The following is a 126,264-nucleotide window of genomic DNA, read 5'->3' as shown; positions in this document are numbered from 1 at the left end:
TTTAATGTAAATGGCAAAACTTTCACTGGCTGTATGTTCTCTGGCTAAAAGTGATACACAACGATAATAAAAACATTGCCTTCTTGCAAACTCTCTAAATTGTCAGTTCTGCTGCACAGTTGTTTATACAACAACAAGCCCTCTATGCAACACTTATTTAATTGCCACATACAAGTCTTTCATCAGCTGTAGTTTTGAAAGAGGGATTTTTTTAAAAGACGATTTGTTGCCAAAATATACTGCATCGCTCTTTTAATCTGGATTGGAACAATCTGGTTCTTTCCCCCTTCTGGCACGAGATAGCAGCGTTAGCAAATCTTCATTGGATTCAGCACTTGTACTGTGTGGATGGAGAACAATCTAGGGCTTACCCAGAAGTTGGAACCTGTCAGTGTGAAGACCATGAAACATAAGAGGGCAGCAGATTGCAGCACTGGGAATGTTTCTCATTCTGGCCATGGTGGTCTTCAAATGCAGCAGCAGTAAGAAGGTTATTCACCCCCGGTCTCTTACCTGGAGAATTTAAACATCTCTGCCCCAGAAGTGATTTAGCATGGGTTGATGATATCCAGCCTCTTTCTCACAGATGGTTGAAAAGGTTCTTCATGAAAATTTTGTTTGGCTGTGTTTAAACACTAAACAAGGTGTAGAACAGGGGTGGGCAACCTAAGGCCCAACTGTGCAGCAGAACTGACAATTTAGAGAATTTGCAAAGGGGACCATGGAGGCCATTTAGCTGGCCCATGAGTTGCCCCTGAACCAAGCCGTCTGCTCGGTGAGCCCCTGCATGCTGCGCTAAAGCAGCGCAGCACGGCGTGGGGACTCTTCAGTGGCACCGGAATTCGCTTCTGCACATGCCCAGACGCCGGAAATCGCTTCTGCGCAGGTGCAATTTTCGGCATCTGGGCATGCACAGAAGCAATTTTCAGCACCACGGACATGCACAGACACAATTTCTGGCATCGCGCCAGCCTACAGAGGATCTCCACGGGAGTGATCCAGCCCATGCCCGGTAAGCTTTGCTGACCCCTGGTGTAGAAAATTCACTTTAATTTGGGGGCTCCTTACAACAATTTAAGAGTGGGAAATCAACTTCAGCTTGATTGTTTCACCAAAAGCTCTCCAGGAGGCATCATGCTGAAGAATAAAGTAGCCTATTGGATTTCTGCAGGGAACTAAAGTGAAGGCTGTAGACAGAAAGACCACTGACGGCTAGTGCAAGATGGTAGGCTTTTAACAGAGACAGATTTGACCACTGCTGCCTTAACATATTGGGGAGAGTGGCACCAATTGAATTCCTATAACATGCAGCTTTTATTGTTGTTATTAATTGCATTTGTATCCCACCTTTTTCTCTAAGGACTTCAAGTTGGCACACACAGTCTCCCTCCTCAATTAATCCCCACAACAACCCAGTGGGGTAGGTTAGGCTGAGAGGCAACGACTGGCCCAGTGTCACCCACTGAACCTCATGGCTGTGTGGGTTATTGCTGGGGCCTTCAGATGAATCTTTGGGGGCAGGGCAGAAGCAGAGCTGCCTTTTTGCAAGGAGTACCTAGCCTAGAAATCCCAGCCCCACCCCTTGTGGGGGAATCCACACTCATATGTCAAAATACACAAGTGAGCGTAATTTATTTTGCTTCTTTGAAGTCAATATTAAGGTTTGCAGGTGTCTTGGCCTATCTGCATACCAACTGTTGAAAAGTACAGAGTTTACACAAGAAGTTGCTGTATTTTTTGCCTTGCCTGGAAACATGTCACTTATACATGTGCTTATTCATTTATTTTCATGTATATTTATTTTTGCATTTATATCCCTCTTTTCTTCAAAGGAGCTCAAGGAGGCCTCCCACCATCTTTTTATCGTCACAATGAAGCAGATTTGATGGGACTATCCAGACTGGCCCAAGCTCACCAAGTAAGCTTCAGGACTGAGGATATGGAGTTGGGTCTTCCCAGTCCCACTGCAATCCATGAGTCTGGAATCTCAGGTGGGGAAGAGCACATGGCCCACGTTGGAACCTGCCTTATACCAGGTCAACCCAGTTGGCCCAACTAACTCACCATTGTCTACACTGACTGGCAGCAGCTCTCCAGGTTTTCAGCCAAGGTCCTCTCCCAGCCCTACCTGGAGATGCTGCCAGGGATTGAACCAGGAACCCTCTGTCCAGGTGTCAAGACTATCCCAGGCCACACCCCTCCCTGGCCTTGCTCTGTGCCCTCCTCAAGTGCTTTTCCCTGGCCGGAACATGACATGCCTGGATGGAGGTAGGTGTGTGTAAAAACTTGTGACTTACACATGGCTGGAATGTAGCCACCGCTGCTAAGGCAAGAGTTGTTATCTGTTGCCCCACTCACTTTTATCGCTGGCATCTGCCCTCTGGAAGGTCATGAACCAGGGAATGTGGCCCTCAGGCTGTCAAAGGTCTCCTATCCCTGGGCTACATCTACCAAATATCAGACTTCTAGGACTAGGTCATGGGGAGATAACAGTAATCATTTCAGCGTATGTGTGTGTGTGTTTTAGTTGTACAAGCCCGTCCGTCCATCTACCTTACAGAGTCACTGGGGCAGCTTTACATTTCCTGGCTTTTGTTGTATTTTGCATGACCTTAAATGTTCCTTCACATACTTCAGTTGTCCTCTCTCTGCATGTGCTGAAACTGCATGCGCATCCTTTAACGGGCGTGAGAGAAAGAGTATACTTTGTCCCTCTTTGTGCTCTGTTCACATGTACCGTTTTCTAAAGGTGGGCGAGTTTTTCCTCACCATTTCCCTCAGCATCCTATTCATTTAAATTCATTTGAAAATGCCTGGGCCTCTGTTTGGGTTTCTAAGGCACATTTTGAAAACTTTTTTTTTTTCTACAAAAACCTCCCCCACACCCGCCCGCCCTTGTTACTGAGGGGGTTGTGTTTTTGTGTGTGTGGTAGTGGGGGGTGTTTTGTGGGGGGTTTCTCTTGGTTTGGTTTCTTTTAAGCCAACTACAGTCAAACTTTGTTTCCATTCACAGCCGCCGTCGCGTCATGAATGTTAAGCCTGGCAGACCCAACCGCTCTCCCCGCCTTGCCTCGGCAACCCCTTCCGCTCCTTCCTTTCTTGAAAAGGAGACAGGCCTGGGTTTAAAAGTTTATTTTAGCTTTGATTGTGCATAGCTGCTAATGCATGTTAATCAGCTCTCACAATGCATCCTTGTGAGGCACCAGAGAATGCAGGCTTGGGCTGTGGGGGCTTTTTGTTCCCAGGTAATTGTGGTGGTGAAGGGGAGCTTGCTCTAATTAATTTAGTTAGTGTATGTTTTGGTGAGGGTAAAGGGGCTCGGTGATTTATAGGGCACCGCTTTTCTTCTCTTGAACAGGCAAACTCCAAAGTGCACATAACCATATTATAGCCAGTAGGTGAAAGACTCTGAATGCACGGAGGCAGCGCCAACACCCCCTGTAATTTTCTGTTCTCTGCGGAGACCGGTTTCTACAGGAAGAGAGGTGCATTTTGAATGCTCGGCTTCTTTGGCTGTCTGCAATCTTACACGCAAAAGAAGATCTGAATGGCCTCAAGACTATTTTTCTTCTTGCTTGCTTTGAACCCGTTCTCAAAAGAATGCCCCAAAGATTCAAATCCTCGGTGGTGGTGTCACACCAGATCTAAAATAGAGAAGGGTGAAATGGAAAGTTCTTATCAGGGAAAGAGTGGTGGGATTTAGTCTTTGAGCTGCTAGTGAGCCAGAGGGTCAGATTGAATTCAACTGTACCCAGGACTCAAATGAACCACCTATGGCTTCTTAGCTTGATTGTGTACTAAAACTTCATTCCGCAAATAGTTGTTGATGCTCTAGCACAATAGAAGGCTGTGTCAGAGGTTCCCATTTGGTGGTCCGTGGTACTCTTCACATAACAAAATCTACCATAGAGAAATCAAAAATTTCAAAAGTAGGGGGTCTATGACTTGGCTTTTGAAAAACAGGGTCTTCTAATTTGAACCCAAATATATTAACTCCTCCTCTGTCTTTTCAGGCAATTTCTAATTCAACTGTGAGCCAAAGCATCTTCCGAAAACACTCCAAAGACAGTTTTGGCTGTTTCTAGATGCATCCAGCAGCCATCTGATTTGCTTGCACAAACTGGAAAATGCCTTTCCAAGTTTGAGCTCCTCTAGTGTAAAGATCCCTCTCATTCCTACCTTTCTGCTGCTGGCTTCACATATCACAAAGGCAGGGAAAGAGGGTAAGGTAACAACAGCACAGCCAGAAGGCAGGGTTACTTGCTGGTAAAGATGTTATCATCCCAAGAAACCTCCCACTTCATTCGCACAAGGCTTTTTCTCAAAGACCTGCTGCTGCTGCTGCAGGTTTCCCATTCTCTCGAAGTCATGTACAAGATTTTACATGAGATCAATTAATCCAAGCTAACTGATGCAGCAGCTCCCCACCCAACTTGATATTCAGTATGGCTTTAAAGCTATACACTCAGAAGTGTGGAATAGAAGACAAGAAATAGCCACTTTTCAGCTGGTTACAAAAGAGGTGCTAAAGATGTTGCAGCGTTTTATCAATGCTCACCTTAAACATGAGACAAGCAATATGACAGACACGCACACCCCAGTTCTTCTCTTGCTTTGATTCTAAAGCAAGATAGAGGAGAATTTCTCCCACCATCTTACCTGGCTTGTTGACCTGCTTTCCAGGCTGCTATTAGGGCATCAAGTGCTATTATGGCTAAAGGACTGAGCACGTCTCTCTCTCTGCCCTTTTCTTTCTCATCCCTCCTTTCCCCTTGCTATTACCTGGAGCCCTGAAGAAATGTAATTTCCCCAGTGTATCTGATAGTGGCAGGTGTTCGCGGGAAAAAATCACATTTCCCAGAGTTCCAACTGTTGGGGACAGAAATAAGAGGAAAGAGCCTCCTAACATCTCTTTTGCCATCATAGCCACAGCATTTTCCACGGCAGGAGAAGATAAAGCACTTTCCCACTTTGTCACCAGCAGATCAGGAACATTATGTATTGACTGGAGTCTTACAAGGGAGTGAATTTGGAGGCTCATGAGAGTGACAGGTATGACCAAATTTAGAACATTTCCCAGACATTGGCTACTTTTGTTTTCAATTACTGGTCCTAATCCAAAATGAGCCATGGGGAGCTTCCCCATCTCTATTGAAATGTGTTCAGGAATAACTTGGGTTGCAATCCTAACCCCATGTACCTGGGAGTAGGCTCCACAGAATGGAATAGGACTTTATTCTGAGTAGACACAGACCTGCACTGTAAATGGTAAGATTTGCTCATGGTGAGCAATCATGTGACTGCTTTGATATGCATCCAATTGCATGTGCTGAGATGGGGGTCTGAGCAGATGTATACGAAAGCTGTATCTAGACACACAAATGTGTTCATGTGAATGAGGTTCAGCATACAGAAGAAAGTTTGGAGTGGGGTGCAGTGAGACAAAATTTCAAAAATGGAACAGGAAAGGAGGGAAAGAAGACATACATTGGCATCCTTCTGTCTCAGGAGACAATGGAAGAATGCATCTTCAGGGTAAAGTCAGGAGAGTTACAGTGCCTGCTGTGGCTGTAGAGACCAATATGGGAGAGAGATGTTTTGTTGCAGCTGGGGCAGATGAAGGAATCTAGTTTTGTGGCTACAGGTGCATTTCTTCTCTCTGTGCTCCTCCCAGAGGTCATTTCTCCTCTGTTCATAATCTGACTGTCTCCAGACACATGAGATTATTAATATATATTAAATTTATATCCAACCATCAAAAACATACTTTGTTGTCAACTTACAAACTAGCATTATATATATATATATATATTTGCTTTCGTAGATTTTCACGGGTACAGGAATGCAGGTTTTGGTGTCCTCGGGTGTCTTCCCGTGTAAAAGTTGGGGTGTCTAGGCGACGTTTCGACGAGGTCTCACTCGTCATCTTCAGGCTGGTGCTTTCGGCTTCTTGTTACTGGAACAGAGCAGGATCTCAGTGTTTGAGTTCCTATAAATACTGTAGAGTCAGCCAGCTCTTTAACACGGAACATCACCACAAGAGAATAATCATGGAAGCCATCGAGATAGAGAAACACCCTCACAACATGAACAAGCGTGACGACACATCCCGCTTGCCAGACATCTGGAAATTAGCCCTCCCCACAAAAACTGACACCAGATCCAGAGGCACACAGAACGCCAACACCAATCAACCACACCAGACCCAAACCCAGACCCTCTCCACAGATGAATTACAGACACCATCCAGTAGCCAATCCATGGTGGCACCTCCGGATGCTGCACCCCCCTGCAATCCCTACACAGATCTGGCTGACACAAGCCACAAAACCACAGCTCGCCCCTATACACGAAGCCAAGCCAGAGCACAACTAAGTACAGTACAGCCATCTTCTCAGGAAAACTCTTCACAAAGTTCAAGAGGTCAAGACACAAAGACTTTAACAACTAATCCACACCTAATGACCCACCTAAGTGGTACTCAGGATATCACTCAAGAAATCACTCAAGATATCTCTCAAGTAATTAAGGAACAAAAGAAGAAAAGGCACACTAGCCTGGGAACTTCCTCTCTGCCCAGAACATTGGAGGCTATACACCACACCCCCTCTACAGTATTTATAGGAACTCAAACACTGAGATCCTGCTCTGTTCCAGTAACAAGAAGCCGAAAGCACCAGCCTGAAGATGACGAGTGAGACCTCGTCGAAACGTCGCCTAGACACCCCAACTTTTACACGGGAAGACACCCGAGGACACCAAAACCTGCATATATATATATATATATATATATATATATATATATATATATATATATCATATATACATATATATATGATAAAAGACCAAAAAAAAAAAGTTTAATAGTAAAGCATGTGACAGGAGACTAAGGATATATTCTCAAATATCTCAAGAGCTGTCACATGGAAGAGGGAACATGCTCATTTTCTCCTGCTCTGGGGTGTAGGACCTGAAGCAATGGATTCAAGTGACAAGAAAAGAGATTCCAACTTAAACATCAGGAAGAACTTTCTGACAGAAAGAGCTGTCCGACAGTGGAACAGACTTCCAAGAGAGGTGGTGGATTCACTTCCCTTGGATGTTTTTAAGCAATATTCATCTGTCATGCCTGATTTAGTTGAGATCCCTGCATTGCAGGGGGTTGGACTAGATGACCTGTGGGGGCCCCTTCCAACTCTATGATTCTATTAGAATTCCTGAAAAAAATCATCAGAGGCCCTTTCCAATTCATCATGTGCTGCAAGTGTGGCAGCAAAACTGGCGAGGGGACATGTTTCTTCAGCCAGTTACAGTGCTCCACCCTTTCATATCTCTTTGCCCCCTGTACTTTCTTTGTAATGTCTGTGTAAATGCAACACATGATAGGATGTCATCACACTGTACGCTGCCCCACCCCCCCCACCCCCGAACCAACACCGGATCTTGTGAGGTGAAGCAGGCAACAAACCATAATGAAGTGACAGTATACTACACATTTAGTTGCCTACACATGGCAGGAAAGGAAGAGAGAGGCATGGAGTCGTTGCATGACAAGCCTCAGCTGCTGAAAATCCTGCCCTCTTTTGCAACCAGCCACCCTAAAACAGATTTATTCATCTCTGGTTTTTTAAAATCATAATAACACTTGTACATATTTTGGAAGGTGCCGTTGTTTAAATCCCTGAAGCACAATATGATGACAAACTGCACCTGCTGAATTTCCCCCAGTTGTGAACACCAGTATTGACAGTACAGGAGCCCGAATGTTGAAATGTGGCCATCGCCAGCATAAATCATACGAGGACCACAAACTCGCCATGCACCACATTTCCCTGTTCCATGTAGATTATGCAGCTTAAGGTCCTGTTCAGAGAGCTACTGCTGCAGTTGAACAGAGGAAACAAAAATGCTTATTTTAGTCTCTGAGGTCCTCTAGTGGACAAAGTGAATTGACTCCCAGATTTCCTTTATGGTCTAAAACGGGTGCCCAAACTTTTTTCAAAGAGGGCCAGATTTGATGAAGTGACATGCGTGAGGGCCGACCAAAGTAGTACCTCAGGTTAAGAACTTTGCTTCAGGATGAGAACAGAAATCGTGCTGCGGCAGCACAGTGGCCCCATTAGCTAAAGTGGTACCTCAGGTTAAGAACAGTTTCAGGTTAAGAACGGACCTCCGGAACGAATTAAGTTCTTAACCAGAGCTACCACTACTACCATGGGGGCCGGATTAAATTGACCAGCGGTCCGGATTAGGCCCCCGAAATGGACTTTGGACATGCCTGGTCTAAAAGTTTAGGTTTTGTTGTTTAGTCATTTAGTCATGTGCGACTCTTCGTGACCCCCTGGACCAGAGCATGCCAGGCACTCCTGACTTCCACTTCCTTCCGCAGTTTGGTCAAACTCATGTTCGTATCTTCAAGAACACTATCCAACCATCTCGTCCTCTGTCGTCCCCTCCTCCTTGTGCCCTCAATCTTTCCCAACATCAGGGTCTTTTCCAGGGAGTCTTCTCTTCTCATGAGGTGGCCAAAGTATTGGAGCCTCAGCTTCAGGATCTGTCCTTCCAGTGAGCACTCAGGGCTGATTTCCTTAAGAATGGATAGGTTTGATCTTCTTGCAGTCCATGGGACTCTCAAGAGTCTCCTCCAGCACCATAATTCAAAGGCATCAATTCTTCAGCGATCAGCCCTCTTTACGGTCCAGCTCTCACTTCCCACTTTAGGTTACGGAGAGGAAATGGAGGGAAGACAAAGGTCATGTTACATATTTAAAGTGAAGGGGTTTGTGTGTAATCTTCTAAGCTTTTGTTGCCACCAAAATCTATTTCGCATATGAGTAATGAGACTCTCCAACAGCACTGTTCCTGTTCACTGTTCCTACCCAGGTCCACCAAGAAAAAGGGCCCCCAGCTTCCAGATTGCGTTGCAGCTGCCAGTGTTTGTGCCGTGCATAGTGGGACTCCCTGAAATATCAAAACAGCCTCCTCTTGGAAGGTGGTGTAAGATGACACTATAGAGAGAAGGAAGTAAATAAATTTTAAGTCAATGTAAAGAAAATATATTGTAATACAGAAACACAAACCACTCTCTTATCTGCCTTTGTGTAGCCCCTGCCTCACCCTTTAAGATCTTCTGCCTCTACTTCTTCCCATGTTCTCTGTGTTACTTCTGACATCATCTTGTTTCTGAGCCTAGCATGCAGAATACCCTTCCTGACCACCTGCCTGTTTCTTTTTTCTGTGGACAAACTTCCTAGATTTTGAGTCAGCCCTCAGACTCTGGCAAATGTCCTGCACTATATCTATCATGGCTTCCTTCCTCCAGAATGGTATCATCCTGCCAATTCATATAGTGCCCCCAGACATTGCAGTTCTTGGTATGTGCATAAACATGGTCCTGTGGGGTTCCATTTTTAAACTAGGTTTGATTCATCTATTTGTTTATTGCATTTCTATCCCACCTTTTCCTCCAAGGAGCTCAAGGTGGTGTATACATGGTTCCCCTCTTCTCATTTAATCTGTGAGGTGGGTTAGGCTGACAGACAATCAGTGGCCCAAGGTCACCTTGTGAGCTTCATGGCCAAGTGGGGATTGGAACCCTGGTCTCCCAGCTCCTAGTCTAACACTCAAACCACTACACCACAGTGGGTGAAAATGCTTGTCATGTATGCACAGACATACATGTCTCTCTGTATGTATAAATAGCATTAGGGAAATAGTTCACAAGGAAACTTTTTACATTTTGTGAGTTATTAAAATGAAACTCTTGGAGAAGCACAAAGTCAGTGCAATCATGAGTAACTATTAGGGGATAGTTGGTAAGTACTAGCACTACATTTCCCAAGATGCAGTGGGGCAAGCACCTCCTGTAAGTCAAACCTTTCTAAACAGACTCTTTTGCAACTTCTCCAGCAGAAAGATTGCCAGTAGGTGGTGAGAAGAGGAAGGCATGGGGCAGAGATACCGGGTCCGAGCTATGAAGTGTCAGCTGCTGGTGGCCAGCTTCTTTGTGATGGTAAGAGATTATGCAGGGAAAAAACACCAATTTGTTATTAGATGTGGGAATTAAATTTCATAAAGAAAACAATGGAATGTAATTTTTAAAATAGATACCGGGAGCGTGTAGTTAAACTGCAAGACTTAACAATGTGTCTTGGTCTTATCAATCCTTTACAGCACTGCCGGCTCTTATCCGTAGGTTTGTGGTTTCTCCATTTGTCTTTCTAAATGTGGTGAGAAAAGCCCTTGAGAAATGTCACACCAGCAGATGTTGCAGCCTTAACACAGTTGCTAAGAAAGAAAAGTTAATTTAGTATGGTGAATAGGCAGTTAAATTATTTACCTTCTTAAAAAAAAAATGTTGTGAAAGGATAGGTCATCAACCGTTTCTGAAGTAAGCCTCATTTCTGATAAAGCTCTGGAAAGGCATTTATTTTGGACAGAGAGTACTTCTTGAAAACCTGGCCTTCTTCTTTTAGATATTATATTTCATATCATTAGTGGAAGTATTTGAGAATTTGTCACTGGTGCAATAAAAATCACCCCGCAGGGCTGCAGCTTGGACTGGGAGTGAGCATACCACTCCGCAAAGCCTTCTGCTGTGAGTTGTGTTGGGGACTAAGAGTTAAGAAGCTGCAAGGGGTTGAGGTTCTATTTCACCTCAAGGGCTTGCCTTCCTTCTGTCGACTGGGGTGGGTCCCATTAGTTGCCTCCGTTGTCCTAGCTCACTTTGGCGTCAGTGTGATGATTCACAGGCCTGCGGCTGTGACTGAAATTGTGCAAGGCAGCCGATCAGAGCTACTTCCCATTCTCGCTTTATTCAACTGGCCAGTGTGCTCCCCTTGTTGCCCTTCACCTTCACGATGGCAAGCCAGAGAACAGCCCCAGCTTTGACTACTGTGAAGTCAGACCCCATCTCTGTACCTGACGCCTCAGGCGACGCAACTGAAGGTTCCTTTTCCTTTGCTCTGCAATTTTCCTTTTACCTCAAGTCAAGACATTGCTGGCTGTTGAAGTAAATCTATTTTGATCTGGGACGCTGCTGTGTTTTTACATGCTGTTTGATCGATTCTATTCTGATTGTATGAAGGAAACTATATTATGTGGATGAGGACGATTACCGTATTTTTCGCCCTATAGGACGCACCGCCCCATAGGACGCACCTAGTTTTTTTGGGGGGGGGGAAATAAAGGGGGGGAAATTATTCCCCCCCCCCAGCCGTGGGGGAAGCCCGAGCTTTTAAAAACACACCTACCGTAGTTTTTAGAGGAGAAAAGGATATCTGCCTGAGGCGCGGGGCGCTCTGCTTCAGCGCGCCCCCGCTCCGGGCAGCAGGCTGCTATCCGCCTGAACAGCAACCTCAGGACAGCAGTAGAGAAAATACAGATAGGGGTCTTGGCGGCGGCTCACCTTCGCACCCCTTCAAGAACCCCCAATTTGTCCTGTGCCTCCTAAATGGCTGCCCTGAGCTGATCCCTAAAAAACCCACCCCACTCGCACTCACCCCAAAGCCAAGGCTTTGTATTACCCCTCCCCCCAAAAACCCAATTCAAAACACCCTACATGTAACCCCCCCAAACCGTTCCTCTGATCTCTCATTTCCCCCCCCCCAAACCCCCTTGCCCAAAAAAAGAGGGTTCAGACCCCCCTCCTCATCTGGAGGCAGCACCTTCCTTCCTCCACCCCCCCTCGATTTAGATCCCTAAACTTACCTACCTCCCCCCTCCCGCCAGAAGATAAAAAAATGCCCCTTTCCAGGAGGAGGAGGAGCAAGAGGTCTCCCCACCCCGAAAGAGCCCCCTCCCCTAATCAAGCCTCCTCCCGCCCTGTCCTCCCCCCTTCCCCCCTCCCCTCGGGGATTATCTCATCCCTCCTTCGCCTCCTTCCCTGATGCAGCTCTGAGGGGGGGAGTCCGAGGGAGAAGGGAGGAGGAGGAAAGGGGGGGGGGAGAAGAAGAAGAAAACGCTCACCTTCCCGCTCACCTTCCCTCCTCGCCTGTCAGTGCCAGTCCCAGGCACCGCCTCCTCCTCCTCCGCCCTCCTTCCACTCAGCGCCCCAGAGGCTTTGCCCGCCCCCGCTGTCTTCCCCCCAGGCCCGCCGCGTGCGGGACAGCAGCCGCCTCAGCCTCAGCCTCCTCCTTCTCCCGCCCTCCTTGTGGCGACGGAGGCAGCGGCGTCTTCCCCTCAGGCAACAACATGGAGGCGGGAAGGAGAGTGGGCGCCTCACACCGGGCGGGGGGGCGGTTTGAACTGCACGCCCGCCCGACCCGTTTCTCCCTCCCTGCCTGCCTGAGCGGTAAACAACGGGGCGCGGCATGCAGGCAACTCTCCGCAAGCCGTGGGAGCCCGGTGCGGGCTCCCACGGCTTGCGGAGATCTGCACGAAGTCTGGAGAGCGAGAGGGGTTGGTGCGCACCGACCCCTCTCGCTCTCCAGGCTTCATCGAAAGCCTGCATTCGCCCCATAGGACGCACACACATTTCCCCTTCATTTTTGGAGGGGGGAAAGTGCGTCCTATGGGGTGAAAAATACGGTAAATATTTGTATCCACTCTTCTGCTCACAGGCCACCCAGAGCAGCTTACAATGTAGACAAATTAGCAAGAACATCAGGGCAGCAACAACAACGCACATAAGTTTCAAACAGAAATTGAGCTTTAAAAGCTCATTGAATTTTTTTTAAAAAATATTTTCAGGTGCTTTTAGATTTCATTATTGGATTCTTTCCCCTTGGAGTTTGGTAATTGGCAGTGGCTAAACTAGGGGCCTCAAACTTTTGGGGCCTGTGAACACATTTCGAAATCGAATAAACTGGCACAAGCACCACAAGAACACCCATTTGACAGAAGAAAAACCGGATGTTCTCAGAGCACCACCACCACCACCCACAACCAGGCAGAACACCCACACAGACCCAAAAATGAATGAATGAACATCAACCCATGCCCTGCAAAGCAGGCACTCCTCCCTAAAAAAACCTCATTTTAATATTTTTCTTTTTGAAAGGAGGAACAAGGAACCGTAGCAGGCACCAAAAGTGTGTCTGAGAGCACCACGCACCCCAGGGCTAAACTATATACACTAGAGTGGCTTTAGAGCCTATTTTAAAACCTTGTACATACAGAATAATATAAAATGGGCCAAAAGGTCATAGCTGCTGCCCGATTCGTGTGCTTTCCCTTCTGTTCCGTGCCCCCCCTTGACTTCCTCTCTCTTTTCAGGTTCTTGGGGTCTCCGTCACCATACTGACCATTATCACCTACTATGGGAAGCACTTCACGGTCATCAGTGAGGTCTCTTTGGAGACGAACCTCTACAGAAGAACTTTTCTTCACCGTGGAGGCAAGTGCTGGGCACTGGATTCAAGATTTCTATATCTTGTTGTAAGAAACAGTTAAAACTGGCCAGTTTAGCTGCTTAAGTGGGGCTTTGTTTGGGTTCATATTTCCTTGCCCTTCCTCCCCCTCCCCCATGTCATTAAGGTTATTACATAACTTTAATGGAATCGTTAGCATGGAACTCAAGGTAGCACCAAGGCAGTGGTTCTGTTAGCACAAGCAGTTCTGTTTGCCTGATGGGAAGACCCCCTTCTCTTCACCCTGCATGTTGTTCTGAGGGTTCCCCTGATCCTCCAGAGCAAATTTGGGGAAGGTTGGGGAGTGAGTAGAGGGGGAGAGCAGGGGAAGCCCCATGGCACTAGTAGGAATTCTTGTGCTGGCTTCCATTAGCAGAATGGGTTAGTTGAATCCATCCCCTAGGCTTTGTTTTCCTGATGTGGATGGAATTCTAGATCCTATATTTTTGGCCTCAGCCATTTTTATAGTTGCAAGCTTGTTATTTGCAGTATAGGCCATAACATCGAAATGGCTGCATGGGAGAAGGGTTAACCTAAAACAAGCAGTTAAAAATGATTATTAAGAGAAAGAAAAGAATAACTTAAAAGGGGAGTAATGTGGGAAATGCAGTATAAAAAACTAAAATTAAAGAAGCAACCACAAAAGAGGGCGGGGGGAGTCAAATGTATAACTGTATTGGATTATTTGTGAGTTCTGTGTTTGGTATTCGTATGCTTATAAACTTTTGTAAAAACAAAAAACCCAACTTTAACAGTCCCGAGGACTCTAAAATGAAAGAAAGCCATGTGTGGTGAGAATTAGACATGGGGTATGAGGTGTCTTGTACACAGAAAATTGGGGATGGTAGCGCCTATAATCTCTGGAGTGTCCCCTTCCGTATATCATGTCTGAGCATCAGTGTTCCTCTGCTCAAGACCATAGGATGGTGACAACCAAATTTCCATCTCTTCACTGGAAGGTTGATAATTGCACTGGCAATCTCTTGACTTACCTTCCTCACTTAAAGATTATTGTAAGCAGCCCTGGGAGTTTGTTTCTTACACACAAAGGCAGGGCAACATTGTTTTCAAGGGAAAAAATACCAAATAGTCCCTTCATACAACTGCTAGAATCCAGCTGCTTGGGAAAATAGGTTGCATATTAGAATGTGGTGCATGGGAGCAAAACTCCTTGGCTGCAGAACAGCTTTGCTTACAACACGTTGGTTGAAAGAAAGTCTTGCTGTAATGTAGATTTCAACTTTGGGAAGGTTCCTGCCTACAACTGGATAGTCAGAATTCAGCGGAGAACTTCTTACATTGACAATATTTTGGCTTCCTCACTTGTACATCTCCCTTTCCTCAGTTTTTTTTGCTGGGATATGCCTGAGCATCCTTCTGATTGTCGCTGCCCTACTGAGTGTTGTTGCCACGGTGAGAGAACTGGAGAGTGCCATGGCAGCGGTAAGTAGGGGCACAGCATGGGTCTCAACTGGGGACTAGGTCCCTGGATGCTATTGGAAACGGGGGTGGACTAGGCAAGCCTTAGGTCTGTTTCGACAGGCCTCTTCTTGCGCTATTATGGATGCTGCAAGGTGTTTACCCTACAACTCATTGAAAGTGTTGCGTGCACCCCAGACTCTAAACACCAAGAGATTCCAGTGCTTACCCAGGGCTTAGTTTGCTTGGAATGAAAGGTCAGTGGAGACTGTGGTGTTCTTAGAATTTATGGTTTTATTTACACATATATACAGTTTGGGCATAGGTTGAAATGGCACACAATATTAACATCCCAACAGCTCTTCCTTCTCCATTAGTCATGGCTTTGGATGAAAAGACCATAGCCTTGATCCAGTCTTTCCCTGGTTGTGGGGTCTATCATTGTTCTCTTAAGTTGGCTTAAAAGAGTAAGAGAGAGAGTGTGTGTGTAATAGACTAGATTTTTGAGACTTGGGTGTAAAGGAACTCTTCTAAACTGAATAGCTGGTCTTCCATTCTGTTTTCTAATGCCTAATTGTAAGGAGCTATGAAAAGTTCTTAAAACAAGCCCTTCAGTTTTCATTAACTGCCCCAAAGACATATAGTGATACCTCTACTTACAGACGCAATCTGTTCCGGGGTGCCGTTCGCACCCCGAAAAGTCCGTGTGTGTGACGCGTAATGCGATAGAGTGATCTGCGCATGCGCGAAGCGTGCAGATCGATAAGCGGCGAACCCAGAAGTAAACACTTCCGGGTTTGCTGCATTCATAACATGAAAAAAATGCAAGATGAAGCAAACACAACTCAAGGTATGACTGTATTAAGGATTTTAAATTGTTCATAGGAGACATAGCAAACGATGCAGCCTGTAATTTTGTAACATTGTCTTTATCAGCACAAATGTGTTGCACCAGATAGGAGTGTTATCAATGAAACTGGACAATTGGAGATAGGCATGCTACCCATTTTCACATACCCTAAGACAATCTGATATCAGGAACGGCCCAGCGCAGCCTCTGACGTACATAACAGAGCAAGATACAGAGGCCCTCTCATGCAAAGAGATGCTTCTGGCCTGATACGCTGTTTCTCACATCTAGCGCCTCCAAAGCAGCACACGAGTGGAACTTCCATCTCACAACCCGATAGGTTAGCATGTATAGCACAGCAGGGGGAGGGTACCCAGAGACTGGGCTTGGGATGGAATTAACCTAAGCAGGGCCAACCTGCCCATGAGGCAAGGTGAGGCAACCGTATCACGCAAGAGAAGCCCAAGAAGCGGTGACCTGCCGCTTCCGGCAAGATCTCACAAGATCTTGCCAAACTCTCACATGATCTTGCAGAGTGGAACATGATCTTGCAGAGTGGAACATGCTGTCACCACTGCTACATCCCTTGTGATTCCCGGCAACTGGTATTCAGAGGCATTCTGCCTCTGGCATTAGAGGAAGAACAAAGCCATTGCAGTAGAATTCCTGTCCCCCACCCCTGCATACTGTACCGGCCCGTTCCTGTGCACTTCCTCTGTGAAGGAAAAAGTATTATATATAGAAATCTGCCCTCAGATGATAGCAAGCAACCAGTAGTAAAGCAGGCCTAATATAATTTGATTTTCAGAAAGTGTTGGTGCCTGCTGTCTGAGTGGAGAAAGCATTTCTCTTTTGCTTTCCTCAGAGCAGGAGGACAGGGAAAGCCCTGAATGTTATTGAGTCCATTGGGTTTTTTTCCTGCAGTGGAATATCCAAATTCACCTGAAATGTTAGTTAATTGGAGCATGTTCACTTCTTTCATTCAGCAATGTCCAAAGGACTGCGTTAGTAAATATAAACTGAGTAACTCCGGCTTTCACAGATAGGAATGACTAAGACTGTTGATGTCTTGACCCCAGGTTACTTGAGCCGGGGGGGGGGGTAGAAACTTTATTGCATTGCTTCCAGATTGCCTGTTTGCTGAGCATTCATTCTACTTTGTTTGAAGGAAGATTATACTATGTCACATCAATCAATTACTACTGCACCCTGTCCAGTGCATTTCCCAATCACTTTCCTTACTGCAAAAGATTTGAGGTTGCTTTTTTTTAAAGCAGGCTTGCTGCACAAGGGCACTAAAGCCACTTTGTGTAGCCTAAATGTCCTGGCATGTGTCTGAAGAATAAACTAGCACCCTCTTTGCAGCCACAGGAGAGCTCAGTTAATACCACCTCCTAGATTCCCCCTCTCCTCTTTGCCCAGATGTTGTCACTGTCATATATGGGCAGAGTGAGGGGATCAGTGTCACAGAGGGCCCTTCTATTTCCACAGTCATAGTGAGTTGGATGCATCTAACCCGGTAGCTGAATTTTTTCCCAAGGTATGCTTCAGACTCACTAACCTACCTTGGTTATCACTAGTGTAAATACACCACAGACTCTTAATAGCTAGAACATTCTCCCCCAACACCCACATGATGCCACCTTTCTCTGTTCCCAAATCAAAACCTACTTCAGGCATAGGCAAACTCTGCCCTCCAGATTTTTTTTGGGGGACTACAATTCCCATGATCCCTAGCTAACAGGACCAGTGGTCAGGGTTGATGGGAATTGTAGTCCCAAAATCTGGAGGGCTGAGTTTGCCTATGCCCGACCTACTTCCAGGGAAAAACTCACTTAAACTGGAGAATGGGGGACATGTTTCCCTCCAGATGCCACTGGACTACAACTCCTATCATCCTTGGCTGTTTTCCATGCTGTCTGGGACTGATGGGAGTTGGAGCCCAGCAGCATCTAGAGAGCCATGGGTTCCCGATTCATTAACTTAAACCCTTAGTCATCCTCTTCAACAGGCTGTTCTCCTTGTGTGTTCCTGCATATTCATCACCTGTTTTATATTCCTCTCTCCTTCCCTTCTTTCTGTTTATGTTACTCTGCACAGCATGATTCTCACTGATAGTGCTGTATAAACAGATGATCCCAAATAATCTATGTGGGGGAAAAGAAATCAGGCCCATATTGCTAGACATGATATTTGCTGTTATACCACTAGAGGGCACATAGTTCCTTTCAATTAAAACACACTCCTCAGACTAACCACATTTTCCTGCACTGAATGGTGTTCACCGTTTTGGCTTCTAGAGTCAATTAGTTTAAATACGTTGCATTTTGCTGATCCGGTAAACAATGTTCTCTTGACTCCTGTGCAGTGAAGCCTTCCAGGTGCAGCACATGCATGAGGGAAGAGGCAGGTTGGGTGCTGGATGGGATTATATGTGAGGGGAAAAGAGGACAGGGGCTGAACAGGGTTGTGCTTGGCAATGATGAGAGAGAAATAAGAAAGAGAGAGAGAAGGTGGAGGGACAGAAAAAAGTGGCATGAGAAAGGTGGGAAAGAGGAGATAGGGGTGTGAAGGGGTAGCATAGAAAGTCAGGGAACAAAAACAGGAAAAGGTGGAATGGGTGATATGCTTTGTGGAACAGATTGCCAAGGTGGTGCCCTCCCATTTGCCCCAGACAGCATGACTGATAGTCAGGGAAGATGGGGGATGTAGTCCAAAACATCTGGAGTACACCACATTGGCACCTCCTGTTGTAGACCATGCAGCAGGCATGGGGAAGGCCACCGACTGAAGGGCAAGGTAGGTGAGCAAGATGGTTGCTTCATATGTGTGCTGGGATTTACCAGCCGGCAGGCCTCATATATTTTGATTTTGCTTCATTTGTGCAGCTGTCAGTAGGCATCGCAGCTGCTCTTTATAGCAGTGGTTTGTATTCTGTCGAGCCAACAGAGATGCTATGAGCACTGAACCTCCTGCTTCATAGATGTAGAGATATCTGTGTGAAACTGCAATAGTGGAAACCTCAGTCGCAGCACTACAGCTCAGTTGGTTAGAGCTATGTTGGTAACACCAAGGTCCCAGGTTCATTCTCCACAACTAAATATTCGTGCCTTGCAGGGGTTTGGCCTAGATGATCCTCAGAGTCCCTCTTCCAACTGTATGATCTATTCTAATTGCCTTCTGTTTCTCTTTAGGTTTTTTTCTGTTTCGGAGTGGTTTTCTGTGCGTCGGTAAAGGCCACGTATTGGTCAATTACTAACGGTATTGTGGTAAGTACAGCTTCGTGATGAGACAGCAGGGAAAGTGCTACATGGTTGAAACACAGCAATATTGGTTGTCTCAAAATGGCGGTGAAAGATGATGGGGTTTGTAATCCTGCAGCACCTGGAGAGCCACCCCAGGATTAGGAGCTGCCTGGAGGAGAGAAGGCATGTCAGCTGCAATACCACTTGAGCAGCCTCAAATAGGGGCCCATATCCAGCAGTCCTCATTGTCCACCAACCCCTGAGTATCAGAATCAGTGACCAATGTGAGAGGGTGGAGGGGAACTAAAAAAAGTTTGTCTTCCATTCGTGAATTTTAGCCTGTACATCTCTAGATCAGAGCTATGTTTTTCTTTTCTCAAAGGATGCTTGATGCGTGTGAAGCACTGAATCGAAAAAGGTTAAATATGCTTGCTTCAGCTGCTTCAAATCACATATCTATCCATGCTTCCACTGTTGTGAAATTGCATCCATAGAGAGAAGTGCTGGGAGCTCTCTGTTGTGTGTTAGCAGTCTGATCCCATAGCCAGATAAATGGCAAGTTCTTTCCTTTCAGCAGAGTGAAATCCTAAAGTATGTTTGCTTGATAGTGAATCTCATTGAAAACTCCTGGGACTCACTTCCAAGCAAACATGTAGAATGAGAGTGTTACCAGATGTGCCTGAAACTGACAATTCAAATGCATCTTTTGAAAGAGTATCAACATGCCACTGAAATATCTTATGCTAATAAATAGTTCAGAAAGTAATGGTTCACAAATCAGTGGTTCACAATCACCTTTCTGGTTCAGTTCTAAAATAGGATTGGTGGCGATACGAAAATAGATCTCCATCTCTAGAGCCATGTTCCTTGCCACAATTGGCAGCCGAAAGCATGACAGATCTAGTATTACTCATGCATTTTATGTGTTGCTAAGTAGCAAGCTGCACTTTAGAGATAAGGCTGTGGCCAGCTGTGTGGTTGACAAGAGTTATCAGGATAAATACAAGGTGTAAAGAAGCTATGTCCATGTGTTCATAGCAGAAGACAGGATCCCACAAAGCTCTGCTTGTATGCTGTCATTGCCTGTAAATGCTTACAAATAAACAAAAACTGGCCTAGAATTATAATGCTGTTGCAGGAATATATAAACACAGGCTCTGCATGCAGGAAAAATATGTACCATGGTATGTTGACACAATGCCAAGCCACTTGGAGAGACCATCCACAGCTTCAGCAGCATGGCTCTATTAAGATGCTGATGGCATGTACCTATCTCCACTTCTGCATGGTAACAAGAAGTTGGCTGAGGGGTATTAAAAACAAACAAACATTGAAACTGAATTTTTAAAAAGGTTGTTCGATATTAGAGGGTATGTGCGCCATTTTTGGAAAGTGGGCTGGGGAACTGGACGTTGCATTTGGTCAATCAACAGTACATGAGACAAAAAGCTGGGCAGATGCGGAGACCCCAAACATATGAAAAGCAGGTTCCACTAAAAGAGAGAGTCGCGCAAAATGCTTGGATTCCTCACTCAGAACTAGGGCAAGAGGACTTGTAGGGGAAAGCAGCCAGTGGAAGGAACACTCTCCTAGAAATAGACTAATCAGGTGAACAAATCATCTAAATATCAGGAATCACCTGCATCTTCCATCAGACAACAATGAGGCCCTTCTCCCTTTCAAATGCTTGATCAAAAGTATGATCCTTTGACCGCCCCAAAATAGGTGTGTCCACTTCTTACTGCGCTGGGATCTCTGATGGACTGTCTGACATTGTGCTGTGATTAATCCCTGGCGAGTCTACAGAAGCTTCTGAAATACTGTAATGAATGAGATATTGCCTTCAGAGCTGTTGTGCTCGATTCTAGTGGCAGTCCAGATGGAAAGCACATGGGATTGCTGAATATTAGAACAACAAGCAAACAGATGATCTGGCATCCCAGCTAATAATCCATCTCTCGCTGACAGCTGCTAATATGGAGAGCTTTTTGTAATCCATTGCTTGAGTATCTAATAGCGGCTGTTTTCGCCTATACAAGCAGTGTTCTGCCACAAGGGAATTAATTATCAGAAAGCACTCTAACTTAATAGATTATGAAGCGCTCCATTTATCTAGGGATAAGAAAGTTATGCCTTAAATCCAACTGCATTCAATAATGCTGTTCCTCAGTCGGTGATAGCTAAGGTCAGTGGATTCACCTTATATATTCCACTCCTATATTTACCTGTCCATACAGGTACAGGTGGGTCGAATGGAACAATTATATTTGTGGGTGGTGGTTTATGCTTGGCTTTATCTTTAGATTTTTTGGGTAACTTTTGTGTTTCTTTGTCTTTTAAGCCAGTGGTTCTCAAACTTGGGGGTAGATTATAGTTTGCAGAGTGAGAGCAATGTTTTCCAGGAGGCAGCAGGCAGAGCTAGATACACTTTCCTCCCAACCAAGGTTGAGCATTGCAGTCATTAAAACTGTTATGTTTACTACTGAAGCTTCAGAGAAGGATGGGACATATGGGAGCTTTGGTTCACAGCACCTCCTCCCACTTCTGCATACTTCCCTGAGAGGCTGGTTTTAGGAGGGTCTCAGATACCCTCTTCTGATGCCCATGTCGAACTACTGTCCCTGCCCCTAAATTGCATACATAAACAGACTGCATGTACACAGTTTCAGTGCACTCACCTGCTGAAGGGATGGTTTTTGGGATCAGGTAGTAGGGCAGGTCTAGCAGCAGCAGCCAGCCACTGGGAGTGAGGAGGGTGCTCACCGGCCTGACTTGGCCATGCCACCATTCGCCACTCTCCCTGCCAGGCCCCCAGATGCATTTTAATGGTGGACAGCAGTGACAACAGAAGGCAAATCCATTTCCCATCTGCAGTGGCTGCTTGCCATTTCAAGTTGCCCAAAATGTAATGCCCCGATTGATAGATCTATGAAATTTATTTGTTTCCTAGCTCTGTACACTGGGTGGTGATGGTGGGGGTTTCTCCACAGGCCATAACACACACTGGCCCTGGAATGTGGTCTTCTCTCTCTCTCCTCTCTGTCTTTCTGTCTGTCTATCTGACACTCCATCTCTGTAGGCTGCTTGAAATTAGGGATGCATTAAATCAGGCCAAGGGGATGCAGAGGACATGCAGCAGACACACCACAGCTTCCCACATGCTGCAGGTTGGCATGGGCAAGTACATCTATTTTGGTTTCAGTCTCTCATTCTTCCAGTCTTAAATTTAGTTCTTCACATTTCCACATCCATTTGCATTTTTAAAATAATAAAAAAAAACCTCGTGAAAATCTACTAGCATTTAGTGTGAATTTCCCTTAATTCCCCAATATTATGCATTTTTTTATGTTATTTCCACTAACATGCATTTTATTGCACATTTTTAATGCACACTTTACCCTAGTATATGTAATTTTGTACACTTCATTTGGCCGAAGAGCTGCATTGCAAATTCAGGGAAGTACAGATTTCAAAGGATGGCTAACCACTAAGTTTTACCACATTCCCTGTTTTTTCCCCTAAATTCTTTCTGCCTTTCAAATATGTTTGGCACTTCATTTATTGTGCCTTCCAATCCAAGCTACTTCAAATGGCATTGGAAAGCATCCTCCTAACTCTTTACAGTTGCATTAGAAAGGAGGTATCCCTGAATGTGTCTCTTAAGATTATTTAATGCTTTTCAGACACATTCCTGAGAGGGAAGACAATAGATCCCTTTCTCTTCCTGACATTCCACTCTGATAACTGCTGAGCAGCCTGAACTGGGAACATCTTGCTAGCTTTTACAGCCCTTACCCCCATGGGATCAGAAAGACCCATTTTGGTTTGAAATGATAGCCAAATATCTCAAGCCAGTATTGAAGAGAACTAAAAGGGTAGGTGGAATTGACTGCCTATTAATGGAAAATAAAACTCTGCCGAGGCTTTCATAAATTTTAAAGAAAGCAGTAGGGCCAGCCTGTTACTGTGGAAAAAGAAAGGCAGCTCTTTTAAGAGGAGCACAGAGCCTTTTTTCCAGGAGAGGCATAAACTACCACATCATATCTCTCTTAAATTCAAAAGAATTTGGACAAGGCCCTTAAAGCTTTTTTGCGCAGCCTAATCCTTCACCTCATTTTAGGGAACTCAAAGATCTCCAAGTATACACTATCCATAGAATCACCCCATCAACATGCTTATCAAAGAACTCAAAACTGTTGGTAAGCAGGGCTTTGCAGAAGCCATGCTGATTCTTCCAGACAACACTCAGGAATAAGTCCAGGTCTGCATCCTTCCTAGATGGTTCATTATCTAGAAATGTTGTCTCTCTGCAGTGGTGGCTGGTGCCCATTGGGACTGGTGGAGAGGAAGGCAGAGAGGCCAATACAATGGTACCTCGGGTTAAGTACTTAATTAGTTCCGGAGGTCTGTTCTTAACCTGAAACTTTCTTAACCTGAAGCACCACTTTAACTAATGGTGCCTCCTGCTGCCGCTGCGCCGCCGCTGCACGATTTGTGTTCTCATCCTGAAGCAAAGTTCTTAACCCGAGGTAATATTTCTGGGTTAGCGGAGTCTGTAACCTGAAGCTTCTGTAACCCGAGGTACCACTGTAGTTGGTGGAGCCAGAGACAATGACAAGGCAGAGCCAACTAATTCTGATTTTATCTCCATCCTTCTCCCTACTAATGGTGGCAATGAAACTAAGTCAGGTGGAAGCTGACAGCAGGGTGTGTGTGTGTGTGTGTGTGTGTGCGCGCTAGCTGATTTCAGACCAAGTTTGATGGGGCGGCACCCCATTTGCTTTAATAGACCATCCACCACTGTCTCTTTGTAATAAGCCAAGCATGCATACACTCAGTTAATGTGTGGGTAGTTGGTTGCCCATTATTGTAACACTTTCTCCATTGTCTGCCCCCCCCCAACCTCTTTTTCTGTTTCAAGATCACCCTTGCCATTTTGGCCAGGTGAGTAATATGTCTAAAGTACTAAATTAGTTTTTAGCTCTGGTTATTCCACACAAAAGGTTTTGCAGAGGAGTTTACTCCTCTCAGGATTTCTATTTGATAGGTCTCTATTCGATTGGACTTTCTTTTTTTTTTTTACATACAGAACTATTCAGCCCCCCAATATGCCCTTTCCTGTCATATCTTGGGAAAGTTGTGTCCCAGCGATTTTCTTCATTAGACTAGTTTATACCTTTCTTAATTTGTGATGCACATTTTATCTGCATCACCTCTCATAGTGATGTTAAATATCATCCTCTTATATTAAGAACGATGTTGTGGTCAGAGGATCGACTCAGTCTGGGTCTTTTCCTCTGAATAAGGTCAATACAATGGCTTTTGTTATGATATTATTACCATGGAGCAGCAAAACGCTTCTGCTGCCTCTCCTTATACTTTTCCCAACAATAGCTTATTGGTGATTAAGAAAACCTTGTGTCTTTTTTTTCAATGGTTTGCCTTCTCCTAAAGCCAGATGTCATAAACAACATTTTGTCTGCTATATGCAATTTATAAACAGACAATTTTTTACGACAGTTGACCCTTTATAAAGCAATCAGCTGGTAATACCAGCTTTGGCTGGGCTGAACATTATATTTAACAAATATGTGGAGAAGCGTACGGAGAACAAAATTGGTTTTAGTCCTGATTTTTCTTCATTGAATTAGACCAGCTATCAATGTGGAAATAACCATATAAATCAATACAAAAATACAAGACAGACCACAAACCAAACAACAACACATCCCTATAGCTCTGGTGAATACGATTCATTATTCCAATTCTCATTATGGTCTGTCACATATGACAATAGTCGGTGGTGACATTATTTAACAATTGGGGTTTAACAGGGTAAAAGAGGATGAGTTCAGTGCACTTCCACTGAACACTCTTATTTTCTCTCTTGGCCTTCCTTCCATGGCTTCTCTTCTGTATATCATCCCAGCAGCCTAATTAGATTGTGAGCTCTATAGACAAGGGAATTAGTGTGCACGCATATATCATATGCTCTGTAATATGTCATGAACCCATACACTGTCACTTTTGAAAATAAAAACAAGAGGGGAAAGGGAACAGTCAAACGTAAACTATAACATGAATGTCCTTGCACAATAGATTATTTTATTAGGACTTAGAATAGAAAGTTGGCAATTTATTGCAATGCCATCAAAATTTTCACGTAATTTATGTTATGTTTAAAATACTTAAATCATATGCAAGAAGTGGAAAAGCAGTGGTCCAGTGCACTAAGAAAAATCTTCCACAAGCAGGAAGCTGAAGTTTCTGCTTTAGGAATTGTTTTAAAAGAAGGACAAATGTGAGTAGTGCACATTTAATAATAAATGACGTAGCCCAAATGGTGTGGTGTAGTGGTTAGCATGTCAGACTAGGACTTGGGAGAACATGATTCGAATCCCCACTCAGCCATGAAGCTCACTGGGTGACCCTGGGCCAGTCACTCTCTGCCTAACCTACCTCACGGGGTTGTGAGGATCAAATCAGTGGTGGACTTTGGGATCTCAAACTTCAGTAGCGCTCTGTGTGATGCTAAAATTCAGTGCCCGCCACACCTTTCACACTCCATTCTGCATCATTGTTGCAGCGCCCCCTGTGGTTCCAGCACCCAGTGTGGCCAAACGGCACCTCTGACCAAATGAGAAGCGAGAGAACCATGTAATAATTATTATTATTTATTATTTATACCCTGCCCATCTGGCTGGGCTTCCCCAGCCACTTTGTGCTCCATGGAGGAAAGATGGGATATAAATGTAATGATGAATGCATGGATGAACAAGTCACATGTAGTTGAAAGCAACTGAGGTGAAGGGAGGTTTTTTTCATTTTCCCCATATAGTTCTAGCCAGTGTTTGCTTTAATTTATACACAGCTCATTTGGTTAGCTTAGATATTAATCACTTGTAGTGTAGAACAGCAGGTTCCATTGACAAAGCAGGAGCAGAGAATTGTTTATAAAGTACCGTAGCTTCCTCTTCAACCCAAACATACATTTACTTCAAGGTAATTTCTCTTCTTGATTTCAGGGCCACATTAAACATTCCTGCTAAAGACAAGTCAACCCTTCTGTAACTTTTGAGGGACATTTACATTATCAATCAGAAAACAGGCGCCTAGTGGAAGCGTACAATCCCCAACCAATCACAATTCCTGGATGTTTGCTTATTGTGTGTATCCAGACTGAAAATTCCCTTCAAAGGATGCAGGAAAAATATGGCACATCCCTAAGGAAACACAAGGAGAAACCATAGGCTTCTGAGCGATACGGCGATTTCTGCAATGCATAGGCTTCCCCTTTCTTCCTCATTTTTATAAAAATGTGATGAACAAGGCCTATTAAAATGCATCAAGGTTTTGACTCTTTCATATAACATCTGAGGTGGCCCTCAGAAGCCGCCACTTTCAAAAGGAAACACTCTAATTGCATAGAACTCAGAAAATGTACAGCTCTATGCATAGCTTTGGAGGAAGGAAGAAATACAAGAGCTATGAATCAATAAATTAGTGATACCCCCTGGCAGCAGTGGGCCATCTCCAGCCCATGAACCTAATGAGGCCATTTCCCCCAAGCCACAGGCACCTTCCCTATACCTGTCAGGTGTCAGACAGGTAAATAAGCTGCTCCCTACCTACAGTGTGATTTGCAGGCACTGACGATCAGCTGGTTGTCAGTTCTTTAAAAGCCCTGTGACTTTCTCAGACTGGCTTGATTTCTAACTGCTTAGCAGGCAAAGGAAAATGTGGTGGTGATGTCAGGTGATAGGTTGATGGGTGGCAGCCACCTGTCAAAATGGCCTGTGGAGGTTGAGTGGCCTTAAGATCTCCCTGTAAAATACACCCTACCCCTGCCTTAAGGGGGAAAGCTGCATTCTGGGTGCTTCAGTCTATGCTACGAAAGGGACTCTTGGTTTATTTTGAAGGGAGGAACCTGAGGCTGCATATGACCCACAGCTAATCTCATGCAGGTGTGGGACCTCAGAGGGACAGAAGGAAGGTGTAAAAAAAAACAGAGAGGCAACTTACGGAGCGATGGAGGCAGTAGTAGGGGAAAACACTCTGCAAACAATAAGTTTAGACCTTTGGCAAAAGTGATTTGTTCTTCCTCCGGCAGCCCACCAAGTGGGGAGGGAGAGGGAAAAGGGGATGGCAGAAAGAGAGAGAGAGAATGGAGTGGTTGCTCTCACTTTTGGCTCTGGGCTTCATGCAGGCCTGAACATTTACTCCTGAGTGAATGCACTCTTGACAGAAAAAGAGCTCTCCACACCTAGTTTATTACCCTTGGCCACCACAGTCAAACAGTAGCAATACATGCATTCTTTAATTTTTCTGAGAGTGGTGCCACACACAAAATAATTCTGTGTTCAAACAAGTCAGGAGAATTACTTGCACATATTGTAATGGCCTCTGGACAAGACTCTTTTGGGGCCTCTCTTCACATGTGCTGCACTGTTGTTGGAGAGCTTCCCGCCAAGTAGCCAGGCCAATCAAGATGGAAGTCATAATGCGTCCCAAACAACCCTTGTTCCAACATGTCTCCCGGCTTTGTCTTAGCAGAATTTCCATGCAGTACAGTTTATGCTGTTATTGTTTTCCCTGCGATTCTATTAAATATTCAAGGTAATAGTCAAAATCGGTTGAAAAGCAGAAACATATTAAAAACATAAAACAAGACAATGTGTATAAAAATAGGCAATAAAAATCAGCAACTCTGCAATCCTCCATTCAACAAAACCTTGTTGTTTAATTGTCTTAGTCGTGTTCAACTCTCTCTGACCCCATGACTCACTGAATGTAATAAACAGGCCAAACCTTACGCCAAAGAATATGACGCCAATGTCATAAATCTGACATCAGGAATCACAAGACAGAGAAACCAGTAGGAGAACACTTCAATCTCCCAGGACATTCTATACAAGATCTCAAAGTAGCTGTTCTATTACAAAGGAATTTCAGAAATAGACTGGAAAGAGAAGCTGCTGAATTGCAACTTATTACCAAACTTAAAACCATGGAGAGACCTGGTCTGAACAAAGGCATTGGATTCTTATCTCATTATACATGACAAAGCCATTTTTCACCTTCTCACCCCTTGCTTTTTCCTGTAAGACCTATTGCAGTCGTTAAGAGTCGTCAACAGGCTCATCACAGCTATCTGCCAATCACCCATTCCCACCACCCTCCTGAGTAATACCCCTCCCCACCTTCTCACTATATAGAAGGGTCTGGTGACTTCTGTTTCAGTGTATCTGAAGAAGTGTGCATGCACACGAAAGCTCATACCAAGAACTAACTTAGTTGGTCTTTAAGGTGCTACTGGAAGGAATTTTTTTATTTTGTTTAAACATGGCTAGGTTAGACCCATTGGTTTTGATGGGTCTGCTTTGAGTAAAACTTAGTTGAATACCATCCAAGATATTTGGTTCATAATTGAACCAAAATTGAGCAACAAGGTGCCTTGGGTGGTCTACCTGCAGAGGGAGAGATGTTTGGCTCGTGCCAAGGATATTGTAGGCCCTCTCTTCAGTTTTCTTGCTACCCTACAACTGAAAATGGCTAAATGTGGAGTAAAATAATAATAATCTGTTTTAGGTTCATTTGGTTTTTGGTTTCGTGGAATGGTTTTTAATGAGTAGTTGCTCATGTATCAGGAGAAGAATCAGTGTTTCTGGAGAAGTACCAGCTTCTGCAAAGAGAAGCCCTACATCACTCATACACCTTTTCTAGGATTCTTTGAGCATGTCAATAAACATGTAGCTGGGGGCCATCTGGATATACATGAACCTCTAGAAAGCTGTCAACAGTCCTTCACCAAAGGCTTCTGAGGAACTACCTGTTTTCAATAGAATATCCTGAATATGTCTCCATTGTGTCATTGCAACCTCGATAACAGTCATGGAAGGAGAGGGGAAATCTGGTTAATATCATGGCTGAGGGAGAGGGGAGAGAACCTCCCTCCCAAATGCATACTGTTTTCTTAACTCTGAACGCCCTGAGAAGCAGCTATTATCTGTGAAGGGTAAAATACATGAGCATAATTTTTGTTCCCTCCACATTTTCCTATCTCACAACTAACAGTGGCTCCAGGCAGAAGATTTAGGGTGAGGAATCAGTGAAGGTGCAAAGGGTTCGCTCCCAACTCCCTATCTCAAGGCCCCAATTGATCTGCAGACATAGCATTAGATCACATACTAGGAACAGTTCTAGAGGCAGCCATTTTTATTGCAGCTGGTTTTTGTTTTTTGCCTCATTCTCCATCTGACTTTTTATGAACACATGGCTAATTTCCCTGTGTTTCTAACAATGCCTGCTGTGATACTTGATTATATTGCCTATAACCTCATGTTTCACCCTGGGAAGATTATAGGTACACCACATGTCAGGACCGACAGATCAGTCGGTGGGAATGCAGTTGTCAGCTGTTTGCCCACGCAGTTGTGGGAAGCAACACACATGCTGAAGAAATTATACTTTACTCCACCATCACCATTATGAAGCCACTTCTACAAAAAGACAGGCTGGCAACAAAATGGCTCCCCACATCCTATTTTTATTCCCTTTTGCCTCATTTTGAAACTCTTTAATGTGAATAAGCATGGGGGATAAATTCGAGTTCACTTTACATTTAAAGGTGAACTTGCTTAAGCCATACTTTCTGTGAGAATATGAGAACCAAAAGACAGCTACGCTTCAAAATTTGCATTGCTCTGAATTTTGCAGTGCAGTTCTCAAGCCATGTTATGTGTACAAAAATGCATGTACTGAGGTAAAGTGTAAAAGAACATACAAAATGCACTATGTCTGGAGAAATTGCTTTGCAAAAAATGGCGGAATTGCATAGGCATATGGATATATGAGGAAGAATTTGCACCAGATTGCTGGTGAATGTTCATAAAGACTTTTTTTTTTAAATGCAAACTGATGGAGAAATGTGAAGAGCTGAACTTATGAATGGAAAAAATAGAAACTGAGAGAAATTACACATTTGCCCATCCCTAAACATGGCACATGAAAACTAATACTAGAATGAATTTTTAGTACATGCCTAACCTTATAATGCTATGTGTTGAATCTATGGAGTGCAATAAATATGTGATATGCTTTTTCAATCTTATTTTCTAAATCAGAGATCCTTAATGCCTGGATAAGAAATCCAGGGTCGGGGTTGAGGTAAGAAAGCAGCTGAAATTAGGAGAAACTTTTCATGTGGTTTCAGTGGATGTCTTACCTAACACTCTGATTGCTTCCCTCAATTCTGTTCCCTGCATTATTGAGTTTTCTGCTCTGAAAAGCTACAATTTGCCTTGAGGCCTGCACAAATCAATAGGAAAGAAAAGGGAAGGGTAAAGGAATAAAAGAAATGGAACCCACCCAACTCCCTGATAAAGCCAAGATCAATTGTCTTTCTCTGATTGCTACGCAATGATTCAAATTTCCCGGAAACTCCAGTGCTTTACATTCTTCTGAAAACATTTAGGATTTGATTCGCTACTTAATGGGGGTGCAAACAGAGGATCATTGACCTGGTTGTATATTACATCCCAACAAGTGGTGAGAATATTAGGTTAAAAAGGTAAAGGGACCCCTGACCATTAGGTCCAGTCGTGGCCGCCTCTGGGGTTGCGGCGCTCATCTCGCTTTATTGGCCGTGGGAACCGGCATACAGCTTCTGGGTCATGTGGCCAGCATGACCAAGCCGCTTCTGGCGAACCAGAGCAGCACACAGAAACGCCGTTTACCTTCCTGCCAGAGCAGTACCTATTTATCTACTTGCACTTTGACGTGCTTTCGAACTGCTAGGTTGGCAGGAGCAGGGACTGAGCAACAAGAGCTCACCCCGTCACAGGGATTCAAACCGCCGACCTTCTGATCGGCAAGCCCTAGGCTCTGTGGTTTAACCATGACAATACAGAAGATGGGCTTAGCAAACAGGAGCATGGGAAGTGTCTTCTCTGGCAAAGGCATAATCCCCATAATCAAACAGTAATCTCCAGACACTTGGCTTACTTCTTGGAGACATTTAGACTCTAAATTTCAGAAGAACAAGCAATGTCTGTTCTGCATAATGGTGAGAATCCATTTATGCTTCCCACTGAGTTTGTGGTGATAACCGAAACTTTAACCATTACTGAAATATGTTTGGAGGTTCCTGTGAGTTCCCTGTTGCAGCAAAGCCAAATTAATTCCTGCTCTTTTCATTTCTGAATCAATCTTGTAAATTTATGTACTTGGGCGCATATTTGTTTTGCACTGGTAGATTGTCATTCATGCGTTGAATTCTAAATCAGCAGTGTACCACTGGCAAATTTGCTCAGGGTGGTATCATTAGGCTGTGAAACATTTTAAACAAATAAATAAATCTGTAAATATTCATTGCAGTGTTTTCATCCAGTTTCAAGAGCAGGGCTGCTTGCACTTTGAACTAAATGCATTGCAGTTCTATACCTAGTTAACCCAAACACTATCCAAAGAAAGCTGAATTATGCATTATTATTATTATTATTATTATTATTATTATTCTGAAAATTGAGCAAGTTTGCATAATTGAACAGTTTTCTCTGACTTGGTTGCATAATGTGCTCGGGACTGCTAGTCATGGTGTTGGGCCCACTCCCAGCAACTTGGATCCTTATTCAATGACCTCTCAGGCTGAAGGCAGCCCTGTTTAGGGAAGTTTTTAGTGACTGATGTTTTAAATGTATTTTTACTCTTTTGTTGGAAGCTGCCCACAGTGGCTGGGGAAACCCAGCCAGATGAGCGGGGTATAAGTAAATTATTATTATTATTATTATTATTATTATTATCATCATCATCATCATCATCATCATCATCATCATCAGATTTCTGAGATTTTAGCTGGCATTGTCCACACACTTCTAAACATTTCTTTCATAGCACACAAGGACTTGAAAGTAGACTTTTTTCAAAGGAAAAACAACTCTGATTCTCAGGAAACTGAATTCTGTACCCTGCGTTACATTGTACATTTTTTTCTGCACTCGGAAACAATTACAGCAAACCCAGCACAACTGTTTATAAGATCGTTCCTTAAAGGATGGCTAACATGTAGAAATTCTTCTTATGGGCATGTCTTCCCTGTAGGCTGAAGATGCCATGATGGATGTGTATGACATCGTGTATGAAGATGTGAGAAGCAACTCTTCCAACACCAGGAGACAGGAGCTACATACCATCCACAAAACGGTGATCTGCTTGCACATTTTGGTCTATACTCTAGGGGCCGTTCCACAGAAACCAGTTTCTAGGATTTAGAACCTGGTGTTCTTCACCCTGCACACCCTGCCCCCACCAGGCAGCGATGAGGGCTGGGGTAGCATGCTTCGTCCTCGCAGGGGGGCAGCAGTGCGTGCACTCCCCACTCCGGGCCTTTGTGGACAACACTACACCCCTGACTGGAGCACAGGCTATTTAGTTCTTCCCAATGACTTGCCTGGAGAAATGGATTAGCACTTGGCAAGACCAATGAGGGGGAAACACCCTCCCCCATTGTGGTAAGCATCAAAGGTCCTGGTGAATTGCTGAAATTTTTCCTTGGCTGCCTACGCTGATATTGTGTAAGCAATCATGACATAGCATGTTTTAACTTCGTTCTATTATGCCCCATATCTGTTTTCAAGTTTGGGATGGGGGTTCGTGCTATCTGTTAAATTCTGACCCCTCTGAAACAGTAGGTTACATAACAAACTCAAAGGCAACTAGCCTACCACTAGCAAGAATGAGGCAATAGCTTCAGGTAGCAGGTGCTGGGGGAGCAGTGGCAGTCCCCTGGCGGCTGCTCCTGGAACCGTCCATCATTTCCCTCTTTGTTTGCTAGATGGCCTGTCCTGAAGCCACTAAGCTTGCCTGTTCTCTGGCACAGTGGAAGATACTATCCTATCACTAGTGTTGAAGCAAAACTCAACTGCCAATCCAGTTGACTTCTGTAGTAAAATCTCCTCACTTGGGCCTGCTCAGGACCAAATGAGATGCGACATTCATCCTACTGTCTGGTTTTGCACAGCTGTTTTTCATTTAACAGATAGCCGGCATGGGAGGGAGATGCTGGACTGGGATTGTAGCTTGGGGAGAAGGAGGGCTTGAATTCTCTGGCCCAGCTGTAGTCCTGTTTGGAATCACACACAGAAGCCCTTGCAGCTGATATTCACAGTGGGAGGAAATCTCCCATTGGTGGAGCCAAAGGGTTAAAGCCTACATCTCACCAGGCCACAGTCCCAGTTTTGTGCTTCCTCCACACCATCCCATGCTAGCTATTGGTTAAAACCAAAGCCCAGCTATCTTATGCCAAACTACCCCCATCTAGTTTGACGCTCAGCCACATTTAAAGCACATACCACCAACACCCCATGCAAATAATAAGAATGAAAGAAGGAATAAATATAAAGGTGGTAACTGTAGTTGGTTGAGAGTGCTGGGAACTGCATCTCTGTGAGGGGTAATGGGGATGTGCTATAATTGTATGGTGCTACAGCACTTGAATTCCTGCTCTTCCTTATACTGCTGCTTATGGAGGAGACAATGCTGCACCAATGAAACTGCCCTGAGAAGAGTAGCAGAGTAAAAGAGAAGGGCATTCCATGAGCGGGTGGAACTTTGCAGCAGGGAGCAACTTGGAAAGCCCCACTGTTCCTGGAGCAAGGAGCAAGGAACATCAAAAAAAATAGCAGCTTTGTGGATGAGTGCAGGAGAGAGAGCAGCAGCGTTGAGGGAATGTTTGTTGGAGAGGGAGAGACAGAGAGGTATGCTTCTCTTCAGATAGCTGACTAAAGGAAATTCCAGATTCTTTGCACTGTGGGAGCTGTTTTTGATAAAGATCTAATTGGAGCCATAGGGGAAAATCAACACATGCTCTTTTACTATATGGACTCCTCCTTTCTTTTTCCTACACTAACCTTACGTTTTCCAGCATGCAGAATTCAAACCCACATCTTGTGTTTCTAATGACGGGGTGGGGGGGGGGCATTTAAAAAAGATATGTTCCCAACAATGTCTACAAATCTACTCTGTGTCTCTGCTACCAATTATTGGGTGAAGACTTGGGGAAGGGAGGAGTCAAGGAAGCACCGCCCTTCCTTATGCATGCCTAACTCCCAGGGGGAGGGGTGTACAGGACTGCAGCCCTGACCTATTCTGTAAAAAAAGAAAGGCAGCAGAAGTCAGGCTTTGCTTTCTTCCTGAGCCAAAACTGATCAGTCAGACACAATGGCCATGCTATAAAGAAACTATAAAGAACATGTTTGTGTGCCCAAGAGAGAATCATCGGGCACCTAGCCAGGGCCTTTATGTTTTTGTTTTTCTTTCTTTGTTTTGTTTTTGACCACCACACTTTTTGCTGTGGCCAAATGCCATGCAAGTCAAGGTTCAGGTACCCTTAGGAGTCTTGTAGAAGAGGGAATTTCAGCACTCTGCTAGTACTATGATATCATAAGATGTGCCTTCGAAATTCCCAGAGGAACCTGAACTGGCTGCACCCTAGCAGCTGCCTAGCTGATGAAACAAGCTGTTTTTAAAACGATGGTCCTTCATGCCCGAAATAGTATATGCCATCAATGCAAAACCACTGCCAGATTAATAAAACATTACCTTAGGTGATTTAAGGAAAGTGTTGATATTCTCAGACACGTCATCTTTTGTACAGAAAATTAGGTATAAATGGGGCACCATTTCTGAGGAACCTGGACTGGGTTAATAAAAAAGACCACCTAGATGACCATTTTTTCACTATCCCAGAAGGTTTTGATGGGACTTCTATAGAAATCATGTGTCAACTACCACTTTATGGCTGGACCTTAAGGGAATGCTTACCTTTATTTGTTATAAAATTCATACTTTTATAATATGGATATACACAATGTGACCCAGCCAGGGATGCATGGTGTACCTGTACTTCCTAATTTGTGCCACAAAGTGGCAGGCAAGGAGGTTCCGTGAGGCTTACGTCATGCATTGCTGTGCAGTCCAGTAACATCATCACCCTGTTGCATAATGCTTTAAGTATTTGCCAGGTGCAACATCACAGAACCTGCATCAGAATTCATCTGTTTGCACAGTGCATCATATGAACCAGGCCCTCTCCCATATTCCCCCACCACTTGCAGCTATGCCTCTAAATAAATGCACAATATTTTTGTTCCATTGTATCATTGGTTGTATTGCATGGAAAATGCAGAACGTGCCAAGAAATAAAGGAAAATACTGGTGAGGACTGAGTGGTTTGTCACTGGGAATGAAACCAGTGGCAACTTTTGAAACGCAGTATCAATCTTATAAAAGATGCAAGTGAGAAGCAAAGCAGAAGCATTTGACCACATAATATCATGAATGGAGACCATGGGTGGCAAACAGCCAAGTCCCTCCATCAACTTAAAGATTCCACTTGTACAAGAGAACTTACTCCCCCCCCCCCCCCGTGGGTCCACTAAATCTCTGGCACAGATTAAGAATGGGTGTGGCGCTTGCTAAGGGAGAAAAGCAGGGGAGGGGAGTTCTGCTGCACCAATGGAACAAGTTAGTCAGATACTCCCCCCTATCTTTAATCCTCAGTCTGATGGCCAGCTGTTATATCAACCACTGCAGTTATAATAATGTAGGGTTTAAGGCGGAGGAGGCAAAGCCTCTGCAGTTTACCAGTAACAAACCAACAGACGACAATCAAAACTCTTCTTTAAGGGTTTTGTTTGGAAAAGAAAAGCAATGATACGAGTGGTGTTTTCCCCTTTCTTTCAGTTTCTCTGTTGTGGGAAAAAGCCACCCTTTGGAGAAGCAAGCAGGATTGAAAAAGAGATGTGCCAATCAGAAGCTGTGGGAACAGAAAAGGTAAATTATATGTGAGGCTGGGAAGCTCTGCAGTACAGTCAGTTCAGGTTCTTAGGAAGCAATTCTCACTCAGCTGGGGTATTAGCAAAACTGGCCTTGTCACTCTGGCACCAAGATGTTTCCTGACATCATCTGGGCTAGAAGTTAAACAAGATGATAGTTCAGGACACTTTCAGTTCTATGAAACAGTTAATAATAATAATAATAACAACAACAACAACTACTACTACTGCTACTGCATCTACATTTATATCACACCTTCGCTCCAGGGAACAAAACATGCTGTATATGGCTCTCCTCCTTCACATTTTATCCTCACAACAACCCCGTGAGGTAAGGTAGGCTGAGGGTTAACGACTGGTCCAAGGTCAGTCAAGGAGCTTCATAGCTGAGTAGAAACTTGGAGCCCTGGCTTCCCAGATTCCAATATAACCATGAAACCACACTGGCTGGTATGAGTATTTTGAGAGGAATTATTGGAAGGCAGAGCACTAATTTTGTAAGAATGTCAGAGCCCTGCTGGATGATACCACTCTCCCTCTGAACAGACCAAACAGTCCATCTAGTTCAGCAGCCTAACTTCCACAGTTGCCAAGACAATGCCTCTGGGAAGACCACAAGCAAGACATGAAGTCCTTATCCCACTGTTGGTCTCAAGCAGCTTCTGTTTGGTGGCATGCTTCCTCCAAATCTGTGAGGAGTTGGGGAGGGAAACATGGAACCTGATCCTCTCTGAATTTTTATTCAGAAGTAAATCCCACTGTGTTTCAATGGTGCTTACTCCCAAGTAAGTGTGCATAGGCGTACAGCCTTCATACAGCCTTCATTTATTATCTTGTCCTCTAAGCTATTTTCTCTCATATTTCAGGATTGCCTAGAAGAGATCCAAAAATTCCTGAAAAAACACATGACTTTTGTCTCTGTGCTGATGACCATTACAATTTTCTTCATGGTACTGTAAATATTTGTGTTCTCTGATATCCTCCTGTTTTTCCCCTTAATCAACAGAAGCAGAAGTGCAAATCTAGCTTTATGGATGGCAGCATAATTCTGCAGAAGTGGAAACATTCTGCCTCGCAAAAAACAACAACCCTTTTCTAATAAGTCACAGGGACCAAAAGAGCTTAGTTATTGGGTGGGAACCTAACCCTTAGTATAAACCTTCCAGTTGCTTCACTGGAAATAAGGTATCTGTGTTTAGATTTCGTTATGAACAGTGTTTTCATGCTTTATGGGCACTATTACCTGGGAGGAGTATCTGGAAGGGGAGGAACAAGGTGGGTGCTGTGTGGGCACACACTGGTGTATCCAATCCAGTGCTTCTGCTGGTGTGCCCATGCATCTCCGTCCTTGCCAGAATCTCTACCCTCCTGGTAAGTGGCAGTGACAGCCCTGCCAGGAGGCTGTTGCTGCAGTTCAGCTCTGCCCCTGTCAGGGACTGAGCAGAGGAGAAATGGTAGAGACTGCCTCCCCAGCCTGACCCTTACAGAGAAGAGGAAGGCAGTTTAGATTTACAACAGGCGTTTGAGGGAGGTCGCAGCTCAGAGGAAGATGAGAGGGAAAGACGGGAAATACAGTGGTACCTCGGGTTACATATGCTTCAGGTTACAGACTCCGCTAACCCAGAAATAGTACCTCGGGTTAAGAACTTTGCTTCAGGATGAGAACAGTCCGGCTTCCGCGCTGGTCATGGGACCGAGACGGCTCTGGTCGCCCTAACAGATGATCTCCGCAGGCAGCTGGATCGAGGCGGGTTGGGGCTGCTGATTCTTCTAGACCTGTCAGCAGCCTTCGACATGGTCGATCACGAACTCCTGGACCACCGTCTTGCCGACGTGGGGATCCAGGGCACAGTCCTTCAATGGCTGCGCTCGTTTCTCTCTGGTCGGGGACAGAGGGTGGCACTTGGGGGGGAATTGTCATCGCGCCACTCCTTGGTGTGTGGAGTGCCTCAGGGTGCGATTCTCTCCCCGATGCTTTTTAACATCTTTATGCGCCCCCTCGCCCAGCTTGTTTGGAGTTTTGGGCTGGGTTGCCATCAGTATGCCGATGACACCCAACTCTATCTGTTGATAGATGGCCATCCTGACTCAGCCCCAGACACACTGACCAGATGTCTGGAAGCTGTGGCTGGATGGTTACGTGGGAGCCGGTTGAAGTTAAATCCTCCGAAGACAGAGGTCCTCTGGCTGGGACGGGGCGATATGGGATTGAGGGGGCAACTCCCATCTCTTGCGGGGGTGCAATTAGTGCCAGCATCGTCCGTTAAGAATTTGGGTGTAATCTTCGATACCTCCCTATGGAGGCGCAGATTACAGCTATAACAAAGGCGGCATTTTTTCATCTCCGCCAAACTAAGCAGTTGGCTCCTTATCTCTCTCGCCCTGACCTAGCCACTGTGATCCACGCGACGGTCACCTCCAGACTGGATTATTGTAACTCGCTCTACGTGGGGCTGCCCTTGAGACTGACCCAGAAACTCCAGCGGGTGCAGAATGCCGCGGCGAGACTCCTTACGGGGTCTCCGCTGCGAGATCACATTCAACCGGTACTATACCAGCTGCACTGGCTCCCGGTGGAGTACAGGATCAGGTTTAAGGTGCTAGTTTTAACCTTTAAAGCCCTATACGGCCTAGGACCCTCGTACCTACGGGACCGCCTCTCCTGGTATGTCCCACAGAAGAACTTACGGTCTGCAAATAAAAACATCCTGAAGATCCCAGGCCACAGAGAGGTTAGGCTGGCGTCAACTAGAGCCAGGGCTTTCTCGGCCGCGGCTCCAATCTGGTGGAATGCTCTGTCACAAAAGACTAGGGCCCTGCGGGACCTGACATCTTTCCGCAGGGCCTGTAAGACAGAGCTGTTCCACCAGGCCTTTGGTCAGGGCGCAGCCTGACCCCGTCCTCTGGCAATCTGCACAGAATTTTGCTTAATGGTTGCCATCAATTTGATTTTAATTAATTTTTATAATGAAATTTTTAGAATTTTTTAGAATTTTTAGAATGTTGGATTATTTTGATTGTTGTTAGCCGCCCTGAGCCCATCTTCGGCTGGGGAGGGCGGGGTATAAATAAAAATTATTATTATTATTATTATTATTATTATTATTATTATTATTATTAACAGAAATCGTGCTCCGGCGGCGCAGCGGCAGTGGGAGGCCCCATTAGCTAAAGTGGTGCTTCAGGTTAAGAACGGACCTCCAGAACGAATAAAGTACTTAACCCGAGGTACCACCGTAATGGGAGAGGAGAAGGAGGAAGCACCAGTGGGGGTGACAGCTGACGGACACAATGTCTTTAGAAAGCATTCTAAACAAGAAAATCCTTAATAAAAAATATTTAAAAAAAAGAAAGAAAAGAAAGTAGGAGAGCAAAGAGCTCAAAGAGGGCACTTATAAGCACCAATAGGTGTTTTCTCTAATTTGGCAGTGCACAACTGGCCATGCTAGCTGACACCATCCTGTAATAATTTAAGAATGTAAAGCCCTCTATCCTCTCTCACCAAAGGGGCATACATCTCTCCCTCCGCTTCCCTCCTTTCCTCTCTCAGAAACAGATTTCTAGTGAGTGGCATTGATTTGCAGGTGACTGGTTTTTGCCAGGAGGAGGTGGTTCCAACCCCAAGGATCAGAGTTTCTGTGCTCATAAGGACTGAGTCTTCCCATACAAGTTCACTTGCCAGTTGAGTTGTAGCAAGCAGCTGTTATTGTCTGTGCCAAGTTGACAGTAAATTTGAACAATAACAAAAGCTACTTTGATGATTACTCTGTAACTGTGGAAGCACTCCCTGGAAGAAATGAAGGAAACTACCTCTCAGCTGACTTTTCTAAAGGATTTTTTCTTCCTTGTACACCTTTTTACTAAAGACCATCTCGTTTCTTTGACTGTTACATGGTGGCTGTTACATGGTGGCCCCATATTATTTATAGATTTGATTGTATTGCATTGTATTTTTATTGCTTTGATAGAAATCGCTTTGAACCTGTAGAAAAGCAGTAGAGAAATACAGTGGTACCTCGGGTTAAGAACTTAATTCGTTCCGGAGGTCCGTTCTTAACCTGAAACTGTTCTTAACCTGAGGTACCACTTTAGCTAATGGGGCCTCCGGCTGCCGCCGCGCCCCGTCGTTCGATTTCTGTTCTCATCCTGAAGCAAAGTTCTTAACCTGAGGTATTATTCTGGGTTAGCGGAGTCTGTAACCTGAAGTGTCTGTAGCCCAAGGTATCACTGTACAAGGTGTCTAGTGAAGTTGTTCCCCTCAACTTCTGCAAAGGAACTTCTTCTTCTCCTCCCTCCATGCACCCCAACCCCCAAATTTGTCCTGAATTTCCCCCAAACCTCCAGAGGTTTGGGTAGGGTGCAGAGAGAAGAGAGGGAGGGGAAGTTCTACTGCCCAAGTGGAAGTCCTTGGACAAATGTAACTATTGGACAGAACCCATTATAATTAATTAATTTCTTTTAAGCAACAAAAATGTTTTTAATTGTCTTTCATTTATTTACCTACCTTAGGTGTATGGGATGAGCTTAACTTTGTTCCTCTGGTACGCTATCCACTTTAAGAAGAGTTTGGATCGGAAGGGCAAATACACGCTGCCAAAGCAATAGGAATTTGGCTTTAGACTTCTGCACCACCAGGGGGAAAGAGCAAGACTGTTGCAGACTCTGAGAAACTGGAATTTGTGCCACGACTGTGGGTGGATGCTGGGTGGTCCTCATCAGTCCTTCCAACACACACAAATGTGCCATCTCAGATGTGACTGTGAACTCCCATGATGCAACCAAGACAGCTGCAGCATCTGTCAACAAAGACTGGCTAAAGTGATGATCAGGCAGCAGAAACATGAAATGCTGAGTGGAAACATGGAGGCAGGGTATAAACCGGAACGAAGGACTTGCCCAGCCGCAAGTGTGTTTGCCAGCTGAAAGCCATCATTTAGAGCCCCCAAAATAGCTAGTCAAAACAGAACAACATACCCCAGTGAAAAGTAAACTCAAGGAAATGGAAATTACTTGGTTCAATAACCAGTAAGAATATTTTAAGGCTCAGGAGAGAGAGGGAAAACAGCAGCTTGCTTTACATTATTATTTTAAGCAGTTTTATAGCCATTTCTGAACATGAATCAGACCCTATTTGCATATTTTGTAAGCTTCCTTGGTTTGAATACGTGAAGATGCTCTAAATAGGGAAGAACCAATTTGTTTAATTCAAACACACACACGCACAATTGTGACAGAAATGGGTGCTGTTAAGTTCTATTAGGCCTATGCTGCACCCCACCTAAATTTAGTCATGATGAGTAAAGCCGGAATCCTAAACACGTTCACTGAAGAGCAAGCTCCACTGAATGCAGCATGATTTATTTCCATGATTTACTTTACCTAGTCATGATGAGTAACTTAAGTTCAGTTGTAGGCAATGGAATTTACAGCTCAGCCCAATTCCCATTATTTTCAGTACAACTTGCTCCTGGTTAACTGTGTATGGGATTGCAATGTTAATCGTAACTTACTTTAGCTGGCTACGCAGTTTGGAAATGTAGATCTTAAATGGTAACCATGCAAGTTGTAATACGCTGTGCCTCCAGTTGAGATCTAGAATGAAAACAGCATAAATTAGGAATATGCTTTTATTCTTTTGATTTAATACCAAAGCCATTCCTTTTATATTACTCTGAATTCCTGTAAATAAAATGTATTTGGTTAAGTAGATGTGTTCTGTTCTCATATATCCTACCTAGCCATCAAACTTGTTTTGTTCTAGATACTACAATAAGTTACAGCATTTCTAAATTGCCCGAAGTGAACTGAAAATCCAAGGTTGAATGTACTAGCAGGAGATCATACAGAATCATGGTTCTGCCCATTGTCAGATTTTGAAGTAGCTACTGGTATGGAATAAAACCAATACTTTGTAGTGCTGTGCGATAAATTGCCATCTCGTTGAAATAACATTGTGGTAAGTGTTTCAACAAGGCAATATACCGGTGAACAAAAGGTGGAGACTTTTTGTTTTCCCAGGAGGTAGCTCAGCTGAACAGATGATTTGCAGATGATTTGCAGACACCTTGTCTCCTTTGTTTGCTGGCTTCCTCTTCCCTCCTAACTAATAAGAAATGAAGATAGGCCCTCCCACAAACCAGCAAACTCTTTCAGCATCACAGGTATCTTTCCACTTGCAACTCAGCTAATTATGCAGAGCCTGCTAACAATCCAGCAGCAAGCCCCCTGGGCTAGACAATCAAAGATCCAGCTGCAAAGTAAACAAAGAAGGTAAACAAAGAACTGGAAAGCATCTATTTCTTCCCTCATACTCACCCCCCACCAGTGAAAAAAAGAGGGGGAAGTGTTTTTATTTTTATTTTCTGGTGGTGTTTATGTTGCTGATTCCCCCTAAATAGCTTTCCTCCATATCAAAAAGGAAGGGTTTTTTTAATTTAAAGAGGACTATCTTTTTGCTTGGGGATGCAGGTAGCGCTGTGGGTTAAACCACAGAGCCTAGGACTTGCCGATCAGAAGGTCGGCAGTTCAAATCCCCGCAACGGGGTGAGCTCCTGTTGCTTGGTCCCTGCTCCTACCAACCTAGTCATTCTAAAGCACGTCAAAGTGCAAGTAGATAAATAGGTACCGCTCCGGTGGGAAGGTAAACGGCGTTTCTGCTGCTCTGGTTCGCCAGAAGCGGCTTAGTCATACTGACCACATGACCCGGAAGCTGTACGCCGGCTCCCTCGGCCAATAAAGCGAGATGAGCGCCGCAACCCCAGAGTCGGCCATGACTGGACCTAATGGTCAGGGGTCCCTTTACCTTTATCTTTTTGCTTGCTTGCCCTCCCTTTGATAAAAAGGGAGAGACTGGTAGGATGAGGGCTTTCGGGCGGCTCTTCTGTGGGGAGGGGGAATGGAGGGGAGAAGATTTAGCTGGCTGCCTTATGCTGAAATGGGAGGTTGGCTACCATGTAAGAATGATGGAGTGTTTTTTGGTAAGCAGTGCAAGCAAATGCGTGCCTACGCACAAGCAAGCCCTACTGAATTCAATGAGGCTCACTCCCAGGAAAGTAGAAGTTTAGTTGAACTCAATGGAGTTTAAGCATGCACAGATTCCACTTAGACCTCTGAGTGGGAAAGCAGATGCAACTTGACTAGTAAATCATTTAACTACTCTTAAAATTAGTTGAAAATATATTAAATATATTATATGGAAGTTTATTCAATTTTTTTTATTAAATCTACTACTTCCTTTTTTTTTTTTTTTTTTTGGCCATATAATTTTTATTATTAAACATGAAACATAAACATAAAACAAGACAAACGACAACAACAACGAAAAATAATATATATATATACAGTAGTTTCACATCATTTTCATCACTACATTTTCTTTCAAACTTCCCTCAGCTGTCCCGTAAATCATCCGTATTCATCACTTTCATTACGCATTCCTCAATCTTGTATTGACATTATTTATCTCTTTTCCTCCTATTCCCTTTAATCAATACTTATTACTTTTTTACAGTGCTTCTTTAAATCCCTTAAGCGTCATCTTTCCTTTACTTAAGCATTCCAGATAATCTACATATTTCTTCCAGTCCCCGATGAATTTTTGGTCTCTTAAGTATCTAATCTTTCCTGTCAATTTATCTAACTCTGCGTATTCTAACAATTTTGTTCTCCAATCCTCTATGGTCGGTATTTCCTGTTGTCTCCATCTCTGGGCCAATACCACTCTTGCGGCTGTGATTGCATATCTAAAAAATTTGCAGTCTTCCTTTTTTATTTCCTTTCCTATTAGTCCTAGTAAAAAGACTTCTGGCTCCTTTCTAAACGTATACTTTAAGATCTTCTTTAACTCATTGTATATTTTCTCCCAGAAGTCTTTCACCTTCCCACAGCCCCAAATCTACTACTTCCTTACATTCTAAGGCCCTCCACCACCACAGGGAGCCTCATCAAGGCCCTCAGCTGCTGTGGGGAAGCACACCGCACCCCACCCCACTGCAGAGAGGTACTGGGGAAGCATGGCACACCCTCCCACACCACAAGAAGGTGTAGTGGGGTGCTTTGCTGCCACAGGCATGCCCAGCAGGGCCCTCTGCCATAATGAGATATCGTGATATTTAGCTGGTGATATATCATGATATTGAAAACCAGATATCGCCCAGCCCTAGTACTTGGTAGGAGCATGTTACCATTTCATTTTGCATTGACGCAGGTGTCATTTGTGCTTTTCTGTTCTGATTTAAAGCGTCACATCCAGTATATGCTGGACAGAAAAGCAATGTTATTTCCCTAAAACACCGTGATTCTGATATTGTTGGTCTCAAATATGGTCTGAAGGCACATGCAATGCAGGGGAGGTTAGTGTCAAGAGTACTATTCCCTGCTAACCATAGTCCTGACCCTGCACAGGCCTTCACCAACAACTTTTTACATTTTAACAAATGCATAACTTCATTAAGTCAGGAGCCATCATCTTAAGAACATATAAAGCTGCCTCATACCGATTCAGACCATTGACTCATCAGTATTGTGTATCCCAAAGGTGGGAAACTTGTGACCCTCCAAATGTTGTAGGACTACAACTTCCATCATCCTTGGCCATTGCCCATGCTATCTGAAGCTGATGGGGGCTGGTGTCTAACAACATCCGATGGCCATAGTTTACCCTAACTGATCTTCCCAAATCTATCTGGGATCTAAGCTGGGGTGCACTGGGTACAGGTACTCAACCCATGAGCTCATTCCTCACTTTGTTATGTATCAGAACAACTGGATCTCGTTTTTGTTTTAACACTCATGCAAAATATAATGGAAAAAATGTGAGATGCTATATTCAAGGACTGCAGCTCATTTACACAAAAAGGACAGTGTATTGTGAGGAAGGAAGAAACTGTTCTATCTCCTCTGTGCCTCTTTTCAACACTTGGTAGGACGCAGTCAGGTGCTGTTCCTATAATTGCTCCCAGTAGCTGCAGTCCCTTACAAACAGTACAGAGTTAACCAGCATGGAAAAAAGTTTTAAACATAGACGAGGCTTCTGAAAGGGCCCATGCTAAGAAAACTAGCTCTTGGCTATCGTTGCTAATGTTGTTATCCCAAAGGCCAGATGGGAGGCCACGTGATTGCTGGCTGCTTCAAGGAAAATGAAATTAAAGTGCCCTTCTTTCTCTCCCTTATGTATGCAGGCAGTGCTGTTAGAGTTGCCGAGGTATTAGCATAATGTGTGCTAGGCAGTAAATCTTCCTGCACCGAGAAGACATTTGCACAGCTGGCAATGGCTCTGGCAGAGGCACAAAGGGCAAATGATATCCCAGCTGAGCCCTATGCAGAACTCACAGGTAACCTAGTTTGGCTCAAATGCAAGTGGTGTTCACCGTTTTCCTAGCCTCTGGCCTTGTCCTTCCCCTTTCCCCACTGGTTTATGGAAGAGCACAAGCACTGAGATGAAATGGGCGAAAGAGGGGAGAGATGAGAAAGGAGCACCATGATCCCAGTTGGTGCCAGTTTCAGAAGAACATAATTTGCGACTCGTGGGATGGAACATGGTTTCATTGGCAGAGCCTGTGACATTGGCCGGGACTGTCTTGTCACTAATAAGCACAAATTGTTCAGAGAAAGGAAAGTATTAGCCATTTCAGTCCACATGTTGATTGTGAGTCAGTAAACCAGACAAGAATCCATAATGTCATTATGCCACTTGTTCTAACAGCTAATCATTTACAGTAGGGAGAGGGAAACTTTGGTCCTCCTGCTGCTACTTGACTAAGGTTACCAGACGTCCCCGTTTACCGGGAACAGTCCCCGGATTTACAAATCAGTGCCCATACAAAATCCACTGAAGTTGAAAAGTGTCCCCGGATTCATTGAAAAAAAAATCTGGTAACCTTATACTTGACTCCATCTTCCATCATCCCTGACCACTGGCCTTACTTTTGGGGGCTGATGAGCAATGGAGACCCTTATTCCCTATTGTTTTAATGGGGGTAGGGTTTTATTTGAGGGGGTGTGGTTGTTTTAAATTGTTTTTAAGTGCTATGTGTAAATGTGGATTTTTGTATTTGGATTTGTTATATATTAATTTGGATTTTTGTATTTGTGGGCCTGGGCATTGTTTAGGGGCTTTTGTTGGGGAGTGCAATTTTTATCAGTTTATATACATTCTTATTGTGAATTGTTCTTATTATTTTTATTATGCATTTTGTGCTTTTATATTGTAACTTTGTGTTGTGAACTGCCCTGAGACCTAGGGGTATGGGGCAGTATACAAATTTAGTAAATAAATAAATAGATGTTCCTTATTTACAGTTACATTTCTAATGATATACAAATAAGCATCTGATTCACTGCTACTGAATTTGTTGCTTCCTGACCTTCTTTCAATAAGTCCTGGTATATAGTTGCCCTCTATTTTTATGGCGGTACTTTGGATATTTTGAAATTCCCCCTAAAACCTTTTAAACAGATGTTGATGGACTATAGCTCCCAATATCTCTGACAACTGGCCATGCTGACTTGGGATGGTGGGAGTTGCAGTCCAACAACATCTGGACGTCTACAGCAGGCATAGGCAAACTCAGCCCTCCAGATGTTTTGGGGCTACAACTCCCATCACCCCTAGCTAACAGGACCAGTGGTCAGGAATGATGGGAGTTGTAGTCCCAAAACATCTGGAGGGCCGAGTTTGTCATGCCTGGTCTACAGTTGCTCCATCCCTGAAGCAGAAAAAACATTCCATGTTTCTACTATGGAGGTGGGACAAGATTCACAGCAAAGTTCAAAAGCCTGCTCTTCAATATATGCAAGATTAAGTTGCAAAGGGCAATGTATTTTAAGAGCTCTGGGGGATAGGCAATCGCATGTGGTCTGGTCTGAAGTACAAGAGTTTGTCCCACTGCCCTTTCTAAATGGTTTCTCTGCTGTTCTTTATCCTAGGTAAAGGTATAGGTAAAGGACCCCTGACAGTTAAGTCCAGTCATGAACAAACTCAATGCTGATTTTCCATTAGTTTAGAAGCAAAGTCAAACATGTTCTGTTGTTGTATTTTGTTTCTTTTCTCCAAACGATTAAGACCTTTTGGAGATTTGGTCCTAACCTGCCTTGTACCCAATGTAACATTTCATTATTATAGTTTGTTTGTAAAGAGCAAAAAGGGGCTGATATCTGACAGTTTGACTACTCCACAACGGGTGTTTTCTTATTTTCTTCTTTCTTCTACAGAATCCTGGTTTACTATTCTTATTTTACATCATATGAAGCAAAAACACCATAAGGGAGTTGCAGCTTGACCAAGCATTCATGTTCTGGTGTATATTTAGATTATGTACTGCATTTGCGCTCGGCATCTATTAAGGACTGTGTGCTGGGGGCAGAAGCATTTGCATTTTCTTCAGGTCTCATCTTGTTAATTTGGTTTGTCCTCAAGGGCAGCTATCTCAGTCTCTGTCCCTCACATTCATCTCTCAGAATAGACTATTCCCAGTTAAAGTTATTGCTATAGTCTGTATGGATAGTTTCTCAGGTGCCTGGGAACATCTTTCGTCTTTCAGTCTTATAAGGCAACTTAGAGCCCCAGGAACTTTAGCTCCCGGAAAGATGAGGACTACAGACAGTGCTTAATTTCCCAGCTCATGTTTTGAAAAGACTTGTGGGGGAAAGGCAGGAAATGGCCAGTGACTGGATAGTGTGAGTTTTTTTACCCAGAGGGTGGTGCTTGGGGAGTATTGTGCAGTGTGGGGTTCCACAGGGTTCAGTTTAATCTCCCATTTTGTTTAACATCTACATGAAATAGCTGAAATGGGCTCATTTGGAGTGTAGGTGTGCATTGTCAGCAATATGCTGATGATACATAGTTCTACTTCCCCTTTATATCTGCAGATGTTGCAGTAGATGTTGTAGTGAAGTTGGGAAATCTTGGTATGCCAAACACTGGTTCACGCAGGAGTGAAGCATTGTGGGAGAGATAAAATTGTGGCCTTCTGGGGAATGGGTGTTTGGTCTCTTTAACCGTAAAACTCCCTGTCTCTAGAATCGTGAGTCAGTTACATCTTGACTCTAGGCAGGATGAGATGTTATCTGATTTGCAGACCATGCCACAGCTGGGGGACAGACTGTGGATTGGGTTGTAAAAAGGCACAGGAGGCTATCAAGTAATTTACAATTTAGGAGCCTGGTACAGTGTGTAAGAGAGGCCTGGGCAAGAAGGAAGAACCTTTTCATCTTAAGGTCTCTGAGTCTAAACAAAGTTCAGCTGTGCTGGTCTCCTGACAATCAGGAGATATAGTCTAGTCATACAGCCATTGGTAAATTGGTAATTAACCTAAAGAAATGATTGGTCCCTAACCTGTCCTCCACCTGAGTTTTCAAGGATAAAGGATTTGGGAATTCAGATGCAAAGGTCAGAACATCTTCGCTGGTACTTCGCCTGGGGGAGTTTGACTAGTTAAAAGACTCTTAACTACTCTCTGTGTTTTGAACTATTGTTGCTGTGTGAGTATGGTTTTAGCTAGTTATATTTTACACTGTTTTGATTTTTTGTTTGTAATCTTCAAAGAAATGTGCAACTTTTTGAGTGGCTTGTTTAATAAACTTGGAAGAGGACTTTTTGTCTTTAGTACTCTGTGTCTTTGGTTGGGGAAGCTAAACTGGTGCCTTACCATTTGGACACCTACCTGTTGAATTTCTGTCTGCGTTACAGTAAAGTGACCCAGGGCTGGGCAAACCCAGTAAATATTGAAGGGGGGGTTCTCCTCCTTGAACCCTATTCAAGGGTGGTCCAGGAAAGGAGGTGGTGGCAGCTTTACCATTTGGCTTGTGATTCGGAAGGACTAACGATCTCTCCCCCTTCCTGGCCAAGTCCTGCCGGTGTCTAGGAGGAATGGTTGGGGTAGGTGTGTGGATAGTTCCGCTCACTACAGATGTGCTAGACCAAAGTGTTGCCTCTGTAATGAACTGGATGAGAGCCAATAACTGAAGCTCTATCCAGGCAAGACTGAGACACTGTTAGTGAGTGGTTCCCTAGAACAGAAAGATGGTGTTTGTCCTGCTCTGGATGGGGTTACACTCCCTTGGAAGGAGCAGGTATGTAGTCTGTGGGTTCTTCTAGATCCTTTAATGTCAGGCAGGACACGCCTGGCGCTGTGGTCTAAACCACCAAGCCTCTTGGGCTTGCTGATCGGAAGGTCGGCACTTCGAATCTGTGTGACGGGGTGAGCTCTATTACTCTGTCCCAGCTCCTGCCAACCTATTCGTTCAAAAGTGTAGGTACCGCTGTGGGAAGAAGGTAAATGGTGTTTCTGTGAGCTCTGGTTTCCGTCAGTTTCCCATTGCACCAGAAGCGGCTTAGTCATGCTGGCCACATGACCTGGAAAGCTGTCTGTGGACAAACACCGACTCCCTCAGCCTGAGAAGATGAGCGCCGCAACCCCATAGCCGCCTTTGACTGGACTTAACCGTCCAAGGATCCTTTACCTTTTACTTTTACATTACTGTCACCTGAGACTCAAGTCCTAGAAATGATTGTAGAAATTATTGAAATTCAGTAGGAGAGAGCGCACAAGGTGGAGTGAACACTCAGAGCATCGCTAAGGGGAAGCTCCTTCTCCTAAGTCTGAAGTAAAGTGAGGGATTCAGTGTGTTGCTGAACCTGACTACGCTGTTTTGTTCATAGCTGAGGAACCAGATCAGGGATGGCTGGTGGTGGCTACTGCCCTTTGGGGATGGGACAGTCTCCTCTATGGAGGGAAGGCTGGATAAATGTGGTTCAGTTTGCTTTTTAATGCAAAGCAACCACATTTGCACTGCCTGAAGTAGTATGCAAACCCAAACACAGCTGGCTGTTGAAATTCGCCCTTCCTTGGATTTTGCAATGTAATTCTCCAGCTCCCCACAAAAAGTATACAGATGCATAATATTAGGGGGAAATGGGCATAAAACTGCATGTATTCATGGAAATACCATTAAAAAGGCATTCTTTTAGGGGAAATGGCTTGCAAACATGTGTATTATTAGGCAAAAACATACTCAAATTCTGATGAATTATTCTGAGAAATATTGCAAACTGCTGCAGAAATGTGGTGAAGTGGCTTAAGACTGAAAAACTGTGAAACTGGAACGGACAGATCCATCCATTTGTACCTCCATCCTCTCTGGAACTGGGATGGTTTTCTTTGTTGGCCCTTTTGAGAGACGCCTCTGCTGGGTATGACATCATTCATTTGTTGGTCTCTGGTTTTCTTGCTCTTGTTTTCCTATACAGCAAGAAAAATGTTGACGTGCAACCAAGAGCAAGTTTTGGGCCAAAACCTGAAATGTTTAAAAATAACTCACTGAACAAAAACAATCTGGTCAGTCCCATTAAAATTCTGCACTATATTTAGCTAATTAACTTTTTAAATGCTGGCTTTTAAATCTGGGCTGCTTTAACACGATTGCTCTGGGTGAGTTTCACTGCAGCAGCATTTGAACTGTTAAACATAAACAGTTCCTGTCTTCATATGGTAGAAATATAAAACTTCTGCTTAGTCTGTGTTCCTGCCTTGGAGGAATGCTTTAAAAAGTGTCCAGAATTTTCCAGCCAGAAGAACAGATTGGAAGAAGCTGCACCACAACTCTGACCTATTTTCAATCCTATGAACAGCTCTGGAATGTGAGAATTTGTGAAAGGTGAAACCAAAGCAGAGTCTCTGGGTATGTGCAAAGTACTGGTCCCCGACTATAGGCCCAGTCTCTGCTTGTCACCATGCATTTCCTCTGGTAATTAGGGGGCAGACTTCCAAGGGTGAAGACTTACGAGGAAGGAATCACTATATCGCAGACTTTAACTTAGTTTCTGCAAATACAGTGACAAAGAGGTCCAATTAAAGCAGGGATGTTCCTGGACTCCAACTCCCACCAGCCCTACCTGATATGGCTAATAGTCAAGCATGATGCGAGTTATAGTCCAACAACATCTGAAGGGCTACAGGTTTCTCACACTGGGTTCTCTGGATGAGAGCCCATCTCTGTGTCATCATTCTTCCCAAACTTTTCTGTGAACTTCATCCCCCGACAGGGTTAGGTCTCTTTAAGACGCACAATTTCTCTAGCCTCATTCGCTCTAAGTGGGGATGTCATATAGGGATGGAAAAGGACATAGGCCTTTCCTGGAGCACATTCAACAGACCATGCTTGGACGGGAATACAGGCATGCTTGCAGCAGTTAGAAAACACAGCACTTGCCAGAACTTGTTCAAAACTTTTTAATTCAAAAGCCCCTGGAAGTGGTGGTGGGGGGGGGCTATGATCTGCCTCCCCTTCCTGGGTCATTGTTCAAAGAAAAAGATGGCTGCCATCTTTCCCCCTCCACCTGGTACAAGCCCCTATAAGACTACTCCCTGGTGCTGTAAACCAGCAGAGATGTTGATAAGAGCTTTCATTCTTCAGATTATAGCCTCAATAGAGAAATTCTGTTTGTTGCTAATCTGGAATACCTGTATGAATCCGATATATGTAACCTCAGCTTTTGAAATAGGCCCACTCCCTTTCTCTACATTCTGTTGTCCAACAAGAACGGCAGTCACAGGTAGCTCACAAATTATTTTAACTTTAGCCAAATCCAAGTATTTCAACAACTACTCAGAGACTCCCTCCCTTGTTTATTTTTCAGCGTAGGAAATTATGTCTTTCCCTGGCATGCACTTCACCCATCCGTGTCCTTTCCCAGCTGCTTAAAAAGGTTCACATGTTGGTTGTGACAGTAATTATACCTTCAGAAGGAAGACTTGCAGTTGTACTTGCCCTCCCTGTTCTCCATCATTTTCTTACAAAAACTTGCATGGTGCACCATAGATGGATATAAATATTGAAATCTGGCAAGGAAGAGAGGCAGATTGCACACATGGGAAGAATTTGTAGGGTGTTTTTATTTTTTAAAAAAGCTGATTTAGGCAGCAGCACGTTTCCAACATAACAGAGGGTGCCAGCCATCCAAAGTTAAGAACTTTAAAGGCCCATGGATTTCAACAGAAATGGTGAATAAGGCGTGGTACTGCTTTCCAACTTCCAACCTCCTTAGTCTTAGCGTTGCATTTATAGAACTCAGCAGGGAAGAGAATGGGAGCAAAAGTAAATTGCTCTGCTGTGCCAGTCACCAACTCTGGCTCCACCTGTTGGGCTCCCTGTCTGCAGCCCTACCATTCCCAATGTGCACCTGCCACCACTGCTGTTAGTCTTCTTAGCAAAAGCCAGGGAACTTCCCAGGGATACAATGATTTCTCCTCATCCAGGCCTGTTCTGGAATGATGCCCAAACATTCGATACTCTTAATGTTGGAAGGCCAGGAGTTATGATTATGGTGTAGTGGTTAGCATGCCAGATTAGGATCTGGGAGACCAGGGTTTAAATCTTCACACAGCCATGAAGCCTACTGGGTGTCCTCAAGACCAAGTACTCTCTCTCTCTCAGCCTAATCTACATAAAAGGGTTGTTGTGAAGATAAAATGGAAAGTGGGAGAATCACATATGCCACTTTGAACTCCTTGGTGGAATGGTATGGTATAAATGTATTAATTAATTAGAAATGAGCTGAAACTACCCATTTTCCAGGGTTCCCAAAATCTGAGGATATGAGTCTCCCAACAGCAGAAAGTCACCTTCTATAAGAGTGATGAAAAGGGACATGAAGAGGCGCATCACTAGCACACCTGTTTTAATCCTGCCTGAATAGGGCTCTTGTGACATCATTTTTTTGTTGCAGGATTCCTGATTGGGTAGGATAATTAACCCAGGAAGAAGAAAGGAGAAGAACTCAGGAACCCTTGGCAGCATATAGTGGTACCTCGGGTTAAGAACGTAATTCGTTCTGGAGGTCTGTTCTTAACCTGAAACTGTTCTTAACCTGAGGTACCACTTTAGCTAATGGGGCCGCCGCATGATTTCTGTTCTCATCCTGAAGCAAAGTTCTTAACCCGAGGTACTATTTCTGGGTTAGCGAAGTCTATAACCTGAAGTCTCTGTAACCCAAGGTACCACTGTACTAGATCAAATTACAGGTGAATATTCACACTAGTTTTCCTGAGGGAAATTCCCACCCCTCCAAAGTTTCCAGTTTTAAACTGAAAATCTGGTAAACAAGAGAATATCTGGCACAGTTCCAAATAAAGCACACTTGTTGCAGAAAACCCAGGAAAATGTACCTTCTGGTTTTCTGACGGGCAAAAGAGCATGGCTGTGTTGGCTGGGGCTTATAGGTATTGTAGTCCAAAACATCTGGAGGGCATCAGTTTCATGAAGTCTTGACTCCAGGCATTTGCCCAAGAAACTTTCCCTAGCACTTTGGTCTTTTAACAAACCTAGGAGCCATTTGACATTGATAGTCAAAGAATGTATGTTGGACCACCATCACTGACTCAAGGCAGGCTGTCTCATCTTAAGAGACCCATACATACTTCAAACCAAGTCTGAATTTCTCAGATTTCCTCTCTCTGATGAAACCTCTGAGTGTTTTCCGCCACTCTCATTTTCCTAGAAAAAGGTCAGTTTGCAGGGTGTCCTCTGAATATTTTTGCAGTTGCTATCTACCCCCACCCCAATAATGCCCCAGGTCTGCAGAAGTGTGGCTGATGCAAAATGATGGCCAGGTTATCAACACAGTTGCTGCTGCTACTGCTGGCATGTGAAGTGTCGCAAAAACAAACTGGAAAAGGAAGAATCAGCGCTACTGTCTCTGGTGAGACCACACCCAAGCAGCTGTTGGAGAACCTCACTGAAATGGTTTCCCTTTTAACCCTGCTCAGAAATAGGGCAGATAATTTGAAGAGACAATCTGCCTCCACCACTAACAAGTGCTAGAAATGTGCTGTAGGGACCCGTCGATTGCTTAGTGCGGGGATGGAGAACCTCAGGCCCCCGGGAAGCCAATGCCTCGACATCTGGCCCCCAGGCCTCTCCCCTAAACCACCCCCCACTCCAGGCACCAGATTTATTTTTTTTAAATAATAAAGCTTTAATAAATACCAGGCCTGCTGCTTATGCGCCCGGTTTTGCCAATCGCTCTTCCTACCAGAGCTTACCAAACCAGCCTGTTTTGGGTCTGGCCTGATTCCGCCGTGGGGGGGTGGGGGGAATGGGGGCGGCTCCGTGACCATTTGGCTGCAGCCGCGGTGAATGAAGAAAGGAGGAGGAGCCGCCTGGAGGGGGCGCTGCTTTTCTCTCCTCGGCGGCGAAGGAGGAGGGACCTGGCTGCGCGCCCGGGTCAGAGGGAGAGAAGGAGGGAGGGGAGAGGTAACGGGAACCGAGAGAGAAGCATCCTGCGAGCTGGTGCCCCGGAAAACAACAGCGGAGCCCACCATCTGCAGCAGCAGCAGCAGCAGCTCCGAAGGCGAGAGACCAGGCCACATCCTTGCCGCCTGCAGAAAGCCGCCGCGATGGGAGTGGAAGGCTGCACCAAGTGCATCAAATACCTCCTCTTCGTCTTCAATTTCGTCTTCTGGGTGAGGCGCTTCGGCCGCCGGCGGTGGCGAGAGCTGAGCCGGGCGCTTGTGTACTGCTTTGGGCTTATCTCCCTTCCCGTGGGGGCGCCGCCGCCTCCTCCTCCCGGCTCCCGATTCCCACCCAAAGCAAGGCGAGCAGCCTCGCCATGGAGCCCGCGCGGATCTTCTTTTTCCCCTGGCGCGCGCGAGAGGCGAGGAGGGAAGGAGCAGCGCTCGCTCTCCCGGCTGCCCACCTGACTGCGTCGGGGTCCGTCCCCCCCGTGAGGCTGGGACCGAGGGGATGTAAACAGCCACGATGTTTGGCTTTGGGGGCGGCTCTCCTTTGGGCAAAAGCAAATCAAAGCGTCAAATAACACAGGATCGCGCGCCAGAACCGCGTTAAAAGCATCTAGGCTTCCCCTTTACGAGCAGTTCTGGTGGGGTGGAAGAGAGGGGCTGGGCATCAGGGGCACCTCCTGGCAGAGCCTCCATGCCCCCAAACCGGCCAAATATACAGATACCAAACATTGCCAGGGTTTTGACTTGGTGTGCGGTTTTGTAACGGCTGCTTTCACTTCTTCTAAAGTTCTGCTCGATCAATCAACTTTAAAGTGAACCGGGGGGGGGGGCAGGAAGAGAGAGGGGCCGACAGTTCTTTTTTGGTTGTTGTGCAAGCCGAGTGTGACACACCGACGCCCGAGTCCAGACAGCAAGGGAAGGGTTGGCTAGTCTGAGGCGCTGAAAGTACAGTATTTGAATAAATCTGGGCATTAGAAGTGCATGCAAATTTCACCCTAGCAAATGTTTATGGGCGATGGGGGAGCATTAGTTTCCTGTCTGGTAAACAGCTTTGGGAAACAACGACAACAACTTGCATCCGGTGTGATTTGGGGCTATAAAGTTTTGGGTTGTTTTTTTGCACCCAAAAATGGCTTTCAAAAACCCCACTAATCTTATATTCTCTCATGCACATAGCGGATTCTGAAAGTGATACTTCTCAACTTGAGGCAGTTCTTTTAAAGGGGGTGGGGGGGTGGGGAAGTGTCATGGGTGTGGAAGGAGGCACTAAAAATATTTGTGGGAAATAAGGATGTTTTAAAATGGATGACTTGCAGTGCCTTTCAGACTGCCTCTCGTGATCTCATCTTTCCTTCTTGGCTGCAGAATTTTGCACCGACCACACCCCAAATCTCAGAAGAATTTAGGCTTCTCTTGGGTTCCTGTGGCTTTGAGCTAAGAAGGGTTTCAAATCTGCTTATACCTTATTTGATAGACATTGGAAGTTGAGTTGTACAAATCTGAAGGTTGCTGTTTACTTTACAAAAAGTAAAGTATTAGCCCTGAAGGAAAAGGATATCCTTGGGGACAGGGTTGCTAATTTGGGGACTCCTAACAACTCCCAACGTTTTTTGCCAGTGGGAGCCACTAATGGAGTTTATTCCAGGCATGCATATGAAACATATTTTTGGTTGAACACTTGTATGTCTGATATCCCCACAATTATAGTTGCCAGCATCAGTGATTAAAAAGCCCCAGGACCCACACATTTTAAAGAATACTTTTCTAGAGGGAAAGTATTAGCCTGGAGAAGCATGGCTAAACCTAACTGTCACCCCCCCCCACCCTTTAATGTCCTGTAGCATTGCTGCCATGCACCACTGCTCACAACCCAGCCATCAAACCGCCAGGTTAACTTCAGCCACCTTTTGGATGATGTCATTGAATTAATCGAATGGTAACAGCCTTGAACTGTAGTTGAGCAAACAGGCTCACATCTCTTGTGTCTGCTGTGTGCTCATATAAGGGCACTGTGCTTGCTCTCTCTTTTAATGGAGAGGCTTGGAAGGTACAGAACGAAATCGTCTCCCTGTTGTTTACACAGATATTTAAGGTATAACCCTATGCCCTGTTACCCAAGAGGAAGAAACACTGAACTTAATGGGACTGTCTTCCGAGTAAACCTGCATAGAATTCTGCTGCTGGCATGCATTTGGTATGGAGGTTCTGTCATCCCCAGTGATTTTCTGGGTCATTTTGTCCTGCAGCTCTTATAGACTTAAAGAGATTAATTATTAAGCAACCCCTTTGTGCTCTTCATGCTAGAATTACAATTATTTCCCAAATGTGCCATGCTCCCTAAACCTATGGTCACTGCTATCCACTGGACTGTGAAGAGAAAAAGGAGGTGGGGAGAGGGAAGAGAAGTCCGGCTAGATCACAGCTGCCCTGGTCTGAGGCTCATAGTAATTCTGGCTCTACAGGTAGCTGCCTCAGGGCTGCATCACTTAAGCAGAAGACTTGAAACCTCATTGAGAAGAAATCTATGGCGTACATTTTACAAAGTATCATATATGTATTGTGCAGGCCAACATCACTGCCTTCTTTCCCAACTACTGTTTATAGACGGATTAGTTAACTCTCTTGGCACACAATGAGAGATTTGTCTAAGAATCTATTGTTTAGTGATTTGTTGGTGATGTATAACGGTGGTGTACTTCATTTTCCAGTAGTGGATTTATTAGGATTTGCAAATGTTTTGATTGCATTGCTTGCCTGTAAACCTATTACTCTGAGCTGAGCCCTTGCACTTTGAATCCTTCTAGAAATACATAGAAGTTTAATAATATATGTTATCTTATGATTCCAACATTTTTGAGAATGCTTTTTTATAGCATAGCTGCACATAGCACTAATTTACTATGTGTCCCTTTGACTGGAAAGAATTCAAAGAATGCGTTTATTTTTCTTTGCTCATAGAATTAATTTGGGATGCTTCCTTTACCTATCTGGCTAAGAACAGCGCTCTCCTGCAACCATATATAATTCCTACTGACCACCTCTGAAAAATAGAATGTACAAACTTGTTCCTAAATTGATATATTTTGCTGTGGTGGGCTTTTTTGTTAGTTTTTTTTTTTAAAAAAAATAGTGCTTAAAATGATAAAAAAATTAAGTAGTTTACATAAAAACACAACAGAATCCATTGCAACTATGATTTCAGAAATTGCAGTGAGAGTGTACGCGTAGATGACGGTAGGTACAAAGGGTCAGCCATACAGCCCTGCATCTGAAGATGGACACAGAAGGACAAGTTGGCCAGCTTCCTTTTGTGAACCCCCCTTAGCTACCCTTATGGAAGCTCAGTTTTGTTATGACTAGGGAAAGCTCATTGTGACAAGGTTTTCAAAGCTCATCGCCCTGGCTGTGAGAACATAAGAACTCAGGGGAGTGAATTAAAATAATAGTCTGCACCTGCATCCAAAGCATGATATGTGCTATAAATTCAGACCATTCCATTGGCAATAACCCTCCCATGGGAATAAGGAAACATAGCATCTCTAGCTGTGTTGTGTGTCTCTCCCCCCCCCCAACTTACTCCTTATCTTGAGGGCCTTTTCTTACCTTTTGTCTTAAACTTCCTGTTGTTGTAGTCTGACATTGTGCTAAGAATGCAGAGCTCTATGGAAGTGTTGAAATTTGGCAGGAAGGATATATAAGCTATTGGGCACCCCATCTGTTCATGTCAGTCTTTTGTCATGTCGAAAACAGTGTTCAAAACTCCCATTGTTCTAGGCGCATTTTGCGACAGGGAATTTAATTAGCGCAAGCAGTTTCTGATCTCTGGGTGCAGTACTCCGCCTAAATTTCATATTAAAACAGCAGAGTGGAAGGAAAGGGGGACCTTTTTTGCCTCCTCATTTCCAGCTACTCTCTGAAGCCTGGAGAAGAGACTCTCTTAAGAATCTTAGGGGCTGGGCAGGGGGAGGACTAGACCATGTGAAAAATGACATAATATTTTAGCTGCAGTTCATTCATTTTCAGCTTTGTATTCCTATTATAAAAAGCGTACCTAGACATTCTGTTGTTGCCCATAACCTAGGTTTAAGGTGCAGTTTAGCTCCTAGTTTTCATATCTCAGTTTCTAACACTGGTCGAAAATACTCCTTAATAAGGATTGTGGCTTTGTCATTTTTCCTCTGACCACTTGGTCCACCACTGCTTGGCACATATTCTCTTAAGCAATTGCTCAAGAGAAATGCCTTCTGTCATAAAGGGAGTGTGGTCATGGTTGGTGGAGGCCTCTTTCCATTCTCTCAACTTCTCTAAGCCCACATCTAAACCACCTTAGGAGCATACAAAGGCTTTGTCATTAATGCATATTCATAATTTGACTTGCAGCTGGATTAGGAACAGTGCCCATTTAAAAGCTTTGTCTTTCAGGTGAGACAAAAACTTTAGTGTAGGGTCTGCAATGACTGTTTGACATGCATGATGAACACGCATGTGAATCAGATTCAACAGGGGATCCTCACTAGTTATGAGAAAGTAAGAGGCTACACAGAGTTTGTTCATGAAAAAAATGGTTTCTGTTAAGCCATTGCCATCTTCTTCCTCTACTTCTTGGATCTACCTGGAAAAATAAATGCTAAACTATCACTTCTTACAAAGTAACAGAAGTAGGGATTGTATCAAAACAAATGTTTAAACAGATGTTTAAAAAAGTAACCTTTGGGAATAGTGATCACAATGCTTATTCTTGTTGTTTCAGTCCCAGGTAATGTCTTACAGGAAAATGAAGTAACCTGTGCAGATGATAGCCCTACTGACTTCCAGGTGTTTATGGTTCTTAATTTAAGCAATTGCCACACCACAGAGTAGTTCTTTGTGTTGTAGAGCAGAGATGGGGGAACCTGTGACCTTCCAGATGTTATTGGAAACTCATTGGCCCCGGTTGGCGTGGCCAATGGTCAAGGATGATGGGAGTTGTACTTGAACAACATCTGGCGGGCTGCTGGTTCCCCATCCTGATCACTGAAATGGTTGAATTAAAGCACAGCATTCATGGCTGGAATGTAGAAAATACAATCTTAGCAGCAATAGGCTGAAGAATCATGTAGTGCAGCTGTTGCTGGTCTGTACAGACTATAGGTGGAAGCCAGGGTAACTCATGTCATATGTTTCGCCAGGAGGTTGGCAGGGCAGAATCGCTGTATGTAGAAAAGAAGTGAGTAAGAGAGAAAGCTGATTCCCCGTTCCTCATAGAATTTTCATGGGTTGTACAAACATGGAATAATTATATTGTGATACTGTATGAGAATGGGGGGAGGGGATTGTAAAACAAACACAACTACGATGAGTGTTAGGAAATAAATGCAGTGTGAAAAAGCTGTGCAAGAGCAAAAAGCCTGCATTGGGCCTTATATTCAGAGAAGCTGCAAGAACTCCAGAAAAGTTAAAATGCAGATACGCTTTGCTGTCTTTAAAAAACCCCTCTATTAATCAAAGCAGACACTCAGCATGTCCCCTTGCTCCTGTTTCCATTTTGAATACAGATTCTGTGTGCGTATGACAGGCTGCTTTAAGATTAGCAAACAGCCATTGCAAGCTGCCTCTGGTGACTAAGAACCATCTTTGGTGGTTATGCAGGTGGGGAGAAGTAAATATCGTTTTTTTCAGGTTTTCCTATAACTGACTTTACATATAGCCTGGTTAGCACGACTTGTCTTCACTTCCATAATTGCTCTCATGTCAGTTGGGGTGTATATAGAGGTTTCTACCCACAGGATTCCTGAGATAATGGCTTTTAGTATATCAAGCCATGATACTTGGTCACTTGGGAGCTGTGTGGCTTCTGTGGTATATTAAATGTCCACTAGAAGAATGATTTGAGCCGAATCCTTTGCCCAGACCAGCATGGTTCCTCCCACCAGTGTGGGCATGAGGGTTTGGTGGGTTTGTGAGCTGGTAGGATTATTTTGTAGGCTAATAGATTTTGTACAATTGGTTTTGTCTTGTTTTGTTGCAAGGCTGATCTAAGCAGTGTTGCAAAATGTTTTTTTGTCCTAGAGGTCGAACCATTTGAAGAGTCAACCTTACTCAAAAGTGGCGCTCCCCCCCCCCCCCAAGTTCCATGATACAAAAGCCTGTGGGAGCCAGAAAGATTCCCAAGACGAACACCAGACTGACTTGTTAGTATGCAAGGTTCCTCTCTCCCCTGCCTTCTGTAGCTCCCCACACTCATTTGCTTATCTGAGGTCTGGCATTGTTGGCAGCAACAAGTGTGAAGGAGAACAAAAACTTGGACAGCTCTTTACAACACTGCTGGCATGTCAAAGCGAAACTTGTTTGGAGGTTTTAGAAAGAGAAAAGAAGTCCTTTAAGCATTCAGCTATATTCACTGACAAGAGACACACACAAAACCTGCTGGCTTCTTTGGTTTTACTTCTCAGATTTAGCTCCAGTGTAACTAAGTTAACAGCCTCCTTTCCTTCTTGTGCATTTTAGAATATAACAGTGCTTGTAAACTGGCAGAGCTTGCTCTGTCCGTGTAGTGGCATTTCTCTGGGCAGTATCCAATGAAACAGTTCCACTAGAGTGAGTACTTTTGGCAGTGCAATGTACTTCCCCTCCCTCTCCTCACCCCCCCCCCCGAAATATGCACCACAAAGTTGGGGGGAAACCCATGACCATTTAAGAGGGCATGTGGAAGGAGGGGAAGTTCCACAGTACAGTCAAAAGTGCTTGTTCTAGCATAACTGCCCCCTGTGCTAAACCCTTCCAGTAGATTTTGCTCCTTTAAACTTGCCCACATGGATGAGGGATTATTATCAGTGTTTGTGACCACAGCATATACTCAAAGGGGGAAATGGGTCGTGCAAGCTAATGGCCCTGGAGATGGACGTTTGTGTATTAATGTACAACCAAGAGTTAAAACCGTGATACCAAAAGAACATTTAAGCCTGGGTCAAAAGTCAATTCTCCAAACCATTCTTAGGAAGTTTAGGTACATTCTGTAGACCAATATGCTTGTCCCACCTTCATCTCTGAGTTGGCTCTGTCTAATCTTATTTTGTAAGTCTGAACTGAGTAAAGGGTCCAGTTCTAACTTCAAGCAATGGACTGAGGTGAGTTTGCAAACCATTAGTTGGAAGTTGGTATTGACCAGTCTGTCAGATTTCAGACTTCACAAGATTGCTGGAAGTAGAGGGATAGAGGGAGGAATGTGGGCTTGTTACACATTTCCCAATCCACAAAGCCATGATTTGGAGCCTCATCTGACTTTAGCAGGGGTCAGCAAACATTTTCAGCAGGGGGCCAATCCACTGTCCCTCAGACCTTGTGGGGGGCTGGACTATATTTTTTGGGGGGAAATGAACGAATTCCTATGCCCCACAAATAACCCAGAGATGCAGCACACATTCCACTCATGAAAATACCAGGCAGGTCCCACAAATAACCCAGAGATGCATTTTAAATAAAAGGACACATTCTGCTCATGTAAAAACATGCTGATTCCTGGACCATCTGCGGGCCAGATTTAGAAGGCGATTGGGCCGGATCTGGCCCCTGGGCCTTAATTTGCCTACCCATGGACTTGAGCCTCAGTCTTTTAGTGTCTGTAGATGTCTTCATTTTTTTGGATTTGAAAATCACTACATTTGTAGCATTGTTGTGAGAAACAAACTGCCTCTTAACTTTCATGAATAATTGGGGAGGGAAGCTTTAGCTGTTTCTCTTTAAACATAATCTATTTCCTTTTCAAAGTAAAGAGTTTAGGGCAGCCTTGTAATCAAAGTACATTCTTTATAGCCCTCCTGAAATTGTCCACTGCTACCTAACAGAAGGAAGAGGGTAGGCAATTTTCACAAGCTTCTCTCAGCAGTCTCCTGCACCACTACCTATGCTGTTCCACGGGGTCTTCCAACCTTCCACAGCAGATTTTTAAGGGACGTGGAGTGTGCATGAGTTCTGGAACCAACTGCGGTTGTAAACTTGAGAGTCTAGCATTTTCCCATCACTTTCCTTGCCACAAAAAGTGTGATCTTATGGGGAAGCGAGTTCTGCTGTTCAAGACCTACAAATGAACTTTGATAGCACAGCCTGAATTTTCCAGGATGTGCATCAGAAAATAGCAACAGTCTCAATGGTCTAATTCTTAGTACTTTGACATACAAGTGCCAAGTCACTCCATTGAAAAGCACAGCAATTAGATTACTTTAGCTTAAATACTCAGAACTGTTGGAATGAAATACTGAAATGGCATTTAGGCATAAAATCACTTTTTGCCATTCCATCAATGGAACAGAATGTTTTAGTAGCTGTAAGGGTGTGGGTTTCCCCTAAGACTAATTTTTGCTGAGAATCAATATGGTTAAATGCAGTCAGATTAATCAGGATTCTTATAACTCGTATGTTTTCTGAGTATGCTTCATACTGCCTCTTTTGTAAAAACTGCCATTCACCTTCCCTTCCAGGTCCTGCATGTTTTAATACAGTAGAGAAGGGATGGAGTACCCGTGACCCTTTTATGTAAAAAAACAACAACACCCTTCAGTTAGGGAGAAACCTTTGACAAATTGCATAAATTAAACAAGAAGGAAATGTTTTAATTGTTGGACAAACCATGAGGCAAATGCTGCAGAATAATTATTTAAAGACTATGAGGAACTGGACAGTACCTGAGCAGGCCCTAAGGGTTAGGAGTGTTTTCCTTCTATTTCATTACATAGGAACCTGCCTTGCACTGAGTCACATCAATTGTTCCCTATAGGTCAGTATTGCCTACAATGATTGGCAGTGGCTGTCCAGGGTTTCAAGTAGGAATCTTTTCCAGTCCTACCTGAAGATGCCATGAATTGAATCTGTGACCTTCTGCATGCAAGACGTGTGCTCTGCTGCTGCTAAAACTACAGCCCATTGCAGGGGTTCATTTGGGCAAACTTCAAAACTAAATGGCTGGGGAATAAAGGAACAGTGAGAAATAATTTGCAGGAAAGCCTCTCCTCCTCCCAGAGGGGGGGAGTTGTGAGTGGGAGCCGTTTCCCGCTTTTAGCAGGGGGTGTTCCGGCCCCTGCTCTGCTGTCCCTCCTGCCGCACCGTGCCCCCTGGCAGCCATCCAATCAGGGGGATGCTTGGGGGCAGGATTTAGCCACTCAAAATGTGGCCGCAGCAGTGCTTCCACCTCATTGCGCTGCTGGGTTTTGTCGGATTTGTCCGACGCCCTTGCTGGTGGCTAGGGCCATGGTACGACCCCCGGTGACATCAGGGGGAGCTTTCAGCTGTATTTGCATCAACAGGCTCCTCCTACTGGTGGTTAACCCTTGTTAGACTCACCCCTTCCTGAGGGGGTGGAGTCACGCTCCGTTGTTTTATCCAATGCCTAAGCCAACACCTCTCACATGCTGTAATCAATAAAGTTGTGGCCTTTTTAGCCCATTAACCTAATATTCTGTGACCATGTGTCTTTCTTATCCTCAGGCGGGTGGCGGGTTCTCGAATCACAATGGAAAGAAGACTTGCAAGGGGGCTTCTTACTAGTGAATCTCTTGGCCAAAACTCTTCTATTTGAAATACTCTCTAGTAGCATAAAATATGGGTGACCTTAGAAATCATTTTATTGCTTGCACAAAGTTCTCTGGCTCAATCTCTGGCATCTCCAGCTAAAAAGAATCAAGTAGCAGGCGATGGGAAAGATGCTTGTCTGACACCCAATGCCAGTCATAGTAGGCAATGCTGGACACAAAGCCTAAGCTTAAGGCAGCTTCCTAAAATTGACCAGCTGCCAATTTCAAAAATCAAGGTCATGCCCCGTTGAGCAATTCCGCTCATTGTGGCCAGCACAGTATCTTGAAATGTACGTTGCAATCTTGTTGAAGAAGAATAAAACACTTTCTGTTTAGGTTCTGAAATGATTAACCAAACCTTTGTTTTTAGAAGAATAAAAACTCATTTTCCCCTCCCCACGTGCAAATGTGCCAATGTTTAATAATTGAAATATTGTTTCCTGATAAACAGTATGTACTCTTGAGTCTCTGGTGTATAGATTGCTTCCCTAATGGATAAACGGGGGAGGGGGGGCTTGCCCCAGTGTCTTATCTGTTCTTTCCGCTATTAGTTATAAATCTGTCACAGATATCCCAGGGAAGTGTTGAAGACTGCCAGTGCAGTAGTAACTTTGGCTATGATCCCAACCATTCTGATGTGGAAGGTCAAATTATTGGACTGGAATTATTTCCATGCAATGTGTGTTAAGTAGGAATCAGTTTGAACTGCTTCTTTTTGTATTCATGTTACCTCTTTATGATGATTTCTTCTTAGTTTACATTATGGGATACATTTATGGGATTTTTTCTTTTCTTTTACATAGAGTAGTTGGGGGTCTAGACCTATAGAGTCATAGAATCATAGAGTTGGAGGAGACTCTGAGGGTCACTCTAGTCCAGCCCCCTGCAATGCAGGAATCTCAGCTAAAGCATCCATGGCAGATGGCCATCGAAGCTCTGCTTAGAAACCTCCATGGAAGGAGAGTCCACCACTTCCCAAGGGAGCACTGAAAAGGCTTCTCAAAGCCAGTAATCATTTCAAGAAGACAAGAATTTAATCCTAAATAGCCCCAAATACCAAACCAGAAGATCCAAATTCAAGATAGGTGAGACAAATGTAATTCCTGACATGTCCTGGTTTTTGTGTATAAAAATGGCGGCGGTGGCGGGGATTTTGCTGAATTGGCAAAATTTCAGGGAAAACCTGAATGTATGGCAACATGATGGAAAAAACAATTTTGGGGTCTTTCTTAAAAATATGAAATATGGCAACCAAATTTGGAATGTTTTGCTATTGTTAAGAGTATTTTTATTTTTGTGGATAGGGAGAGGATTCCTAAAAGACTTACCCACATCCACTTGTTCAAACCATAATTAGTTATGTATGGTCTCTCTGGCCAGGTGAAGTCTATTTGTGGATAATTGGCAGCTCAAGGACTGCTTGTTTGGCTATCTAAACTGTATCATGAATTGCCTTAGTCCCTTTAGCAATGTAAAGTAAGTCTGTTAGATGATGAGAAGCATCATGGCCGTATTATCATTGTTATTAATCACCTTCCATACAGGTCTCAAGGTGATGTACAAAATACAATTGGAAACAACCCAATTTAAAACAGCACAAAAAATAAAGGCAGATTTAAAAAAAGAGAGAGAGAGAGACCATTCCATCCAGCTGAGAATGCTTGTTGGAACAAAAACATCTTCTGGAAGGTGCAGACAGTGGACCCTTGTTATATTCCACAGAAAGCCCTGCTCTGAGCTGCACACTTCTAGGAATCAGCTAGTAGTTTCCTATTTTTATTTACTTGAACCTCACCGCAAAGATTGATGTGGTTTATTTTCAAACTGTTGCCATTTTCAGTAGAAGTGTTTTTATTTTGTCAGCTTGTGAAAATTAACATCCTAATGATCCTTGGTCCAAGCGGTTAATTGAAGGCCTCCAAGATAAATTACTGAGATTAATAGTCACCTTGTATTGAAGTGTACCTGTTCCCATCCTCAGTTTAATTACTGTTAAGTAACAATTGGGTTGTGCCACATTTCCCAGAAAAATTAAACCAGAGATGGCACAAAGGTAGAATAACAATTTCAGTCTAAGGTGTATCAGTACACTAGCTTTCCAGTGGATGGGAGATTGCTGACTCTCACTGTGAAAAAAGAATCATGACTCAGCATTTGTTGCAGTCCCAGTTAAAGTGTCCAATAACTACCTGTACATGCAATTTTATTATGTAAACATAATTTTATTGGCATTTTTTGAGAAATGCTAATTTATGTAAATGGCATGTAGTATAGAAACTCTGTTTTGAAAGAATGTGAACATTTCACAGTATTGTGAGTTTTGTATCATTTCTGACAGATGAAATCAGACCTTGTTATTTGTGTCTTGAGTATGGAAAGGACAGTGTTCTTTCTGTGTTTAAGGGATCTTCCACTTATTCGTATTTGTGGAAACTCAGTGCTATAACAGTGCTGTCACTGCGTCTGTCCATTTGTGTGGCGTCACAAATACTTCAAATACAATCCAAATACTTCCTCGTGGGAAGACTCTTTTGTCCTCCTCATCCCAGTGTAAATTTGCCAAAACAACCTCTGTCTGCTAAGGACAACAGTGTCAGATTTCCTGCTTCAGATTTTAAAAGTCCTTGCTAATGTAGACAAAAAACGTTAAGGTTGTTCATGAACTTGCACTTTCTCAGACGAATGGGTGTCCCAACTTGCAGCTGTGAAGAACTGGTGAAACTATTTTATACCCATGCATTCCAGTTTTCTTCCCTCTGCTGTTAGTCAGCTATACAACACTGAGAGTAGTACTTTATATAATTCAGTAGCAAGATGAATATGTGTTACCTCAAGATGTAATCAAAGCACACATGTGCTTGGATGTAAGTGGTTGGCAGCTTGGCTTATAGATGCCTGTCGTGGATGTACCATGAGTCTTAAATCATCTCATCATCTCATGCAGCTGAGGGCATCTTAGAGATGCCGTCTCATCTGGAGGTTAATATCATATGATGTAAGAATTAGCCCTTTACTCTAGTGGTTGTACCTACCCTTTCAAACTCTTTTCTGTGACATATTAAGCAGGCATCGCCTCTCCTTTTGGTGCCTGTTGACCACCTTCCTTTTTCAACAAGCCTTTTAAGCAGAATTTTCTGCCCCTATCTGTATCAGGCATGAAATTATTTATGTATACATTTATATTGTTGATGTTTTTATTATTAATTGCTTTGGGATGTTTTATGGGAAGCAATTCATAAACAACAACAACAAAACAAACAGATACAGGAATAAAAGCTCCCACGGGCCTGTTTGTTGCAACACCCAGAAAGGATTTTTGAGTGTGCTTTTTGAGTATCACGGAAGACCTGAGGGCTTTGTTTTTCTTTTCTCTGCTCCCTTGGCATGGCTATGGCTCTGCTCTATAAGCCCCACCTATAATGCAATTCTTGTCTTTTAGTATACAGTGTACAAGACTTTTAACTGAATAATGTGATGATTAGGGCTGGGAGATACCTGGTTTTCAGCAGCACAATATATTACCAGTTAAACATTGTGATATTTTGATATATCACGATATCTGAAATAAGGCTGGAGCTGTGTAGAGGTGAACACGGTGATGTCCTGGCAACTGCTACTACTTATGGGTCTAAGTCTAAAATTGATCCTTTTTTACTTACCTTTAACACATTGTTACAATTGTTAATGTCATAGTACAGCTGTACCAGTATTGTTCAAATTAGCACATTTTCTCTAAAGTTAAAGCTCTAGAAGTGATTAGTAGCATAGATATCAAAGGTTCCCTGAAAATTTAATTACATTATTAAACAAGAAAAAAGCAGATTTAATGTCACACTTTTAGATATTCAAATATTCAACAGCAGAGCAGGGTGGGGGGGGATTTCTTTTACTCTGAAGCAACTTGAAAGCCACAATCACACACAGAGAGAGGAGAAGGAGAAGAAGAGGAAGAAGGAGGAGGGAAGGAGAATCATAGAGCAAAGAAGGAAGCAACTTGGAGGGGAAAGAGTTAACAAACAGAGTGCAAGCAAAACACTGCAGGGCTGACTGAGCTAAAAAACTTGGGGATAAAGAAAGGGAGCTGAAGAAGCCTTTCTCCACAGACCCCTGCACCTCCAGGAAAGTTCCTTGCCATAGTGTCATGGCTCCAAATGAAACATCAGCTGGGCACACCAACAGAGGGGAGAGGGAGTCGGGGAGACAGTCACACTCACACCCACACAAGCAGTACAGTTTTAACAAGGGGCCGGGCTGCCACTTACAGAAAGCAAAGTGTGAAGTGTGGGTTGGGTTAATAAAAAACCCCAGTGCTTTTTGCTGGCTGCTTCACAAAAACAAATGCACCACACCAATGGGAGGGGGGAGGGAGACACACGTACACACTAGCACACCCACAAGCAGTATGCACACACACGCAGAATGACAGAAGAGGGTCAAATGACAAAGGAAGGTGTCTTCTTTTTACTAACCCCCGTTTATGTTTCTATGAGGGAAAGGGCCTCCAGAAGTCTCTGTAGGCTTCCCCTAAGCCAACTACCAGCCTGGGGCCTTGAAAAGCAAGAAACTTGAGCGAATAAGTCCCTGCTTGCTGGCTGGGGAGACGGAGAGCTAACCATTTCTTAAAGCTCTGCTTGACGATACATATCTGCTTGGCGATATTTGAGTCAGTTTGCTGTAGTAATTTGTAGAGTTTTGCTGCTGCTGCTGTTGCTGCTGCTGCTGCTGCTGCTGCTACAGAAGACAGGGAAGGTTGAGACTCACAGTGACTGCTAAAGCTCTGTTTGGCGATATCTGCTGGGTGATTTTTGAGTATGCCTCCTGTAGTGATTTGTAGCTATTTCTTGATGCCGCAGGAGGCAGGGTTGGAGGTTGACCGAAGTGGAATTAGCAAGGGCTGCACCTGCAGGAAGAAGCATTGGCTTCCTGGTTTTTCCAATATTGTGAGTTTTGAATACCACACACACAATATGCGATAAATTGCAAAGTCATATTTTAAAAAATGGTTATTACGATTTGATCTAAAACCTGATGTCAGATGATATATTGATTTATAGCACAGCCCTAGTGGTGATAAGTTTCCTTAGGGAAACTGCAAAATGAAATCTCTGAGCCACTCAGCCCATCAGGCAAGCATGAGTAAAGTTATTGCGCACATTTATCTCAACCCCCAGATCCCCAGTTGAGTTGTGGGTCTCCTACGATTAATGGCAAAACAATGTTTTCTGTTGTACTCTTCTATTTTAACTCTGCCTTCTGTCTGGTATCTTTCTTGATGTTAATATTAGTGCAAAAACGCAAAGAAACCAGGAGATCATAAAAATATTTTGTACTTAACATTTTTCCACTTCACAGCTTTATCTTCATTTCAGGCAATACCTTCTGTCTTGTCACTGCCTTGCTAGTTGTTCCCCAAATGTCCACACACACTAAAACAGATGCATGAACCATCTTAAAACCTGCTGAAATTACATGGACCATAGGAACAAAATACTAAGTTGCAGAAGCAGGAAAATGTTCTCTCTTGTGTATGAACCAAGTTGAAATAAAATGGCCAGGATGTCAAAAGCACTGAGATCTGGAAGTCAAGACCCAGTGCTGAATATGGAGATCAGACAAAACTTTTAGGAATAATGGTAAAAACTCATTCATTCAGACCGGTGGTTCAAAAAGTAAATATGGTCTGCTATGTGACCTCCAGCACATCAAGCCAAACTTTTGAAATTTCTTCATTCCAGGGAGGTTAAGAAAACTTGACTGTTTGAAGGGGGTGGCAGCAGCTGTTTAATTAGACATGAATCTGCTTTCTACTAGCCCTTGGGGATGAAAACAATTGCCCTTATTTGCGCTAACTATATCATGTAGAAAATGCTCGAGTAAACTGGTTCTTTAAAGAGATTCCCCCAAAGCAACTTACTCTTTATTTACAAAGGAGCAAAGCATCTGGTGTTCAAAAAAGATTAGATCGTGTCTGCTAGATTAGTATTTCTAAATTGAAGCTAGATAAATCATTATGGTGTTTTTTTAGTAGCAGTAATTAGCTGCTAGGACAATCTACCATGTGATGTAGCAATTATCTATCACTTGTAGTCTTTAATCAAGTTAGGTTTGGATTGAAGTAGAAGAAATTATTTTGGTTGTATAAACGAAAGACTAGTTTCTGAGAAACTGGGTGTGATGGAACTGAGAATGCTAAAACAGACTTCCTAAGGTTTAAATTTAGTGTGGGCCTGAGGTGAGAAGGGCAAGCATTTGAAGAAGTGAGGAGCATGGCTCCCAAGCAGCTTCCTGAGTTGAGGTAATTTATGTGGACAGAGAAAGATGAGAGGGTAGAGGATGTGGTTGAGGTAGGAAGTCCTCCCTTCTTCTCTTCCCTGCCCCTCTGTGAGTTTTGAGGGAAAAAATATGATTTAGAGAAGGATTCCAAATTGATAATCTAGCAATACTGCAATAAGGAGAAGCTTATCACAGTGAGGAGTTCTGGTGTGCTGTGGGGCAGAGGCAGAAACCGAATGGATATTCACCGTTTGAAGCACTGGGAGTTTGGTTCCCATGTTCTCCTAACTGGTTTTCCAAGTGTCCTTTAGGTAGACTGATTCAATCTCAAGAGCCAGTCTTGGTCAAATTTTTGCCCACATGGATCCTAGCTGGCCAATTTCATGTAGCATTATCAAGTTTACTTTTCCTTCTCCTGCCTCTCCCCATCACACCAAACTCTCAAGAATGTGTTCCATATTTGTGTGTAAAAGAGCTGTTGCAGTTCTTTCCGGGAAGCAATAAATCTTTGGCAGGAGAAAAGGCAATAAAGAAGGCACACAAGAGATGACTTATATGATATTGCATGCACAGGAACTCACATGCAGTCATGGGTAGCTTTTAAACCCTTCCTTACACAGCCTGCAAAGCTGTGTCATCTGTGCCCTGTAAACTGATTTCCTTCCAGGCAATTTCCTGTCTGCCAACACTGTGGCCTTTCTGTAGGATTTCTTTATAGAACCAGCCAGGACCTTACATCTCCATCCTCCTTCCCTGCCTTCACTTCCCTGTAGGACAGTGATAAATATCTGACCAGGGCTACTTTAGTACACAATCTTATTTATTATTTTATTTTTACATTACTATTATTAGTAGTATTTTATTTATGTATTTATACCCCACCTTTTCCCTTATGGAGAAACTCCCAACAACTATTCAACTAGGTAATAATCATATACCAAAAGACAGCTGAATAAAAACAATCCAATAGCAGCAGACAAAATAGGATGGCATTCAGCTAAGTTTTGCTCAAAGTAGTCCCACAGAAATTAATGAATACGAGTAAGGTACATTAATTTCAATTGGTCTACTCTAACTTAGTTGCCTTTCACCCATAAGAATCCACTCCATCTTTCTCCAGCATTGCAGATATGTTATCATCTAAGAGAATTATGCCCTTCCCCAACAGCAGCCTCCCACTCTGTGGTGTTAGGGCCTGTTAAGGCTCTAGTATTTCATCCCCTGGATTAGAATGAAGTTCTCTTTCTGATAGACCTGTTAAAGAGCAGGTTCTCTCCCTCTTGTAGGTTTCAGAAAATCCACCAATTTAAATGCACTCTCTGTAGTGGAAGGAGAGAGATATGGTAGAAGAGAGAGCACATGTAAGCCTGAGGTCTGCTTTCTGCTCTCACCTTGGGTACCATCTTTTAGAAAACAGATTGTCTGAAAAAGACACCAGTAGCTTCTCTTGGAATACTTTACAGCTTGTAACTTCCTTGTTGAATGTGTCTATCCAAAACCAGTCTGTTCTCAGACTGAAGTCCTAATGGTGCTGGAGAGGGTTGCACTGTTACTTCTCAAATTTTGGACATGATGTTATCTGGTGATACCCTGTAAATTGGCATGAGTGAATATAGTTCTTGGGTCAGGGATACTTGGCCTCAAATTTTGCTCAGTCACGGAGCTCCCTGGGTGGTCTTTGCAGATTGGGTGACAAATCGTATGAAGGCTGCCCTAACCTCCTTGAAAGAACAAATGTGATGAGTAATTTTGCCTTTTAAAGGCAGGAGTGTCGTGTGTTCATTTCCTGTCAAAGAACTTTGTGCCACCATCTTGCATGATCTAACACAGGGGTTGGCAAAGCTTACCAGGCATGGGCCAGATCACTCCTGCGGATATCCTCCGTGTGCCAGACCGGCACAGCGCAACGCCGGAAATCGCTTCTGCACATGCCCAGATGCTGAAAATCGTGCCTGCACAGAAGTGATTTTCAGCATCTTGGCATGCGCAGAAGCGATTTCCGGAGCCGTGGAAGAGTGTCCCTGTGCTGGGCTATGCCGATTTAGCGCAGCGCGTGGGGACTCGCCGAGCGAGCGGCTCGGTTCGGAGGTGACTCGTGGGCCGGTTAAGTTTCCATTAAGTTTCCATTAAGAAACTTTCACAGAGTGGCATACATTTTTGAGCAAAAACAGTAAAATGTTGTTAAGAAATAGTAAATAATTATTTTATTTATTTATTTATTTATTTATTTATTTATTTATTTATTTATATCTCGCCCTCCCCAGCCAAAGCCGGGCTCAGAGCGGCTAACAACAGTAAAATGATAAAACATTCTAAACTCAATAATAGAGTTACATCATAGATTAAAAACCTCCTATAATATAATATAATTTGCCTGGTACCATAATGGCGTAGATGAAAGCTGCACCTCCCTGGGGAGAGCACTCCATAAGTGGGCTACTTTCTGGTAAGCCATTCTTACTAGGAAGAAGCATTTAACTTTGTAGACTTGGGCAGAGCCGTCTGGCCAGAAACATTCTCTTTTGCAGCTTTCTCCTGAGATCCTGGGCAGAATTACCCCAAGCCCTGGAGAATGAGCATGGCAGTCTGCCACAGTACCCACTGGAAAAGAAGAAAAGGGAAGTGGGGATGTATACCTGACCTGAAGTACCTAGAGAGCAAGTCAGGCATGGAGAACTCTGCCTTTTGCCTCCTGTTCAGCGTTCTGTGTCAGTAAGGCAGGCCCATTCCTTGGTCCACAGAAGTCTGAAGCTGGTCCTTGAAAGTTTAGGTCAAAAAGAGGGTCTTGTTGGAGCTGTGCAGCCATTGAAAATCTGGGTTTTAAGCATTACTCTGGCCCAGTGTAACTCTATGGACAGGGGAGGGGTTTCCTGAATATGTGAGTGTTACAACCTCTCTATGTCTTTGTGCAATTGTTTATTTCCTGCAAGTTCCTGTCTATCACCACTCTGTTTACACTGATAAGGGTGAAGTGGAAAGGACATTATTCTGGTTATCTGAATACTCTTTGAATCATGAGTTTACCTTTGGAGTTCTCTAAAGAACTTACTGTCTATGGGGGAGGGGGGAATCTTATAGGAGGATTAGCACACCAATACTATTATTAAGTATTAGGAAATCAGGATACTTATGCATACTTTCCAGCTCACATTTAAGATAAGGACTAGTAGCAGGGTCTAGAGAGTTCATAATGGGGTCTCTTTTTATGTCAAGTTATGCCTATTATCCTGATGCCATGATCTACAAGAACAAACCATAGAAAAAGTTCACATTGACATCCATCATTACAGTAGCTTCCTACCTAGAAGGACAAAATTGGGGTCTGCTGCCGTAGCAGAGCCCCCAGCTCCCATCAATGCTCCTCTCTGCTGGCAGATTTTGGCACAGAGGTGACTATGTACCAATCTAACACCCTCCCCAAAGCCATCACAATCAGGAGCGGGGTTCAGATTGCAGCCTTAGCCCAGGAAAACTTATTTCACAATTAAATGTTAAGCCTTACAGGTATCACAAGATTTGTTACTCTGTTACTACTGCTAATGCTCTAGAAGGGTCATTCCCCGTCAGTTCAACGTGGTCATGCCACCCACCGTCTTGGATTTTGATGAAACTTGGTGTACACCATTCCCTTATGGTTGAAAGAAACCAGGTTAAATTTTCCCCCTCTATCTCAAACAGTTTTAATTTTATAGAACATCAAAGTTTCGTGAAATTTGTGTTTCTGTCCCTCTTGAGATCCTCGGCCTTGTGTGCATTTTATCTTTTTTCTCCATAACCAATGATCAGATCTCTTTGAAATTTTACACAGAGATCAATAACATGATGAGGATTTCAGGGAAAAATAAACCAGCACTCAAAAGATTTTACAAATGCCTTTAAAAATGTATAAATGTAGCTTTTTTGGTGGAAAAACTAGGTTTAGAAAACCTAAATTCTCAGCGTTAGGGCCCAATGCACTCAAAAGTTTTTGATGGTGAAAATTATTGCAAAGACATGCTCTTTCTCAACAAAGAATAAAATCTTTGGGTCTCTTAGGTCTTGGAACAAAATTTTATGTTTTTTGGACACCGTGGGAGGGGGGGGGGAATGGCTACTGGGTACAACTTTCCTACAATCCATAGCTGTAATAGAAAAAATTAATGAAACAAAGTTCATCTTAAAATCTAAAATAATATTGGTTATTACAGGGTTGTTGTTTTTTCAAAAGTGCAGGCTTGTTTTTCATTTTTGCGGTATTGTTCTCTGTGTAAAATTTCAAAGAGATCAGATCATTGGTTATGGAGAAAAAAACACACAAAGTTCTAAGGCACTTTCATTTTTGAGAACAGTCTCTATGCTACAACATATAAGGAAGGTGTTGTGTATTGAGTCAAAGGATTTTATATCTGTATTATTATTGTCTGAAATTGAATTAGGGTAAAGTAACTGCCTTTTGGTTCCAGAGGGTACAGCTACTATTGGTTCATTTAAGCTGCTGTATTTGGATCCTCTGTCTTATTGGTTGCCTCCAAAAGGCAGGACTGTGATTGCCTGATATTGTTCCCTCCAAAATGTATCCCTTCTAGCTTGTTCCCTGTCCCTATAAATGTAGCTCTCCCCTCCTCAGGTTTTAGTCTTGTTGCTTTTAATAAAGAAGCGTTACTAGAGAACTGTCTCCAGCATATTATGAAAGAGAGCTGAAATCACAAACCCCACGTCACAACAGAAGGGTTGAGGATGATTCTGGGTGTAGGGCAATCATTTGCTTCTCTCTCAGTCCCTGCTACCCTCCCTTTGTCCAAAGCTGCTTTCCCCACAGAACTCCAAATTGCACACTGGATATAAAATATTTTTTAGATGTGATTAATGTTATACAGTGCTTGAGTGCTCTGAGAGGATATAAAGGGGTTTAAAATGCATGTTTTGTAAAAGAAAAGAAAAAAGGGGGGGAGACCCCATGTCCTATTGTAGGTTATATCCTTGTTTATAACCTCACATTCTGATTTACTGGCATTAATTACAATTGTCCTGGCTTGGGATTGCCATGTTAACAATGCCTCCCTAATAATAATGCTCGCATGCATCACACAATGGACAGTTACCTCTTGCATACATGCATATCAGCTACCAGTTACCACAAGGTTCCTGTGAGATTTCACAGTTCTGACCAAAACGTTGAGCTGTTCCTTCAGCACAAGTGAAATAAAGGCTGCACTTTGCTCTAAGTGTTCCTTCAGCACAAGTGAAATAAAGGCTGCACTTTGCTCTAAGTGAAGGAAGTTGCTAGGATATTTCATGGCATCTTTCCCATGTTCCGAAACCTTCATTAGTCTTAAAGAGCCAGATGCAGATATGAATTTGGTATCCAGATTTTTCACTCCGCCTAGCAGCAACTTCTCTGACGCTTACAGGAATATATTGCCTTCCCTGCTTGGTAGTCTGTTTTCTTCTTGTTGAAAGAGCCATAAGTGAGGGTGGTTTCAGTAAGCCCACTGAAACAAATGTCTTATTAAATGAGCGTACAAAATCTGGTTCTGATAGTTACCAAAGAGAAGGTTCTATGTATAGGTGCTGCTGAATTAAATAACTTGGAATTTGGTGAACTGGACTCTGGTGAATTTTCTTGGGGAAAGACTTTCAGAGATCAGATGCAGGGTGGGACAAACCCATCAGCACAGAAAACAATGAAATGTAGCAGGTTGTTGTGGTAATCACATTCTATTTCAATGCCGCCTTTTTTGGTGCTAAAACATTGCAGTGTAAACAGGAAGGGCGAATGCAGAGTTTCTCTAAGTCACAGTATATCTGGGGCTGCAATCTTAACTTGCACTTATGTCCAAGTAAAATATGGTTGGGATCAAGTTTTTGGGTTGCAATCCTACACACATTTACTTGAAGAGAAGTTGCATTGCAATAAGTGGGACTTTGCAAATAGACATCTTTGGCATAAGGACAGGAAATTTATCCTCTCAAATCCTTTTGAAATTTTGACAGAAGACTCTCTTTGAGAATAAAAGTGAACAGAAAGCAAGGACATATTTACAGGCTGTATCCACATTATGTGTATCTAGAAAGCTGGAGTTAAAAGTGTATAATGAGCTTCTCCAGCTGCCTTTCTGTCTGTCTACAGTTTGTGGTCCCATATCCTCACCACAACCTGCTGATATTTACACCCTCCTCTATCTCCTTTTCATCTAATTATGGTAAGCAACACTGTTATCTTCCTGATCCATTCTGTAGTATGTATTCTAATTCTTGCTAGTATTCTGCTGGCTTTAAAAGTAGTTGAAGCATGTTTCAGTAGATCCTATTGGAAGGGTTTTAATTAGGGGGGGTGTCCTGTTGAAGCATGTACCGTACTGCTTATGTGCGGACACATGCAAGCAAACACAACCAAAGTCTTTTGCTCATGAAAAGTATAAAGCTCCTTATTTTTCGCTCCATAAGACGCACCTGACCATAAGATGCACCTAGTTTTTAGAGGAGGAAAGCAAGCGGGGGAATACAGAGTGCATGAGGGAGAAAGATCCCCCTCCGCCCTGGCTCCTGGCTGCTCTCATGCAAGTCATAGAGCCCCTCAGACGGAGGGAACTCTAAAGAGTGTTCTAAAGCCCTCTTCCCCCACCTCACCTCTCCCCACCCCCTCAAGCGGGTACCACCATTAGGACGCTACCAAAGTCCCCAGCTCCGCCACTGCCAGGGACCACACTTTCGCTCCATAAGATGCACATACATTTACCCCTTACCTTTCAGAAGGAAAAAAGTTCATCTTATGGAGTGAAAAATACGGTATGTCAATGTGCGGGGGGGGGGGAATCAGGAAGCTCCATCCATTTGCAGAATGGAAGGGGAGGGTAGCTTTGTATAAAGCAGTAGACAATAAGTTAGAATGTATATAACAATACATAAAATCTGCATAAAAAACAATACATAAAATTTGACATTGCATGCAATGTATTTATTGGATGTATATCTCATAAAGTAAAGATTGGGTGTGGGTTTTTTACAAAATCTGCATGCTTGAATGTACTATTTTTAAAAAAAATCTGAGCAGGAGAGACTGACTTTGGTAACTTTCTTTAAAAGAGAGAAGAAGAATGAGACTCTTTGGTGACTGTGAAATGTGTACATGGGGCAAGAGTTACATTTGTGCTCTTCTGCAGACATCACCCATTTGCCTCCCACCAGTTTTCCCATGAGAAACGGAAGATTGCACTGTTCTCTAGCTCTGCGGTGTTGCTCAGGCAGCTGAAGCAGAATTGGACACCTGGAACAGCAACTGGAAAAAACAGTATGCCAAAGATCAGGCCCATTGCAGTGTGTTTTCAATTTGTCAGAATTCTTGCCAACTCTGAGTGGAAAAAGCAAAATTGCAGTCTGCGCCAGTGTTTAGTTTTCCTCTTGGGTTTTTTCTTTTTTATGAGCAGCTCAGGGCTGTTGTTTTGTTTGTCAAATGGTGAAGTAGAAGCCAGAATTATGGTGGACTTGCCACATGTGTACACACTGTGCCTTTAAATCACATTCAAAGATGGGGAGGGAGGGGAATGCTCCTCACAAACAGCAATGTATAATACTAAACTCTGCTGCCATCTTCTTTAGCGTGATTTCTTTCTTTCTGTACTGCAGAGGGAGATTCAGTGCAGCTGTACCACATACTCCTTTTAACAAGATTGGCCTGGGCATTTCCCATACTTTTGTCTCTTTTTACCTTTCTTCACTCAGCTGTTCAGTGTCTTTTGGAGTCCAAATTTAAATATCCTTCATACCATGTTTACAGTGGTACCTCAGGTTACATACGCTTCAGGTTACAGACTCCGCGAACCCAGAAATAGTGCTTCAGGTTAAGAACTTTGCTTCAGGATGAGAACAGAAATCGTGCTCTGGTGGCGCGGCTGCAGCAGGAGGCCCCATTAGCTAAAGTGGTGCTTCAGGTTAAGAACAGTTTCAGGTTAAGTACGGACCTCCGGAACGAATTAAGTACTTAACCTGAGGTACCACTGTATTTTGCAAAACTAGACTCAGTTGCCATGATTTTTGAATTGCCTTGCTTTTGAAAATAGCACTCCTAGAATGGAAGAAGCTATGAGAAAAACTGTGCGACTATAATCCTGGTCTGGTATCTCAGAGAAAGAACCAGTATTTTAAAACTGGGTATAGCTTGTAGCCGGTAAAAACGTTGCACTGGAGAAAGCTACAGAGATGTGAGATGTGGGGAAATGATAATGTTTTTGCGGCACAACCCCAAGTTCCCACAGCACCACCTTATGCCAGGTGCATTACAGCGCTTCGGTGCACACCTGAATTATGCAGTTAAAATATAGAGACTGTGTTGTTGCAAGGCTAAAAATGAGGAGGAAGAGAAAAAAACCTCATTTAATCTCTTGAGAGCCAGTGTGGTGTAGTGGTTAAGGGTGGTAGATCTGTAATCTGGGGAACCGGGTTCGCGTCCCCGCTCCTCCACATGCAGCTGCTGGGTGACCTTGGGCTAGTCACACTTCTTTGAAGTCTCTCAGCCCCACTCACCTCACAGAGTGTTTGTTGTGGGGGAGGAAGGGAAAGGAGAATGTTAGCCACTTTGAGACTCCTTTGGGTAGTGATAAAGCGGGATATCAAATCCAAACTCTTCTTCTTATCCCTCATCCCATCTCACAGACCCTGCCCACATTTGCCTGGGTGTTTAGTGCATCTTGGGTGTGTGACGAGGTTTGGAATGTTTTGGTAAATCGTTTTATGGCATGAGCAATCTCTTTTCCCCCATTTATTTGAAGGGGTCATGTTAACCTGCCTTCTTAAATTTCTTTTCAGCTGGCAGGAGGAATAATTCTAGGTGTGGCATTGTGGCTTCGTCACGATTCGCAGACCTCAAGTATCTTGGAATCGAGGCTAGATGACCAGCCGGCTCCTAGCACATACTACGTTGGTAAGCAGGAACCATAGGGGCTGGAGGGGGCTGGAATGTTGTAAGAATGAGACGGGGTGGAAAAGTGGTTTGTTCCTCAACAGCTCTCTGGAACATTATCTGCCCTTAACAAAACAATGCAAAAAAGAAGAGAGCTATTTTCTATAATGGCAAACATACATATTATAACTAAACTTTTCTTCCTACTGAAAGTGGTGCAGCTGTTGACTCTGTTCACATTTTGCTTTTGGACACAGTATATAATCCAGGCTAGTTTGAACTAACCTGCAAACAGAGCTTTGGGCTACAGAGTGCAGACCGTCTCCTAGCCCCTTTTGGAGCTTCGCATCATGCTCTGTGCTAAAAGTGCATGCGAAATAATTGTGTAGTGTCCAAAACTCAAACACCCAGAATCTGACAAAATGCCTATATCTGTGGCACTTCTCTGTTTAAGAGGTGAATCAGCTACAGCAGAAACTTCTGCATTGTTATCAGTAACCTAACAGAGCACCTGTCTGTAGGAATACCTTATTACATTGTACCTTATCCCTGACATTCCTGTTTTCCTCTCCTCATCTTCTGACCCCACCACCACCACCACTTTTGAAGTCTACATCCTGACTCTTTAACATTCCACCCGCCATAGGTTGCTTTGCTCTGGTGTCCTTGCGTGCATTTACCATTAGTCAGTCTCAAGCACTGAGAGATCATGTTTCAGCCCAACGGCTGCATTCCCTTTTGGGCAGCCATCTGTGGGCCACATGGCAGTGGTGGGTGGGAGCAGAAGCCAAAGTGTCCAGAGGAACACATGTAAATTTCACCACCTGTGAAGTTTCTGCACACACACACTCGCATACCCTTCTCTGCCCTCCTTCCAGACAGACAAGAAGCTTTATTAGAGCTCAGGGACACATTCCTACAAGGTGAAGACCTTAATATGTGAAGTAGGGCCAGTGAGAGATGTGACCTGGGGAGAGTTCTGAGGGCCAAATGGAGAGAGCTGAAGGGCCACATTCAGGTTGGGTGAGGTTTCCCACTCCTGGTTTAGCTTCTTTATAGAAGTAAGCTGCTTGGCTGTCTGAGATGAGTGCTTTAATGGCTGATGGAAAACAGGACTGTGACTGGTTGTGATGTCATAATTGTGTTATCTTTGTTTTATTTTCATTTTGTTGTACTTTTCGTTTGGTTTTAATCCCTGTAAACTGCTCAGAGAACTTCGGTTACAGGGAAGGCTGTTGATTGTATAAATTGAATAAAAATGCTCAGATTTGAATTGCAAGGCTCTTGAGCAACCTTTGCTGAATTTAGGATAAATGGTAGCCCTTTTATGTAAGGCACTGTTGGAAGTGACATTATCTTGATTTATACAAACTGAAGAGCTTTTGGAGCCTTTTATCAAAAGCAGGAGGCTTGTTTGATAAATATGCTTCAATATTGTTGAACCAAATGGAATAGAGAAGGTTGATCCTCTTGTGCAACGAGTATTTTACTCAAAGGCAAGCATTTCTTGAATGTGCTGAGTCTGGGATAGGGTGGGGGCGGACATTCAAGCACAACCATCTTTTTCCGCTGCTGAATCTGCATAAAGTTCTATGCATACCACCTGCTGGTATGCATACCAGCTGGTATGCTGGTATGGAACTTGTGGCCCTCCAGATGTTGTTAGGACTCCCAACTTCCATCATTCCCAGCCAGCATTGCCAATGGTCAGGGATGATGGCAGTTGTGCTCCAGCAACTTCTGGCATGCCACAAGTTTTCCCTGTTCCTGCTCTACGGACTTTGTTGGGGGTGGACAGGTTAGTAAATCCTGCGCTGGTTTTAGAAGAGGAATAGAACAAGAATTCTCTCTTTGACTACCTGTCCTAAAGTAACAGGAAAACGAGGGGCCACTAGGGGTGCATCGGAAGATGGCTGACAGTAACATCTCTCCGACCCACAGGGGGTAATTAGGAGGCTGTGATGGGAGTAAATAGCCTCCCTACCCCCCCCCCAGGATTGTGGGGGGGGGCCTGCCCTTGGCTGCTGTGCCCTATACCACCCCCGAATTTGTGGGGATGGGGGCACTAGGCAGAATGCCCTCCTGTGGATCTCAGTGCTCCTGGACGCTGTCTCTGATCCGCGCCGCTAGCTGCAAGAACTTCAAAAGGAACAATTAGGAAGAAGCGAATGCACATATTTCAAGGAAGGAGGGGGAGTAAAGACTGCTAACTGAAGAGTTCTCTGATAAACAAGACGAGTCGGAGGAACAAGAATCAATCATGAGAAGATATGCCAAGACTCGGTGTGGCAAAGGGACTGGATGGGGGAGGGGGAAAAAGCTTTCCTTTCTTTCCTCTATGTGATTAAACAAGAATCCCCCCCCCCACAAGTCAGAAATGCCGTTTTAATGACTTAAGCTGTGGATTTACGACTGTGTGGATATAAATTTTCTAACCAAAGCATGTTTTAAGAAGAGCGTGGAAAGTTTAAGAGCTTTGGAATGACGCAGTTAAAAATACCGTCGCCATGTTGGCAAGCTCTGTCGGAGGACTTGAGTCTGGGAGGAGGAAAAGAGCTGTTTTTATATTGTGGGTGAGACTCTTCAGTGGGACTTAAGAACGACAGATCCTGAGATTAATGATGGAAAGAGCGATGTTATTTATGAAAGTGATGATATATGGAAACCATCTCGATATGAGGATTGGACGAATGGAAAAATTCACACAGGATATAATTGGTGTTTATCTGCTTGAGGAGATTATCAGAAGAGATCATAAAGAAAAAAGAAAAAATATACGAACAAGATGAGATGTGGAAACAGCAAGATAAGACTGGATAGAATTATGAACTTTATTTGGACTGATTTGGATATGAACGCAGTAGCAAGAAGTTGATCGGAATCCCCCTTCGGAACTTGAAATATGGGTCCCCTCAACAAAAATTTAAAATTTGGCTTTGTAATTCGGAATTTATGTGATGTGATTTGATTTGATTTGATTTGATTTGATTGGTCGGTTAATAAAAATTATTTAAAAAATAATAATAAAGTAACAGGAAAACATAGCAAAAGTCCCAGCGCTTTCTTCCAAAACCACATTGGGACGTTGGGGCAGCAAGGCACAAGGAGACCTACAAATGCAATGCAGGTCAGTGAGGGTCCACTTGGAGGGGGCACTTGGTCTTTCCTGGATTTGGCTGGTGAGAGAGGAAGGAATCACTTGCTTCAGGATCCTAGACATCTCTGCAACCAGCACTGGATTTAGGGCAATGTGGGCGGTTCCCCTGCACAGGGTGCTGAGCCAAGGTGGTGCAAAATTGAGAAGATTCATTTGGGAGTGCTCAATTTTGGCCTTGCTCAGGGCGCACCATATTACCAAAGATTACCAATATTCACCCCTGCTAGACCTTTGCCTGCATGCAGCTCTTGCTCCAAGCCTCTGAATGGTGAGGAGCTATGGCTCTGCTGAGGAGGATGCGGAGCAGCTGTCTTCAATTGCAGTGATCAACGTGACTCATGTTCTCCAGGCTTGCCTGCCTGGATAAGTGTACTTAGGCTTAATATGATCTCTCTCATTTTTGTAAGTAAATCAGCCAGACTGCTGACTTGCTCAGAAGCAGAGCCCTTTTTTGGAATCTTCCATCTCTGCAGGAGCAGCAGTCCAAAGCTTACAGCGCATTAAGCTGTGCAGAGCATCTGCTTTTGGTATCCCAGTTTCCTCACACAGCTTGGCAGCGCCACCAGCACTGAAGTGTGCCTCAGTGCCTATTTCCATGATTTATTTTTTTGCATGCTGCCCACTTGCTTTTTGCACTGACTGGGAGAATATGAAGGCTTTGAGTCCTGTGTCGTGGATGTGGAGCAGCATGGACACGGAAGGCAGAAAGACCAGGAAGTGGTCAGCAGGTTATTTCTCCAGAATTTCTGCCCTACAGAAGGAAGCACTGTCTTTCTATCTCTCTCTTTTGCCAGTATTTGTTAAACATCCAGCAATCTGCTTCCTAGTAACATTGGAAATATTCCTAATATGCCTGCCGTGTGTGGGTGTGAGAGAGAGAAGCTCAGATACCATATTAATAGAAGCTGATATGGCAGAGCTGTGAGTGACAAGAGTTTAAAAAGCGCAGCTGAATTAGCTTATTGTGTCCAAAAACATATGGCCCACCCTCTTGTGGAGCTGCCAACATGTTGCTGTGTGAGAATCATGCAGAAAAGGCGCTGCTTGGATTCCTCAGGGTTGTTTTTTAATTTCTATTCAGTAATAAATAGCAGACCATTTTGTTCAACTGTTCTCAACCCGAGGCTCCCCAAGTCTGGAGCCTCTGATGGCTTCTAATTGAAAGATTTGTTTCCAGACTTGCCACACCCTGCTTTGCTCTAGTGACTCCACTCCACTTGGCTATTCCTGGTTCACAAAGAGAGAGGAAAAGAGGAATGTTGTCCAGTGAACTTAAGGATATGTGCTGCTCTGCTTCCTCATCCCTTGTATCATTTCTCATTTATGCATGTTAGAACTCAATGTAGAGCTGTCCTCTGCATAAAATATCCTCCGTACTGTATATTAGGACACATTTGCAAATTCACATGCATGTTGCTTAATTGGTCTGCTTCTGCAATCCGAAAGGAGAGGGGAGGTCACAGCATATGGAACGTGTTGTTTCATTTCTCTTGTGAGGGTGTGGGAACGCAGGAGGGGGAACTTTCAGCTTGTTAGAAGATGCATGAACTGTGAGCTGTGCTGAAAGACTTCCCTCCCTCCCACCCCCCCATCCCAAATCTTTCCCTCTTCTTGTTTTCAACAAACATGCCAGCACGCAAGCAATATTTTCCCTCCCCTCTTCAACTGTGAATTCTAGAAATGTTTAAAAAATAAAAGCTGAGCTTTCAAGGAGTACTGTATGTTCCATCTGCTGAATCCTGTAGTTTTTAAGTTCCATTGGAGCCTTGGTCTATAAGGGAAAGAAGGCAGCATTAACTTTCAGGGTAGAGTGCGCAGCCTGCTACCAGCCCTGTGCTAACAAGCTGTGTTTTGATAGCTGGCTTTGCCGACATGAGATGGCCTCTGAAGCGACCATTTTGAGGGAGTGGGTTTGTAGTGTACTGAGATCAGCATAGTGGCGAGGAAGTAATAACTGGGTAGGAGGAGGAGGAGCAGCTCCGTGCGATCACTTTTGCCAAAGCCCTTACGAGCCACGGATGGAGGATGCAGTGCGGAGTGAGTGGGAAGCAACAGGCAGCTGTGAGGATTAGGAGCCGACTAGGGGCAGACATTTGTGGTGTGTGTGCTGGGTGTGTCTGTGCGGGATGGCTGCATCTCCCTTCTCAGAAATGGAGCTCCCTGCCTGGCTGCAGAGAAGCCTCCCACCCCTATGCTGCTTTCTGTGTTTGTTCTTCGGCAGCTCCTCATTCCATCTTGGCAGAGTGAGTGGAGCAGCTGGATGTCTTTTTCAATGCTAGCAGGAGGGGTGTGTGTGTGTGTGTGTGTGTTTCCCCGCCCCCTCCTTCCACTGCAGCTCTGGCTGTGAAGGCTGGGCCTTTGTGCCACGGCGCCTGTTTACCAGAGAAAGAAGAGTTCCTTCTCCTGGGAGTGGAGGAGGGAAGGGCCAGGCAGCAATGTGAAATGGAGGGCGGCGGATTAGGGCAGAAAAAGAGAAGCTTTACCATCGATGATACAGTCCCAAGGCCTTTCCACAATGGTATCTGGCTACGAAGCTATTGCTACAATGGGCAGTAGCTGCGGTCTTGGTTACTGTATCTCCCAGCTCATAAAAAAGCTTGAGATCAGGGTGTCTCTCTGCCCCTGCCAGAATATATATAACCTGTCATGAAGATGCATCCTCCTAGTATTTTCTCCCAACAGTTGCTTTGACTGCTTGTTTAAATTGGCATGGTGCCTTGGTTGATTCTGGTTCTTGTTCAGGTCTATACAGCTGGTCAGTTATGGATCCCAGTGGACACATGTCATGTACTCCATAGGTGCTAGACCCCTATAGTAAATGCAACAGTATCCTGCAGCAGCTTATTGCTTTCCCTGTTGTTTTTTTCCAGACCCTGCACACCTGGTTCTGTGTCACAGCACCAAATCGTTACTTCATGAGGCATGCTAGCTGCGAAACATTTTTATGCTATGGATATCCCAAATAGTTGGGTGGCTAAAATTATTTCTAACTTTTAGATATATATATATATATATATATATATATATATATATATATAGGCATTTGGAGTGCAGATGCAGACTTACAGACTTGAAGCAATGGGCCTCTTATTTGCTAACACCTGTTTCCTTTCATCCTATTTCTACTGGTTCTTCTTTAAATTGCTCTGGTTTCAACGTCAGATGCATCAATACTGAAGCATATTTATCACAGTGAATTCAGTGGGGCTTAAAAGGTAGATGCAAACAACTTTATGAACTCTGGTTATAAGGCAGAAATATCCTGACTTTAAATTGCAAAATGCATTCACAGCTGATAGTGCTGAATTATGGTTCCCATGTGTTTTATATGTCCCCCTGGTGACAAATGTAGATGCAGCCCTGGAAGAGAAAGACTGGACCCCAATATCTCTGCTCTCATCAGCTCCAGCCAGCACGGCTAAGGGCCAGGGAAAAATGGCTGTTGTAATCGAACAAGACCTGAACCGCACTGGTTACCCCTGTTACAGAGGAAACTTTGCTTGGGAGTCATTTTTATTTAAGGAATTTCTCCCTTGAATGATCTGGGGGTGAGAGCTATATGTGTGTCATCAAGGGTTGGACTGTCCCTCCTTCTCAGCCCTACTCGCCCTGCCCTAAGAGTCCTTGCTTAAGGAGCTGCTACCTTTGGGGGGTTGCCAAAGGAGACGCTGTCCTCTGGAAGGATGCAGTGCCAAGGTCTAGACACTTGACTTAAGGATGCTGAGCAGTGCTCTCCACCCAGCCAAGGAAAGCTCCACCCCAGTTGGCCTGTACTATTCTGAGACCGCTTGTACACACAACATTTTCCTTGGGGGTGTGTTGTTTCCTTCTTAGGCCACTGCAACCCACCAGACCGGAACGGCAACAGCCGTTCAGCAAGCTTGGTAGGAATCAGCAAGCTTGGTAGGAAAAGGCCAAGAAAAGCTAGGTTCCAACTGCCTGCTTCTCCATCACCAGAAAGCTAGAGATACAGGTGTTCTTGGCTCCCATGTTACAGAAGAAAACAAATTCAATCCATAGTTTTGTGGGGGACCATGACAAATTTAAAAATCAGTGGTGGGTGGTAGGTTTGCCCCAGAATCGACTTAATATCTTTATGGGTTGGTTAGAACAGCTAGAGGGCATGCAAGAAAGTAAAAGAAAATGAATATGTACCATACATTTAAAGTAGAATTATACAATTTTAACCAGTCATGGCTACCGCCCCCCCCCCTCCAAAGAATCCTGGGAACTGTGATTTGTTAAGGGTGCTGAGAATTGTTAGGAAACCCCTATTCCCCTCACAGAGCTACAGAGTTCCTTGGGAGAGGGATTGATGGTTAAACCACTCTCAGACAGATTAGACAAGAGGGCCCTGTTTTAGGCACATAGATACAACATAACTGTTGTTGGACTAAATAGCTTCCCAGTATTGATTTATTGCATGCTCCTTTTCCACCTTCCTTTGACCTTCCTATGCCCTGTACACATTATTTCTAAATAGACTTTTCCTTTGATTTGTCAGTTTTGCAACGTTCTTCCCCCTTGGCTCCTCTGGGCTGAACATGGAGTTCTGGACAAAACCTGTGAAATATGAAGAACAACTTTGTTTTTTCATTTTTCTTTAAAATTGTAGCTCTCCTAATCAGTTGGTTGGTTTCAGGAAGACTTGAATTTCAGGCTTTTCTCCAGAGCTGACTGCTTGGACTGTCCAGGGCTGACTCTTAGTAGCCAGAGAACACCAGATCCCTGAGAGGTCTTCCCCATGGCTGGGCTTGACATTGCCATTGCAGCTGCAGCAATATGCGGAACTTGTTCATGACCACAAAATAACCAAAGTTCTTCTTCTCATAAAAAGGTAGAAGCAGGGACTTCCCACCTCCTCCTCAGCAGGGACTTCCCATCTTCTCTCCCCTTTCACAGCAAATGAATCTGAAAGAGTATGCAAATAGCACAGAGTCCAAAATAAGAGAGCTGTTGACTACTCCCACTCAGCTGAGCTGCTGAAGGACATGTGCCCTCCCTCAGTATGTCTGCCCATCTTGCAATTTCCGTCACTTTTTTGAACTTAAGGTTCACACATTTATATATATATATATATATATATATATATATATATATATATATATGCATGACTATAGAAGGGATCCTATAAATTCTTCACTGATGCTTTTTTAGTATACACTCCAAATTTATTATTTCCATTTTTTTCCCCTCATGTGTCTTTGTGTACAGAGAGAGATCTCCTAATCAGTTTGTTGGAATTACATTGTGATCCCACAATATCAAGGGGATTGTAAACTTTTACCTAAAGTACAGAAAGTCTGGCTTCAGAGTTTTGTCTTTTTTTGTCATGGAGCTATGGCGGGTGGGGAGAGTTACTGGAGGAGGAGTACTCATGATGTGAGATTCTCCAGAGAACATCTGGAATGATTTCCTGCCAGATAGCATTCTTTCGGTACAAGATAGGCTCCATGTAGTGTAAAAAGTTCTTCTCAGGAAGGCAGGGGAAAGCAAGGAGTAGACTTTTCTCCTACTCCTACTTGTATCACTTGAGAAGGCTGGAGTAGGATTACCTGTAGAGGTATTCAGGGTGTGGATGACTACAACTATATGGGGAGTTTCTGTGTAAAAGACTTATTACAGTCCCTGGTTCTAGTAGTAGTAGTAGTAGTAGTAGTAGTAATAATAATAATAATAATAATAATAATAATTCATTATTTGTACCCCGCCCATCTGGCTGGGTTTCCCCAGCCACTCTGGGCGGCTTCCATAGAAACAAAAAAAACACCAAAATATCACACATTAAAAATATCACACATTAAAAACTAATACCACACATTAAAAACTACTTGGAGGAAATGTCCTGGTTAAGTGAAGGAAAACACGTAACCTATAATAGTGGTAGTCATAGTATTCATTTCATTTCTTTATCACTTTAAATTTTTAAGAAACAAACAGTGCTTTACAGCACATTAAAACATCAAATAAAACAATCCAGAATAAAACATTCCTAGAGAATGTCAAATGCAAGGTATATCCATTCAAAGGAACATAGTTAACAGGAAACTAAAATATTATCTTAAGGATTTCAAAACAGAATATTACAAAGCAGGTCAACCACAGAATGCACATTTAACGCAGCAAAGTTTTCTAAGAAAAACCTGAAAGGAAACATTACTAAAGCAGATCAAATATAAAATGCATATTTAAAACAGCACAATTAACGAGAATAAAATATTATCACAAGCATAGAACATATCTGCTGCTGTTGCTGCCAATCCTGTCAATGGTGGCTCATGATGAGTGGCAGCTATGGAAGCTCAGGATCTGTGGCCTGGGTCTGCACTAAGAGATGGCCAAGATGGTCCCAACAACAATCTTGCTACTACATATTTTCCTATCCCATTCTTCTTAAGTTCCCAGGCTCCACAGTTTAAGAAGAAATCAAACTTGGGCTCTAGCCACACTATCCCTCTCAGAAATCATTATATGTTCCCTTTCTTTGATTATGTTGGCTGTAAAACATGGAAAGAGTAAGAATGTGGTCAGGAAATAAAGAGAGTGCTCTTCCTAAACTTTGCCTTGTTCCTTCTCTTGCCTGTTTGACAACAACAGGTAGTGAAATTGGCAGGTGTGAGCAGGAAGGGATATAGCCAGATGATTCCAGTATTCCAAGAGTTTCTATGGATGCATTTATTGCCTGTTTTCTGGGCTGAAGACTGAGGAGATGGATCTGTCTTCACACCCTAAGTTTTGGCTCTGATCCTAAAAACTCAGTTGTGCGAACTAATCCTGATGGCAGATGCAGTTTCACCTGTCACCAGAAGTGTAGCTCTTCAATAAATGGTTGTACAACACAGGGGTGTTTTTTTTTGGGGGGGGGTGCCAAGCAATTTTTGACAGAGACAAGTATGACTCTAATGAAGGCTTGGTCATAAAGGAAATGTGTCTCAATGGAACAGCATTTGTCTGCATTCAAATGATTGGGTGGCTCCAAGAGAGATTTGGAAGACACCCCAGTTACTGAAGGGTCAAGAAGAGGTCTTTTGTTTTACTCTTCTCTGAAAAAGGAAACACAGTGCTGACCAACCCAACTCTCCAGAACTCTCCACACATAGAGTGAACTCTCAGCACTTACTCTGCAGAGAAAACAACTTCTTGACTGTAGAGTGTCCAATATAAAGAGGTTAGTCTCAGGGTGAGAGAGATGTTCCCCACAGGCTCAGATGCTGAAGATGCAAGTGGCTTATCTCATGTCTTTAAATCTACACTGCTACATTTTCTTAAAAGGAGTTTCTACTTTGCTGAATTCAGTTTAGTTGGATACAAGGGGTCATTGTCTGTCTGCTTGGGAGGTTTGTTGTTGTTTTCATTTTAAAACTGCATAGAATAGTCCCACTCTTATTTGCCTCCAGTTGTCTATTTGGCTCTGGCTCTCCGGGACAAAGAGAAACTCAATAAAGGCTGTCTGTCTGTGTCTTAGAATGAATCTGGCTTTTCTCCCAAAGGCTTCTCAATCATTTTATTGCTTTCTGACTTCAGTTCCATTATCACACTTCTTTCCCACTCTCCATCCCACTGCTTACGATGGAACAGCTTCCACTCTCTTGGGTGCCTGTCAAGAAACAGGAGGATGAAGTCACTGAGTATTGGAAAACTCCTCGAGTCTAACTGCCTGAATTATTTTCTTCTGTGAATTATGCCAAAGAAATTTGAGGTGGTCTGGAGGAGCTGCGTACCGATGCCTTTCCAGTGTGCAAACAAGAGTCTTGTTGAACCTTTAAGACTTGTGGTGCCTCCAGACTGTCACTATTTTGTGGGATGGATTTAGGTACATGCTGTTAACTTTAGGTTTGCACAATTAAAGTTCCCTGTTGCCCTAGCACAACAAATGCACTCTCTCTCTCTCTCTCTCTCTATATATATATATATATATACACAATGAATTGTGGTTAAGAAAATCACAGAGAAATGCACAAAAGTGTGGGATAAATGAATGATGAACAGGAAGACATGTTAGCAACCGCATATATACACATGGTTTGTGGGGGGAGGATAAAGAGTGTGAACAATGAGGTCGGGAAAATGAAATGCATAAACAGTGATAATTATGTAATTAACAGTGATTCACAAAACAAATGTTAGTAATGCAGACATCCTGGCATTGGAAAGCCACTGGCTTTCAGCTGTTTCCTTGCTGGGGTTGTAATAGCTCATCTTTCTCCATGCTGAAGTCCTAAACGTGGCTGCTTGAGGGCAGGTCTCGTTGAAATGGGTGGCACTTGCTTTTCAAGAAAACGCGTTTTGGGACTGGAGTGCAAGAATAACAGTTCTACAAACCAAAAGCATCTCTAGAAAGTTCTTAATTCACAGGGCCAGGGCACAGCTAGGGGAGAGGGAAGATTTTTCTGTAGGTCTCCTCCTCTCAGTAAGGCAAGAGCAGGAAACCACATCTCCGTATTAGGAGTGTAGGCTTTGCATCCTTAAGGTTGCAGGTTCAGGGCCTAGTGTTTTCAAGAAGGGCTAGGGAAGGCTTTTACTAGAAACACCTGGATAGTGTTTTTTACAGAATGCCATAAAGAGCTACCTTACATAATGCAGCTTGGTAATGATAGCACCAGTGCCTGGTTCTGTGCTCATTGCAGATATTTGCATTATCTAGAAAGGCGTTTTTCTGCCTGGAGGTGATAATTTTCTTGGGGGAAAGCGGCTACTTAATCTACTTGTTTCTTCATGATCTGATACAGGAGAGATTAAACCTTTTCACATATTAGTACTAACAGATGACCTTCTGTCTTTGTTTTTGCATTTCTCTCTCCTTTTTTAATAAAAAAACAAATCTTCAGCAGCACACCCCCAAAATAGTAATTGTGCAGCTTGCAAAAGCTTTTGTGTAAGGTCTTTCTGGGGGTTCCTTGTCTCTCCTCTGGCCTCCTGCCGATCTACCTGACAGTGTGTTTATGCCATTCCTATTAGATCGATGCCTCCTGGCCCACATAAGACCTCTCTAGTATTGGCTGGCTGCCGTTTCTCATCTTGAACCCATTCTAGATTAAAAGCAGAGCTCCTTTCCCTCTGAAGAATGTTACTTCACAACAAATGGGATGGAAAGACATCTTCTGTTTTATAACAAGCCTTCAGGTTTATATGACTGTAAAGTTCTGCCCCACCCCCACCCCCACCCCACTCTGTGTTTTACAGTAGCAAGCAGTTCGCCTCCCACCTCTCCACCATCTGTGTCAAGTGCTTGGCAGGTTGTCGGTTTAGGACAGTTTCTGTAACAAGCTGGCTTTCTTCATGGCTGGCATTCTGTAGGCACAGTTAGATTTAGGGTGTTTCATTGTCAGCAGTTAACAAGGTGCTGGGAGTTCTTGACATTTCCTTTTAGAACTTCCCTATATATTACTATAGGACTCTTTGATGCTGCACTGTTGCTTTCAGGAATAAGTATAACCCCCCCACACCCCATTCTTTCCCTAGCAAACCAGCCATGACTTTTGATTAAGTTACCAGTTAGTAGCATGGAAATTTATAAATAGGAACATTATTGTTGATCATACAGTTTCATTTTTATCTCTCATAACATGCTGGCTTCATCCTGATTCTCTTGAACGGTGATGTTCAAAACTTTCTGCTACAGCGGAACCCTTTTATGGTGGCTCAACTGCCAACAAGTTTATTTGAGGCTTCTAGGAGTGCCTGGCGTGCTCTGGTCCATGGGGTCACGAAGAGTCGGACACGACTAAACGACTAAACAACAACAAATGTCTAAGAGGATTCTGGGGCATGTTCTGTGGTGCGCCCTGAATTATTGTGGGCTGGTGCTGGCCTGGCTAGTTCAGCCCTCTTTCTGGTGCTTATATTGAACTGAGAAGCTAGATTTAGGCATTCATTGCAAAGGTACGAAAGGGGTCTTTCAGGTAAGTTCAGGTGATAATGATTAGAATCCTCCCCATGGTTGGGTCCCTGATTGTTCAGGATTCCTGATCACATCTAAGCAGAATGAACTTAGAAGCGCCCTTCATATGGGTTCAGAAAAGAAAAACAGAAAATGGGAGAGAAAATGGCAGCAGTGAAATGAGAAGGTGAACATTATAGAAAGTGATGAAAGGCTCTTTTGGTAACAAAACACGGGCATAAATAATGTGACTTGCCCTCTTGTTCAGTATCAACCACAAGCTTCGTTGAAGAGGAAACCACCAGAAATCAAGAAAGAGGATACAACTACTAAAAGAATTCAGAAGTTTGACCAATAATACATGAAATGCTTTTTAATCTACAAGCACAGATCCAAAAGTGGCATGTTAACAAAAATAAAGGTACCCATGCCACCATCTTTCTTGGCCCCATCCAAACTATCTGTTCTGGCCTCTGCCCACAGGCACTATCTTCACTCTGCTATTGCAAAGCTTCCTGTTTCACCCACTGACAGGCTTTTTGCTGGCAGTAGCCCAAGGAAAGCCACGAAACGGGATGTTCTGGGGCAAGGGAAGAACTGACCCAATGGGTCCTGAGCTAGCCCCACTGCTGCCACTTGATGGGTGTGGGTTCAATTGCTACTACAGCTCCAGGCTGGCTTTGCCTGCCCCCCTTCCTCCCCTGCTGGTGTGAGCAGAGTAGTGGTGTTTTGGATTAAACAAATGCACATCCCTCACCACAAGCTGTTTCTGATCAGACTTCCTTCGTTGATGCCTGTGCCTTCCTTTTGTCTTCCCTGGCAGGAATCTACATCCTGATTGCTGTTGGAGCAGTGATGATGTTTGTGGGTTTCCTGGGCTGCTATGGTGCCATTCAGGAGTCACAGTGCCTTCTTGGAACAGTAAGATACCATTTTTACTTCCTTACCTTTTCCCTTAATACCTTGATGAAAACCCAACAGTAGAAAGTGTTGGTGTCCATTAAGGGAACAAGTATGTCTGTGGTTTAAGCGCACTTTTGGTCCTTTTTAGCTGGCAGCTTTTGTCCAGAAGAAATGGGGAAACTGCAGAATCCTCCTGCAATTTATTTGATCCCAATTTATGTCTGTGAAAGACTTCTGTGGTACCATCTAAATCCCAAGGGTGCTCAGCATATTGCCACTATGTTCCTCAGTGACAAAGGGGAAGCCAAGCATGCGTGGTTTAGTTATTCTATCTCTAGATATCTAAATTACCCAAATATTAAATTATTATTTGTGTAAGATTGCCTTGTCCTCCTAGAGAACAGCAGTATGTCCCGGTACAAAATGAGACAGTAGTATTTGCCTGGTTCATAAAGTGCTCTGAGATTCATGTTCTCTCTCTGTCTGCCTCCATCCCCACTGCCTGCCTCCTATCCTCTCTACCCAGCAGGCTGCCAAGGGTGGGACAGATCACTCTTGCCAGAGCCCTGGGTGGATTGCTCACACAGGCCTTTTGAAACAAGGCCTGAGAGCTGCTGGTTGCCTGGCCCTGCTTTTAAATTATGTCAGTGCTGTGTGAAAGTAAATGTCTGCCAAGGGAAGACCAAAATCAAAACAAAGGCTGAACTCTTGCAAATAGCAAGGAGAACAAGCCCCAAGAATATAGATCCACAATTAATAATTTAAAACAGAAAAGCTGCCTGAAATGTGCAGAATGCAGTTTTAGGGGAAATAACCCCTAAACTTGGAACTTAATTGGCTGCGTCACCATGTCTGGCATTAAAAACACAAAGTCGCAAGGCTACCACCCTCCCTGTTTTATAGTAGTGCTCTTTTGGAAAAAAGAATGTAAGAAGAGCCTTCTGGTTCAAGTCAGTGGCCCGTCTATTCCAGTGGTCAGTCAGCTGCCTGTGGGAAGCCTACAAGCAGGACCTGAGCACAACTCCACTTCCCCTCCTGTGGTTTCCAGTGAGCATAATGTCTCCAACAGTGGGAGCAGAACGTAGCCATCATAGCTAGTAGCCATTGATAGTTTTATCCTGCACGTATTTGTCTAATCCTCTTGAAAAGCCATCCAAGTTGGTGACAATCATTGCCTCTTGGGAGCCTCTTTCCTTTTTTAAGGTTGCATGTTCTTTCTTGCCCATGATGGAGTGCATACGTACCCTCCTTTTTGTGTTGCTATAATTCATTGCATAAACACCCCTATCTTGCCCTGGGAATGCTCAAGCTCACCCCTTTACATGTGGTCTACATTTGTAAATTGATTGGAGACTTGTGAGAGTATCACAGTTTGGAGATTTCACTGGACAGTCCCATGTACTCTGCTGCCCCACTGTTGCTTATGAAGCTGTCACTCCCTGGCTTCTCTGTTATTTGCGCTCTGCCAGGCTATTGCAAGTCCTCTGGGAAGCACTGTAATTTCTCCTGTTCTGTATATAAAACGTCCACTGGCACTTGAAGTGCTCAGTAGCAATTGCTCGTAACTGTCCCTTGAGCATTGTAGACAAATGTCTGAGGACTTTCTGAAAAGTAGTGGGATTTTGCTGCAGCTTTCCAAAATATACTACTGTATAACATTGTTCCAGCATTTTTAAGATGATGAGCATGAATGGCTGAGATATTGCTACAGGAGGCTTTTTTTCAAGGCTTCTCAGCTACACCAGAGTGTTTGCAATTGTCTTCTGGCATTGTGATGCTAGTGCACAATGTTTTGTGCATATCCTACTTATCCTGGTCTTTCTAGGCACTGGCTGTGTTAGCACATTGTGCTCCCTCACCGCTTTCTTCCACTTTGCATGGCCAAGAAGAGAACTTCTGCCAAGTTCTGTTCTGCGTTTAAAGACTCTCTGCTTCATGTGACATATGAACCAAATATCTTGCTGCAAAACAGACTCTAGTCAGTGTCATAATTCAATTTCAAACCATGAGTTATAAAGCTGCCTTATTAAGCTAGCCGGAGCTTTATAAAAACAAAACAAAAAACAGGATTTCTGGTTTGTACATAGCAGTAAGCTGAGATCCTTTAAAAACAGAACTAAACTCTGCAGGTGGAGGAGTTGGGAGTGCATAAATCTGATGCTTCACTCCAAATGCTGTGGACTACAGTTCCCATCATCCCTAGCCATTGGCCATGCTGGTTTGGGCTGATGAGAGTTGTAGTCTATAACATCTGCAGAGCCTACCCATGCACAAAACCATGATTTAGCATTGCTTGCCAACTGAGCCACTGTTTACAATGAGACAGCAGCCTTAAATGGAAGGCTCAGAAGCAGAATGCATTCCCTTTGAATTGAACTGTGTGGGGATGTGGAATACACATTGATTTGTGGTTTCTCAAAGAGGCCACTATTGTCCTGGTGAGATAGTGATGGCTCTCCATTCATGAAGTTCACTATTGACCCTTTTTAATCTCATACTCTTGACACCCCCTTAAACGGACTTGCACACTCCTACCAAAGTCATTTTCTGTTACTCAAGAGCACTACTTCCTTTTCTTATCTGATCTGTTTTCTTCACAGTTTTTCACATGCCTCGTAATTTTGTTTGCTTGTGAAGTGGCTGCTGGAATCTGGGGCTTCGTTCATAAGGATCAGGTAAGGGGATTCATGAAGAGGATTCATAATATATATTTATGCAGAACCGGTAAGTTTCCAGCACGACAAAGAATCTCCTGGTACCTTAAAGGCCAACATTTTTAATGTGGCATGAGTGTCCTAGGCCAAAGCCTGTTGAGTTTGCAAAGTGACGTAGTTTCTCCTCACAAAATCCCTTGTAGAGGGTAGGTTAGGCTGGGTGCCCAAGAATATATTTATAAATGACCGGGCTGTTTTGTATTCCTTTACTTGTTTTTCTTCACGTACCAGCCCCTAGGTGTGAAAGCATGCTAGACCTCTCCCTTCCTCCCCTCAGACAGTGATGTGAGGAAATGTGTGGCGTGTTGACCTCCACGTAGTTTACATTTGATGCATTGCAAGGAAAATAAGACCAGACCCTCTTTTTAACATCTAATTTGGCACAGGGAGCTGGTGATTACTCCCAAAACTTTACAGTGAAGCTAGGTTAGGAATTTGGGGTGGTATCCAACAAAGTACCGTATTTTTCGCTCTATAGGATGCACCCGACCACAGGACGCACCTTGTTTTAGAGGAGGAGAACAAGAAAAAAAATTCTCCCCCTCTCTGCGCAGCGCCCCTTCGCTGGTGCGTTCAAGATGCGTTCAGTCGCCTTCAGTGAAGCAACCCGAAGCCTCCGGAGCGCAGCGGGAGTTCCCACTGCACTCTGGAGGTTTCAGGTGGCTACCTTGGAAGCCTGGAGAGCGAGAGGGGTCGGTGCGCACTGACCCCTCTCGCTCTCCAGGCTTCAGTGAAGGCAACCCAAAGCCTCCGGAGCACGGCGGGAGTTCACGCTGCGCTCTGGAGGCTTCGGGTTCCTTTCGACCTGCTCTTGCTCTCCCGGCTTCAGCAAAAGGAACCTGAAGCCTCCAAAACGCAGTGGGAACTTGACCCCTCTCACTCTCCAGGTTTCAGCGAAAGCAACGCGGAGGGAGCACTCCCTCTGCATTTCGGAGGCTTCGCGTTGCTATTGCTGAAGCCAAGGAGCCTGCATTCGTTCCATAGGACGCACACACATTTCCCCTTAATTTTTGGAAGGGAAAAAGTGCGTCTTATAGAGTGAAAAATACGGTAGTTAGCTTATTGCAACGATTTTGGGCTGCAAGGCAGAACTTTCCCTCCTCCTCTCCCTGTGTGTCGCCCATGCACCCCCTGAATTGGTTCTGGGGATTACTCCAACTCTGCAGAGCAGATTTGAAGAGGGTGCAGGAAGAGGAAAGGGAGGGGAACTGCTTTGTTGGATACCACCCTGGTCCTGGGTTTTCCACTCTAAAACATAATACTGCAACTACATCAGCACAGGGCACATTCACTTGAGGCAGAGCATGGTTCTGCCTTCTGTGTAGCAGCTTTCCCCAGTGTGGTGCCTTCCACATATTTTGGACAGCTGTGATGGCTGTGGCTGGTGTGGTTTATAGTCTAAAACGCTTTGAGGGCCCCAGGTTGGGGAAGGGTGTTTGCAGCTCCTCTTTTGCAGATGTTTTAACAGGTCCAGGATAGTCAGGAACTATGCAGCAACACAATATCTCAAGCTGCTGCTTCAACAAACGTTTTGCCCCACCCGTTTTTCCTACCTGCTGAGAGCAGCCCTCTAGCTCTGGAGGCCAGATGAACCAACTGCATCTGCTTAAGAGCCAGAGATCATGCTAATGTTTTAGTCCATAGCTGCTCCAGAACTTCTGTTGTATGTATACAGTTGTTCCCTATGCGCTTCCACAGACTGTCGTGACATACAAAATACAACTCCCAGCCCTGAGAGTTTCCAATCCAAGTTTCAGTATAGGGGAAGACTGGAAACAAGAGGCCCAGGCGAGAAGGGCTGGATAATACAAGAGAGTTTCTAAATATAGACTTTGTTTCAGTTGTACATTCCTGTGATTCGGTAAAGACAAGTGTTGCCTCGGGATCAAGTGTTGGCAACGTTCCCTCTGAAAGCTGAGTGCTCTAACCTGAATAACATAGGGGATACTATGTTCAGAGTTTTGAGAGTGTTGGTGATCCGGCCTCTTTCCCAGTTGGTTACAGCGTGGTGCTGAGAGCGCCAAGGTTGCAGGTTCAATCCCTGTATGGACCAGCTGCATATTCCTTCATTGCAGGGGGTTTGGACTAGATGATCCTCAGGGTCCCTTCCAACTCTTCTATGATTCCTGCGGCATGTTTGGCAGCTATTGAATAGCTGTGAAATAGATTGTGGATAAGTGGAACCTGCAACAAAATGTCGCTGTGCAGAGTGCTTTTGTTCAAGGTGCTGGACAGCCCCTTTCCCAGCGCACTCCATTCCATTTCCCAAACCCAGTTTCCAGTTTCCCATATCCCTCACCAGCAACAGCCAATCAGCATGCTGTGCCTGCTGACCACAATCAGTCCTCACTAGGATATCACCCCTTTAGAGTGGTTTTTGTGCCTTATTATTATTATTATTATTTTTACAAAATTTATTTCTACAAACCTTAAAGTATCCGCAAGCCTACTGATACTGCCTTCCAGATAGGGCTGAGGAAAAACTCCTGTCTAAAACACTGGCACGGGTTGCCTGTCAATGTAGACTATACTGTACAGGGTGGGCCACAGTGGTCTGACTGCACAACCCAGTTTCCTGTGTTTCATCCTTGCACATGACTCTATGGGGGTTATCACTCAGATAGCAAGTTTGCTATTATCATTCATCAGTAGTAGTAGTAGTAGTACAGTCATACCTCGGGTTACAGATGCTTCGGGTTGTGCGATTTCGGGTTGCGCACTGCACTGAACCCAGAAGTACCGGAGCAGGTTACTTCCAGGTTTCGGTGCATGCGCAGAAGTGCTAAATTGCACACGTGCAGAAGCACTGAATCGCAACCCGTGCGTGCGCAGACGCAGCACTGTGGATTGTGAACGTACTTCCCACACGGATCACGTTCGCAACCCGAGCGTCCACTGTAGTAGTAGTATATCCCACCTTTGTCCCTGATAGGACTCGGGGTGACTAATGTTGTGTATTGAGTCAAAGGATTTTATATCTGTATTATTACTGTCTGAAATTGAATTAGGGTAAAGTAACTGCCTTTTGGTTCCAGAGGGTACAGCTACTATTGGTTCATTTAAGCTGCTGTATTTGGATCCTCTGTCTTATTGGTTGCCTCCAAAAGGCAGGACTGTGATTGCCTGATATTGTTCCCTCCAAAATGTATCCCTTCTAGCTTGTTCCCTGTCCCTATAAATGTAGCTCTCCCCTCCTCAGGTTTTAGTCTTGTTGCTTTTAATAAAGAAGCGTTACTAGAGAACTGTCTCCAGCATATTATGAAAGAGAGCTGAAATCACAAACCCCACGTCACAACAACTGGCGACGAAGGTGGGATCCAGAATGCTGAGGAGCGGTTAAACGCAGCCCTGCCTCAGAGTCCGGATTGTAGCTAAGAACAAGACTCACTGGCCGGCTGAGAAGACGACCCTGCCCACAGGACAATGGAGAGTCCAAGGGTATTGGAGCCCTTCCAGCCATCAGAGCCCCACACGTGGGAAGACTACGTCGAACGCTTTGAGTTCTTCGCAGTGGCTCAAGGGATCACCGATGCCAGCAAAAGAAGGGCCACATTCCTGAGCTACTGTGGGCCTGAGACCTTCAAGCTGGCCAAGGCATTGCTTGCCCCAGCGAAGCTAAGTGAGACATCTCTCAAAGATATTCTTGCCTGCCTAACAAGCCATTTAGCGCCTACTGAGACCAAGATGGCCCGGCGGATGGAGTTTCATAAGAGGCAGCAGCGTGCTGGGGAGTCTGTATCTGCATTTCTAGCTGAACTGTGGAAGCTCGCTCAGCACTGCGACTTCCAAGATCTGGAAGAGACTCTCCTGGATCGGTTTGTCGGTGGTCTGAGCAGCAAGAAAGCCAGAAGACGCATCGTGGCTAAAGAAGAGGTTACCCTTGCTTCAGCCTTGAAGGAGGCCACTGCCACGGAGAATTATGAAAGAGAGGAGCTTGATGCCAGTCGCAGGGCCCCTAAGCCACAGATAGAAGTTGCGCATGCCATGGACGAGCTAGAGGCTACTCCGAGCCAGAGCCCAGTCCGTGGGGTCGAGTCAGTGCGTCAGGCCTGCACAGTGCACAAAGATCACCGAGGCAGGTGCCCTGGTTGTGGCGGAAACCATGAGCGGAAGAGTTGTCGTTTCCAGGATGCTATGTGCCGGACGTGCGGAAAGACAGGTCACATCGCCAGGGTCTGTAGATCGGCGGCGTTGGGAGCGACAGGAGCACCTAGACTGGAGCATCGCAGATCGCCCACAGCAAACCATGTTCTAAAGGACTGCCACTACGTAACGGAGATCAACGGGAGGGTCGTGCAGTTTCCAGCGCAAGGCAAGGCACACGTCAAGGTGAAGATTAAGGGTCAGCTGTGCGACATGGAGGTGGACTCCGGATCTGGATTCACTATCGTGTCGGACCAGACCGCGAGGACATTCTTCCCCAGGGGTAAGTTGCCCCCTCTGGAGCCCTTCCCGGCAACTTTGCAGTCATACTCAGCGGGCCACATCCATGTCATGGGAATGTGTGCCGTGAGAGTACAGTTCCGGGACAAACAGGCGGTACTGAAACTGGTGATTGCGAAGGGCAGTCGCCCCAGTCTCCTGGGCACTGACTGGTTCCCCGCCCTGGGACTGAGTATTTCAGGGCTTAATTCAATCCAAACCTGCCCTGAGATGAGCGAGGCATTATGCAAAGAATTTGCTGGTCTCTTTAATGGAAAACTGGGTTGTTATAAAGGGCCCCCAGTTGACTTCGAATTGAACCCTGGGGTGGCCCCAATCCGACTCAAACCAAGGCGAGTGCCATTTGCACTGCAACCCAAGATTGAAGCAGAGCTGGATAAATTGGTCAAGCAGGGAGTTCTCTCACCCGTGGACTCCGCTAAGTGGGAGACTCCAATCGTCACGCCCCTTAAAGCAAATGGGGAAGTCAGGATCTGTGCTGATTACAAATGTACTATCAATAAGGCACTCAGGGGAAACTCATACCCCATTCCAGTCGTATCACATCTGTTGGCTAAACTGGCTGGGGGCAAGGTGTTCGCCAAAATTGACCTGGCACAAGCTTACCAACAGCTGCCAGTAACCCCACAATCAGTGGGAGCACAGACTATTGTCGCACATAAAGGGGCGTTCAGAGTTAACAGATTACAATTTGGAGTTTGTGTGGCCCCAGGGATTTTTCAAGGGCTCATGGAGCGCCTGTTAAGAGGTCTGCCGGGGGTCTTGCCATTTTTTGATGACGTTTTGATTGCTGGAAAAGACCCACAGGAACTGGTTGCGCGTGTCCGTGCAGTGTTGCTCAAGTTCAAGGAGGCGGGGTTGCAACTAAAAAAGGAAAAATGCAGTTTTGGGGTGCCAACTGTGGAATTCTTGGGGTTTAAAATTGATGCATCAGGCATCCACCCCACAGATGCTAAGGTTAAGGCCATCATCGAGGCACCACGACCACAGAACAAGACGGAGTTGCAGTCATTCCTGGGACTTATTAACTTTTATCATTCGTTCTTACCCCAGAAAGCTTCGGTAGCTGAACCATTACATAGACTGTTGCAGAAAAAGAATGTGTGGCGATGGGGGCAGGAGCAGCAGAAGGCTTTTGACTCCTTGCGAGGAATGCTGAGTAGCAAGAGCGTCCTTGCTCATTATGATGAATCGAAGCCGCTGGTCCTGGCATGTGATGCCTCTCAATACGGCCTGGGGGCGGTGCTGAGTCATAGGGAACCGGATGGGTCGGAAAAGCCCATCTCTTTCTATTCCCGTACGTTGTCGCCCACGGAGCGCAACTATGCTCAAATTGATAAAGAGGCGCTTGCAATTGTGGCAGGAATCAAAAAGTTCCATGATTATGTGTACGGTCGCCATTTCTCCATTGAAACGGACCACAAACCACTGTTGGGGTTGTTCAACCCAAACAAACAAACGCCACAAATTCTCTCCCCCAGAATGTTGCATTGGTCTATATTCCTGAACGGGTTCCAGTACACCTTGACCCATGTGCCGGGAAAACGGTTGTGCCACGCTGATGCGCTGAGTCAATTGCCCCTTCCTGGCGGGAGCAACGAGGATCCTGCTCCAGCGGAGCACATAATGATGCTGGAAACACTTCCGGGGGCTCCTGTAACGGCTACTGATATTGCTGAGAAAACGAAGAAAGATGCTGTTCTCTCCCGTGTGCTCACTTGGGTGGGGAGGGGGTGGCCAGGTGGTCCGCATGAAGACAAATTCAGGCCTTATGCGACAAGGCAGCACGAGTTATCCATGCATAAGGGTTGTCTCCTGTGGGGAGATAGGGTGATCATCCCAGCACCACTGAGAAACAGGGTTCTTGAGACGCTTCACATGGGACACCCGGGAATGGTCAGGATGAAGTCGCTAGCCCGATGTTATGTGTGGTGGCCTGGAATGGACCAGAACATAGAACAATGGATACGAACATGCAAGGCATGCCAAGAGGTGCGGCCAGAAGTGGCCAGAGCACCAGTTCACTGGTGGGAGCAGTCCAGATCTCCCTGGAGCCGGCTGCAGTTAGATTTTGCTGGGCCATTCCAGGGGAAGGTCTTTTTGGTTATCGTCGATGCATATTCCAAATGGTTAGAAGTGGCGATGGTCCCTAGCATGGCATCAGCTGCCGTAATCAAGGTGTTGAGGCAGCTGTTTGCAACCCACGGGTTACCTGAGACCATTGTATCAGATAATGGGGCAGCTTTTGTATCCCAAGAATTCAGGGCATTCTTGGCTGATAACTTCATAAGAGGGGTCACATCCGCGCCCTTTCACCCATCCTCCAATGGGCAGGCGGAGCGCATGGTAAGAACAGCCAAAGAATCCATTGCGCGCTTAATGGAGGGTAACTGGTCAGCTCGCATCGCGCGAATGTTATTTTTGCAGCATGCGACGCCGTGTACTGCGACGGGCAAGTCGCCAGCTGAGCTGCCCTTGGGTAGAAGATTGGTAACGGTGTTAGATTATGTCCACCCGGATAAAATGCCAAACCGTAATTCAAGAGCAAACCCCCAGGCTGAGACTGACACAACAAGGTATTTCGCCCCTGAAGATCTGGTCTGGGTGAGGAACTATTCACGAGGTTCGCGGTGGGTGGCTGGTGTGGTCACCCGGGCTAGTGGACCTGTGTCCTATTATGTGACCTTGGAAAATGGGCAAGTTTGGAAGAGACATATAGATCAGCTGAGGCGCCGGGCGCTCAGCAGGGAGGAGTCTGATAATTCATCCCTGGCTAACGACGCAGAGCTGCAAGACCAGAGTGAAAATGGCCCAGAGGTGCAATCACCAGGGGCTTCAGCAAATGAACCAGGGTCTGCTAGTCCTCAGGATGATGAGGTACAGGTAGGGGACACTGAGATGTCTGGGACTCCATCTGTTCCTGACGAAACCCCTATAGCAGCCCCCCTACCACTGGTGACACCCAATCCAGAACCGGCAACACCTGTTGTCAGGAGATCAAGTAGAAGTTGTAGGACCCCACAGTACCTAAGAGATTACGTCTGCTGTGCTCACTAGGGGGGGAGGGGTGTTGTGTATTGAGTCAAAGGATTTTATATCTGTATTATTATTGTCTGTAATTGAATTAGGGTAAAGTAACTGCCTTTTGGTTCCAGAGGGTACAGCTACTATTGGTTCATTTAAGCTGCTGTATTTGGATCCTCTGTCTTATTGGTTGCCTCCAAAAGGCAGGACTGTGATTGCCTGATATTGTTCCCTCCAAAATGTATCCCTTCTAGCTTGTTCCCTGTCCCTATAAATGTAGCTCTCCCCTCCTCAAGTCTCAGTCTTGTTGCTTTTAATAAAGAAGTGTTACTAGAGAACTGTCTCCAGCATATTATGTCAAGAGAGCTGAAATCACAAACCCCACATCACAACAACTAAAATAAAAACTAGAACTGCTAAAAACACAGGAAAAAAATCCTATAGTATCATGCAGACTATATTGTGGTTATATCCTTGAATAGCTGTTAGTACTTCAACAAAGAACACATGTCAAACCTAGTCCTCTGAGGTGTTTCCCCAAAGTCCAGAAAGTGGTAAGGATTAGCATTGTTGCTTGTGGGTTGGGTATACACATTCATTTTTCTGCAAAACCATTTGGGATAGGGGGAAAAACCTAAAATTGTACATTTGGGGCCACGACAGTTCATCTCATAGTTTCTTTGATTTTCTGTACATAGCCTTATATAAGACAAATACCTATGTAATGGAAGATAAAATTTCAGACTTGGAGAAGGGTTTTCTCCCCATATTAGTCTTTGTGGCTAACCACAACATTGTGGTTACACAAATAATACAGTGTTTTTAGGAACATTATTATGGAGTTTGAGGCTATGGAAAACTATGCATCTGCAAGTTGTTCTGATGTCTAGACTTAAAAGGGATAATGAAAACACAGGGCGAGGGAAAGCCAGGAAGAAGTTATGTAATAAAAGATGCTGATTTGGTTACCTTATCATAAAGTAGATTAATGGCTGTGGGGGCAATAAATAAATGCTCTCATAGGGAGGAAAAGAAAAGTAGGCAATGCAGGGGGTTATTAAATCAAGCCAAGGTAAGCATTATAATGATTATAGCAATGAATAGCTTGAAATAAAGGACACGGGGGTTTTTTTAAACTTGCAAGAGCATTTATCTTTTGGAAGAGACTGCCAAGATGGTGGATTCTCCCCACCCCCTTGCAACCTTTGCATAATCAAGGGCTTTGTGATGATTGCGGAAACCTGTTTATATACAAGCTCGTTACATCCTGTTGAATAACAGTTGGAAAACTTTGGACCTCTTCAGTAGCCTACTTTTTTACAATATTACTTTAAGTTGTGTTTATATGTCTCTTACTACGTTTAGGTCACTGTAGCCTCAGATGTTATCTATCCCCAAATTCCAGAATTTCATTCTCTCACAAGATAGTTTGCAATATTCATCCAGGGAATCGCAATCACATAGATTTTGAGACTATGTGTTTAGAGCTGTGGTAAAGATTTTATTTCTGAGAGTAACTAGTAGTTTTTGCTCCCCTTTTCTGCTCATCCTTATTTTTCTTCTTCTGCCTGCCTGCACTTGTTGTCTTCATCTCTCTCTCTCTCTATCTCTCTATCTCTCTCTCTCTCTCACACACACACACAACCCTTAAACCTCACCATAGCATGACGTGGAGGCAAACTTGATTATGTTGTTTCACTGAGATGATACTGATTTCTCTCATCCCACCACAAGGAGTGTGGGGTTCCTGTGACTGCACGAGAAAGAGCTTAACACCAGCACCACACAGCCACGCTATATGGGAATAATTTGAATGACACTCACTCATTCCTCTGTATCAAATGATCACTCACTTTTATTAGCATTGGTGTCATCTGAGCCCTTCTGCAGGCTGTGCACAGTGGGAGGAAATTCTATTATCAGTGTTTTTATCCACTAGCCAGTTCCAGATGGCACTGAAGAAATGAAATAGGAGGATTTTGTAGTCCTTAATAGTCTTCCCCTAGGGCAAATTATCCCTTAATAAAAACAGCCTCCCATTCTTCCTTTTTAAAATGAAATCTGGCATACTGTTTCTCAACTTCCTACTTCCCCAAGGGGTAGCTTAGATTGGGATGTGAAGAGGACATGTTCCCCTTAGCACAACTGCAAACAGCTGGCCCACGCATGTGTTTCCCTAAAAGAGTTTAAATCCACAACGCATTTGCCCTGCTGCAACTCTGTTGACTCTGGAGCATGACAATCTTGATGCTTTATTTAGCACTTGGCTTTGTTTTTTAAGCACACAAGGGGAGAACTGGAGGGCACAGGTTTCCCCTGCAGGCTTAAAAGTCTATCGAAAAAGAAGCTTTCATAGTCTTCCTCAACAAACCGATTTGGCATGTTTGTGATGGGGGGGGGGCTTTCCCCCAATTGCTGGGACCCAACAAATAGCCCCTACTGCCATTATGGACCAACCTCGCCCTTTTATGATGAAGACACCCTCAGAAACAATAGGGAGGTGCACATGGAAGAAAGCATCCCCTCAAATATCCAAGACCCAGCCCTTGTAGGGTTTGAAAGATTAAAACTAGCACCTTGAAGTTAGCCTAGAAACTACCCTGGGAAGTAATGGCGTAATAGAATCCACATGGTTAGCCTTTTGGGAGACAAAAACAGTGACATGTTCCAGCTCTACAACGTTGATGAGAGAAGCCTCTGGACAGCTCATTCCATGTATCAACAACTAGTCCTTGGTTTGGAGCACCAATATTGCCAATACAGTGGTACCTTGGTTCTCAAACGTAATCCATTCCGGAAGTCCGTTCCAAAACCAGAGTGTTCCAAAACCAAGCCACACTTTCCCATAGAAAGTAATGCAAAATGGATTAATCCGTTCCAGGCTTTTAAAAACAACCCCAAAACAGCAATTTAACATGAATTTTACTATTTAACAAGGCCATTGATCCACAAAATGAAAACAATAATCAATGTTCTGTACTATAAAATAAATAAGACAGTATTGTAAAAGATAAAAATTAAAATTTCTTACCTGTACTGATTATAGTCATTGTTTGGATGGGGGGCTTTTATCCATTTCCGCAGTCACACAATCAATCAATCATAAAATGAAAAACAAGCTACAGACAAAAAAATGAAAAAGCCACACAAACAAAAACGCAAAAAATAGCAAAAACGAAAGCACCAAATATCACCTCAGAACACTGCAATCAGAAACAGAAGGCTTTAATTATGATGGGGGGGCTTAAATTTGCTGCTTAAGGGTAAAACGGGAGCAAATAAGCCTTAATTACTATGCGGGGCACTCAAATTTGCTGTGCAACAGGAGAAACGGAAGCTCAGGCTTCTGGGGCAAAGTTCGAAAACCGGAACACCTATTTCTGGGTTTGCAGCGTTCGGGTTCTGAGTTGTTCAGGAACTTCGCTGTTCGAAAACCGAGGTACCACTGTAATATTGTTCACCTGCTTTAGGACCCGTGAGGCTTGCAGGAGACTGTTGGTTCAAACTCATGTACTCTTAACTGAAAATTATCCTGACTCAGTTAAGGACTGGGCACTGAGTTCCTCTAGCATTTATTGAGGGCAGAGGGCCTATCCAGCTTGTAGCACTCCTCTTACTGTTTAACTCCATCTTGCTGGATTGCCTTGTCTTTTCAAGTGTGTGACAGACCTTTCTGCAAGCCCAACTCCCTGCTCTGAACTTAGCCTCTGTTCTGGATGACAATGTTAATCTACAAGCTATTTTCAGGTTTTGTTGGTTGTCTATGTCATCTTTTTCCTTTCCTTTCCTTTCCTTTTTTCTTTTTTGAGATGGTTTGAATTACTGGGAAGAAGCCGAGGTAATTTGCACTGCCCCTAGCCTGTGGCACCATGTGGTTGAGCTGCTGCCATCACCATTAACTTCAGTGTACCTATCTGCCTTAAGCAACTGGAAACTTTAGAAAACACATGGTTAGCATTTTTCATTGTGGCTGTATCTTCTTCCCTCTCCCCGTCCCCTTTGCAGATTGCCAAAGATATCACACAGTTCTACGACCAAGCGGTACTCCAAGCAAAGACAAGTGACGCTGAGAAAGCAAACAAGGCAAAGGCAGTTGTGAAAACCTTCCACGAAACAGTAAGCTGGATGCACAATTTGTTGGAAATCAAACTTGACCTTCCATCCACAGGCATGTAGTTGGCATCGTTGTTGTTCAAAGAAGTGCCCAGGGAGTATATAATTCGGAACACTGCTATTGTCCCTGTAAAGCAAGCCCTCGTTGAATTTAAGAGGCTCTTCCCCCTTGGCCATTCAAGCACTTTGGGGGTCCCCAAGAGGGATTATTGAGACCAGTGAGCAGGATGCAAGAAAGATAGCAGACATTTTAAGTGGCTAAATAAAACCAAAAGGGGTTGACATGGGAACATTATGTGTTCGGGTTTGCCATCTCCCCCCAAATAGGGGAGGGGGGGAGGACCAGGAATGGCAAGAACTGAAATTTCGTATGACAGATCCCATTGTGCTTTTCATTGGAAAGCGCCAGTGATATGATGTGTGGTCTGCTTATAAAGAGAAAAGATAAACCAACATCTGCATGTCTCCATATTATATAATAATAGCTCTTAAATGAGAGGTGGCTACCCCTGCAAAGGTTCAAAGAAGATCGTTGTCTAGTATAAGGTGCCACCTTCCAGCCAATTTTCAGATTCTTTCCAGACTTCCAGCTCAGACCTTTTCCTTCCTGCTCGGAGTTTCCCTGTTAGAATGCTCACTCCAATCCATTTCTCTGCTTACAGCTAAAATGCTGTGGTGGAAGCGCCCTGGAAAGTGCATTGAACATTCTTCAACCTGATATCTGTAGTCAAAGTGTGACTTCAGCATTTACGCAGGTAAGGAAGTGTTTGTGTGATACACCCATTGTCCTCAGTGAATAGGCCTTTCATCTCCGGCAAGACTTCAGTTGATTGGGAGTGGAGGAGGGGAATAATGCACCATGTTGAGCTTGCAATATGAAGTACAGCTTTAGGGTTGTTTCTGCACAGGACTTTCATTAAGCCTAAGGTATATAAATGGATCTGGGGCACTCTGTGTCATGTTTGTTTAAGCGTGTAAGGTAGTTTTCTGTAGGAGAAAGGAAGTTTGAACTGTTTTAAATATCTTGCAGTGTTAGGGGTGCAGCTGGGAAGCATGGCCCCATGTGTTGAAAGTGTGCATAGAATGGATTGAACATCCCTAATAATATGTGTTGGTTTTGATTAGATGTCCATCAGTTAATGGCTTACTACAGTATTATAGCCTACAGGGCAGTTTTTTTGTGTTTTGTTTTTTGACTGCAACAGGTAGGTCGAAAGCTGTTTTGGGAGGCTATTAAGTTATTATAGACAGCAGCTTGGGCTTTTGTACAAAGAGCATCAGGAGGTGCCATATTATGCTTAGGCCACACTCATCCTTCTGCTAACCTTGGATTGAGATAAATTAATTGATTGAATGGTCTTAGCTCTGTGTTTAGTTTTCCTGATGGTCACACATAATGGCAAAATACTATGGTCACATAACAGGATGTTTACTTGTTCCATCCATTATTGGTATTGAGGCCTGTGCTTTATAATATGTCCATAAACGATTAGGGGTGATCAGTGAAGTAGCCAAGTTTGGTGGTGATACTGAATTGTTCAGGGTTATTAAACCAAAAAGTGATTGCGAAGAGCTCCGAGCAGATCTCGCCAGACTCCGCAAATGGGCAGCAAAATGGCAAATGCAATTCAATGTAAACAAGTGTAATGCATGTCAGGGCAAAAAAAAATAAAATCTTAATTTCACATGCAGTTGTACCTTGGTTGTCGAATGGAATCCGTTCTGGAAGTCTGTTCGACTTCAGAAAATGTTCAGCAACCAAGGCACGGCTTCCAGCTGGCTGCAGGAGCTTCCTGCATTCAATCGGAAGCCACACAAGCTGCGTCAGATGTTTGGCTTCCAAAAAAGTTCGCAAACCGGAACGCTCACTTCTGGGTTTGCAGCATTCAGGAGCCAAAACAGATGAGTACCAAGGTGTTCAACAAGCAAGGTACAACTGTATATGCTCTGAACTGACGGTGACTGACAGCGTGTGGCAGCTGGGGGGAAAGCAAATCCCATGCTAGGGATTGTTAAGAAAGGAATTGAGAATAAAACTGTGGATATCATAATGTCATTCTACAAATCTGTGCTGTAACTGCATCTGGTTGACCATTGTGAGGATGCTGGATTAGATGAGCCATTGGCCTCATCCAGAAGACTCATTATGTTATTCTGTTCATTTTACCACAGGATCTAAGCTGTCACAGTAAAATTGATGAGCTGTTCTCTGGAAAACTGTACTTGATTGGCATTGCCGCCATTGTGGTGGCTGTGATCATGGTAAGTGTTGGAGTTGTTGTGGTGGCAGTGGCTGTGGGTTTGTGGAATATGGGATACTCCCAGAGGGCCTGTTGAGGTGCCATCCATGCAACAGCTGTGGGCAGTATGTTGATGGACCTCTAGGTCAGTTGTCAGTTTAGAATGATTGACAGCTGCTCCTCATTCTCTCCTTGCAGAGCAGGGGCAAGATGCAGCTTTCCCAGAAATGGACTGTGTCTTCTTTAGCCTGCAATGCTTTTCTGGATAGCAAGGGAGGAAGAGAAGCTTCTAAGCCACTCTGTTCCCTAAATCAGAGCCGGAGAATATCCCTTATCCCTCTACCCTCCCATAGAAGATGAAGGATCATTTTAAGATTCAAGTCTTCCTATTTTTTTCTCTCTCTCCTTTAAAGGCTGTTTTGCCCAGTGGAAGCTTAGCTCAACAGAATATTCTTTCCAATTAGAATTACATTTCAATCACTTTTATCAAGAAAATTATCTGATTATGATATGCTGATATGATACTATTATTTTAATGTGCATATAAAATATTTATATATAGCCCACCTTTTTCCATGACTGGACTCAAGGCACCTTGCAGGAAAAAAAATAAGACCAGCTAAAAACCTACCAACTTTTTATCATTCAATGTGAGGGTAAACAGAAGGTCAGAGAAATATGGAGAAGCAGCAGAAATCCACCTATAACTAAAAAGTTCGGTACTCTTTGCTCCTGAAAGCCTCGAAAATGCAGACTGGGTTTTAATGTTAACTCTCTTTTTTTCGAACTTCAACAGCAACAAAGCAAACTGTCTTAAATTAAAACCCATCTCTGCCTGCATTAGCAAAACTAGTTTTCTCTTCGACTTCTTGCCAGTCTGACTAGAAGTGGAGGTCTTGTCTACGGTTAACTTAGCCTAGGGACATAGCTTATGTTTGAGTTGGATTCTCTCTAATGTTCTCTCTTGGCCTGCAGATCTTTGAGATGATCCTGAGCATGGTGTTGTGCTGCGGCATCCGAAACAGCTCGGTCTATTGAGAAGCGGGAGGGCAGAGGCGAAGCAATGGTGCCGAAGGGACCCCAAAGTGCCGCTGTCTGACCAGGAGATACTTCCAACAAAAGACAAAGAAAATTATGTATATAAATATTTCAGATATTACCATACAGTACTTATCATTCTTACTTGGAAAGTCTTCTTTTTGTTTAAGGGTGGTGGGAGGGGGAGTTTCTGTATATTTGTGGCGGAGTTAGTTACACATCAGTTTGCGTGGTAAATCATTCCAGTGGTTCCAGGCCTTTATCAAAGAGAGCCCTTCTTTTTCTTCTCTTTCCTCATCATTCTTCTTGTGCTGCCAACATGGAAAAAGAGGGTATCATGCATAGGTGCCACCCCTTTTATGAGGAATATAGACACTTGGTGCATCCTTATTCTCTGAAAGTGATTTAAAAAAAAACATACTGAAACCCTTGTTGACACCTAATCCCAGCATGTCCCCCTTAACAATCTCTTATCTTAGTTCATAAGTAATCTTGGATACATTCTCTAAATCTTTTGAGTGTGTAGGGATGCAAGAGTCCCTTGGCATAAAGATGCACTCAGTCCTGCCGTTTCATTATTAGACAGGTGAGTGTGTCTGTATTTCAGATTGCCACCTTTTCACTGAAGAGTGGAGAGACCTTTTTTTCATAAATTGTCGTAAGTCAAAAGTCCGTTGTGTCTCCCAGAATTCACAAAGTGGCTATGATTGAAGGCCAAATCTCCAAAAGTCCTCATAAAATTTAGAATCGGGGGCATTTTTTTAAAAAAAAACCCATTAAAAAATATATTAGGTGGATTTTAGATGAAAGAGAGAATTGAATAGGTCTGGTAATGGAATGTTAAAGCTTTCTATATCTCACTGCGAAAACTGAACTTGCACATGTGCTTACATGGTTAATTCTGAATGCAAATGTTGAATGAGGTCTTTTATTTCATAAATGTGCAGTTTTCTAATGATGCCAAAAAGTATCTGTGGAAGGCGATCTCTTAAACAATGGCTAGAAACCTGTTCATTTAAATATATTAGGGGTTTTTTGTTTTTTGTTTTTTGTTTTAAGAAGGCACCTATTCTTGTGCCTTTTTAAAACTTGGTAATAGAGCTGGATAACCAACAAGATGTGTGTGACCCTGTGAGTAGAAATTGGAAGATGTTTTCCTCTTCAAACACCAGAAGTAAAACCTGAGTGATGGGGCCTAAATACTTTTCAAGCAGAGATAGTTTCCAGGACTTCACCCTTTCTGACAACACCTGAGCTGCAAGCATGAAGCCACGCGTGTTTCTTTTCAGTTGACAACTCAGATAGCTGAGTTTAGGCACCCCTTCCCTTCCCTTCCCCCCCCCCAATTCTTTTTTCCAAGTTGCAACTTGAAATTTGTTACAGTTGGGGCAAGAAGACCCACCTTCCTTACGACAGAGTGGCCATGTTCACAGGGCTTATTTGTTATTTCGGTAGTTAGTTAATCCTGTGTTATAGAAAACAGTCACAAACAAGCCCTGTGCTATCACTCCACTTAATAGTTTGACTTCTGTTCTGTTTGTTCTTGAAGGAGTAATTTAATCCCGGTTTCCCCCTGCTGATCTTCCCAACTTGCAGTGAATGCCAGGATGCCCTTTAGAACAGCAGGGGACAGCATGAACGAAAGAGAGAGAGGCGCACACACAATGCTGCAGATAGAATCTTCCAACACTAGTTGGAATGCTTTTAGTGCACAGCTAGAAGCACTGCTGGGCTTGAATGGTCCACTCAGCACTAGGTGCAGATCCTTTTTCTGAATTCAGCAATTAGAGCAACCCAGAGGTTCAGTGCAAATCCAGCCTTGCGTTAAGCAAGGCAGGTCAGAAAACAGGATGAAAGGGAATGTTTGGTCAATGTTCTCACCCAGCCGCCACCCTTTTCCCCCTATGGTGCCCTAAGGAAGCAATGCAGTTGAGGGGACTGATTGAGATCTTTTAGCCTTAGAAATAGCCTTAAAGCAACACTGCCCTGAATGTCAAACTTTGCATGCACTGGAAACAGAAATTGAACCTTACCACCCATTCCACCCATCCTTCACAGGTTTTGGGGTCACGTGTTCCAGTATAATAGGCTCTGTCTGCAACTTCTAGGTATCAATTGTGCATGTACATTTATTTACATATAATATATATGTGCGCATTGGGGTTACCAGCGTACAGAATGGATGTTTGTAACTCACTGCCTTTTGTTGAGTGTCCTTGAGAAATGTATATAAATACACCTCTAAGCAGTTTGCTTTTTCTATACCATAAGTTTGATACTGTTCAGCATTCAGTTTACAATGTGCGAGCAGCCATAACTCTGTGTTGGAAGATTCGCTGACCTGTCCTCCAAGAACTGAACATGGATCAAGCCCATTTGGGGGAGGAACTGTTTGCTTCAGGCACAGGTCATGTTGCAATACCGTGTCTGTGGAAGGTGGGTGCAGGAGATTATTGAGGATCATGCTGCCATTGAAGTGCGACAGCAGGACAAGAGGGAGGAATAAGTTTTCCAGAGCATGCTTTGTGGGTAAGGCACAAACTACATGTTACATGCAAGTGCATTCAACAATGCTTTGACACTGTAATATAAAGCAGCTTCAGGAGGATGTGATCTTAAGTGGAGTAGTAGAAAGGACAGAAGTGCTTTACAAGGATAAGTACACATCTGGAATCCCATGAACACCTGAAAGCCAAAAGGGGGGTGGGCAGTGGACAATGTACCATAGTCTGAAGATTGTGTTTTACAACTGTTTCTGCATTGTACTTCTACAGACCACAGGTAGGGAATCTTACAACAGAGTGTTCTCCCAAATTTTAAAACAATAATGAAAATTGTTTCTTTGCATACAAAAAGCCTGATGTTGGGAAGAGGGTTCTATATTAGGCTTCTCCCCAGCATGGTGGTAGTTCTGTATGTAGAGCTTATTTCTTTCTACAACAGAGTGCTGTCTGAAATGGTACAGTCCTCAATAAGTTTGTATCACATAATTTGCTGTTTCTGCAAAACTATAGATGTATGGCCACTTTTCAGTGCCAGGCAAAGCAGGATATGTTCTTGTTTCCCTTTTCCTGTCTGCAATGCACTGAGGGACTAGCAAGAGAGGGACGAGGGTAGCTGCAGCATTCCAAGGTAGGCTTAAAATAACCCCCGTGCCGTTGATTGGGGTTTGCTTTAAGTAGAGACTGGTGGTGTGGAGAATCTCGCCTCCAATATGGCTCTAGTATTTAAAAGGTGGAGACCCAGGCAAGAGAAGCCCATTCCTAATGCGAGGTGGAAGAGAGCTGACATGCAGATGCTCCTGTGCAAAGCATTGTACTGTTACATCTGACAACGTATTCGCACAATGCTATGTGAAGAGTTGTTCTCCCAACAATTTTTGTGGCTGGATCTGAGAAGCCTCTTGATTGGTTGTAGTTCCCCAGAGAACATCAATTGACAGGGTTAGGTTTGGGAGTATGGATGTGTCCAAAACATTAATTTTTGATGGTTGCTGTTTCTTGGAAGATCGTATGGCAAACAACTTTCTCTTCTAAGCCAAAAGAGAAGGATAACATTCCCCCCTTTCTCTTGGCTGGATTTGTTTGAATTAAACAGAGCCACGATGGAGACCATAGGGAAAGGCCAAACAGAACTGCTGGCCACATTGTGCTGAATGCTTGGGTTTCTTTTTTTATACTGTGGAGCATGCCACAAGCTATATGTGTGTTAACTACTATTTTTTCTCTCTCTGCCTTCTTTGTCACTTTTGAAATTTTTTAATAAACATTTTCTCCTGGTGTGTACTGTGTGATGAAGCCCTATGTTCCTTACAGCCAGTAAGTAAATTGTGACATCTGAATGTTTCGCCCATCTTGTCTCCATAGCATTGGCAAAACCAGCCATGGGAATGGGGAACAAAGGGGGGCCGGCGAAGAAGCCAAGGGAAGAGTGACCTTACCCTTACCAACTGCAGGGCTTATTGGCCAGTTGAATCTTACTCTGTTTAGAAGAAAGCAATGAGGAAACTCGCAGTTCCAAAATGGAGCTTAATTGAGGAGGATAAAATCGGCTTCTGATATGCAGCATGAACTATCCCAAAACTATCTGTTAACCGTTTAGGCCAACAGAACAGTTAGTGGTCAGTCCAAAGGGCTTGCTGCCATTGTCCAGCCCTGCTACAGGTTGCAGCAAAGCCAAGAACAAGAGAATGCATGCAAGCTTTGCCTCTTGTTGGTTACAACAAACAGCCTGGCCTTTGCACTTAGTTGCCTCTAGAAATGTGGAACAAGGGATACATTGGGGAGAATGACAGCCCCTCCCCAGCTCAACCCCTTGGCTGTGCTTCTGCCCAGAAATCATGTCCACTTGCTGTTGTCTTGCTTGTTTATCTGAATGTTAAAATAATCTGTCAAAATAACTTTTTTAAAAAATGATATATGAAAACAATTAAACAGCAGAAACGTCAGCGGTGTACTGTCAGATTTATTCCTTCCCTAACACCATGGAACGATTGTGCTAACTCTGGATTCGTGGATAGCATCCAGCTTGGGTGAATTCCGTTTCCTTAATACTTCCTTTCATGGGTTTTTTTCTTTTCTTTTCCTGTTTAAAAGCAATAGTCACTTCCTGTACCCAAAAATATATATAGGAGACGCTGTTGCTGTTTAAAAAGCTGGTATGCTTCATCCTGCCATTGTGCAAGGTGACTTGTCTTATCTCTTGTATCAGAAAGCTCAGTAGGGGTATATGTCATTCAAGCGCCCTTCTCTTCTTGTAAGAGCAAAAATTATGGACTTTGCATAAAAGGGAGCAAGTGTTAAAGATTGGGGTGCAACGAAATAGTTGTTAGTAGCTACACTCGTGGGTGGTGAATGCTCATTTGGTGGCCAGCTTCAGAAGTCTTGAGTAATCTTCTTCCAGCACTTTGCAAAGCTAGTCCCTCAAAAAAAAATCTTAACATTGGTTCTGCTATTTATTTATTTATTTAAATTTATAGATGGTATTATTGCATAGCACTACCCAATACACACTTAAAAAACAAAAGATGCATTTCAAGTATTCAAACATATTCTCCTTCACTCCCACCTTTATTCAGCGGTCAGTGCTGGGTATGTAGAGTCCTTTCAAAAAGACTGGCAAGTTATCGGCTCTTTGGGGAGAACAAATTCAGACACCCACCCACCCCCTTCCTGCCATGCAAACTGATCAGAGATTTGAAGCTTTTTAGAAAAGGCTCCGCTCACTGCTTTTCAATCTGCTTCACAGAAAGGCAGGGGATTTGTGTGGGTGGTTCACAGGCTATGTGTGTGCACATGTGTTGCACACAAAGATACTGGTTCTAGATTTCTAAGTAATAGTTCAAAAGAAAAGCTGTCAATGTGCTATGAAGTGAAATTCAGAAGAATAAAGCTTTGTGGCTTGGGTATGCAGGGGGCAGACAGGTGAAACTTAAAAGTGGTGTCACACACTGTAACCAGTCATATGGTTTTTGACATCTCTACAGCAGATGAGACATCATACAGTGCTTTCTTCAGTTCACATCAGAAAGGAGTGGGCTACCCTTGAAATTGTGTGTGTGTGTGTGTGTGTGTGTGTGTGTGTGTGTGTTAGGTCATTATGAATCGGCACTTGAGAAAGGAAAAGAGTGGAACATTAACAGTAAGGGGGAGCCTTGGTTTAGGATAAGCATCATCTGGATTCTCTGAAAGAACGTTGGAAACTCCTGTGCAAATTTAGTTGGGTGTAAGCCCCACTAGACTTCTGAGAAAATATGCACAGCGGTAGCCTGTGACAAGCCTAAGGGCACTTCTACACTAGCCTTTTCCTCTTGAAACCATTGGTTGCAGCACAGAGTTCCATTAACAATCGGGGATGGTTTGAACGGGGGTCGTGCGCTGAAGGCCGGTGTATAGCGGCAACACACAGGTACAGATGTATGCCTTGTAACACTGGTTCAAATGGATGGATTTAATGGGTGAAAAGCAAAGCCATTGCAAATCACATAGGTGGCCCATTCCAGGAATCTCCATCGCAAATCTGTGTAAGCCATACTTTCTTATCTGGCACAAATGCAAACCCAAAAGTGGACTCAGACTAATGAGTCCATGTGTACTGATAAAAATACTGCTGTTCCCATCCTATTTTGCCCTCCAGGCCTCTGTTGTATATTATTCTGTGCTTCGTGCTGCTCAGCCGAGCTACTTTTCTGCACCTGGGAACTTGAATACTGTGCTCCTGTGTCCCAATAAAGAAAAATATTCCATGTCCTAAGTTACAGGAAATTGTCCGAGAAGAGGCAGACTCATTTCCCCCACCCCCTCATCCAGCTACTCAAACTGGAGCAGAGGGCTGCATTTGGCTCTGGCCATATGCTGCAGAATGCTAATGGTTAAGCCAGCCCATCTTGGCTGGGAGGGCTTTGGGCTAACACATCTGGGGGTTTTGTGGTCTGGCAAAAAAAAGAAGGGTGATTGGTCCCAAGGGATATAGTTCCTCTTGTTTTGACCAATCTTCCTCAGCAGCATTCAGTGCGTTGCATTTTGCTTTGCCTCAGCCGCTTCAACACACTGTTTGGAGGAAATAGCTTAACCATCTGCTCATCTCCGAACATCTCCAACTTGCTCTTTTTGGGGGGTAATGAACTGATTCCAAAAAGCTGCAGAAAACTAGAAGTTCTGCTCATCTTATCAGCAAAGTCACCAAAAACACACACTGCATATCATGAAATTCGCTGCTATCGCCTCAATCTCTCAGGGCAGGGTATTTTGACTAGTTCCTCAGGCCCTGATAAGGAAGGAGCATTGGCAAAGAGGGAGTAAATGCAAAATGCGAAGAAGAACAAGACGCTAAGCATTTCACACTGCCCTTCTTGCCTGCAGATCTCAGCACCTGCCATTGAAGTGCATTTCTCTGCCTTTAACAAGCTGCATAGTAGGAAGATAATTAGTCTGTTCTACATCCTGTAGAAGGGTGTCATTATCACCACTGCCAGACTTTCTGTTCCTCTATGAGTCAGTGCTTTTAAGGTTAATGGCATGTAAAACTCACAGAGGTTGCTACCGAACCCCCACCTCCACCTCTCCATCCAGGCAAGTGGGAGACATTATCATATTCCAACCACACAAAAGCACTTGAGAAGGGCAGACATGGGGAAGGGCATGGCCTGGAGGGAATCCTGGGGGCCAGAAAGAAAGGTCTGGGGGCCACATGTGCCCCATCCTAAAGGGTCTCCATAGCATTGTGATGCCATAACCAAGACCTGTGCACCTTCGCTGAAACCTAGTGCCATCTCTCACCAGCACTTTTCTTCCTGTCTCATGGCCATAATTTGTTGGGGTCAAATAAGGCTGTGCTTTTCCCAGTCCAGATAGATGCGTGTTAGGAGTTTGTGTCTTCATTGCTTCTGTATGCAGGGGGGGGGGGGTCACTATATCTTGAAACAATGGGAGAAGTGATTCACATCCACCAAGCTCAAAAGTGTTTTATTCACGAAACTACACCTTATGTCCCCAAACTGCTGCTCTATGAACGTCTATTATATCACCATACATAAACTTTTGATTTTCAGTATGTTGTGCATGGAAGTATTAAATGGACCTTAGTCTGGGCAAATCCTACAGTACTGCTTTAAAAATAACAACCAACTCTCCCTTTTAAAGGAAGATGAGAAAATTTTAATTCTCATCATGTCTGTTGTTACTGCTGGCTGTATCTGGGACAAAAATGGCTCACTCTACATAAATTACTGTAATTAGCAATCCCCCAGAAAGCATATAAATTGAAACTGATGTTACAAATGAAAGGCAGCAGTTTGCATTACAGATGGCTTCTCTGTTTTTTCAAGACTGTCCCTGGGACCATAATTATAACTTAAACTTGAAGACATGTAATCTTACATGGGCCTTGTTGGTTTCCTTTGATCTTCTATGTCCATCTAAAACAGGGGTAGGCAACCTAAGGCCCATGGGCTAGATGCTGCCCAATCGCCTTCTCAATCTGGCCCACGGATGGTCTGGGAATCAGCGTGGTTTTACATGAGTAGAATGTGTGCTTTTATTTAAAATGCATCTCTGGCTTATTTGTGGGGCCTGCCTGGTGTTTTTAGGAATTTGCTCATCCCCCCCCCCCCGAAAAAAATATATAGTCCAGCCCACCACATGGTTTGAGGGACGGTGGACCGGCCCATGGCTGAAAAAGATTGCTGACCCTTGATCTAAAACATGTCCACGACAAATGTGTGCATTTGCTAAGTCCACACCATACATTTAAAGCACATTCCAAAGAATTCTGCATCCCGCCCCTCCCCCCACAAAAAATAATAATCCTGGGAGCTGTAGTTTGTTGAGGTGCTGGCAGCTGTAGCTCTGTGAGGGGAAAACTACAGTTGGCAGGATGTGTTAAATGTGCCCTAAATGCATGATGTGGGTGTGATTCCCCTCCCACTGTTTAAAACAGTGCAGAGTACAAACCCTCCCATTTTTAACACTTGAATATTTGCATCAGAACATAGGGAATATGGTGGCCATGTGCTTTATTTTACAGAAGACAGTCTTCTATTGGGAGGGCCATCAGAGGGCAGGCCTCTGTTTGAAGATGTCATCTATTTGAAAGGCTGTCCAATCCAAGTCTTGTGTAAAGATAATCATAAGAAAGGAGAGCAGCTGATTAAGCAGGTGCACAGGTCAGGTTATGCGATCAAAGTCTTTCCCATCTCTGTGAGGTGCTTTCTATATCTAGTTTAATTATAGTAATTAGTACACTTAATTTATTAATTGCCTTCAAGGGCTCAGCATACACATGGCACAAGTTTCCTGTGAAATCATTTCCATGCTACACAGCTTTGCCGATACAGTACAACCTTCTGCAAAGATTTCTGCACCCGGGGAAGTGTGAGGGAGGAGTGTCGAATACCTGCATGGGCGTAGCCAAATCAATAAAAATAAATAAAAATGCATAGGTAACTAAGGTTCTGCGCCCCCCCCCAAAAGGCTTGCCCCCGTAACAAAAATCCCGGCTACGCCCATGAAAATCAGGTATGCACACCTCGGCAATCGTTACCTGGCCGGGAAGAAATCTTAACGTCTTTTAAGTCGTATTGTTAGTTATTGGGCAGGTGTGCAAATCGTGTGCATAAGCAAACAAAGAAAACGTGATTGAGATGCAAGCAGACATGAGAGTAGCGACGTGGGATGCGAAGGCAGATATTGCGAAATCGCTCGCGTTGAGTCCTGGATTTCTAATTGCAAATGATAACAAACATATCCCTCAGGTGAGTCCAGCTCAGTCGTCCAGCCCCCACCTCCTCAAAAAGTGCCCGCCCCCTCCGCTCAACTTGCTGGCGTGCAACTGTCAGAGACGCCAACTCAGAAGCAAGCGGCATTACGACCGCAGCCTTAGAACTCTTCTAATGTTTTCCTAACTCTACGGACCATGGAGGCGCCCACTTCACGCCAGAAATATCCCTCTCCCCGCCGCCGGCAGTCGACGACGATAATAATAATGAAGAAAGCACTACAGTTCCCAGAATGCATCGGGAAGGGAGGCTACGAGGAGGACGAGGCTAGTCCCTGGGCCGCGTTTTAGGCGAGATGCCTTCTGGGATATGTAGTTCACCCGACGGGTAGCTAGCGTAGGGTTCTACAGCGACCCGCCAGGCGAGAAAGACTCCATGTCCCGGCGTGCGCAGGGAGGACGGCGCGGAATACGGCAGGCCGTGGCTGGAATTAGGCACAGCGGCGCCGCGGGTGAGGAGAAACGGAGGTGGGCTCTGCTCGCGGGGGAAGAAGTTGATGCGTTTGGCGGGACGGAGGTAGGAAGGTCGATGGCGGGGCGGAGTTCTGAGGGCGGGAGAGACGCGCTGCTGTTTCTTTTCCCATCGCAGGTGCTGCTCATTCCACGCGGGAGGGAGAGGACTGGCGTGGGGATGTCTAACGGCCCCGAAGACCCATCATATTGTTTCCCAAACTGACCACGGGGAGCCCCACTCGCTAATGGGCCTGTATCTGTTCCCTGGTTGCATTTATACTCTTCCCCACACGCGCCTTTTTCCTCCAAGGAGCTCGGGGTGGCGCGCGTGCTTTCCCTCCCCCTTCTCATTTCTGCCCCCACAACAACCCTGTGGGTTAGGACAGAGAGGAAGTGAGCGGCCCAAGGTCACCCGGGGAGCCCCGTGACCGAGTGGGGGGGGGGGATTCGAACCCAGGTCCCTCGTCTGTGACCATTACACACCACCCAACCAACCTGGTCGTCAGAGGTACGAGGCCTCTGGAGAATAGGGCCGTTTATGGTTAATGGTCATTTTCCTCGATGAACTGCTTTGCTCTGCGCCGAAAGCCATGTAAACTAGCAGTCTTCAGCCTTTTCTTTCTTTGGATAAATTTTTATTAGAATTTAAAAAGAGAGATGCAAACATTATTATATCTTTTTTTTTAATCCAAACTACAACGTTAATCTAGATAAAATCACAGATCCAGAGGAAAAGGAAGAGAGAGAGAAAAAGAAAGAAGTAGAGAGCTAGAAGAAGGATTAAAAGATTTTTTTAAAGTTAAAGCAACTAAAGAACTCCCGATTCTTCATCTGTCAGCCATATACAGGGTGAGTCCTTTAAAAGAGGCCCCGTGGATACAGAGTACACATGTTCCACAGGGCCTCTTTTAAAAAACTCACCCTGTATAAACATCATTCAACTCATCCACTCCAGTATAACACCCAGCAGGACTATTTTCTTTAAATCAACATTATATTCAGCCTTCAAACCCAAATGTCAATATTTCTTTTTCTTTTTCATGCAAAAAGTCTGTAAGAGGTTTCCAATCTTTAGTAAATGTTAACAGTGACTTTTCTCTGATTAAACGTGTCCATTTTGCCATCTCAGCTAAGTTCAATAATTTTAAGTCATACTTGCCAAATAATGAATTCGGAGACTCAGGTCTATTCTCTTTTTAAACATGTGGGCAGTGGTAATAATTCTATTGTGAGCCACCTGAGACGAGGCTTTGACATGGGTTCTGACTGCCCCTGCTTGAAGACCCAAGATATAAATCAGTGATGATTGCTATACAGAGCTTTGGCTCAGTGGAATAGCACCTGCTTTTGCATGCAGAAGGGACCAGTTTCAACACTTGGCATCTCCTGGTAGTGCGGGGAGAGAACCCTGTCTGAAATCCTAAACAGTCACTACCAGTCAGTGTAGACAGTACTGAGCTTATATGGACCAATGGACTCAGTATAAGACAACTTCCTTTTTCTGTTTTTTTATGTCAGCAAATTTCGTAAGTTAACTATGCTCTGTATAAAGATGTGCATTTCTCTTTTTGGCCTTCTTTGAATCTACTACCCATCAATTTCACTGGGTCACTAAGTGGGAGAGATTTCTTTCATTTTAGCCTCCCCTGGGTTTCTACCTTCACCCTAAGACTGAGCGGCTGCACACATGAGTCTGCGCTTGCCTTGGTTTTATAGCCTCTCTTACCCAAGTATTGGGGCGAGAGATAGCAACTCTAGATGAAAGCACCTGAAAACATCAGTAGCCCTGATATTTTGCACTTACAGATTTCTCATAACAGCCTTATAACATCTTTAGCCCTGTTCACAATAACTGTCAGTTAATATAGTTTTAACTTGCTCTTGTTTTGCATCCCTTGAAATTTCTAAGTCGTTTGCTAATGCTCAGGGCAGGCTGACTGATATGTTTGGATTGAGAAAAAGTAATTTCTCCATAGCTCATGTTAATTAGAGATGAGAGACTTGGGGAGGCGGGAATTGCCTTCTTTGTAACAAGTTACTTTCTTGACTTTATTTTCTGAAGCTTTTTCCTCTATCATATAACTCTCTGTAGGCTAGAGTGTGGGGGAGCTGTTTATTTATTTATTTTGGCTTCCCACAGTTCAAATAACAGGGATCAAGATAGTATGGAAGATTCTGAAGGGGACTTGTCTATTGTGAGAGAAGCCATCCTGTTTGAATTGCATCCTAATCAGATCATTGCAAAGAACTTGTGAGTCTTTTCTTTCTGGAAATTATTTTTTCATTTTTCTATTTACTGCCAGTAAGAAACAGCCAAAACCTCCCTTTAGGGGGCAAAACAAACCAACCAGAATCCACATAATGTTTTGGGACATTTAAATTTGGCCCATTGGCTGTTAAATTAATGTAAGTTAGATTTGGTTCTGTTCTTCTGATACAGCACAAATGACTTTTGGATAACAGGGTAGCTTATTTTAGTTGATGTGACAATTTAAATGTTCTTGCACATCTTACACATCTATGTAAGTTGCACATTGAAGTCCACTACCTGAATAGCTGTCTTGATGACCGTATAAAATATGCAAAGATTCTGCTTTCCAGCCTTAAGAGAGGATTATTTGCAGATATTGTTAGTACAAGGCTAGAGGCCACACCTACCCAAACAGCAAGTACTATTAATGTACTATGAAATTTCAGCTCCACTTTATTTATTTGCGCTGATGATATGTCCAACCTCTTACTGCCAGGGTACAACATCTGAGAACCTTGGTGGCTTTAACTGACCCAGAGGATGGAATACTGTTTCAGACTCCAGATGGTGAGTGGCTAGTAGATTTATCCATGCCTGTTTACCGTCACCATAAAAGAGCTTTCTTCCTGTACAGTTATTGCCTTTTAGGGAATTGGTCACTGGAGACTAAGGAAAATGTTATTAAGGGTCACTAAATGAGGCTAGCACATGAATGGGCGGGTGGGGGTGGGGATGTCAGACTCGAGAGATAGAGCATGATAAATATATGATAAAACTCTGGTGTTTGACTTGCACACAAAGGTACCATAGAAAATTCAATGAATCTGGAGCATCTAGTCCCTTTGTCATTTTTGTAAGGCATTTTAGGAACATGTAAGAACAAAATATTGTTCTTGCTATATTCCAGAGTTGGATAGAAGTCTGACAGTACCACATCAATGCAGATAGTAATAAAAAGAAACTACTGAGTTACAAACCCAGTAGAAGGAATTCACTTTTTACAAAAGGAGAAAATGCCACTGTCATACTAAATAAGGTTTTAGTTTTCAAATGAGAAGCAAAATCTTGCGCAACTATTCAGGGCCAGCGAAAATTTAGTACTACCAGACTCAAAATTGTATGTCACAGATTTTGTTAATTTGTAAGTATTAGCCTAGAAGAGATCACATTTCTCTGTCTTTTACAAGTGTTCCTTCCTTGCCTCATTTAAGACAGCTGATCTTTAGTGCCAGAAGACACTTTTGGCTGGAAGCTACTGATGGATCATCTAATTTCTGAAAAATTATCTGTTAAAACTAGTGTTATATTCTGTAAATCTATGTTCTGGCCTACTACATGGAAAATTGCTCAGCTGGCAATTTCTGAAAGTATCTTATTACCTGTGTTATATGGAAGAGGATACACTGGTAGATTTAGTTAAACGATGAATGAATGAATGAAGTGCTTTGACCTATTCAGGACTACAGGACTGCAGAATTTATTTTAGAGAATTTACTAATTGGCAGTGCTTAACACATTACAGTGTGACTGGTTTATAAAAAACCAAAAGCAACTCCAGAACTGTTTATCTGAGACAGTAGCTGAGATGGGCTTCTCCTGCTAATCCTTTTCTCCCTCCACCCCTTCCTTTGTATTGGATTTTTGTTTTTAGAGTTCTTGAAGTAAATGAAGGGCAGGTGTCATGGTATGGTTTCCTTTTCACAGTTGAACTTTACTGGTTTTTCTTTGTTTTTGTTTCGTTTTTGTTCCAGGCTTTAAACTCCCCGGGCAGCTGGAAAACTTAATTGGCTGCAGCAAGGTCTAAGCCAAATTAGTATAAGCAAGCAACTGCCCAAATATGGGTGATGAAGGTGCAGGTGAACCCTTCGTGGGTATAGTGGCTGGCGGGGCCTCCGATTACGAGGGTGTCCTTCCTTCAGACACAATTTCGCTGAGTGATTCAGATTCAGATGACTTTGGGTTTCCTGGCGATGCTGAAGTTGATACTGTATCTCCTGAGGAATCCCTTCCTTCAGATGATGTGGGTTGTAGATCAGATGAAAGCGGTGACCCTTTACACAGCAACCAAAAATCACCTGTGCAGCCGTTTCACCTGAAAGGCATGAGTTCTAGCTTTTCCCAGCGCAGCCAGAGCATTTTTGACTGTCTGGAAGGGGCAGCCAAACGAGCAGTGCCCTCAATGGCTGAAGATAATGTGATTGATGGAAGATTTAAGCGGCCTCTGCCTCCACCCAACATTTCAAGCAAGGTTGCTGCAGAAAGCATTGGAAGACAAAACAAGCCACCGCCAGCTCCTAAAAGTTCTCCAGCAGTTCCTGATTATGTTGCGCACCCAGAACGCTGGACCAAGTACAGCTTGGATGATGTTTCAGAGTCCAGTGATAAGACCAACAGATCAATTGCCATGGAGTTCCTGGAGGGCATGAAGACTAGAGGGGAACAGAGGTCAGCCTCTCCTGAAAGCTACACCCCATCCTTCAATCAGGATCCCTCCAGTTCTGGTGCTGGAAGGATTGTCTTTACCAAACCCACAAAAGTAGGCTCAGATAGGAAAAGAGCTGCCGCCAAGGAGGATGAAGAAGACAAGCTTAGTGATGCAAACAAAGAACCCAAAGAGAACCCTCCAAAGAAGCCTAAGACCCAGAACAAGGAGGAGGGTGTACTAGACCCTTTAGATATGAAGGAAGCAGAGGATTGGAAACAACCAAAACTGGAGGAGTTAAGTGTTCAAAGAGGATCTGGTGTAGATTCTTCTCAGGCAGATGAAGAGACAGTGGTTGGGACCATGGGATTCCATGGTAGCAAGAAAAGGAATAGGAAGCATTTCCGACCCAAAGCCAGCAATGATGAAGAGGAGGAAGAGTCCTAAAGCTGGATAAATTGTAGTGTTTTTAAAGAAGTGTTTCCCTAAAATTATTTTCTTCATTGTTTGCATGAGTTTTGGCTACTTGCTTGCTTTGTTTAGCATACTTGGAGCTGTGACTTAGATATATTTTAGCGTTCCATTTACCGATTCCATGATGTCCCTCTGTGTTGTAGTATCAAAACTAGACACAATTTTAGTTTGCAGTGGTGCAGAAATGTCTACAAATACTCTGCCTGTAAAGGATCATCTGGTTGTTGTTGTTTTTCACTTTTGGAACAAATCTTACAACTGAATACCTGCATACTCCTCCAGATTTTGTTGAGCTACTGTTTTGCTTAGCACTTTGTGTAAAATCTTTTGACTGGTATCCCATCTCTGAGTGAATGAAGCCCAAGATCCATCCAAATATACTTGCTTGATCAAACAAAGGTTTAGTCCAAGCCCATACCTCTCCACACTGCCAATGAAAATAAAAGCACAGTAAGTAACAAGCCATATGCTGTAGAAGCACTGAAAATGGGAAGTGTCTACATGCTGTAAAATGCAGCATGGATGTTTCCTTGTTTCTATATAGCATGGTGCTTGATAGCAACAAATTAGGATCATGGAAGCAGAGCTTGCAGGGAACGTGCACACATTTTTAAAAGCTAGAAAAGACAGAGCCAACGACCAGAATAAGACTTCATTGGATTTTGAAATATGAAGAGTGATCTCAGCACTGAATATCCACTACTTCCTTCCTTTGCAACTGTGATGTTTCCATCTGCATATGCAAGAGCTGCTCCCTAAAGTAGAGTGATTTCATAACAAATTAACTGGATTTGTTTGGGAATTAAAGGACTTAAAACAGACTCTTTAACAGACCTACTATGATCCTTTTCATATTATCCTTGGTGTCAATAAAAATATTAATTGCTGCTTTTTTTGTCCAAAGGTATGTGTTTTAGCAACTGGTGATGCTTGTCAAGACTTGGCAGGTATATTTTCCCCACCCAACCCTACCTTCTCCCTCCAGCAACAGCTCTCTTCCACTCTGTTATCTCTGTCCATTCATCCACAAGCTGCTTCAACCTATTACGCAGCAGTTATTAATCTGTTCTTTGGTGGTTGTAGTGGAATCAAATTGGTTAGGCTCACCTTGGGATGCTGTGACTGAAAAAGAGCTTTTCCTATCTCTCATTGTTTTGGGCCCCTGACAAATTTGCCTCACTCTTGACTGCTGATTCAGACACAGGAGTATCTGATAAGGAGGAGAAAGGTAGCCATTTAAATTGCACAA

The 126,264-nt window shown here is 44.0% G+C and overlaps 3 protein-coding genes across 9 annotated transcripts; all 3 read left to right on the top strand.

Moving 5' to 3' along the window:
- The first annotated feature begins 6,914 nt into the window (after positions 1-6,914).
- TSPAN32 (tetraspanin 32) lies at positions 6,915-41,399 on the top strand. Its single transcript, XM_081842230.1, has 9 exons — positions 6,915-7,077; positions 9,910-10,012; positions 13,216-13,336; positions 14,695-14,792; positions 18,813-18,887; positions 31,962-32,063; positions 35,604-35,693; positions 36,562-36,645; positions 40,205-41,399. Exons 2-9 carry the CDS (start codon positions 9,947-9,949, stop codon positions 40,298-40,300), a joined length of 732 nt encoding a protein of 243 aa, XP_081698356.1. The 5' UTR covers positions 6,915-7,077; positions 9,910-9,946; the 3' UTR covers positions 40,301-41,399.
- Positions 41,400-53,911: 12,512 nt separating this feature from the next.
- On the top strand, positions 53,912-114,589 carry CD81 (CD81 molecule). Its single transcript, XM_081842269.1, has 8 exons — positions 53,912-54,156; positions 78,537-78,651; positions 92,491-92,588; positions 95,171-95,245; positions 106,757-106,867; positions 107,527-107,619; positions 109,037-109,126; positions 110,080-114,589. Exons 1-8 carry the CDS (start codon positions 54,091-54,093, stop codon positions 110,140-110,142), a joined length of 711 nt encoding a protein of 236 aa, XP_081698395.1. The 5' UTR covers positions 53,912-54,090; the 3' UTR covers positions 110,143-114,589.
- Positions 114,590-119,768: 5,179 nt separating this feature from the next.
- Positions 119,769-125,902, top strand: TSSC4 (tumor suppressing subtransferable candidate 4). 7 transcript variants are annotated; one of them, XM_081841804.1, is made up of 4 exons: positions 119,769-119,867; positions 122,009-122,119; positions 122,616-122,686; positions 123,871-125,902. In XM_081841804.1, the coding sequence occupies exon 4, from the start codon at positions 123,957-123,959 to the stop codon at positions 124,986-124,988; it is 1,032 nt and encodes a 343-aa protein (XP_081697930.1). In that variant the 5' UTR covers positions 119,769-119,867; positions 122,009-122,119; positions 122,616-122,686; positions 123,871-123,956; the 3' UTR covers positions 124,989-125,902. The 7 variants fall into 7 exon arrangements, with proteins under 7 accessions (XP_081697930.1, XP_081697926.1, XP_081697927.1 ...); XM_081841800.1 differs by having other exon boundaries at positions 119,774-119,932; XM_081841803.1 differs by having other exon boundaries at positions 119,781-119,883.
- Positions 125,903-126,264: the final 362 nt, after the last annotated feature.

Source organism: Podarcis erhardii, assembly GCF_964252035.2.
Source record: "Podarcis erhardii genome assembly, chromosome: 1".
In the NCBI taxonomy this organism is placed as follows: Eukaryota; Metazoa; Chordata; class Lepidosauria; order Squamata; family Lacertidae; genus Podarcis; species Podarcis erhardii.
The sequence above is the reverse complement of the archived record's forward strand: the minus strand, read 5'-3'. Positions and strand labels throughout refer to the sequence as shown.

Coding starts and splice junctions, on each gene's coding strand:
- CD81 (XM_081842269.1), top strand. CDS start 54,091: ATGGGAGTGGAAGGCTGCACCAAGTGCATCAAATACCTCCTCTTCGTC. Junction 92,589..95,170: donor CACAGTGCCTTCTTGGAACA/GTAAGATACCAT, acceptor TTTTCTTCACAG/TTTTTCACATGCCTCGTAAT. Junction 95,246..106,756: donor GCTTCGTTCATAAGGATCAG/GTAAGGGGATTC, acceptor TCCCCTTTGCAG/ATTGCCAAAGATATCACACA.
- TSSC4 (XM_081841804.1), top strand. CDS start 123,957: ATGGGTGATGAAGGTGCAGGTGAACCCTTCGTGGGTATAGTGGCTGGC.
- TSPAN32 (XM_081842230.1), top strand. CDS start 9,947: ATGGGGCAGAGATACCGGGTCCGAGCTATGAAGTGTCAGCTGCTGGTG. Junction 14,793..18,812: donor TGGAGAGTGCCATGGCAGCG/GTAAGTAGGGGC, acceptor GTTTCTCTTTAG/GTTTTTTTCTGTTTCGGAGT. Junction 32,064..35,603: donor TACATACCATCCACAAAACG/GTGATCTGCTTG, acceptor CCTTTCTTTCAG/TTTCTCTGTTGTGGGAAAAA.